Below are 144,179 nucleotides of genomic sequence, written 5' to 3' on the forward strand. Positions count from 1 at the left end.
CGGCCACGTTGAGTCGAACTGACTGAGCGGAGCTGCTAAATAAGTAAAAATATTCAAACCTGATTTACATGCAGTCGTAAGTGGAAAAAAAGAAAAAATGGACGCCGCAGCATGTGGATTCGCTAATTGTAACTCCTGTCCTCGTTGATCCTCAGCTGCGTGCTTTTCGTACTCTCCTCTACCTTAACAACAACAAGAAGAAGCAAACAAACTAAATGTGCCATGAGGTTCCCGGGGACGCCTTCCTCCCATGAAATGTTGCCCCTCGAGCCATTGGCGATGGTCCAGCGGGCGACACGCCGCATGAGAGCTGTTGCTCCCCTGACCCTTGCCTTGTGGGCGAAACGACTGACCGACAGCACACTCGAGAATTGGCTCTATTGCCGTCGCTGAACCCTTCGGAGTCATAGACTGATAAGTCCACTGGCGGCAGCAATTGACCGCATTTCCTTCTCGACCTAAGTTTATCTACTTGTCACCAAGTGAATCCTAACCGCTCGAGCAGCTTGCGCAATTTGGTGCCCGAAGTGTGCCGTATACTTAACGTTGCAAACGCAACTTGCGGGGAGCACGTTTGCATCGCTATATGGGATGCCAGCTTTGCTACACTATTTTCGCTTGGGATAGGTCGAAAAACGTCACACGTGACAGTTGGACACTTGTCACGCAATTTCAATCTTTATTTTTGGCCAAAAGCGAAGCAACACCATCACACGGATAGAATGAGCGGCAGTAGCGACAGCGCAAACATTGAACGCCGTGCAATGTGCTAGCCATTTAGTCCTTAATCGCTATAATAGACGGCGGTCTGTACTTCGGACACATTGGTGAACCGCGCGCGCTACTCCGAAGCAACTTTCGTTTACTCCTCTCTCCTTGTTCCTGCTTCAGAAAACTGAAGCTGAGGTTGCAAATTCATGCCACCGGCTCATCGTTTTAAGCTGAGCGGCGAAATCGGCGCCAATCTATGGCATTGAGAAGGTCAGCAAGATGGCACCAAGGTTCGCTAGCCGTGTTTGCCTGCAAAAACATCTCGCTTGCATTTCATTACAGCAAGAGTTGTTGATATCCTAAAGAAAGGGAAAGGCAGAACTTGAGTAATCGGCATCCAAAACTTAGTAAACATTTTATCGTCTTTTTTTTTTTCTTGTCCGCGATATCGACCGCCGAAAGCAGTCTCAAGAGCTGCTGCAGAAAAGGGGATTTTGTTGCGCTGCTTGGGAAGAGCAATAAGCTCGGCGGAATTCACTTCTGCGTACCGGTTTTACGAGCGCCTGTATCCAGCCATCGCTAGTTCGTCCCCGAGCACGCAAGGCTCATTGTTGATAAGCGCCTTGCCTTTTCATCCTACCTACTCCACTCAAGAAGTAAGAAATAAAATTAGACAAGCAAAAAGAAGAAAAGAAAAACTTGGTAAATTCAGTGTCCCCGCATTTGGTATACCAAGTTGAGCGCTTTGTTGTCTCGGAAAAAATGTCACTTTCTTCGATTTCTCCCATGGGAAGGAAGACTGCGCAATTGGCAGCGTTGCGCAAAAAACATGGCGAGAGGCACCCGAAGAAGGCGTCGTGGGCTCCGTTGGCTTGGAGTTTTTATTCCCTGCTCGATTACGAAGTGGAGGAAGAGTAATTAAAGGGATATTATGCAACTCAACATTGGACCCCCTTTGTATATGGAAGATGTACGTCACAGTGTACACGTTTCTTTGGCTGGCCATTCAAGATAGGTTTGAGCTGTCTGCGGCAAGTTAGCGCCGGAGGCTGCGCGGATCGTTGACGACGTTGGGCGTCGAGCACCGATGAACTGCAGCGCGCCACTGGCACATTTTTTGCAGGCCTGAGGGGAAAAAAAAAAATGAAAGAATTGGGCCCTATAAAGAGCCAGCATGAAAATGTGCAGTAGATAACAATAAAATGTCTCGAAGTTTGTCATCATCATGATCATCATCAGCCTATGCCCACTGCAGGGCGAAGGCCTCTCCCATATTTCTCCAATTAACCCGGTTCTGTGCTAGCTGCATTCACTTGACCCCTGCGAAGTCCACCTAACTTTCTGCCGCCCCCTGCTACTCTTCCCTTTCCTTGGAATCCAGTTTGTTACCCTAAGCGATCATCGGTTATCCTCTCTTCGCACTACATGTCCTGCCCATGCCCATTTCTTTTTCTTAATTTCCACTAGAATGTCGGTAACTTGTCGGTAACTCGAAGTTTGTGTCCGCCTTTTATTTCAATCGCCTATCGGTGCTGCGTGTGTTCAGGCGTTTGAGCTGTCCTCAGCACCAGGCGCAGTCGTCGTTAGTAATGAGCAGTCCATTTCGCGACTAGTCCTAAAGGCTGATTCATGTGCAAGCGATTGAGCGAATTAAACGGCGAGAGGCAGCGACAGAGCGAAAATTTCTAACGTGTTGGAACTGCATGCGTCACTCTGGCCGCTCGAGCCGCCGCGACGGCTCAAAAAACGTTTTAGCTTGCCGCCGTTCGCTAACGTTTTCGATTGCATGTGAAACAAGCTCAAGAGCTTAGAGGTTATGCTATGGTTTGGTTTATGTCCTTTTGACGTCCCAAATCGACTCAGGCTATCAGGGACGCTATAGTGGAGGGCTCCGAAAATTTAGATTGCCTGGGGTCCTTGAATGTGCACTGACATCGTGCAGCACACGGGCGCCTTGTTTTTCGCCTCTATCGAAAAGCGGCTGCCACGGCTGGGCTTTGATCCCGCATCCTTGGGTTTTGTAGTGGAGCGCCGTAATCTATGAATCAACGCGAGAGAGAGAGAGAGAGAGAGAGAGAGAGAGAGAGAGAGAGAGAGAGAGAGAGAGAGAGAGAGAGAGAGAGAGAGAGAGAGAGAGAGTTATGCTTTGGAACATGTGTGATGCTGTCTGGGCTCAAAACTTAACCATAACTAAGGAAACTGTCCGTGTCGCGCTCTCTATGCAGCATAGAAGTGATGACAGCATCGCGGAAGTCTGTATAAACAAGGCTATGAAAGTGCATCTGTTATGTGGCTTGGGTATTTTTGACAAAACTAACTTCGCGGAGTCTCCACAGCTGCAACAGCGTCAGCAAAACTCGACTCTGAAAGGCTGCCCTGTCATTTCTGGCGCGCTCAGTGCTTTCATGCATTGCCCGACTGCGATGTCATCACGCCATCACCCACATTGTCGTTCTGTTCTTCCTGTGACCTTGAACTCTCACTTGACCGCGTTCACCGCAAAAATACGGACTGATACGCGCCTCCAAACCTTGACAACTGAAGGATTTCGTGTGTGAAATTAGGCTGCGGGCATGTGGTAGTCGAAAATCCTCACGCTTGTCTGCCTGAACCGCAAGAAAAACGTGTGCGGGGTATTTGGAGCTGTTGAGAATGCTCCTTGTGTGGCCATGCTATTGAAGTGAGCATGGTTGTGGGCACACGTAATTCTTTCACAATTAAGCTACTCTCCACCCTAAAAAAATGTCTAAAAATCCTCCGTGCAGGCCGCAAAAGTGCTAGTTAGTTTGCAGTGGGAAGGACGAACCAAATTTTGTATGGACGCATAGAAAATAATGCGATTACTATTGAGAAACGTCTACATAACTTTGTGAAAGATTCTGTAGCCAAGCCTCTTACTTTTTAGAAACATTTACTGCGCTCTCTAATAGAAACAAACAAACAAACAAACAAACAAACAAACAAACAAACAAACAAACAAACAAACAAACAAACAAACAAACAAACAGAGAGAGAATATCTCAGTTAATATATGAAAACAGCTAAATTTGGCTGTAATAAATAAATCAGTTATAGCTCGATCATGGCTTCAAAAAAAAAAAAAAAAAACCTATGAGCTCGCTCTACACACAGTTCAGCACATATTGTATAATAGGGTAAAATTATTGCGTGGAGGGCGGGGACGGCGGGGGGGGGAGGGTTAAGGCAAGAGGCCTGACAACTTTTTGTTATTCTCCAAAAGGCATCTTATACTATCCGCGGAAACTTTTCACTCTAGTTGTCCGCGCGCTGGCCGCGCGAAAATAAATAAATAAATATTTTCGAGCCATTTATCTTTCACTATTATTCCGAGTTCACAGTTTGCAACTTTCTCTGACACAACTCTTATGCCATATAACCTCACCACAAAGTATCATTACGTGCCAACGATTAACATCATCTCCATGTAACGGCACTTGTTTTCGTCAGAGTTCCTTACACTAACTAGAGGGAAAGCTGAGGGCGTTGCACTTCAGCCACCATGGGCGCGCTAAGAATCACGGGCCGGTGTGCTACTTGTTGCGGGACAGTCGGTTTTTCTCGGGTACGTGGAGTGGCGTTACTGCGAGGTTTCTTTTTCGTCATCATCATCATCTGAAGGTGCGTACATAGACCGCGAAAGCCATAGTAGCGAAGGCGCAAAAGCAGACGTCACCAATAAATGGTTTTTGTTTTCCGAAATTGCTCTAAAAACTTCCTTCAGTGATTGCACAACCATAAATATTTTTGTAACGTTTTTTTTATTTCAAATTTTGCCTATTAAGTGCGAAATATTGGTATTTGTGCTGCTCAAAACTTAGCCAATAGGAGAAAGAGCAATCGCCTATAATGGATAAATATCACACTGACACGCTGTTTCTCTTTCTTTTTGAAATTTATAGTCACAATATTCAATCTTAGGACATTATTTAGGGTAGAACAACGTTTATCTTTGCATTAGTTTTGGCCAAAAGTTTTAGTTCTGTACTCGGTAGCTCTCCGGCCCATGATGCTTTGAGCGCCCATGGTGGCTGAACTGGACGTCTGGAAACTCCATGTAAACTTCCATAGACGGCAGCACAGCTTTCCCTCTAGGTAAGAGTAAGAAACTCTATGGTTTTCGTCCCACATCGTGAGAGGAGAGACAAGGATCGCTGCATTATTTTAAACGTGTTTAATACGTATAGAGTGGTGCGTTTATGGACCTGCTTTCGGATCTTTGCGTGGAAGTTTTTGGCCATCCTGGCTGCGTCTTTATTTGTTCTAATAAACAAAAAAAACAAGGAAAGAAATGCTCCCCACAATATTTTTCCTCTTTGGGTAAGATGTGACAATGACAGACATGGTACGTTGCCAGCGAAGACATTGCCATTTCTGGCACGCGGTAAGGTCGCGACTGGAAAACAAGTGATGCAACGCGCTATTCCGCGTCCGGCCAGCTTGGGTTCTCTGGGGAAAGGGTTTTATCGGTCAAGGTGGCCCTGAATCATGTCTCCGAACCACGATCGAGTCGCGCCAGGTGCACGACATGCACCAACCGTGGACCTCCTGTTATACGCAATGGACGCTGGCCGCAGCGATGTCGTGATGGCTCACCGAAGAGGATTCAAAGGTGGCCGGATACGCTAGTATTACCGGAGGTGGGCACAAGCAAATAATGTAAAATTTCCCGCGGCTCCCTGGGCTCCTGAGCAGTTGTCCGAGAGCAGACTATCTTCCAAATGATAATTACTTTTCATGATTTGAATAAGTGAATGGGCTATTCGTGTGCCGTGCGAAATAAATATCCAACTTTCCTTTTTCGCGCTCCTCTAGTACTTACGTTCGCTTCACTACAACATTAGAGCTTTGTTGAAGGTCCACGGATTATGAAGAGCTGGGCAAGTAGAATCATAGGCAGCGCAAACCTGAACAAAATGTGGATGAAAAACTGCAATTTTCTTTAATATTTTCATGAAAATCAGCCACGTTATTCAGGTATGCAGGTTGTATTCTGGTGTTCAAAAATACAAACGCAGCAAATCGTAGCTCCGCAGAGACCTGTTCTTCCCGTTTCAATAGAGAAGCGCCGCAAGAGTCGGTATTCGGCCATCTTCTCTTCCTTGCTTACGCTAACGACGTTACGTCTCGTTTATCACCGAATATTCGCTTTTATTATAGGCGACTATATTTCCTTGTGTCATGATAACGAAGGTAATCACAGATCTCCAAAATGATCTCAAGACAATATCTACCATACACAACGATCAGCTAATGAAATTGAATACTAACAAGTCCAGGACCCTACGTCTTTGCCACAGTGCTTCTTCCGCTGCTTCTTATCACCTTAAAAACACTATCCCTAAAGCTGCAAAATCGCTTCGCGACCTTGGAGTGCGCATATCTCGGTCGATCCAATTTAACCCCTGCATGCTGACATCACTATCAACAGCGCTGTGTGTTAGGATGCACCCATCCGGACTTTTCCTTCTGTTTCCAATTCAATAATATGGCTCTTATATAAAACATTTCTTCGATCAAAAATAACGTATGTGCCATAACGCCTGAGCTAACGTATAGTGTGTCAGGATACGGAATTACTAGGCTTGTAACTGCATGTTGGCAATGTATTGAAATCATTCCAAAGAGCAGGCAGAAACATGTCGCATATGCAATTCGCCCTCATCCAAAAGTGAAGATTGGTGTCCCATCTGTGAAACCGTTCTTGATTCAGGCAGCCGCCCTGCGTAATCACTCGTCTTCCGAAAAGAAATGTGTTGCTCCCTGAGCATTATGAAATATTACCCCTTTAGTGTACCTCTTTGCGCAATGAAATACGGTAGGGCTTGAAGATGCGTCTGTATTATCAAAAAAGTTAATGAACTAGATATTGATATTTCTGATGTGTTCAAGAAACAATGCTTTAAAAGGGGCCCATATTACTGTAAACTACTGGTTAATCTTACCTCCTGTATTGTTATTTTCTTACTTCTTATTAGCTGGCTATGATTTAACGTAGTGTTTACTAGATATTTCAAAATGTGTCTCTGCAGTTGTGTAGCTACTGCTTATTGTTGGCCGATATTAACCGACCAAGTGATGGAAGCCTTCTTATAGGTCTTGACTGACCTACTTTCTTATGTACTTGTCTGCAAGAGAGCAATAAAATAATTATTATCATTGCTATCATTATTTCGAGCCCCAGCGATAAGGTCCACCAGTCCCTGGAACTATTGCAAAATAATTCTAAACATAATTTTCCACAACTATGATCGCAAAACAGCAAAGAAAACCCATTGCAGCTACTCACACTTTATTACTGAATAGACATTTCATGCCTTGGCTTTCTTGATAAAAAAAAGCTTCAGCTCTAACCCGCAATTGCTTATTTATCTCACCTCGCCATGGTGCATAGTGCAGGGGTTGAGATGCTCGGCTACTGTACTGGAGTACCCAGGTTCGATCCCGACCGTCGACGGCTGCGTTCCGAAGGAGGCGAAACGAAGAGGTCTCCGTGTGCTGTGCGATGTCAGTGCACGTTAAAGATCCCCGGGTGGTCGAAATTACTCCGGAGCCCTCAACTATTGTCACCTTCCTTTCTTTTCTTACGGCGCGATTCAGGTGACCGCAGGACAAGTGTGAGAGATACTGCGCCTTTCCTTTCATGTGAACCAATTAATATATATTTTTATCGAATCCTCATTGACGTGCATATGGCATTGGGCACTCTCATAAAGCAGGCATAATGTCACAGCACTCTTGCTTTAAAAAGTTCGAGACCATACACATCACAAGAACGCAACAGGGGAGCCCATTGTTTCCAACAAGGATCGCCAGTATTTACACCAGTCATTGTAAATTATTGTTCAGTGAATGCGTCTTGCTTGTCTATTTTCATGAACTGCTTCTTTTTGTATTTGTTATTTCTATGCTCATACCTCGCGTCCTCTATAACACCACTTTGCCGTGAGGGTTGTATAACAAACAAACAAACAAACAAACAAACAAACAAACAAACAAACAAACAAACAAACAAACAAACAAACAAACAAACAAACAAACTAACTAACTAACTAACTAACTAACTAATTTCCCTTCCGTGTTTCAGCGCGAAAAAATTTTGAGGCATGTCGAGTAAGCAAGCCATCGTGGGGCGTTGTCGGGAAGTATAGTCCGCCGTTCACTAGAGGTGTTTTCGCTTGACGCACCGGACGCTTCTGGCCCCGAAACTGTAGCCCTGGCGGTACGTACTGCTCCCAATGACGAGTTTAGTATTTCTTTTCTGCTTTGTAATACGCATTTAACTGCGAATCTTCACTAGGTAGGACGCGTAACGAAAGCTGCCGTAACGTTGAAGGTCTCTGGGTCCGAAGGCCTGCTTCTGTTGACCCTGACTAGCGACGGCGTGGGTGCCGAAACACTGACTGCGCCTATGCGTGTCCCCCGAAACGTCGGCGTCGAGATTAGGAGTGGATACCCGGGGTGTACTTGAAGAGCTCTGTAGCGACCGTTATCAATAGCTGTTCTCTAGATTTTTTGGCAAGCCATGCCGACGCTCTTCCCGCCTTTCACTCTGTGCGTCGTAAATGAGGCCTGTTAAGCAGTTCTGGCCAGCATCCAATGGCACGTGGCTTTGTTTCCTGACCTTGCGCCTGTCCCGCTGCTGCATCATAGTTGAGATAATATTTAGGATAATGACAGAACACTGCCCCGAGAGGGGCCGTGCGTCGAGCCGTCTGATGACGAGATTACTGCAACGGCGTTAAACAGGCTTTGTAGACCCGCATCGTTGGAAGTAAAGCTTTACTAGTACATTAGCAGCGTGATGAGGACTAATCTTAAATACCTAATGATAATAATGTGAGTGGCACTTCCGCTATTGTTTTGATATGGGTCATATAGAAGCACGAGACATAGTTCAAAAAGTAATAAATGTTTAGGATCCGTGAACGCACGTACAAAGGATTTATGGTTTAGATCAATGGTATATGTGGAGCTTAACGCCTTACAGCTGGAAAACACGCTACGAGGGACGTCGTGCAGGGAAGGCTTCCGGGTTAATCTCGATCACCTTGGATTGTTTCACGTGGAATAACATCGCACAGCAAACGGGTGCCGTTTCTGCTTCGCCTCCGCCGAAATGTGGTTGCAGAGGCCGAGATTCGATCCCGGCCACGACAAAATCATTAAGCCGTTGCGGCCAGTCACACACGCAAAGATAGTCATCGTCACGCTTTGCGCTTTTTAATGCAGAAGTGTCTCAGTGGGCCGGCGGTCGTGGTAATCAGCTGGACTCCCCGACCCGCTGCCCGCGGACTGAAGAAACCCATCTCTCCTTGGATGCCACCGGCCGCCGTCGTAGGACGGCCGCAAAGGTCGCGTAGGAAAGCAGCGAAGCCTCCGGAGCACGGCTGTGACTTCAGGCGACAGGCCTTGTTTACCAGTGACTCGAGGAACAGGTTTGGGGCTCGCTGGTGGTCGCACAGTGAGGCTGCGGAAATGGGCACCGGCCTCATAACATTACTGCAGGCCAGCGCACGCCCGCCGCATGTAAGATTATTCGCAGGTTACTCGTAAATTAATTAGCACTAGTTTAGGATAAGAAGGAACCCCCCCCTTTTTTTTTCGTTATTGCCAGTTCCCGACAAATTCAAAAGGAGGAGGAGGAGGAGGAAGAAGATGAGGAGGAAAGAACACACAGAAAAGCATTGACATGCCACCTATACCGACAATTTGGGGTAAGCTTTGTTGCATTAAAATTATCCAAGCTTTGTCAACGGTTCCAGCCGTGGAGCCCATTTCAATGTACAAGTCTGTATTTTCCTTTTCTCCAAAAACTTCTGAACACACTTCCGAAAATACATGCGCGCAGGCCGTGCATCTTCCGCGAAAATCTACTCCTCAGAGAGACTTTTTTTATTTTCACCCTCCGCGCACTATGGCTCATGGCGCGCTGTTCGGTTCTTGCATATAGTGCTTTCATCACTTGAGATTCGTATTCGTTAAAGTGATATTGAAAATCTCATGTCATGCTGTAATATTACATGCGCGCCTTGACGCTCAGGAGGATAAATTTTGTGTATCTGCATGTGGTCTAAACACGTTCGAATCATAGTATGGTGCCTCACAATGAAGATTATATGCAGCTTCTCCTGCAGTCGAATCATCAGTGCTGGTTCTGACTTCTACGTTATGCTAAGGAACATAGCCTAGACTGTTTCCATGTGCAGTACAAAGTAACTGTACCGAAATCATTTTTCACCGAGGGGCGTTGCCAAATGATGCAACTTGCCGCTTTGAACATTTTTGGGGAACTCTAAAACTTTTGCCATCTGAAACGGAAACATTCGGTATTCCATTTCAGCCAGTTAGTGGTATAGATATGCCTGAAGTTGTCGATGAAGGACACTTTAAGGGCTGTAAATATTGTCAATGTAATAACTAGCCATTTAGTGAGAAAACGCCACGAAAACGGTTGTATTTTCTACCTGCTCTTTTTATGTGGACCTGTGCCACTATGATCAAAGTTACCCTGGAAGGTGTGTTACTCCTAGAGTTGCTTATCCTTAATAAACGTCATAAGTCTGAATTCTCCTTATTGAGTGAGCTTTTGTATCACAGCAGATAAATTGTAAAATACAAGGAGCTTTAACTCGAGAGTAAGCTAATTACGGGCAAGTTATGCCGGACTTATGAGGCTTCGAATGTAATGCCTGTACGGCCCTGAGAGTAAAAATAAATAAATAAATAAATAAATAAATAAATAAATAAATAAATTAGGACGAACGTCACGGAGTGGCACATAGCGTGACACCACTATGACACCACGCGAGTGAGAGTTGACGAATTATTTCCGGAATTCGACATTTCCTTCTCTCATCTTTTGCACGCGTGTCACCCTTAGATATATGCTGAATGACTTCCGCGAGCAGTATATAGACACCTGAAATCTGCAATTTCTTGGCTTCGACTGTTAGTAGTTACAGACCGTTGGCCGCGCACATGTCGCACTCGAATGGCTGTACTCACCGTGAGAGTAGCGTACAGTTCATATTAGCGATGCGGCTCCGATCCCTTCCCCGTACGTAGATTCACGCTGGCCCTATTTTGCAGACAAAGAAAGCTCAAGAACTGCTTTGTTCAAATAGTGCCTATTTCAGAGTTGTAACGCAGTTATTCCTTTAAGATTTCAGTCGGATGCCTGCCGAGGGCGCAACATACGTGCTGAGGACTAGCGCACCGGAATATGTTCAAAATTTCGCTCCTTCAGGATGACACCTGTTCGCCGGCACATACAATCAGGCTGAGGGAAAACTCACAGCCGTAGCATCCTGGTTGATTCTTAGCACCGTTCACGTAGAAGTCCACGTGGCCCGTTGGTCGGAGGAGCCCCAGCTGCCATGGCTGGTTCGGGTACCCCCCGCTGGTGTGGATCACGTCCACGAACGCCGCGTCCTCGGAGCATACGCACACGTTGGTGTCGTTGAACAACGGCCCCGCCGGGTCCAAGGCTGCAGAGTTGCGACGATGGATTTTTACGCCTTTAGTTTATTTTTATTCCATTTGTTATTCCATTTTTATCCCATTTCTAATCGTAGTTGCTTATTTTCTGCACACTATACACTATACACAGAAGCCGACACCGGGCAGTTTTCTCCTCCATCGCATCCTTAATGCTGTTGCAATAATAAAAAAGGAATAGAGCTGCAATATCGTTACTATATTATCTTGGCCCAGAGGCAAGACTGGAAAGAAAATCCGACGAGAGCAAGGGAATACATATGCTACTGCGTTGAAATGTTTCATTCAGCCCCTGCGAATGCTGTCGGAGACGGCGATGTGTCCGAGCTGGCCGTGCCTTGTTTTGCTGCATAAAAGCGAGCCTGCATAAGGGGCTCGATAATGAAGGCCTGATGTACGTGGTCGGTTTGGGGGCCCACGCGGTTTCTTGGAGCATTTCGAGTTCTATTCCCAGCAAGAAACGAAAACAGCGGTAGTTGGAGGCGTGGGCAGAGCACAGGGAAGCAGCCGGTCGTGTCCAGGGGTCGCATGTTGTAAGGATCGGTTTTTAGACATATCCTTTTTTCATCTTTACCATTGGCCTTTACCTCTGCCTTTCACATTAAAGCTAGCAAATGATGTGCTTCACCGCTTGCTATCAATCCTTACTTAAGAATGAACAGCTGTCAATGATGAAGGAGTGAAAGAATGAATGGGGAAAATGACCGTTGCAAAATACAGTCCCAGAGGAATGAAGATCATGAAGCCATACCTGCAGCGATCGCCTCCTGGTGTACAGAATCCGCCCTATTTGACTGACACATTGTGTTCGAATACAGACATCGCAGGGAAGCGCTCGATTTTCGAGCGACAGCTCAATTCGATGCAAAAGTCGACCCGTACCTGTGCTTTCCCTGAGCTTGACTGACCATGATAAGCCAGCATAGCAACAGAATCACTTTCTATCCCGTAACTGGTTAAACCGCTGTCAGTTTTCTGCTATAAGTATACCCCCCGGCTTTGCACTTAGCTTCTGATTAAAATGCAGTACCAGGATAAGAAGACTTCATGTATTGGAATTCTAGTTGCCTCAGTCGTCGCCACGCCTCCGCTTATCCATGAGATCAACCGCTCAGCTTGGCGATCACAACAATGACACTTCATCGAAAAAAAAAAAGTTATTCCGGCTTGGAGTGGATTTTCGCTGCTCAAAGCGGCACTGCGTAGCGACGCAAAGAAACCAACACTGCACTAAGCAACCTGCCTACGAGGCAAGCCTTTGTGGAGGGCTGCCGATTAATCTGAAAGTAATTTTCTTCACCGTTCTTTCTTTCTTTTTTTAGACCCCGGACTGCAGTTCGCTTTTTCTCTCTCTTAGAACAGTCATTTGGCGCCAGTGAAGGCGTAGCATGTTATGTAACAACACTGTCGATCTCAGTCACAACAAATGATCAGACTTTGCCCCTTCCAAACAAGGCAAAAGACATTTTAATTCCTAATCGAACCAGCGTGGCGAGTTCTGTGTTTACTGTGCGTGAGGGGCTGTCTTCCGCCGCCATCCTAAGAACCTTTCGCTGGGGCGCGCGTAGAACAGCCCGGACATGATGCGTGCACAGAGCAGAAATCAGTTTTCTTCGGTGCGACTCCTGGCGCGAGTCAAGAACCGTACACGTCGTGCGCCTGTCGCAGAATAGAAAGGTAAATTTTGCGAAAGCCTCGTTTTTTGACGATAAACATGAAACCTAAAAAATACCATTTTTTAGCTAGTGGTTTTCGAGTGAAAAAAGCACATTATTTTCCCAATTGCACGAATTTTATGGGCAGTATTGCGCAACTGCAACTCTTGCGTAAGTGCTGGGCAGAGAGGCCAGCGCAGCCCAAACATTCATCGCCTGTGCTCTTGGTTTCTTTCCTCAAAACCCTCCCATACATGAGGAGGAAAACACATTTCGTAACAAAGTTTGGTTGCCTTTCGCCTTTCGACATGCGAGGCGCGCGGTGGCCACGACAAAACTTCGTAATACTTAAATGGCACCACAAGCGCCGCGTGACTTCCCGATCTGTCAAAGCAACGAGTGTGCCTCGAGCCCCGAGGCGTGATGGGGTTGTGGGACGGCAACACAGGGAGCCTGCGTTGCCGGGTCCTTGGAATCGGCGTTTCGCGGACTCGCCGTTTTATCGCCTTGCGTCATAGCACGCTGTTCCGCTTCTATGTATTAGAAATTTGTTTCTAATTAAGATACCAGTTGCTTCCAGGTATTTCACTGGCGCTCCTTTAGAATGACGATATAATCATTGTGCAAATATGGATGAGCACTCGTTATATCAACGAAACCAGCCCCTCTCCCCACTCCGCAAGTTCTCTCGTCAAATGTCTTCTTCTTTTTGTTTTTTTTTTATCCCACAGTCGGAGAGTCGGAGATGAGTCCCGGACATGCACTACACCGCAGTGATGCTGTAAAGTGAAATTTCTTCGAAATATTGCTCACAGTGGCAGGGGAATCGGCACGGCTGTTGAGACAAGAGAGCTCGCAGTGAGAACCCCCGCGGGGACATGCTACCGCGAACCCTTTTGAACAGGCTAATGTTAGACTGCGGCAGACAGCTAATAACAGATGTATCTTCTATCTGCTTTTCGTTTTACTGGAAAAGGTCAGAACTTCAACCACCTCTCGTATATTTTGCGAGGCACACTATGGGGGTTAAAAAAAATGTTTAGCATGACCGCAGCGCATTAACGTGATCGCTGCTTTCCGTCTTTCAGGAATAGACGATCATCATTAGCGGCTGAAAAGTTAATCAGGAAGTGACCGGTAAAAGACGGATCTATGAACAGCCAAACTTTCATTAGCCGCTCGGGTTGCTCAAACCCTTTCAAATCATGAGTAAGCACGCACAGCAAAGGTTTCCGTTATCGAATTCTGGCCGCACCTGCAACGTGCATGAATGCCATTGGGTGGCCGCAGTAGGCGCTCGCCAATTTCGTTCGTTCACCGTTGGAACTCACCCGTTATGCGCGCGATGAGCGAACCCGTGGCTCGCTTCAGGTTCCTGCCGAAGAAGCCGGCCACCTGCGCGCCGAAGCTGTATCCGATGGCATGCACAAGTGCGGCGTGCAGTGGAAACTCTCCAAATAGCCGCTGCACGAGCAGCGACAGAGTGCGGCCCACGGCTGCGGTGTTGGCCGCCGCGTTGGCGTACGTCGTGGCTGCCAGGCCCCGCCAGTCCACCACCATTACGTTGCAGTCAACCTGCGACGAGTGTAAGACATGGACTAACTCCTTTCAGCTCCGCAGGTATTTCTTCTCGGCGACTGGATTTTGCTGAGCTCAAGTCCTGCTCTCTCCGACAACAATTTTAATTATGAGGCGATTGTGGAATACTGTAAGGTAATGTTCTCGGACGACCGAAGATAATGATCCAACCTTCGGATGCGCAGCAAATCTCTTATTAATAAGGTTTGTCGTTCGCTTTCATCGAGTAGTTTTCAAAATAACTTTAACTAACTTTTCCGTGCTCCCGCATCCTGTTAACATCTGCACATGTCACACGTCTGCACAGATGGCTCCATCAATGAGTACATGAAAAGCTTTCAATAACGGACATGTTTCATTCAGTCAACCTCTCCATGGAGTAATGTTGTTGGGTGGTGCGATTATGAGCAAATAACTAAATAGATACTTCGCGAACAGAGACTGCGGGCTACCAGCCCACAGCTCTCAAACGTGAGCACGATGACGTTATTGGCCGGCGAAGGGCAAATAATCTTTAAAATTCTGAAAGCATCTATTCTTTCTGTTTTAGACGTTACCTGTGGTATAATGGTATGTGGTAATCCGGTACGGTGTTCGGCGCAATGCAAATGTAGCACAATGTTATGCGATAGATTACTGCAACTATAAACGAAGCCCTTTGTAACTGCCTATAGGCAAACCAAAATATACCATGTCCATGCAGAAAGAAGTAACGAGCTCGTGTTCTCTATGGTCAGTAAGGCCTTTAACAAGGATAAGAGCTCAGATGACATGAGATAAAGAGGAGAGTTGTTGCTTTATCTTTCACTTTTGATAGTGTAGTAGTTTTTTGTGAAGGTTCTTTTTTTGGCACACAATGTTAGCGCTTAGTAGCAGTAAGAGCCGCTGCCAGGCGTGTTGAAAGTGAGTCACACTCTTGCAAAGCCCGAGGTCAGTTGAGCGGTTCATTCATATGCCAATTGCTCCTCATTTTATTGCCCCAGTATTCATGCCGAAAATGCTCCATGGTAATGTTTGCAGCATTTGTATTTGTTTAGCCATTAGCTGTATTGCACTATCCGTGTATCTGGTTTTGTAGCCCATACTTTACGTCCAGAGAGTGACTACGCTGTCAGCAGTTGTGGTAATAATCAAGGGGCCGTATTCTATAAGGGCCCATTTGAAATTTATGTTCATTTTTCATTTATTTATGCGTGAGGTCAGCATGATGGTAGGATCATATGCAAGCAGCAAGCAGCCAATCGCGGTCGTGTCAACATAGCGAGCCCCCATGTAGACAATAGCCTTCGGTATTCGCTGCAGGCTCCAGCTCTGCATCCAACGGCGAAGTTCGGTCGAGAATGGCGATTAATGCCAATGGTGTCGTCGCTTCTCATGGACTCTTGGAAGCTGCAGCTACGCCCCCAAGCAATAGTGACCAATGTAAGAGGACCGAACTGGTTCAAAATGGCAAATAGATAATGGCTCCTTATGGAACGGCCCCAGTATTGTATACGATCATGAAAAAAAAAAAAAGTACGGGCAATACACATTCAACTAAATGAGAGAACAGAATGCACAGCATTCGCGAGATTGTTATCTTGCCGGTATATTGGAAGCTTTGCTACTTGTAATTAGGATTTGCCCGCGGTATTGTGAGTATTCTCATTTCTCATTATTAGGGACGTATCATGCTACGGGAAAATAGGGCTGTGTCGGGTGAAGGCGCTTTAGCTCGGGACCGACCAGTTTTTTGACATGAAAACTCTGATGAAAAAATACAGCTCAAAGAAGGACAAGGACAAAATGAAGACACATAGGACACACGAGCGCTCGTGTGTGTGTCCTATGTGTCTTCATTTTGTCCTTGTACTTCCTTGCGCTGTATTTTTCCATCATGAATAACCAAACGCCCAGACTGCTACGGTAATGAAGGCTCTGTCTGCCCCTTCTTTGCGCTGTATTTTTCCATCATGAATAACCAACACGCAGAGACTGCTACGGTAATGAAGATTGTGTCTGCCAAAGCGGTCTTGAAGAGGATAAATTCCTTCTATAGAAGCATCGTACACCCATTATAGGTCCAATTCATTTCACAAGCTTGATTCCAGAGTCGAACCTTTCCCCCTCATTTTGGATTCATAGCTCCAGTGAATAACGACGGAATAAAACTGCTATGCAGTGCTGATCCGGACGCAGTGGGTATGTCCCAAACCGTCGCCTTTAAAAAAAAAAAAAAAACTACGATTTTTTTTCGTACCTTTTGGTCGGTTTTTGTATTCCGATGTTTCTATTGCAGGCAAGTATGCGTGGTGTGTAGACTGCGTTTATTACTTTGTTGAGAAATATCTCTTGTGGTCGAGTGAGCCCTTTCGTGTTGTCAAACTCCGGCATTGGTGTTGCTTCTTATAACCTAAGCCTGCTGTCGTGTTTTATTTTGGTGCGTAGATAGTGCATCATAGCTTTGCAAGTGTAACAGAGCTATGATGCACTATGTACGCACCAAAATAAAACACGACAGCAGGCTTAGGTTATAAGAAGCAACGCCAACGCCGGTGTTTCTCGGCAGACACAAAACACTCAAACACAACATATGCACCCACTGTCAGGAACAGTGCACAGCAGACCTAAAACATCTTATATGGCAATGCGCATTGTTTTCACGAGGAAGAAACAAAATTATGCATATTCCACACGAAGACATGCCCACCCTAGCAGATCATATTCTATCAAGCACCGCAGTACAATATTCCATTGCCACCTATGGCAGTGAGAGCGGCCTGCTTCGTATAGAGTGAGAGAGGTCGACTTACAGCGCACAGATCGGCTGCATGGCAAGCAACGAGAAACAGCTTGAAGAACCGTGAACAAGAAGAAGCTACACTCCCATCTCTCCTAACTCCCTAATTGCCCAAACAGCGGCCGAGAGCTATCACTTCATTCAAATAAAGGCTTCATTGGTTCATTCATTGCAGGCAAAAAAAAAAAAAATTACGAGACACTTTGGTGACTAAAGTGGTGAAAGGCGAAAGCCTGAGTGCCGCATTCTGCTACGCATTTGTTGCGAATGCGGCGGTGAATGATGCTTCGAGTAAAGAGGGTGACTACTGTTTAACATTCCTCCCTTCCTTTATGACATGGTACATGTGTACGCGGAGAATTGGGACAGATACTGCGCCTTTTCTATCCTGTAAATCAATTTCAAACGCCGCTGATGCCTGCTGTACTAACGCCTCCTAGACATCTGGGTGTGCTTCTGTTCGCTGTGTGGTGCGGCGTTCAAGGAAGCGGCAAATAAAAGGGCGCACGGACGCCATGGATCGGACGCCCGGTGGAGTCAGCTTCGTATATGCATGAATGGCCTGGTGACGTCATGACCTGTAGTGACGGTACATCGAGCGCCCCTTGTTGAATACAACCAGCATTTAATTGAACGCATTAAAGTTCACCGGCGTTCTATAATTCGTCGACAGGAAAGGAAAGGCGCAGTATCAGTCACTCGCGGAATCTCGCTATCATTCTCACTGTAGACAAGGGGAATTATGAAGAGCGTTTCCAGAATGGCATACTATCGCTGTGACAGAGGTGCCAGACCTGCTCGAATGTATTTTCGAGAGAGTATGGAGCGGTTTATTGCCATTCAAAAAGTGGCTGCAGAACCTCCCGAATGGCTCTCAAGGGTAGAGCCTTTGTTGTCGCTGCGGGAGTTTTAAAGCGATGAGGCCAGTCTAATACTTGCTGATCATGACATTCATTCATGTACATTGCCTTAGGTGTCCTTTTTCATGTTTTGATGGGGTTTCCCTTTTGTGTTATGTCGTGTGCCAAAGCCAGGCAATAAAGAAAGAAAAAAAAATCTGGGGCGTGGCGCAGTGGTAAAGTGCTAGGCTGGGGATCCAAAGGATGGAGGTTCGATTTCCCGTTGGGAGACAAGGCTTATTAACTTATTTTTAAGTATCAGAGCCGCCGAAAATGCGTGGCACTTTAGCTGATGACAACGATGAGCCATCAAAGGCTTTCACCTTAAGAAACGTTCGCTCATAGTTGCGTTGATGCCGTGCTCCCTCGACGAACACATCTTTGGCTGCAAACGAAGATTAACTTTGTAAGTGCGTCCCCTTTCCCTTGGCTGCATTATACCGTTAATCACTTATGCCATGCACTGAAATGTGTTGTGTCAAGAGTGCGCGCTTGATCCGCATTCTGGACAAGAAACCTGAGATTACTATAAAGACAAGCGGGCTCGCCGAACGAGTCGCAGTGCATCTGACAGAACTGTCGGATCTAATGCATGGCGCGACTTTTGCGTTCAAGATTGCATTTTTAAGTAGCCAAACGTTATATCATCTTAAAAATACGTAGAAAACACACCATTGAGGATACTTTACAACTCGTTTCCTTATCACGAGCGTACTGCACAGTGCCATGGCTTCACGGCGCCAATCATAGCCATTAGCGCCGGACGCCTTCCGTGTGAGCGAAAATTTTCGCGTGCGAAGGATGCTGTAATATGAAATAACGAGAACGAGCTGTGATAGTACAGAACTACGGTGGGTAGGTTAGTGACAGTGAGCTCAGAGGAAAAGTGTGCTCACCTCTTGGAGTAGGGCGTCTTTGATGGCTTGCGCCCAAGGAGCGTACGCAGACTCCAGCCAACCGTGAATCAAAATAAACAATGGCTTCGTCTTGTTAAACTGTCGTAGATGTCGGTAATTTCCTTTTGGCTTGAGCAACAATATCGTGGGATAGTACCTCTGACTTCTGGAATAGAGAAAAAACTGAGGCGGGAACAGGTTTGGGTTTCCAGGGAACTGGGACGGCAGTGTGAGCCGGTCCCGTCGGAAGAAGCAGCCCACGTTCTTGTAGCATATTTTTTCAGCTCCTGCACTTCTTTCCTGCGAGATGGAAAAAGAACAGTACTTGTTGCCAGCGTTCTCCAGATAGTGTTCGCCAACGCTTCATGAAAAAAAGAAAAATGATAGGGACGCCTATCAACTTAACAGTAGGATGCGATAACATTTGAAGCAATATTGCTGCTGTTCCTGTCATTACAGCCTGACGCGCTCATTGTCGCTTCTATTTTTAATCTTTAGCACTTCCTGCAGGTCGTGGATTCAAGTCAGTGACTCCGGGCTGTTTTTCTGCTACGGTAGGCACACGTGACATTGATTCCCTCAATTCCAGTGGAGTACGCGAAGTTGTCTAGACACGTCTGTGCACAACCAAGCTCTGCTACCAACTACCTCCGAGCCCGCCATCGTGCTCGGCCATGTCACGTGGCCCGTGAATCTGCCGACTGCCAGCACATCTTCGAATCTGGCCATGTCACGTGACGTCACACACCCCGCCGACCAATCAACGATCGGCCATGCCACGTGAACTCTGTGACGTCGCCGACCTCGCGATACATTAGAGACTTTTCGAATTGACGCAGGCCTGATCTTATAATGTTAAATCGCGTTACCGATTTGAAACGGGAGCGTGGAGGCGAAGGAAATATTGGTTGGATGTGAGAAAATTAAGGGACTGAGAATTGTTCCAATCGGAATAATTTTTTTTTTCCTTTTTCCTTCTGAACCTGTCTGTTTCCTTTGATGAACTATATTGAATCAATACTCGTACACCTTATTTACTGCTTGCTAGACACATTTGCGTTCTGGAATGATCTCGCGCGGGCCCTCGCATTTTGAATGAAGGCCGAACTTCATTTCACGCTTTCTCATCCGCAAGTATGTAAACTTTTTGCGTACTCGCGAAAGTACTATACATGCGAGCGATTTTTGTCAGGCACAGAAATAAAAAGTCAGCATGGCCACAAGGAAGATTTATAGTAAACCTTGAAAAGGCCATCACTTCAAATCAACACGAAGTTCTCGTTCATCAGGCGTCGAGTCATCGGAGCTGATAATGACATATTCGTTGTTTAATACGCTTTAGTAACGTGTCTGTCCAGTTTAAGGATGTCCTAGTGGGGATGTCCGACTACAAGTCTAAATGGTCTGGAGTTCGAGGCATGTGACTGTCCCGATGAGGCTGAATTGAGGCTCAGGATTACTTGATAATATTTTTGACAGTCTTGCGAAGCCTGGGGCAGCTGTTAGCTTTACCTCCAGTCAATTTTTTTCTACTTTATTCAATTGCAGTACTTATTTACAGAATTGGTTAAACTAGCCGTGATACACAAATACAACGAAAACATCATTGCTTGTAGTTGGTGATGCACCATTTCAAATTTCGTCTGAAAGGACGCAAGCGAGAAAGCACCAGAGAAAGAGCGTGGACTGCCCATAAGCTCCTCGTGAGCATAGTAGTTTCTTTCTTTCAGACATGATAGTGTCGCGCAACTATCATGCCTGAACTATTGCACCAACTGGCCCGACAACACATCCTACTGATAGTAGTTTCACTGAAGGAACTCTCGAACCGTTTCACTAGCAGTGCGCAGACGTCTCTCAGGGAATGTTTTTGAGCGTCATTAATTAGTATCTGAGGTTTAAGGACTAGGAGCAATTATAATGCATCTCTCTTGAACTGTATTTAAAACGTCGATAGCATATCATTGAATGAGGTCCCCGAAATGTCTCGTCAGACTCAGTCAACCAACCGTCACAGATTGCTTACTTATGAATGTATGTATTTTAATAAGGAATTGTAGCAATCACTACGTTTGTATCTTGAAGGCGCCGACGAAGGACTGTGTGTGTGTGTGTGTGTGTGTGTGTGTCATTAGTAAAAATAATATTTGAAAAAAAAAATGAGTAGAATGGCTACATTTACAGAATTGACAACAATTACTTTTGCTTTGTTAAAATGATTTAAGAACAGCCGCACTCGTAGTACAAAAAAAAAAAATACAAGAATGTAAGTATAACGAAATGCAGCTTAATTATGACATTAACGGGCAAATGGAACAAACGCAAAACTACGAGTAACATTTACTGCACGCGAGGAGCAGCACTTGATTTATTGCATGCTCTTCTTTTTCAACGCACTGAAAATCACCATCTTAGCTTGACTGCTTACGAAAAATTGCAGTGAATCTGGCGATAAGACAATAGGAGCCCTCTCGCAAGTCATATTTAAAACTGGACTATTACGACCATTTCTGATTTTTTGGCACCCACCCAAGTCTCACTGAAGTTGTTCTCACTCTTGGCTTCCATAAAAATAGCGTTTCCACGGCACAGGTGCAATCCCCCCTCCCCTTCCCCCCCTTCATTTCTAATGCTGATGTTTAGCCTCCTGCGTTTACCTTGGAACATCGAGGAGATGCTTTTTTTTTCTTTTTATTTTTTATTTCTTTAACGGGGAGTAATTGGGCGAACCATTGAAATCTTAATATATTGTTTTTGTGACAGCCGCCAGCCTGCGGCCTTATCAGAGGGATTATAGTGGTACGGAACGATCTTGTGCTCTTTGTGGACGCGCAGTGTTGCGAGACGCTTTTTTATCATTTTATCTGGGACGCAAGATGCGTCGAGATGCGTATAGAATGGTTGCACCCACTCGCGTCTGCTTTCACATTGTTCCAGGTTGTTCTAGTCACCTTTAGCGGTTTTATCCAAATGTTTATTCGCCGGCGTTAAATTGACCGCTGACGAGCACGCCAGGCATTCGTAATTCGACGACCGCCGAGCACGGTTGCGGTTATCGCTGCCGCCTAGTTACTTAGTTCGTTTGTGGGCGCAAGTTAGCCCAATAAAGAGTTCATTTAAGTGCAACTCCAGCCTCTTCGCTTGCTGCCTTCGGCATTGTCACGACCACGTGACAACACGCGTTGGGCACCTTGTCTGCGGCCACACTACGAGAGTCCGACGTCACATAAACTAGGATGTTTATCGTTGCTGCCAGACAGAATGTATACGAAAAGAAATGCTCGTTCAACGAAAAAGGTGGCTTCCAGCTGCTGTGCACCTGCGCTGACGATGACTTATGTGCTGTGAACTCTGGGCGGAATATGTCAGAAGTGTTTGCAAGCCTCTTGGCATTTACGGTACTGGTTTCTCAAATTAGTACACCTTTGCATTCAAACAATCATTTAGTAAGTAGTAACAAAAAAAAAAAAGAATGAAATAGTTCCGTCATGCGACAGCGTCGTAACCAACCTTTATTTGGTTCAAGTTCGCTTTCGAAGCCGCCGCCGCTTCATTGGATATTCTAACTTGTCCCTTTGTACATGCGCAGTTCTTGCAGTGGAGAAGCAGTAGCACTTCGTTTGCGCAGCCGTGGGCGGGGTCACATCGAGAACAAAAATTGTGTTAGAAAGGAGAACACACTTCGACGCGGAAGACGCATCTATTAGTCAGCTGACGTACTCTTGATAGTGCCACGTTACCTTGGGCTTTTTCGAGTCAATAGTTGAGTATCATGCCGTGAAGACGCGGCATGGGCGAGAAAGCGAGATGTGTCTTTAAAATATTTGTGTTACCGTTGCATTACTTTACGGCGTCAACGTCGGGGGTAGTAGTACTTCGTAATCATAATAATAAAAAAAAAATGATATCACTAGCCTTACTTTTTTGGTGTCACGTGGTCCAGTTGTACGCAGGCAAGGTGGCAAAAATGCGCCGTATTCTCACCCTTTTCTCAAAATTCACCGCAGGGCTGCTTTTTCTAGAGCCAAGTGACTCCCAGCTTATCTCTGGCACGTGGTCACAAAAAGTATGTTTTTACCCGCCAGCAGGGGAAATTAACAGAGTTCTATTTTCACTGGCCAATAAGCGATCGCTTGATGCACAAATGGAGTCAATAATCTTTTAACGCAATAGCGTCAAAGGCTCCGTTCTGTAGCAAATCCGGCGTCGTCGTTTTCGGCGTTTTAAGGGCAAAAACATGGCCGGGCATACAAGGCTGAAAAAGGCGCGAACTGGAAACAGGGACGGAGAAAGAAAGACAAGGACAGGCGCTTGTCGTTGTCCTTGTCGTTCTTTCTCCGTCCCTGTTTCCAGTTCGTGTCTTTTTCAGCCACGAATATCTACCAACTCGCCCAACTTTCTGCTCTTTTAAGGCCGGGCATAACACTGGTAGGTGGTAGTTTGCAGGTGACATGGCCAGACGCAGATTCGTCGATGGGCTGTGTGACGTAACGAGACCACGTGACGTCACAAAATTTGGAGGAGCCGCCAACTGGGGTTGCTCATTTAAGGTCGGAGCATGGGAGAGGAGGCAATCTCGAAGGTCTCTTGGAATGCCGAGTAAGGCACGCTTATAGACCAACACCGATCTGTGACGTAAGCATGATGCGGTGGCGCTTCTATCGCAAGCGTGGTCCGACTGGGGGTGAAAAATAGGCTCAGCGCCCATAGGAATACATGGAAGCGAAATACTCCAAAGCAGTTTTCTAATTTCACAGGTCATCTGTGATGTTGTTATTCGGTACAGAGCAACCATGAACATCCTGGAACAGATCACGAAAGTATGAAATCTCATTAACGAGGCGAAGTATTTTTAAAACACTGCGAAACGTATGCGGGTGCGACTTGGGAGGGCGACCCTTAGAAACACATGTAAACACAATTTACCGCAACATTTTACTCAGTTCAGCAGCGTTGAATCCTTCTCATTTTTTGGTGAACATCTTGTATCACGCCCCGACATCATGTTGCATGGCATACAACATTCCCTTGCAAGTGCTGCAAGTCTGGCGACTTGCGGGACCGTTCACAGCACGATAAACTGACCGCGCACAATTGCAGACAGCAATGCACCACCGGCGCTGTCGCTAGCAGACGCTCCGGAGCTGGAGGCGGCCGCGGTGGGTATCACCAGCTGCTCGCTGTCGTCTGCTGCAATGCGCGAATCTCGTTCGGTTCATATTGTCATATGGCGTTTGACAACTGCTTTTTAAATGTAATTCTGTCTAGCGCGTATCACTGGAGCGACAGTATTATCAAGCTTATTTACCCTATGCGGCAGCATATCAGACTGTAAGCAAAGCTGTGCGATTCGCTACACGCAGCTTGCCTCTTAGCGGTGTCTGGATTCATAACACAGGTTATTCGGGGAGTTTTAAAAGTAGACTGCCTCCGTAACGTACCATACTTTATCACACACTTCTTCAAAGCGCTGGTCAACGTTTAACGACCGGCCACCACTTCTGATGCTCTGCGAAATGAGAAAAATGTTCCGGTAAGTTCTGTTTACATGTATTTCTACGGGTCGCCCTCCCCACTCGCACCCCCCTACGTTTCGCGGTGTTTTAAAAATACTTCGCCTCGGTAATGAGATTTTATACTTTCACTATTTGTTCTAGGATGTTCATGGTTGCTTTGTATCTAATAACGACATCATAGGCGCTCTCTGAAATGAGAAAACAGAAATGAAATCTTTCGCTTCCATATATTCCTATGGGCGCTAAGCCTATTTTTCACCCCCAGTCGGCTGCAGCGCCGCGAGCGCCCCCTTTGTTTGTAAACACGGTGTTGGTCTATACTCCTTGACCACGCATGGCACGTTTGTACGCCTTGGTTAAAGTGATAAGTGGTAGCTTAGCACTGTATGCTGTGTGGGGTATACTAGAGGCCTAAGTTAGGGTATCTGTAATTAATCGACAGACACTCCATGTACGCGGACGAGGAACCGCAAGGAGAACAGCAGACGGGGCCGGTTATCGCTATCGCGTCATACAGTTAAAGGCGGAGCTTACTTTTTGTTGCGACATACATACTGGCGCTACTCCCATTGCGGGCATTACTATTGCGATGAAAGAAGGAGACGGCTCCACGGTCGCCTCTTAGTTGTCCCGAATTAGTTGGAGGGAATATTTTATATGACTCACTTGACTTGGTGGTTAATCGTTGATTAATGCGATTTTAAACATGCCAAAGCGACGTTGTGTGTTGTCAGGCAAGCCATGCAGAGCGGTCCGGGAATAGTTTCGGCTGTCTGGGGCTCTTCACCTCTTTCACGTGCACACGTCTCAGCATAACGGTGGTTTTGCGTGTAGGCTTTCTTCCAAATGCGATCGCCGCGGTCGTGATCGAAATGTACTCCTCGAGCTCGAAAGCGGAACAATGAAGCCACAACTAACGGGGCAGTTATTTGGCGTCGTGTAATTGCAGCGCTGACTATGTAAACATAACTATGTCAACAGCGGGTAAATATTATGGTTACTCACCGAAGCAAATGTTCGTCGTCACCATACCTCGTCACTAGACGGCATCACGTCTCAGGACCTCTCATGCTAGCAATTTTATGTTCAAAGCACTGTGAAAGAAAAGAATAAGAAAACGATTGGAGGTGAATGCGGAACAAGGGCACGATGCTGTCGGCAAATGCACCTGTCAGCGCACGCTCTTGACACTCGCACTCGATGAAACGCGTCGCAGAGTTTGACCGTGTTCTGCGGTGTGCTGGGGAACCCATTGTTGTGTAATCCGTCGACTCTCGGGACGGGACTGTGCAGCGGCTACGCCGAACAACAGCTATCGGCCAACTGTCGCGATCACAAAAAAAAAAAAAAAAATAATAATAAGAAAGAAATAGGCAGCAAGAGCGAATGACGCAGGCCCTGCAATTTGAGAAGGCCACTCAAACAAACTTAGCGGAGAGAAGAGAGGCGGAAAACAAAATAGCGAGGCTGGTTTGGCTTCGTTGGGTTACGTGTTTATTATGATAGTTTACGGACATTACAAGATAAGCTAGTGCCAGCTGGATGCTTCCAAGCGAAAAGCAGTTTCTTCCAGCACGGTCATTTCTTATTCCGCATCTCACTGGCTCTAAATGACCAACCATTATTAGTACGTTTGAACACGCTCGTTTTCAGTGCGCATACATTGCGCCGGTAGTGTTTGGTTCTGATTTTGAGCGAGAATCAAGCCAGAGATTATTGCAGCGATATTTCTTTTCGTCATTCGCTGCATTATAAGTGCAGGTTCCCTCATCTTCACCTAATATCAACTGGCGCAAAAAAATAAAAATAAAAAAATAATTGGCTGTATGCAAGAATTAAAAGCGTTCTCAACTAGAAATCTAATTGTTTCGAAGGGCGCAGCACAGTTTCCCAGTATGGATAGTTCGTGATTGACTCGCGCAAAGAATGACAAGAGCTGTGGAGAACATTACCGAAAGCTACCCTGTACCTTTGCGTAAATAACCTGTTCACTGTATTACAAACGTTTCTGACTTTTTCCATACTAGTCTTCAGAACTTGTTTGTACAGTCGGTGCTTGTCTAAGGACGTAAATAAACGAACCCCTTACGACGTCATGGAGCGGGAAGGGACACCGCCAAACCAGGAGGTATGCTATCTATCACCCTTTGTACTTTGTGGCCTGTGTTATCGCTGTTAGCGTGCCTGGGAGCTTTTTAGTTTCTAAAAACGAGGCCTCCCTTTATATATTGTCCTTTTCATACCAAATCATCACTTCTGACGATTTTGCAGAATGGGATATAAAGATTGTCATTAAAAGACGGTGCAATTTCGACTCGGACAGGTGGTTGCGCACAAAAGAAAATGCAGCTTAAGTTAGGTGCTTCAAGAAAATTGTTAGTGGATGATGTCTTGCGAGGAATTCACGTCAAGAGAATTGTGGCCATAATTTCAGATTGGTCAGCGGCCACAACCGATCTTTTGTACCTACTAGGACCTTTACGCGTGGGTAGTTTGTTCCCTGCTTACTTAAAAATTTGTTTCATAAATGACCTTGGGAAATTCTTTTTTAAGTCTCCATTCCGAAAGGACTGTCTCCAAAAATATATGCTTTCCCACTAACTACCTGCACAAGATTTTTTATTTTGAAGCTTAGATAAAAATTAAAAATCGGAAGCCTTTTATTGCTATACTGTCACTAAAAGTCCCCATCAAGACATCAATACAGGGTAGCGCCATCACTAATGAAGAGTATTCACTACTGCAGACTGAAAATATTGCTACACCAGGACTACTCTTCTTTTCGTTACGAACCTTGAACTTGCAGTTTGCTCTTATGCTTCGAGGCTTGATAGAGCTCGCCTGCTTTCGTAATTACCTGTAAACCAAGACTTCAGATCCGTAGCCAGGTGGTTAGCCCCCTATTAGGAAGACACGTAATGTCACTCATACTGTGCTTCAATGCGACGAAGACATGAGCCTTGCTTTGTAGTGCGCCTGATGTTCATAGATGCACTGATCAAGGACACCTGGCAAACATTTCTCAAGCCTGTGCGCACTGCAGCCATTCTTTCTTTTTGCTGCAAGGCAGCTCTGTCATCGCTCTGTGAAACTACCATCGCAATATGTCTGCTCCAACTTCTTGCATAACATCCTGTTTCCCTTCTGGAATAAGTAATTGCCTTTTTGTGGATGACGTAGTACGTCGGCATTCAGGAAAGGAATGGGGGAATTTTTTTCCCTGAATCAGACCAGCGAGAGATCGAAACGAACGCAGGAGAACGAACATCTGTAAAGCGGCGCTTTCCGCACTCACCTTGTTTAAGTTGTTTGTTGCAAGTTCCTTGTCCCATCCGTTGCGGAGCGTGACAAGCTCTAGTTGCTCCTGCAGAAGCTCTACCGAAGAAAATAGACTCGGGCTTGTTTACCTCTAGACGCGATGGGGGACAGACTTCACTCAGTGAAAACAGCGTCTGGGATTTTGTATGAAGCCAGAATAGTTCGACCTTCAGACTTGAGCCGAGCGTAGCAGCTGAAGACTCGCCCCGGCATACAATACAACTCCCGCGAGACGAATCACGTGCTCGTATACCTTAACGTAACTGGGTGAAAGAAAGCAGCATTTGCTTCAACAGCCAGGGGGACAAAAGTGAGAGGTGATATGCTGCCCGCACGCAACGATTCAAACTCGGTTAAACTATATTGAAGCATTGTACTCCCTCTACCAAGGTACACGGAAAACTGGAATTCAGCTTTAGCGGCTAGAACAGCTAACTAGCCGCTCGCAGAACGTTTGATGGCCAGATATCACCGTAAAGAGCTCCGGAGAAAAGCAAATTTCATTCACTTAGGCGCGTCTTAGAACACTGAAGCAGCGCCGCAGTCGCCCCGAAGCTTTTTTTATTGAGCGTGTTGTGTACTAACGCCACTAAAAAAAAAAAAAAAAAAAAAAAAAAAAAAAAAAAAAAAAAAAAAAATCAAACATTTCACCGAGCTGTTTTCGTAAACGATCGCTGTAAGTTCTATATAGCTAATCAGTCTCTGCTAATCAGTTGACTTTGGAACCGAAAAAAAAAAAGAACTCTAGACTAGGCTATGCTACTCTTAACAGCCCTACATCGGTTTGCTTTTTATTCATCTTCTTCTTTTATATTTTTTTGTTTGTTTGCAGAGCTAACCTTTGTATATTCTTTCAGGTTGAGTATCCTCACATCAATGAACAATAATGTTTCTGCGAACACTTTAAACTGTTATAAAGAAGTCCTTTTAAGCCAACTTGAAAACTTGCAATGAGGAGTGAAAAAAAAAAAACAAAAAAAAAAAAAAACTGAAGCCTTGGTCACTGTTGTACAAGTAATTATGACCCGCTCCCCCCAAGTTATGTGACCTGAAAATGTCAGCCCTTATAAAAAATTACTTTTATGCCCCCCCCCCCCCTTGCCTCCCCTTTCCCTTATGAATGGAGAACGCGCGAGGGTGTCGGCAGACTCAATGATTACTGACATTTCTCGCATTCAGAGCGATATTATTAAGAGCCTCACCGGAGAAAAAGCAGGTGGAGTCCGGCGCCTGGTTGTATCGTCTGCGATCAATTTTGATGATTGGTCGATGGGGTTTATGACGTCATAAGATCACACGACATGCTTCATTTGGAAGGTGCACTGGCCACGTAACATGGCTGAACGCGGTGGCGAGCTCAGCTGCACTAAGATAGCTTCTCTCGGATAAACAGTATTGACATCGGAGCCGTAGCACGTAATGTCCGAAAATTCCCTGAATTCGCCTCCAGCCCAATGTAAATGCTACCCCGGTCCAAGTTGATCAACAAGGACGCTGTGGGCGGGGAAGATGCGCTCACGTGAATGTTTGCCCATTTGGGCCGAGTAGGCGTGGTACCTTCCCGATGATACAAATAGAGGGGGGGGGGGGGGGGGGGGGAGGTAACCTGTACATATTGACGTTGCTTCTTTTCCAAGATGGAATCGGAAAAAACAAACAAACAAAACAACTGGGAGTTTCCCTGGCCGTATAGATGTCGTATTAAGAATCGCTGCCCTGTTTACTTGCGAAACAGCGCGTGCTTGTGTTCCTAATCAAATGTAAGCAGTGAGTCGATGATAGCTTGTGACGAGGGCGCCTGCCAATCGTGAACCGCACTTACGTATCCAAAAAGGTTTGTAAATCTTGACTCTCGTCTGTGGCAGACCGAAATGTTGCGAAGAAAAAAAGTAAGAAATTGCCGGAGTGCACAGTGCTAGGCACATTTCTTAGACATGTAAACAGCAATATAATCAAAACAGTACGGATGGTTAAGGGCTTCCTCTGATCACTTAAGTTCCTAAGTAGAACGCAACCTGGTTGTTTGTGCTCCACAGGCGTGTGACAGTGCTTGTCATGATATTCTCTTATATAAGTTACCTCTTCTAGGCCCTCGCGAACAATTTTTGAATGTAATAATAAATTTTCTACAAGTGATGCGGCTGTGTGTAAAGATGGGAAAAAGTATAATTGACTTTACTACTATTCAAACGGGCTCCATCAGTACTCAGTATTGAGTCCTTGCTATTTAACGTCGACGTCCTTAAGTACAAATCAATTATTTGGATTTATACGCTGGTGACACCGTATCTTCATCATTTGTTATCAGTATTCTTACAGAATATGATGACTAAAGCCGTCTAGGGCCTGCCTCGGTGGTGCTGTGGTTAGGGTGCTCGACTGCTGCGTCCAAGGATGCGGGATCGAATCCCGTCCGCGGCGGCCGCTTCCCGATAGAGGCGAGAAGCTAGGCGCCCACGTTAAAAAAGCACAGGTGGTCGAAATTTCTCTAGCCCTCTACTACTTCGTCCCGAGTCGCTTTGGGACGTTCAACACTAAGGACTAAACGAAATCTAAAGCCATTTGTACTTGTTACCCTCATGCACCACAAAAAGCTTAATCGACGGTTGTTGAAGTGAAATCCTCCCGAATAAAAGATAAAGGTATTTTGTTATCGAGGTCGCCATAATATTCGACAGTGAGGATGGATAGGTGCACAAACAACGTTTTTATTTGCATCTGGCCAATACATCATTGCAGTCATGTGCCGCGCTCAGACAAACGGCTATAATTGCCAGTTCCCGCTGACTTGTGCATGGGCTGTTTTATACCTCTTTATTCGAATGGCAGGTCCACATTTCATGCAGTGGTTTGCCGTCAGCTGCAGACTTCACGAGAGAAAGTATAAGCTTCGTTTAAATGCCAGCGATAGTTAGCGGCAAAAAACGTACTCTAAGGCACTCATAACATGAAATGTCATCGAGTGACATCTCATTAAAGGTTACTCACATCTTAAGCCTCGACATTTGTTCCGTCTCCTCTCCGAGCGAAAATTGCTGGAGCTTCCTTCGCTTGTCCTATGCAGATCGTCTATCGCTGGTTAAGCTGAAGTTTAGAAGTGATGCGCCTTTCGCACCTGCACGTGAATCTGGGCTCGAAGAGTTTTGCTTCAGAAACGGATAGTCGCCATATTCGGTGACTTAGTGGCTATGGCGTTCGCAGGTGGGCTTAGTTTCGCGGAATTCCGCCCTGACCGCGACGGCAACGTTACGACTGAAGGGAATGACATTAGGCTTCCGTTTGCTGCGGGTTGTCAGCGGCCCCTTTGCGGCAATAAACAAGCGCATGAAAAAAAAAAAAAGAAACTCATCGGCGCATGCTTCCTTCACGGAGAGACAAACCACCATACAGCGTTTGCTGTAACAGTGGGAATTTAGAAATTACTCCGACGAAAACTATAAAACGTGCCTCACGTGAGGCTATAATGACGAATGAAAGAATAAAAACGAGGAATTAGTGTTGCCCATCAGCACTTGCAACAAGAAGAATTTTGAACAGTTCTCTGAGGCCCGGGTTGAGTATTTACGATTAAATTGCTATCTTCCCGACTACTGCCGTTTCATAAAATGGTTCTCTCACAAAGCTTGTTGGGCAAGAACACAATGCTCATAAGAAATCTTTATTATGTAAGGAGCCTGCTGCATTATATTCAGGACATTCAGAAATCGATATGCCAGCAGAAAGAGTGCATGTCTTGTTTGAAAGTATTGTACTTGGGGGCTATCGCTCTTAGTGCATTGGAGCGGCAGTCAAAAGGTGGCCCTAAGTAAAGTTACCTTTACAGAAATAATGACATTGAAGGTTCACCTTCGCGTTCTAGAAATTCGTAATTGAAATGTGCGTATCTCCAGCGTGAGAGATAAAAAAGAAACGGATTCAGCTTGCGTGAGGCGACCACCCGTAACCCCCGCTTCAGCGTCATCTACGAAGACTCTACGCTAGCCGTCATAATATAAAAAATTGTTTTCGATCCTATTCGTTTTCTTTCGCTTTCGCTCTTTCCGATTGACTACAGTGACTTAAAACGCCCCCTCCCACTTTCCCTCTCTTACATACACGCCTTCCTCACTGCTGGCTAAGGGGAAAGAGAAAAAATGCAGCGTCGTGCGGGCTACTCACCGTGAGTGCAAAATATGCGGTATAATTTAATGTCGCCTTCGCATAATACTGGATCCAGTTCCTAACCTGTTGTTTGACTTTACGTGAAACATTCAGCGCGTATATTAACTCAAGCGGGGAATTTAGCAGCTATCGCAGTCAACAAAAGTCCTTTTCTCGAAAGTGAAGCGTATACGACCACGTACTTACTACGTACAGGTACGAACGCGAGTAAAAGAAGCGCGCTATTCCGTTCCAATTACAATCACACCTTCTATATTGGAAATGAAACATTTTATGAGGAAGCGCGCTAGCGAACTAACATGCACATATTATAGCCGGAAGCTTCAGTTTGGCAGCCAGAGCAAATTACAAAAGTAAATTGTTTGCTCCATTTTTTTTTTTTTTGACCGCACGTGTACGTGTCCACCGATACAAGTGCGTGTGTTTCGCCCAGTTAACACCATGGGTGCTCTAGTGTCACAACATAGCGCGAATCCTGAATAGCCCGCCGCGGATAAGGCGCAGAAACGGCATGGGCGGTCGACGGATGACGACGCTGTATGAAGAGCCATTGATATCGCTGAAATTTGAGGCACGCGGTATGCGTTGTCAATTTCATTTATTTTGCGCTTCCTTTAAGAAAATTTTAAAATAGGTCTCAGATTCTGAGCCTCCTGTCACGACAGAGGAGGGCTTCATTCGCTTTGAGTTGATCCTTTAGGTCCGTCGTGATTAAGCGAACTTTTATAACGGCGGGATGAATGTTCCGTTACGTTGGAAGCCCAGACCCCACTGCTAGCTGGATTTTAATGATCACGGTGGACACGGTCAGGCAGTTCTGAAGCATAGCTCCGATTTTATTGATCGGCATTTGAGAGGAGAGCCCGGACACTGCACGTGAAGCTTCCCATTAGCCTCTTCTGCTTGGTCGGCCCCTTTGGTTCTGGCTTCTTGGCGTGTCGTCTCGAGAAGGATTTCTGGGCACGTGTCTCTCGCGGCAGTAAGGCGGTGAGCTGTTGGTGTCCAGTGTCTGGACACCCCTGCCGGGTGCCTGGTCAGCGAAGTAGCCCATCTCTCCCCGGTCGCCCCTGCGCACGCAGCGGTCGGCCATCAGCGCGTCCAGGCCTCCCACGCATGGCTCGGAGATGAAGCGGCACCTCCGGTTGCGCAGAGACTCCAGAAAGAAGTCCTTGGAGAGCTTGTGGTCGCAGTACAGCTCTGTAAGCAAAAGGCCGTGAGACAAGATTATTTGACTGACACGCGCGAATGCAAAGCTGGGCCGTACGTATCACAGCTCGGCAAGAGAGGGTGAGGATGACTCTGATGAGAGGATGAGAGCGACGAGGATGAAACAATAGCACGAATTAGACATTTTAACTGCATTTAAGAGAGGAGAGAAAGGACTTTGGTAAGTTAACGTCGTGCGCAGAGCTGGCAGCGAGTAGTTTGGTAGAACCGAGAAGCAGGCTGGCATGTCCACATGCAAGTACATGTGTCTTACCTCGAATTCCGGCACCACACATTATCTCGCCAGGTAGTAATGAACAGGCAGTTAGCCTAGGGCTGTTTGTTCTATTCCCCTTACTTTCGCAAACGCCCGTTGGAGTAAAAGTGCATAATTTATGGCATGTACAAAAACTGGGGGCTCCTCTTTCTCCTATTCGAACGCAAACAAAGTTTGTCGGGATTGTGGCTAAAAGTTTTGCTCATAAGCTGAAATACCGCTGAAAGTGCCTCAGTTCCTGGCTTTCATGCGCGAATGATGCTCAATTTGACCGTGACCGAGGCTTTCACCGGGAACGCGTTATACTCCGTGCATATCGGCACGTGTACAGAGCATTTGTACCTGGTAGCGAATATACCTTGGAGGATAATGCTATTTTTACGCACATTCTATCCACGCACCTAGAAATTTGCATGGGTTTTATAAGCCATTATATACTGACAGTAAAAGAAAAAACAAAACAAAATTTGGTTGGTCTGTTGCCCTGAAAAGAAAGGAAGAGCTGTTGAGGCCGTTTCACACATTTACTTAGTGTATAAAATGGCCTCCATTAACTCTTCTTTGTCCATCGACTCTCTTTCGTCAATTGAAGAAACCGCTTGTGTGTTTTTGGAAGGGAGGTAGACTTTTTAGTAAGCAATCGCCAGTTATTGTCCAGCTTTTGTTGCAGCGACTGGGAAGGAGGACGAGCGGGTAGGAGGGATAGGTGGCGTTTAGATAGGGAACAGAAGCTGGATGGAGCGGTGACAGAGACTCAGGTTTTGTTCTCTGTAAGTCAGCTAGAGGAGCCCCTATAATGAGTTCAGCCAATGCACTCGATTCCAGACAAATCGCACCACATCATGCCGCTATTTTTAAAAGTATTTTTTGACGCGCTCGCTATAAAATGTCCTCATTTGCTTTGGCCAAGAGGACAGCATGTAGTAAAATAACTTTTTTTGTGTGCTATAGGTCACTTATGCCAAATGCGGAGGTAACAAGCCATAGCAGATTTATAGTGGTGCAATAGATATCGTTCAGTACTTTGCATTTGAAAGTAGCCTTTCAATTGGACCACGGGATGCTTCGAATTGCAAAGTTTTGATAGCGTCGCTCTCTAAAACACTCTGGTCATGGAGAAAACGGCACTCTAAACTATAGCTTAGGAATCCCGTTTCGACCACACTTCTTCACCCCACTGACCGAGTGGCGGACATCCGGGCTGCTTTTGGCCTCCGTTGGGATAGAAATCCACATGGCCAAAGGGCTTCAGGATGCCAAACTCTCCCTTGATCACTTTGCCCCCAGAGCTGGTGTGGATAGCGTCCACAAACTGTGCGTCACGCCCGGAGAGGAACACGTCGGTGTCTTCAAACAGCGGAGCAGCGGCATCCAATGCTGCGCAGGTGTAAATTGAAACAAAGGTACTCTCTTAGTAGTCAAGAAGAGTTTTGACACTCAGTGTGGACGTAACAAAAAAAAAAAAAACGATTATTTGCTTGCTTGTCCACCAATCAGCAGAGATGTGTGCGCAGGCAGGAAGCGAGCCCATCAGACGCTGCAGTGGGAGGCTATTCAACAAAAGACAGCGATGTCCATCTCTTTAATACAAAATGGATACTGAAAGATCTTTGTTGTTGTCCAATTTGCGTTCGAGGACAATAGTAACCTTTCAGTGCTTGCTTTGAAAAATTGTAGATCTTGCATATCAAACTGCTCTCGAGTTCATTTAGAAATTCTTTTGAGAAGAACCCTTTACTTGAAACAACCTCGAGATGCAATATTAGTACACCAACAGGAACGCGCAAAAAAAAAAAAAAAAAAAAAAAAAAGCCGGAGGGACATTACGTTAGGCCCATCTGGAAACTCAGCCACATAGTCAAGCAAAACTGGTTGGTTAAATATGACTGAGAACGAAAGGGGGACGGAGGCGAATAAAAAGGAAGAAAAAACCTAGAAAATATCCGGAAAATAAATAAGTGTTCTAACGTTTTCAATCCATAGAATGAACGCAGTCACGTGGGATGATTCCAAATACCGAGCAAACACCGGCATCGAACTGAGAAACGTTAAGGTCGCTCAATGCAAAGAAAAACAAACTAACATTGAAAGGAAATTTTCATGAAATTACACGCACACACAAAAAAAGGCAAATGCATAAACCCGTTGAACTCATCTTCACTGAGGCATTATGGCTCTTAAAAATTCATCAAGTCAAGCAACACAGGTTTCAGGTTACATCATCAACGGGCATTAAGTTGTAAAAGCTCTTTTCTTGCCTGAATAATTTCCCCTCTGCCATCGGTAGCTACCACCTGTAATGTCAGGATCGATAGTTGAGCCCACGCTGCGTCGTTGGTCCAGTCTGGTATACGAAACGTGTCTGACCAATGTGAAAATAAAACGGCCTCTAGCCTTGTACATCCCCCTTCTCTCCCTTATACACGATGTACAGGGGTAGTAAAAAGTTCCCAGGCCACAGGGTCCGCTTATGTGCAGTATAGTCAAGCAGCTGCGACGGCCCCAAATCTCAAAATACGTGTGGAGTATAGAAGAAGCATTATTCTAAGCTCCTAAATAACGAATGGCTTTAATGGGATCTCACGTGCCTGAATATCCCGACTAGAAGGAAAACCTGTGGCCTGGGAACTTTTGACTACCCCTGACATATGCTGTTGCCACATGTTGCCAGAGGAATTGGAGGCAGTGTCGGCTACGTTGCAGGAAAAAAGAGAGAAACTAATCAGACTCGTCACAATTACTGAGAACAAGCAAATTCGGACTGGAAAAAAGAATTACAACTAGAAACACGGTATCGAGGACCGAATCAACTATGCTCTACAAAAGAAAATGTTATGGTGACACTTAACCTCCACCTTCAAGGTGTGATGCCATAGCACTAATGGCTCAATTAAGCGCTTTCTATTCAAGCTCAGTTGCTGTTCTGTAAGCTGCAACTAACCTCAATACCACACAGATAACCTCAATACACATATAACCTTAATATATACCTCAGTAAAGTCGACGTGACTATATATATATATATATATATATATATATATATATATATATATATATATATCGCGTGGCTGGCTGACGCCTCAAGGATCGTCGGCTTGAATCCCGACTAGCATAGGGAAATTTAATGCGCAGCATTGCTTGGCTCGTGAATGACATGCAAGCAACGTGTACACGGATTGTGCGTACACAATACCTCCGCAGCGGCTATGTGGTATAATTGCATCGAACTATTTGTATTATCTGACTATCGTTGATTATAGTTGTTGTGCATAAAAATAGAATTTTACGCTACAACATCAAATCATATATACCGTTGTTGCACTGTAATAATGGTAGGTCTTAATCAATAACTGGTAATTAGTTAACTGTGTTTAAGAATTGAACTTTAGAAAGGTTTCGACTAGCAGAATCAAAATCAGACAATAAACCGCGCAAAAACCATGCATAATTGAGCTAATGCTTGTTTATCGATAAGAAAACGCAACAGAAGCGAAACAGCATCACCTAATGCTTACGCATACACAGCACGTAAGGAAACCTAAGTGCTCCAGTAGGTTTTTTGATTAAGCAAGATAAATTACTTTATAGGCCTAAGTCGTTTGAGGCACACGCGCCGACCGTTAATTGATATTACAAATACTCTTCTTTTTTCAGTTATTTTCATTCCAGACACCAACGCGTGTCGTCATGCTTGACGTGGGCTTTTCCACACAACACCGCCATCGGAGCGACGCCCGGCTTGTCGCTAAACGGGAGCCGTAACAGTATTGCGTTAAAGGTAAAACTGAGTCAGGGAAAACTCGGTCGCTACAGTGTAAACATCTTTTATTCGGCTGCATTCCAAGTTTCCTGGTTCTCCGCATTGAACGAAAGATACCGGCCATAGCGGCGGGGCCGAGGCGTCCCTCGAGCCAGTGAAAGTTAGTGAGAGGATGAGAACTGAATAAAACTGGCAATATAATTTCTAAAATATTCCATCCCTGTCCTCTACGCAGAACACGTTTATCAACTTGTGACCCTCTTCTTTCCGATAGGGAGGCGGCTCACTCGCATAGCAGGTTTTGAAGGGAGAAAAATAAACCTATCTTGTGGCAGTTCCAGTAGGCGCAGAGCACTTAAAACAACGCCACAGTTCATGCGTGTTATGTGCAGTGAGGAATGTTGCCAAGAAAGTGATGGGCCGAGTGATACATTTTCTTATATGCACGTTGTCATTATTATTATTATTATTATTGTTATAAATAATTATAAATTTATAATATAAGTTTTATAAATTATAAAAACTATTTATAAATAATTTATATTTTAATTATAATTAATAATTATTTATAAATTTAAATATTTATAATTATAAATACTTATAATTATCATTAATAATAGTAATAATTCAATTCAATTCAATTCAATTTATTTGCCATCCTAGTACAATGATGGCGGGAGCCCGGGGTAAAAGCTGCCGTTTGACAGCTTGACAAAGCCACGGGCCCCCACTTTGGCAGCACCACAGTAGTCAGGCATATATAAAAAGCACATGTCATGTGAATTTAAACACAAGGTAAGGAATAATAATAATAATAATAATAATAATAATAATAATAATAATAATAATAATAATAATAATAATAATAATAATAATAATAATAATAATAATAATAATAATAATAATAATAATAATAATAATAATAATAATAATCAATCTTTCAATCAATCAATCAATCAATCTTTATTTAATGTGCGCAGGAACAACCATGTGGTCTTTGTGCTGCAGCACAAATAAAAAAAAAAAAAAAGAAACAAAAATGAAAAAGCACAAACATGTTTACACACACAGAGACAACACAAAAAAAGAAATAAATAATACATGAAATGACAGACGAAAAGTATCACGGAAAGTAAGCAAACAATGAGTAGCATCACTTATATACACAGTGAGAGAATATTTTAGCACACCAGGAAATAAAGAAAAAAAAAAAGAACGGTAGATAGAAGAAAAAAACAACAACAAATAACTGACATTGATTATAGTAATATAGAAATATACATAAAATAAACAACCCTTCCAGGCGCAACAAGTGCATGGTACTTAAAACACAGGCTAGAAATACAGAATAATACAATAAAGAAGTAAAATTGAACAAGGGGCAGTAAGATTCGAATATAAAGTTTAAAGTTGAAATATAAGTAAGAAACGGATAAAAAGTAGTTCACGATACAGACAGCATTGAACAGGAGAAAAAGCAAAAAGTGAAGTAAATACAATTTAAGGCTAGAAAGTGGGAGTTTTAAGTGATAAAGTACTATTTAGAATACAACGCTACGAACATCCAATGTAAATGAACAGAGCGAGTTTTGGAAGATGTCAAGGTGAGGACAAAAAGAGTTAAATAACCACTGCATCCTGTCCAGAGGGGAGTGGGAATGAAGAGGATAAACCTGAAATGGTCTGAATTCCCTCATGCTCTTTCGCGGAACGCGCAGTAGGATGTACTCTAAGAGCTGAGGGCACATAATGTGGCCATGAAGGAGTTTGTACAGAAATATGATATCAAGTCTGATACGACGGCAGTGAAGGGAAGGAAGATTCAGTTGGGTGCTCCTGGTGGAGCGAGAGGGGGAAGTTGCACAAGGAAAGCGATAATGAAATATCCGTAAAAAATTTTTTTGTACTCTGTCAACCTTGTCCAAGTTCGATTTGCAAGTGCCATTCCAAACAACCGACGCATACTCCAAGACCGGCAGGCATATGGACAGGTACAGTTTTAGGAACGGAAGTGGAGTATGGAACTCTCTCGAAAGTCTGCAAACGAATCCGAGTGTGCGCATAGCCCGCTGAGCAATGCGGTTAGTGTGAGAGGAGAAGCTGAGGGTGCGGTCAAAAAGTACACCAAGGTCATTAATTTCATCAACCCTATCCAACAGCACAGAATTCACAGAATAATGGTAGAGAAAGCTATGTGTTTTACGAGTAAAGGACACAACCCTAGTTTTGGAAGAATTGAGGGTAAGTCGATTCATCGCACACCAATCAGAAAAAGCAGATATGTTCGATTGCAACAACACGCAATCTTGAAAATAATGTATTACCTTGAATATTTTTATATCATCAGCATAAAGAAGAAACGAGGAGTTCTTTATCGCCGAGGAAACATCATTAATAAAAACGGAGAAGAGAAGCGGGCCTAGTACTGAACCTTGAGGAACTCCACTCGTTGCAGGGTAAACGAAAGAAGTCTGTCCATTGACACTGACAAAGCAGAAGCGATCAAGGAGATAGTTGCGTAGGAGGGCTACGAGTGAGACTTCAACACCAGAGAGTAGAAGTTTTTCAAGAAGTAGTGAGTGAGTAACAACGTCGAAAGCTTTGCTCATATCACAGTACACAGTGTCAACCTGACCCCTCTGAAGGACTGCTGCAGAGGCATACGTCATAAACGTGACTAGGTTGGTAGAAGTAGAGCGACCCGACATGAAGCCATGTTGATTCGGTACTATGATATGTTTGAGATGGAAGGAAAGTACGCTGTGCAAAGCTAATTCGAAAAGCTTAGAGGTTGCACATAGAAGAGAAATCGGACGATAATTGGAAACATCAGATTTGTTTCCAGACTTGAAGACAGGAAACACGCGTGCCATTTTCCACACGCGAGGAAAGGCAGCATTTTTTAAACAGTTATTAAATATGGCAGTCAGTACTGGTACGAAGATATAACTGAAGGCTTTTATTATGGCAGCTGGAATGCCATCAGGTCCAGGAGACAAAGAAGGTCTCAGACGCTTAAGACTCTCACTTATCAACTCCTCGTCAAAGAGAATGGAATTAAATAGTGCACCAGATGGGAGGCAAACGGAATCACAATGTGGATGTTTGTAAACGGAGGAAAAATGTTGTGCAAAACTGTCGGCAACATCCCGAATTTCCGAACCCTGAGAGTCAACTAAGCTGATACTTAAATCTGATTTAATGGAACGCTTGCGAACGTAACGCCAGAACTGACTAGGACGATTTGAGGCATTCCTCTCTAAAGACTCAAGATAGGAGTCGTAGTCCCGCTTGTATAAGCGTTTGCAAAGAGAACGCACACGGCGAAACTCATCTGCCCAATTGTGAAACCCAGGGCGTTTCGCCTTACGATGGGCCCGTTCCTTGAGCTTTAACGCCGTTATTAGTTCCCTTGAAAACCAGGAAGGGAACTTCCTACGCGTAGGAGTATGCAAAGGTATGTACCGACGCATACCATCAAGAACTATTTCTGTAAAGCGACTGACTTGTCCATCTGAATCATTAATGTCATTTAAAAGGGACCAGTCGACGGAAGAGAAGAAATTGAAAAGACCGACATAATCACCACGTGCATACGCGAAACGGGGCGAATTCCCCACCCGATCTGAATTAGTAGAAGGTGAGGCAGAGAGAGCAGTAGTAACTAGAAGCGGAGGGTGAAATTTGTCACAGCGAGTCAGCGGTATAATAATAATAATAATAATAATAATAATAATAATAATAATAATAATAATAATAATAATAATAATAATAATAATAATAATAATAATAATAATAATAATAATAATAATAATAATAATAATAATAATAATAATAATATAATAATAATAATAATAATTATTATTATTATTATTATTATTATTATTATTATTATTATTATTATTATTATTATTATTATTATTATTATTATTATTATTATTACCGCGGCGCGGTCTCACCAGTGATCCTTCCTAGGCGCAGGCCGGTTTGGTTGAGGAAATGGCGGCCCAAGAATCCGGACACTTGACCACCCAAACTGTGGCCAATCACGTGCACATCCTCAGGGCTCAACGTCTGACGGTAGATGGACAGTAGATGTTGCAGCAGCAGTGATGCTTGGCGGCCGACCAGCGCTGTGTTGCCGGCTGACCGGATGTAGTTGCCGTGCTCCGCGCCCTCCCGCCAGTCCACCACGATCACGTTGCAGTCTTCCTACACACAGGAGACAGAGCGACGTGCACCGTGAATCCACTGTGCTGTTTGGCAAATTCAACGCGTGTGTTGAAAAAGTCAACCGATTGGGCAAAAAACGCTTCTCTTTGCAACGACGGAAACGAAAGCAGCCAAGATCGAACCACTGCTACCAAGGTGAAAATCGACTGAGGTGACATAGGTCGTCATCACGATAAATTACCACTAGCCACACTTGGTTGAAAGTGGGAGCGTAAACCAACCCAAACTCTGTATGGTAGCATTGTCCAAGTGAGGCACGTTTTTGCGTAGCGTTGACGGGAGCCTCCAACACACAATACTGCAGGGCTGCGACCAGTAGAATAACCGTATACGCAGGGACATGGCTAGGCTCTGTCGACAGCTTTAAGCCCAAGTTTCGCAGATTGCAAAATTGGCCGAGCAGTATGCTTCACTGATTTTCCGCACTCAAGGCGTAAATTTAGGCCTAAAACTAAATTTATAAATTAAGAATAAATCATGAATAGGAAAACCAATATTCAGGAAATATGCGCTGCATGCCAGTACCGCTGCTTGCGTTTGTGCACCCATGTAATAATAGCGCGATCCAATCCTTCTAGAACACTGTAGTGCGATCCGCTACTGCGCGCTGATTGACCTCTACCGAGCAGGGGTGCACACCCTCGCCTAAGGCGCCTCGATGCCTTCGCCTCCCCGCGCCGCTGTTTTCCCCTCGCGATGGCATGTTGGGTCCCACTTGACAGTTGCGTGCAGTGTTGCGGCGTGGGCTCTCTGCGGTGCTCTAGTAACTGCAATAACGCGAACGAACATGAAAAAGAGAGCATGTATTTTGTTTTCCTCTTGCCAGTAATTTGACCTAGTGGTTCGAGGACCGTTTTATGCTGAATGGTGTCGATGCGACTGGAATTAAATCAAGAAGCTATCGCGATCAGACGTGCTCCGCATTGTGCTGGCTTCCCTGAGAAGTGACCATGGCTTTTTTTTTATTTAGTGTTCATAATGTAGAGCACAAAGGTCTCCGAACTTCGTAGGGTAACGCTACACTCTTTGTACGAAAGTGCAGACTTTACGCAAAGCGATCTTCGCTGACTTATCAGTAGCAGAGAAGGAAATATTTGCTGTGAATAATAATAACCTTTTTTGCACAGTTATTTTTGCAATCACCTTTATTTGAATTTATTTTTCATAGAAATGTTGAATACAGTTTATTGTTGATGTAGGTTGATAATACGATGCGATGGCGCCTTGCGGCTTTGTAATTGATGGTATCTTTACTCGAGCATAAATTTTATCTAAAGCTTGTTTTCTGTTTACTACAGGTTAAGGAAGAAAAACAAGGTGAAAGTTATTACAAGCGACTGACTAATCGTGAAACCTGACGACATCAACGTTCATTATGACCAAAAACTGTTAGCTCGATATTGTGCTTTTTATAACTAAAAGGGTTGGACGTTTCGATTGAAACCATATGGACGATAGAACTAAGCTGAATTCAGTTTTCACATTCGGTTTTAGCCAAGAAAGCTCAGCATACTCGACATGCAATAGCTTCCTGACGGTTTAATGCGAGTTAACACTCAGTGAAAGTTGATAATTAACAAAGGAATCCCCTGCCAATCGGTCGAGTAGGTTTGTCAGCTGCATGTAGGCCACGGACATGAAATCGCGGATGGGCGTCACGGGAAACGTGTCCTGTCTACTGCAATGATTTTGGAAGCTCCGTAGCTGCCATAAAAAAGGTCGACCATGCGATGTCCCACCTCTGGCTCAAGACAGCGTGGAAACCTATACAACCCATTTTAATGATGACATAAATTTCTTCGAAAAGCACAGCTTCAAGATTTATCATGCGCAGCTTTACTATAGGAACAGTTCGCGTTACTGCTGCTATAACGTTTAAACTACAGATGAATACCACATTCAATCGCTGAAGGCAGTCACACATTGATTGAAAATATTTATTCGCTGAAAAAAAGAAAAGAAAACCCGAAAAATCTAACCCCTATTAACTCAGTCAGTCCACGAAAGGTGGATGTTACTTGAGCATAAATTTTGTTTAATGCTTGTTTTTGTTTACCACAAATTAAGAAAGAAGAAAAAAAGGTGAAAGTTCATTGTGACCAACCACTATCAGCTTTAATAGTATCATGCACTTTATTACTTTATTAGTGTACGTTTCGGTTGAAACCGTAGGGACGATAAAATTAAGCCGAATTCAACTTTCGCATCCGGTATTAGCCAAGAAAACTCAGTATATTCTTGACTTGCAAATTATAGCTACCTGTCTGTTTAGTGCGTGCTCACGCTCAGTGAAAGTGGACAATCACCGAAGGAAGCCAGAGCTGGTCAACCGATCAAGTAGGTTTATCAGCTGTATGTGGACCACAGACATGAAATCGCGCATCGTGGAAAGCATATGTCCTGGCTACCGCGATGGTTGAAAACTTCCATAGTTGCCATAGCTACCATAAAAAAGCCGAGCACGCGATGCCCACCCTCTGGCTCAATACAGCGTGGATATCGATAGTACTGTCCATTTTAATGATGACAGAAATTTCTTCTACAAACTCATCTTCAAGATATATATGTGCAGCTTTATTACTGGTATATGTACATTTCGCGTTAAAAAACGCCGGGGCATTTGACCTTTCAACCACAGAAGATTGGTACACTCAATCGCCGAAAAAAGCCACTTACACATTCGTTGAAATATTCATTCGCTGAAAAAAAAAAAAAAAAAAAAAAAAAAAAAAAAAAAAAAAAAAAAAACTGAAAAAAAAAAAATTCAACGCCTATGCAAGGACGTTATTGCAGGCTATTATAGTTGGTACATTTCTTCAAGTAAGTTTTAAGCGTGGAATAACGGGACACAAAGAACAATGTAAAAAGGACAAGGCTAGTGCCTTGTCCTTTCGGCATTGTTCTTTGTGTCCCGTTGTTCCGCGCTTAAAGCTTACTTGAAGGCCAACATCTATTGACGCAGTCAATCCACGAAGGCGGATTAGAAAGAATTTCCTCTAAACCGTATAAATATACTGATAACATTTGTCAAGAGCTCTGAAATTCCTTTGATCTCCTGCTCCGTGAAGGCATGCCGCCGGTTTTTGTAAAATAACTCGCTTTCCCATGTGGCGCAGAAACTCCCAGGCAGGCGCATATTTAACGATCGTTTGATGAAATATAATCTTCACTACGGCGCGTAAAAAAAGCATTACGTTAAATCTGAACAGCAACGATCAGCATGAAAGTAAACGTGAAAACCGGTTAGCAGTCATTTGCTCTAACAAAAGCATAAATCAGTAAAAGCCGCGAAGGACGTGCTGCCCATGTCCCTCCTTCGGGGCATTCGCAGGCACGTGCGTTAGACTATCAAATGAAATTTTGGACTACAAAGGCCGCGCCTTCCTAGCTTCAAAAGAAACAACTGCTTCGGTCGTCAGATTCGTCCGTGAGGCATGCGTCCTGTCCCCGCTGCCGTCAGCAAAAAAAAAAAAAAAAAAAAAAAAAAAAGAAGAAAAAAAAAGGAAAAACAGTAGGCGATGCCGGCACAAATGGAAATATTTTCAACAATTTTTACTGACTCTGTGGGAACGGTATTACGGCTCCATTTCTCTTATTTTCAGCATTTCCTTGTAAACGTATGCTGTAGCTGAAAACAGGTCGTCCTGAGCATCGAAAAAGTATTTGTAATTTCGAGTGCAGAGGTCAAGGAATCGCGAAGGAAGTCATTTCTCGAACGACTGCTATCAGCGGACGGTGTTTCTCGGAAGATGGGCTACAGAACATTGTATACTTTAATGTAGCCAACTCCGATTCACTGCGGCAATATTCTCTGGCACCACCCAGTCTTGTCAGGACATAAAAGTTCGTGAATTTTTCGCAACAGTGGAGTTTAATCATCAAAATCGCCCGCCACCACATGGCGCTCAATGCAACCGAACGGAAGTGGGACCCAACGTGCCGCCGGAAGAGCAGTGTGTTCACCTGAAAGTGGCGGTTATTCTAGTTCACTATAGTGGCGGTGGACATCGAGGCCCTCTATCCTCGCCCAGCATGTGGCACTCTCAAGGAGATCTGCCCATGGCAGTGGCGCCGGCTGCAGTGGATCGCGGATGGCGCTAAATGCAATAAAAAGCGCAATAAAACGCAATAAACGCAAAATGCAATAAAAAACGAGTCCAAGTGCTAGAGTGAACAGATTCGTTTCCGGTGATAGACAAAATCAGTGCATTACTGAAAGAACATCATATAAATAGGGCTCCATACAAGCTTGTGTACGACATCGTTCAGGGATAAACAGACTCGAGGCACGGGATAATGGAGGCCATTTATGTAGAGTGTTTGTGTTGGCGAGCAAGTCGGTCAACACAAGCGCAATCTTTGATGCATCAGCAATGTTTCAGGACCGCGACCATCGTTGTTTTGAAGCACTGGTAGAAGAAAACTTGTACACTGCGACACATGTCATATCGGTAAGTTGTGGCTACGAAAGCTAATTTTGTGTTAAATATTTTGAATACATATCTGCAACAAAACTCGACGCCATTTTATTCACACCCCTTACCATACCTGCAGGCCAAGTTCGATGCTGTTTATGCGTTCTTCGAATTGCATGTTTTTCGGGTACTTCTTTCTTTTATGTTCCCTTAGAAACGTCTTTGCTAAATTCGGAAAATATGATTACAGTATAAATAAATACAAAAAGCCAGCTGGCTGCATTTGCTGCCGAAATCTCGAAATCTCTCTCGAGACAAAGGTCAGATCATTTGACGGTGCTCCAGTGCCACGTGTTTCACATGCGCTCACGTTCGGCCTTGCACCGGTGACTTAACCTTGGTACTACTCTGCTCCAACGATCGAGTTTAGTAGCTGCAGGGCTGACTATCTGTAATGGCGGCGCTTATGGCGGGACACAGAAAGAAAAGAAATGATCAGGGCCACAAGTAAACAAAAAAAAAAAAAAAACAACGTGCGAAATTCTGTTACCCTTACAATTTTTTTTTTATTATTACATCCCTGTATTTTTCTGACTTCAACGTTCATACAGCGTCATAAACTGGTCTTATGGCATGCTCTAGTGGCAGAGCACCCAGACTAAACAACCACTGAGGCTGTTGCACTGAGGCGTCCTACAATCACCGGCGGCAGCGCTTCAGGGCCGTGCTGCCTCCTGAAACTAGGAGAGTGTGTGTGTTTAGCGAGCGAGCACTTACCAGGTTCAGGAGCGAGTCTTTGGCTTCCTGCACCCATTCGCTGTCACCGCTCTCGTGCCAACCGTGGATGATCATCTTGAGCGGCTTGTGTTCGCGGAACAGGTTGAGCCTCTCGTTGCGCCCCCGCGACCGCCAGTCGAGCTGCAGCGGCGAGTCGCGGTTCTGACGCGAGTAGAGCGGAAAGCTGGTATTCACTTTATCCGGAGAGTCGGGAAAGGAGAGCGGCACCGTCAGCGGGTCTCTCGACTGGAAGCAGCCCAGCAACGGGTAGCAGGCGCTGTCGTTGCTCTTGTCCGTCACCTGAGCGCATCCGGGAGAGTGGTTGCGAGATAGTGAAACAAGTGGCACTGGACAGCGCTTGTGGTCCTGAGGCTGCCTCAGCACAGTTCTTGGTTCTCAGCCAAGCGCCTGCATAACCTATGGTTGCCTGGCATATGATTCAGCCAGCGAGCGAAACGTTGAGTTTCTTTTAGCTTTGCCCGTCTTAGGGAATTGAAAGTCGTGGGATTGTGAATTCATCAAGTAAAGGGCACAGAAGTTCTCAATGCGCGTGCGCATAACTAAATGACATGTATTAATAATAATAATAATAATAATAATAATAATAATAATAATAATAATAATAATAATAATAATAATAATAATAATAATAATAATAATAATAATAATAATAATAATAATAATAATAATAATAATAATAATAATAATAACGACTGTTGGGAAGAAAAGAAAGGCGCAGTTACATGCCTCACTTCTCACTTTCTCAGTGAACACCTAAACCTCGCCTTGATGAAAGGGACGAAGGAGGAACTTAAAGATGGTAGAGAGGAAGAGAGTTGGGGCAACAAGGATCCAGAGAGGTTTACAATATGACGAGTAATAGTGACATTATAACATAAAATTGACGAAGTTGATTTGGTCACTAACTGTAACACACACACACACACACACACACACACACACACACACACACACACACACACACACACACACACACACACACACACACACACACACACACACACACACACACACACACACACACACACACACACACACACACACACACACACACACACACACACACACACACACACACACACACACACACACACACACACACACACACACACACACACACACACACACACACACACACACACACACACACACACACACACACACACACACACACACACACGCACACGCACACGCACACGCACACACACACACGCGCGCGCGCCCACGCACATATTTAATATGTTAAACAGATCCATCGATCCATAGTTTCGAACTTTTGAGCACTGAACCCTTGCCGGGCAATATGGGGCGGCCAGTCGAAAGAGAAAAAAAAAATGCAGTGATTCACTGGCTATAAAACATACATTCAGCGCGCTCGTGTTGGGTAGTGACACTACGGCCATATGGTGGCTTTATAACTGCATTTACACCGCTGTAGCCACGCAGGAGGCGCGAGTTGCACGACCGTGCAACAGAAAAAATTTGCTAAAGGGGGCGCGGGATTGGGAGGTCAGAAACTTATGGTGGATGTAAGTTATAGACTAAAAAATACGGCCGAGTCAGCTTGTGAGTCGTACAATAGAGGGACCATGGAGCCACCGCAGTTGCTCAGTGCACTTAGGGCGCTCGACACCTATGCCCAAGGACGAGGGATTGAATCATGGCCGCGGCGGCGACTTTCCGATGGAGGCGAAAAGAAAGGTCATCGTGTGCTGTGCGATGTCAGTGCACGTTAAAGAACCCTAGGTGGTCAAAATTCCGGAGTCCTCCACCACGGCGTCTCTCATAGCCTGAGTCGCTTTGGGGCGTTAAACCCCATAAACTAAACGAAACTAGAAGGACCATGTTGCCAGTCGATACAGGGCATGTACCTTGAGGGTGTCTGCTAGATTTCCAGGCAGGACGCTGTCCAGAAGCTCAACCGAGGCACCAATGAAACGCATTGCTTTGCCGGGCAATTTGATGCGGCCGTCCACGCCTCCGCCGTCTTCTGCTGGAGTCTGCACATAACGCGCCAGTAATTGTAATCAGGCACATTGTTAGGTAGCTCTGGATCGGAGTTGCACGTAATTGATTGCTTGTAATTAATTACATTTTCATGTGATCATGTAATCAATTCATCATTTTTCAAACAGAAACCTTAAAGGTATAACTCAATCATTATTTTTCTCTTACAGATTACGGGTAATCAATTGCTTCTTTGCTAAAAAGGCTCCGGGGGCTAATTTATGGCAGTTTCAGGGAGATTTTGTTATGACAATAATGTTCAAAGAAATGTAACGCAAAAGTAATAGATTAGTGTCCTGTAATCATTCGTTTACTTTTCTGGGGCTGTAACTGTCCGCTGTAATCAGTTACATTTCAGACGGAGTAATTGGAGCCGGTTACTTATTTTCTGTAACCTGTACAAGACTGCTCTGGATCAAAGTCTGGGAGCACGAACTGACTTTGTAATGTACGGAAGATTTTGTAAAAGCGATACAGAGATTTAATAGTCTATATAAGAATACAATAAAAAAGTCATATCACTTGGCTACCTGCTGTTGAAGCTTTTGTCTCACAACCAACCATAAAGCAGCACCGAGTATTGGCCACGAGACCAACCTACAGCATGAAGACGGTAGCGTTGTTACTGTAAATGTTCTAGACACATGCATTCTACTCACAGATGCGTTCATGGTGGCTGCAATAACATACAGTCTGTTACGTCAGCTTTTGAGCAGAGTTATACCGTCATAAACTCCAGTGAAGCGCACTCTTCAGCGTTATTGAGTTCCTCGTTTAGAGTTATCGCAATAACTACTCAAAAGCCGTCTCATCGGGCAAGCGCACAAGTGAAAAAATATAGTTTTTGAAGCGCACTCACTGTAAGTTCGGTGTCGTTGGCATTACCAATGGTCGCGCCATAGACGACGGTGGCCAGGAGTAGCACCAGCGCGGCTTTGCAAGCTGTGAGTCGAAGAAGAGAACGCAAGGAAAAACGACAATGATTTTAAGGCGGCGATCGTATGAGTATTCACACGATAAAGCCGAACAATTCCATGCCACTGTTTCAATATTCTAAAGCGCGACTTCGGCTTTTACAAAAAAGAAAAAAAAAAACAAGAAAAAGAAAAAAAAAAGGCGTGTTTGCAATGCCGCAGTGAAATTCACTGAAATAAAGGCCACGTTGCAAAACATCAGCACGCGGTCATTTTCACTTTGCCCGCCTTGAAGTAGAAGTGCATGTAACAGGCATCCTAAGTGCGTAGTATTCCAGCTATATGTTCCGCCCACTTTGACACCATTATGAGATGCGTTTTCGTTTTCTTTTTTTTTTTTCAGTCAAGTGGTTGTATGTCACCATCACCAGTCTGGCTACTCCCGATGCTAGGACAAAGGCCCCTTCCCAATTTCGTTCGTAGCAATCATTGCTGTCTTCTCTCTGAGTGTTTTTTTTTTTTTTATGGAGTAAGAACCAATCATTAGAACTTCCTACTTTGGTACAATAAGCGATTGATAGAGAGGAGCGCTGGAGCCTATTACATCTTTTATTATCTTCCCGGAACTCGGACTCAGAGTCAATGTACTACGCACACCGAGTGTCGAAACGTTTAGACCCGCAATTTCTTCACGAGGAAAATTGCATATAGAAAGGCTGTCATCATTTGGCCCCACTTCGAACGCTATAAGGGACGTCGGCTGTTACGTCATTACAAAGAACCCTGTGTGAGACTTGTGGCCTCTATTTCGTAGGAAATCGATTGACTGGCTCTCCTTCGTTTGTTGGCAAAGGTCATCAAAACGTATTGGCAGGCTTGTTGGTGAAACATCCTGTGAACAGCGCAAACACAAACACGCTATACAAGAAGAGCGACGTCATGGTGGACGCATGAGCAAGCAAAGGTCATGGCATGGGCCTTCGGTTAAATCAAACCACTAAAGCCAGAATGACCATGCTGACATGCGAAGTGGTACGAATTAGAGAAGTAGTCGACGCCGACTTCCATACATCTGCGTTCTATGCACTTGAAAACAGTGAATCACCTGGCGAAGGAAGATTAATGATTTATGCGGCATGTTTTAGTTGTCATATATGGGAACAGGAATGAAGCCGAGAATACTTATTTTTATGTCTCATTGATTAAAACACGTGGTTAAGACGCAGCGGGGGTACAGATACCAATAGAGCGCGTGCAACCTTTCTACGCATGCAAGGGTCCTTTAGCAAAGTGCCTCTACTGCCATACAAATTTCTGGGCCACTCGTCGTCCGGGTAAGTTGGAGAGCCTCCGAATCTTCGATAGGAGACTCGATTTTTCAGATCACCTGGGGTACAACGAACATTGAAATCATATTCGACTAAGCCCGGATGAACCGAATATTTGTTGCTGCGTTTTGTGCAAAGTGCGCCGGGTAGTGACTTTCGAAGGCTCTGACAAGGGACTCTGATGTTAACAGAATGTCTTAGGTCAGCTGTTTCGTTGCATTTCTTAAATATTTCTTGATGCACTGAGCCGCGCGCAATATTTCACCTTAACCACTGACTTAGTGCTGGCCATCGAGAGTGCATGGGATATAGTGCACCTGCTGGTCCCTCGGGTCGTTTAATGCGAAAATGTAATGGCCTCGGTCATTGAAAAAGCCGGTGGCTGTCAAAAATGTTCACTTTCCGACGACGACGATGTGACGTCACAGGCAGACGAACTAGCGTGGATAATTCAAGCACACCACAACGATCTCAAAGTACAACAGTGATGAAGTCATTATCCAATTACTCATAGGTCATCAGAGCCTTGGCGCCATTCAACCGAATGATTCGGTTTCCTAATCGGTTGGTTGGATGGGTGGATGGACGGACTGACGGACGGACGGATGGACGGACGGACGGACGGATGGACGGACGGACGGACGGATGGATGGATGGATGGATGGATGGATGGATGGATGGATGGATGGATGGATGGATGGATGGATGGATGGATGGATGGATGGATGGATGGACGGACGGACGGACGGACGGACGGACGGACGGACGGACGGATGGATGGATGGATGGATGGATGGATGGATGGACGGACGGACGGACGGACGGACGGACGGACGGACGGACGGATGGATGGATGGATGGATGTTAAAAGCATCCCCTTTGAAACAGGGAGGTGAAAGTCATCATCATGCTTAACCTTTCTTTTTTATGATTTTAACTTAGATAACTCTTCAACTATAACGACTTTACTTTTAGACGTGGGTTATATTTAAATACCCTGGTATAACTTCGATTTAGCTTCCATGCGTCCCCGCCCTGTTATTTATCCACCAATTTATCCACCTACAGGGGAACACACCCCAGGAAAGATGTTAGTAATTTATTTGAATGTCGTGAATTGTAAAACAAAAATTAGAAAAAATTGCACTCAAATGATTCGAACATATCATTCAAAGCTGAGATAAGTAGTGTTAATCCATTGCTCCATAGAAGGTATTTTTTCTTTTCTTTATTGCCAACTTCAAACTCTGATTTTACACACACACAAACTATTACGCGATAATCGCACAACATGTATTAAAAACCACGCCAGCTCGGGCTGCGTGATCCATTAAAATTTGCGCTTGTGCAGCAGCGCTTCAATAACGCTAGGAACGGATTCTCAAAAATACTGGCTTCTTTTCCTCGCATGAATGTCTGCATGCCTGAAAGCCGTTCTGGATCGCCAAATACTGTGCGGGCACAATACTATGATCATGCGACGTGAATGGCGGGATTTAAAGGCGTTTTTTTTTTAATAACGTTGTTTATTGTCTCAGTGCATTTATTTGTCTTGGCAATATTTCTGCTATTTTTCGCCAGGTGATGCTGCTCAGACGACCCTACCGTTGAGAGAACAGAATTACGCCAGTTAAAGTTTGATTATCGCATCGCGTCTGTGGCGCAACGAACAACTACATGTTGAAAAACAAAAGTTCCATCATTAACGCTGCGTTTTCGAACGCCAGAACCGCGGTTCGAGTTCACTTTGTACGTGTTTTTCTTTTTTTTTTTTTACTTTTTACAATTCACAACAATAAAATATGCTAATAACATATCCCATAAGGGTGTGTTACCTTTTAGGTTGCATTATGTAATGTTTTTGGTTATCAGTAGTCGTAAAACCAATCGCGAACAAGCCAGAAGGCGACATCGAATGCTGGCGTATTCCAACGATCACAATATTTAAATCCGTACTTATTTCCTTAATTATTTCCCGCCTTCAGTGGGTGTGTATTACCTTAAGTTGCGTTCAGAGGCACTTCAACGCCGGAATCGCCATTTAACTCGCTGGCATACAACCAGTCAGGAAAAAGATGATGTTGCAGGACCCTATTGACTGACTGAAAAACTTTATGGAGAAATATAAAAGGGGCATGTGTGGGTGGGGTCTGTGACTCCAGTGGCTGCCGCTGCTAACCGTGCCGTCGAGAGATCGGAATTATGCCATTAAACTAGCTTTACGCATGGTTCTGAGAAGAAAAGCAGTTGCATCGAAAAGAAAAGAAAAATAGTTGAACGGGACTCGAATCGCTGCCTCTTATGTTGTCCGAACAGCGCGCTACTCGGCCACTGCGTAACGTCCGTTATGTGCGTTAGTTCAGGGGGGGGGGGGGGGGGGGTTATGCGACGACTCGAACCGTATAGTTAGCAACAGTTTGTTGATTTATGGGGTTTAACGTCCCAAAGCTCAGGCTACGAGGGCCGCCGTAGTGGAGGGTCTACATCGCCTCCATCGAAAAGCGGCCGCCACGACCGCGATTCGATCCCGCAACACCCTTGGGTTCTGCAGGTACCTTAACCACCGAGTCACAGCGGCAGGGCGTATAGTAAGCAAATATATCTCAGTTCACTCCTAGAGCTGAGCATCCTCATAAATTTGTTTCCGCCAGGATCGCGCACTATCTTTATGTAGCACATCAATTACACCGATAATGTGCTGGGAGATCCACAAGCTTCCTTGAGAAAGTGGCTTGTCGACTAAAGACGCTAATAGTCACGATAAACAAACTCTTTATTATGAGTGCCATTAGTAGACGTATCAAAATTGCAGCTGCGAAAAGCGTACTCGGGTCAGCGAGTCCAGGTGCACAAAAAATCGTCCGCACTGGGGCGTCTTTGCAGAAGTGACAACACCGATTAAGTTGCGGGCGCTATCCAGATTACTGAAGGCCTGCCACTGTAATCACCAGACAGCAAGAATCGGCGAGCAGAAGCAGTGATGCATCGTCAATTCAAACCGGCGTTGGGAAAGTCCTGGAATAGCATCCAGCGGAAGATTAGACCACACCGACTACACTTCCGTTGCACAGACACCTTGAACCATTGCAGTGAATAATTCGCTGCGCGTGTCCTGTTATCCGAAGGATGCAATTTTTGGGCTTGTGCTTCCAACATGCTTTAAGCTCGTACGCTTTTGTGTCTGCCTTGGACGTGCCTGGGACAGTTGAGGTGCCGTTATTTTAATGTTCAGGCACAAAATGTTCCGAGGACGGACTCCTCCGAAGCTTGCTGGGAAGGCGTGAAGGCTTTGTGTCAACAAGTCAAGGATCACCTCACTACCGACATCGTCTTGCCAAACTGCGGTGCAGTCTGCGACTCCGGCTCTCAATTTGCGAGCCACCTCCTTCTTCAAAGACTGAATTTGCGAAAACTCCTCCACTGTCTCTCGAATTTTCGCGTCCCTGCCAAGGACTCGCAGGTCCTAAGGCGGCAGTTCGCACATCATTACCAACTTTTACGAGAGTACCAGTGTCTCTTCTGCACAGACCTGTGTGTTGTCAATTATCCTTTCTTTCATCTCAATCTCCCCCTCGTGCGTGTCGTTGAGGAGCCGAAGCACGTGCTTCTACATCTTCAAGAGGCGATTTTCTATCGCATCACCTGCGATGCGTATTTCCTGCCAGAGCGCCATCAACACGTCGCCCTTGTCGAAGTGTTGATGACGCTCTCACTAGAAATAGGCATCAGAAGTGACGCGATAGAGAATCGCCTCTTCAAGGCGAAGAAGCACATGCATCGGCTTCTCAACGATATGTACGAGTGGGAGATTGAGCTGAAAGAAAGGATAATTGACAACATACAGGTCTGTGCAGAGGAGGCACTGGAGTTCTCGCAAAAGCTGGGAATGACCTGCGAACTGCCACCTGATGACCTTCCAGGCCTACTGGAAGGCAAAAATTGGAGAGAAAGTGGACAAGTTCTCGCGAACTAAGGCTTTGAGAAAAAAGGAGGCTCGCAAGTTGAGAGACGAAGAGGCAGCGCTGTGCCACAGCTTCGAATGAACTCCCAGTGCATTTGTGCGTTCGGCAAGCGACCTGTGCAAACGAAACGAAGTCAGGAAGCACTGACGAATATGAATCATACCCTTGATCAGGTTGCGCATGGCCGCAAAGCCGCCCATTGGTCGGCCATCTTCACTGCAGCGCTGTGTTCTTCGCCCACGGGGTAGGTCTACGTCCCGGATTCGTGAAACTGGCTGGTTGTGAATGCCATGAATGTGAGCTCGCGCATGCCAACACGCATTCCTTCGCGGATGAAGCTGAACACGGCTGTTTCCAGGATGTCGTCTCGCGACGAGTGCAAGCTGAGTCTGCGTTGGCGTCTCTCAACGACCCGCACATAGGAACTTCGGCATTGAGCTGCGGCAACATTTGGTTTTTGAAGTAGGCCTGCACAGCATCCATAATGGCTTGGCAGGTGTAATGAACACGCTAGGCAGCTTCCGCAGATGACATTTGGCGTTTTCACTGCGTTGGCGGGGTGCGGAGGGTGTAGCAAGCGTCCAGCGTCCGCGTGATCAGCACAACGGCGACGTACTGATGTTCGATGTAGTTTGGCGGTGCCGATGAGGCCGTATCCTTTGAACGGGCGGTCATAATGAGAGAGCTGATCAATTAAAAAAAAAATAAAAACCCGCAAAAAATGAAAGCCTAGAAAAAACCTCGGTCCCAAAGATTATGTTCGCGATGCAGCCTTCGAGCCAATGCACTTCACTCCGTCCAGCCCGACCCACCGCACTTCGTGATGTCTCCCTGCTTCGCTCAGGTCGCAATGCTCATCACGACGACTTGAACTCTAGGCGTGCTTTTTCTACACTCCGCGACGGCACCTAGGAATTCCAGACCGTTTACCTTTCTAGAAGCTTTAGTCTCACCATCCACAGCAGCCGCAATGATGAAACCTGGGAAGCCAAGAGCTGAGTGCCTGCTCCAATGCTGACAGCGTCGTTCTCCGCTGCTGCTGAAGCCTTCCGCATGAGCCCGTCGAATGATAGCTTTGATATGAACACCGTCTGGCCTAGGACGTCAAGGTGATGCGCAGTGTCGCTGTTAAGGCGTGAACACACTATTTTGGCAGTATTTTCTTGGTAGAATGATGATGCGATTCCAGCGGCAGGGCGTGCAGGTAGGGGCAGGAGGTTTCAGCCGGGGCATAGCAGACCAGGGTCCCGTCGGCGCAGTGCTATGAGAGTCGTCCAGTCATGAGTTCTACAAGAGAACGGTATGGGATGAGCAGCTTGAGGATGAGGTCGTCACGGGAGAAGGACCCGTTCGCACAGCGATGAACGTACTGGTAGCCGAGGGTGAGGCAGCTCTGCAAATTGGCATGGTCAGCTGCCGTATCACAGCCGGGCGTTGTGGCATTGTCGCTCACCGTTTCACCCGTGAGTACGGCGGTGATCTTTAGGTGGGAGAGGAGTCCGACAAAGAGCGCCTTCCTCTTGATCAGCACCTCGAGAATGTGTCCAAATGCGACCGCAAACTGGTACCCGAGCGAGCGGGCGTGGAAGTTGAGGGGAAGGCCGACTTGCAACGACAGCTGTTTGTGGTGGAAGGTAGCATCCAGGTGGTAGCAGCAGGAGTCAGTCCAGCTACCGACTCGAGGAATGTCTCCAGGCGTACCAGCGTGTAGAATAGGAAATACATCAGGGTACCATGCCGGCCCACCGGACATGTGGCAAGTAGGACGGCATCCAACGGGCTTGGCACCAACCATAGGAAGTAGCCCTTCCAGGCTTCAGCTGGAAACGCATTCCTTGGAGCTTGCCACCCCAGGGAGTCCCCTGCAGTCGTCTTCGTCACGGAACACGAACACGCGCAGTCCGGACAGCGCGAGGTACCAGCGCAGCTCTTCTTCCTCTTCTCGTTCTCGCCTGTTGATATGGCACATACCCATAGTTGGGGACTGGCTAGGGTTCAGTGTATGTGCAAGAATTGAATACATGATCCCGAATTAGACTGTATCACATATAATTTAATTATTAGGAAATATTGTTGTTAAAGAATTGGGATTTTTTTAAGGTGGTAGGAATAGTAATCAATAAAGGAGAAAAATAAAAAGTAAAAAATGGAAATAAAACTTGTATCATAAAGACAGAGAAGCTATAGCAAACAAATCTTCCGGTCGCAATATTTTAGCTATGGAGTAGCTCACACGCGGGTTTTACGTCATGCCCTTTGACGGTTGCACAAAATGGAGAGGAGAACAGTAATTGTAAACTGTAGCCCTAAGCGACCAAGAGGAACTTCGAGATTATGACTTCGCCATGTAAAGCCAAGGTCACCGTGCTGGCCGCAAGCCACAAATGCACATGCGCCCTTCTTCTTCTAGGCGTCTTCCGAATCTTCTTGCTCCATTTGACCGACTTCTGTGAATAAAGAGCTTTACCGCATGTAACCATTATTAATGAAGCTTTCGCTTAAACACTAGGTTTAATCAAGCTAAACCATCAACAATGTTTATCTTTTTTTGAGGAGCATACCTCCTGGAGGAGATGATATAATGTTCTATAGTTTCCCCGTCCTAGCATGAAGCACAAAGATTCGACGGCGTGAATCCAGAGCGTCATAAATAAGGACTGAGGCAAGGAATTTTGTAACGCAAGAGCGTCACGGAGACCTCAAATTGCCTCGAGCTGCAATAACGGATATTCCAATGAAAATTTAAAATTTCGAAGTCCGCAGTCGCAAGGAGTGGCTCATGGCTCAAGGAGTGCAGTATTTGAAGCCTTTCAAAACGGGATATATTTAACAAAATAATATTAGGTACAACACTTGCAACAGGATGATTGAGAGCTGAATTCGCCAAGAAATTGGCGATTATATTTGAAGTAATGCCGCAGTGAAGCAGAACAAACTGAAAACGCAGTTGTACATGCAAGGCAAGGAAAAACATAAGGAATTGCCTCAAAAGACGTTATTCGGGTTTTCCAGCGCTGCTAACACTGACAGGCAGTCGGAGAGTATGATTATGTAATATTATAAGGAACTTTTCGTAGGACCATACCAATTGCAGGCAATTCAGCCGTAAATATTGGTGTGTATTCTGGGATCCGTACAGAGAAATAAAATCGGATGCCTGGCAATAATAGCTATTGCTGCTTTTTCATCGTGTTGGGAGGCATCTTTGAAAATAGCGATGCATCGTGGGCACTGCAGTAGGTAATCTTCGAGGTGGTCATTGACACTAGTTGTCAGGTGTTTTGGGTTAGATGGTAACGACTGGTAAAAAAAAAACGGTGCAGAGGTAGCTCGAACATTACCAGCACGTTGTACTGACCTAAGCGAAACTGCAATTTTGGACAACGATGACTGAGTAAATACAAATCGTAGTTGCCTGTACTGAGGCCAATGGTTATCAACGAACCGATCTTGGTGTGTTATGAAAATGGAAGAAATCACTCCATGCAGAGGTTCAAGCGCTCATAAAAAGGTTCGTGAAGTGAGAATCTCAATTCGATAGTTCAAATCTCGTACACGGGCCTTTTAGTAGAGAACTACATTTACAACTGATTTTGGTAAACCTAGACATAGCCTTAAAGCGCGCCTCTCTAAAATCAACAAAGGTCGTAGTTTGTATCTAGGACTGCCAGAGAAAAGAACACGACCAAACTCCAGAATTGGTCTCACATAAGTTTTATACAGAAACAAAAGAGTACCTCAGCGCATACTGAATTTCTTATGGCTCATTCCAATCAGGCGGCGAAGGGCTCGCTCACCTTTCAGGTAATTGCTTTTGATATATGAGGTCGCCAGTCTAATCCATGTATTTTAAGGACTGTACCTGTGGCATCGGTGAACCGCTATACACAAGGGAGCTATAAACAAGATATGCCGATGGGGAAACGAGTATTGAGGATTGTTCAATTCAATTCAATTCAATTTATTTGCCATCCTGGTACAATGATGGCGGGAGCCCGGGGTAAAAGCTGCCGTTTGACAGCTTGACAGAGCCACGGGCCCCCACTTTGGCAGCACAACAGTAGTCAGGCATATATGAAAAGCACATGTCATGTGAATTTAAACACAAGGTAAGGAAACATTGAAATGATAAATACAGCTCTTGTCAGTGTACAGTTATGAACGCAAAGTACACAATGAAATCAAGCAGATAGAAGCCCACACTTATGGCGAGAAAAAAAAAAAAGAAAAAAAAAGGGTGAGGAAATATTGAGATAATAAATACAGCTCGTGTCAGTTTATAGTTATCAACGCAAGGTACACAATCAAAACAAGCAGATAGAAGCCCACACTTACCGCGAGTAAAAAAAAAAAACAAAAAAAAGAGAAACAAAAAAAAAAAAAAACAGGTTAAATCAGTCATGAACAAAACCGTTCTATTGAATGCATAAAGTACTGAAACGAATTCCGACGTGCAGCCCTGGGAAGAAAGATATTGCTTTGTGCTAAGTTGTTAAGCAGTCGGGGTAGTCTATTAGCTAATGTTTGTTCACCAAACGAAGTTCTGTAAGTTTCTATACTCCACTGCTCAGCATTTCTTATATTGTATGATGACTGTGGTTTTTCTAGCCCAGCTAATTTACAAAGGAAAGAAGTGTTGTTTGAGACCTCGTTTTTTATCGTTAAGAATTAATTTTACCTTACCCAGCCAAACCTAAATGACATTTAGGTAGGCTTGCATCTTTCGCAGATGCGAAAAAGGCAATATCATCCGCATACACATACACTTCTATATCATCATCATCATCATCATCATCATCATCATCATCATCATCATCATCATCATCATCATCGTCATCAGCCTGACTATACCCACTAAAGGGCGAAGGCCTCTCCCATATTTCTCCACTTAACCCGGTTCTGTGCTAGCTGCATCCACTTGACCCCTGCGAACTTCTTAATCTCATCCACCCACCTAACTTTCTGCCGCCCCCTGCTACGCTTTCCTTCCCTTGAAATCCAGTTTGTTACCCTAAGCGACCATCGGTTATCCTCTCTTCGCACTACATGTCCTGCCCATGTCCATTTCTTCTTCTTAATTTCCACTAGAATGTCAGTAACTTGAGTTATTTCTCTGACCCAATCTGCACGCTTCCTATCTCTTAATGTTACCCCTACCATTTTTCGTCCCATAGCCCTCTGGGTTGTACTCAACTTAAGTAGAACTCTCTTGGTTAGCCTCCACGTTTCAGCGCCATAGGTGAGTACAGGTAAGATGCAACTGTTATATACTTTCCTTTTTAGCGATACCGGTAAGCTTCTAGTCATAATCTGCGAGTGCTTGCCAAATGCGCTCCATCCCAATCTTATTCTTCTTGTTATTTCCTTTTCATGGTCCGGATCTGCGGTTACTACCTGTCCTAAGTAGACATATTGGCCTACTACTTCCAGTACTTCGCTACCTAATGTAAACTGCTGTTCCTTCCCGAGGCTGTTGAACATTAGCTTAGTCTTCTGCATATTGATTTTTAAGCCTACCTTTCTACTTTTCCTGTCTAGGTCATCAACCATTATTTGCAGTTCATCCCCCGAGTTGCTTAGCAAGGCAATGTCATCAGCAAATCGCAAATTACTGAGGTATTCTCCATACCCTTATCCCTAACTGCTCCCATTCCAAGTCTCTGAATACTTCCTCTAAGCAAGCTGTGAATGGTACTGAGGAGATTGTGTCTCCTTGCCTAACACCTTTCTTTATGGGAATTTTGTTACTTTCTTTATGCAGAACTATGGTTGCTGTGCAGCCACTATATATATCTTCCAGCACTTTCACGTACGGCTCGTCTACCCCCTGATTTCGCAATGCCTGCATCACCGCCGATGTTTCAACTGAGTCAAATGCTTTTTTTATTATCAATGAATGCTATGTTAAGGGCTGGTTATATTCCGAGCATTTTTCTATCACCTGATTGATGGTATGGGTATAATCGATAGTAGAGTACCGTTTCCGAAACCCTGCTTGATCCTTTGCTTGATTGAAGTCTAAAGTTGTCCTGATTCATTAGCGATTACCTTAGTAAATACCTTATACGTAACAGACAGTAAGCTGATTGGTCTGTAATATTTAAGGTACTTAGAGTCCCCTTTCTTATGAATGAGGATAATGTTTGCATTCTTCAATTGTTCCGGTACCGTTGATGACACCAGGCACTGCGTATACCGGATGGACAGGATGATCAGGAATATCTCGTATTAATGTAATTAAAAGTAATGGAGACAGCACCAATCCCTAAGGCACACCTCTAGTTTTGTTGATAAGTTTCAGAAATAAAAGAACCTCTAACAAAAACATTTTCTATTCCGAAAGAATTCTTTTAACCATGAAGAAATGTTAAAAGGTGGCCTAATTCTGTCTACCTTATTCAACAGTATAGAGTGCTCTACACTGTCATATGCTTCGACGATATCCAGAGTGACCAATGCCGAGACCTCTTTCTTGATTGCAGCCCTATCTGTGCAAATCGAGCACCCTTGACAAAACCCTATCTATGCATCACTAAAAGCATTCATAGTCATGACATGATATGTGAGGCAAGGGGGGACTATGCGTTCGATACGTTTCACTAAGTTTGACTTTAGAGAAATTGGCCGAATATAATAGAAATGAAAACCATTTTTGAGATGTTTGAGGATTAACGTAACTTTAGTGACTTTTCAGCCTTCAGGCAACCAACTGTCTCCAAGGAAAAGTTTGCAATATTAAACACCTCCTAGATGTGGTCTTGCACTTAAGTTTTCAGCATACCGACTGTGATAACTTTGCACCCAGGAACTGCAGGTTTCAGATCAGCCACATTTGAATGTAACTCCTATGGCCTAATTGCAATGAAATCAGCGCATGGCGTAGGTCGAAGTAATGAAACCATCGTTTGAGCTTGAAAGCGAAGAGCAAGACCTTTAGTTGTGTGATCAAGTTTATCTTTTGCTTCATGGGGCGGTAACACCCCTGTCTCTGTTGCATAAGATGCGGGTGAACTTTGGTTGCATTCCATGAACCCATGCAATGCCTTCCGATTATTCGAATTGCAGAGATAAATTTTCATGTTAACATTACATTCGTCCTTAGAATTACCAACAGTTCTTTTAAATGAATCCATAAAATGTGTAATTTATTCAATTTTGATGGCTCTGGTTATGGGAAAGGCTCTCTCATGTAGTTTTTTCTACGACAGGATGCTTTTTAACATTATTCATTCCACCATCGGTACGGAATTTTGTTACTGACCAGCGATTTCACTGAGAAGGCTGAAAGCTCAGCGGCATCTAACTGAGAAGACAGCGTTTGTTGAACACGTTCAGAGTTCTCAGATGATGCTATGGAGGAGAAAGAGGGATTCACAAGCTCTCTGAAGAGTTCATGGTTGACGAATTTCTGTTTAAATGTAGTTACTCTAAGGGGAGCAGACACTATATTAAACGGAACTGGGAAGTGGTCCCGAGACGTACCACAATCCACTGTAGCTCATGACGAGACCCTCACTCCATTCGCTGTTAGTGTTAAGTCAATGACTGTCCTAGAAGCTGCACGAATGTATAGGTTATACCTGGGCTGCTACAGCAGCGTACATAATCTACAGACATCCAGTTCCAAAGACGCTGCCCGCATAAATATGAACCGTAACCACAAAGAACATGATGAGAATTAAAAATGCCAGCAATAATCACTGTGTTGTTAGAACTCAATTGATTACTTAAACACAATCTGTTGTGCAGATGCCTGGAGCTCTGAAAGAATTAGACAGCAAAGCTCACACATGTCTTTTTTTTTTTAAATAGTGCAGAAGACAATAGTGTACCTAAGTGACGGCGTGTAATTTAAGCCCGCCAGCTAAATAGTTTATAAGTGATCATTTTCTTTATTGTGAGTGAGTAAGCAACCTTTATTAAATGCAGCTGACACTAAGGCCTATTTCCTGGAAAGAAAAGTAGGGGCAGGAAGATCATTTTTGGACGTCAGAGCCTGCCTGACGAGCAAACTGACCGATAATAGCAGTGTATGTTGGGCCCGAACGTCGTCGTATAATTTCGACTTTTGTTTAAACCGCCGAACGTTGGTTGTGAAGTCACAATGTTCTGGTCACGTAAGCCATGAAAAAAACTGCAATAGATGCGCTATCTATTCATTTTCTTGTGATTCCAACCATTGGGCAGGCGTTATTTTTGGTTCAAATTGAAATGAACAAAACAATCTCTATAGTGGAGTTTTGCTACTCCTCACGTGACCTTAACTCATCTTTGATGCCGCAGTAATCGTTCGGCACTTCGACACTTCGACACTTCGGACCGAAACAGAAATGGCATAAATCTGAAGATTCAACTGTGAATTATTACCCTAATTTTCTCGCAATCCCACGCGGCTTTGAAGTCTTGAAGCGCAGCTATAATGCGCTGCCGCTGCTGTTGCCGATGTAACAAAGCATCTACAAACAACAGATGTAACTGAGCGAAAGCGAGTAATGATCGAGCCACGAGCCACGAGAGGGACACGAGCCAAAAAAAAAAATTTCTCAGATGAAGAGAAAGAAGAGCCACGAGCTCTGCGCCGCTCGCTCGTTCGGGGTCATTCTATCTCTTCTTCTCAGAAATTTTATTTGGCTCCTGAGAAAAAGAAAGTGCGCTTTATAACGGCATTCACATACGTGCATACACGCATCTCCCAAAATCTTTGCCTCGATATATCGCAAAAACGCTGAAACAGTGGCGCTCGAATTTCGCATTAGGAAGTATCGTAATTGTCCTTAGATTTTGTTGGTGTCTTTGTCATTTACAGGATGCACAATCCTTTTATTAGTTTCGTACTAAACCAGCCTCGTCCGCGCGAACCTTTTCATCCGGTCAATACGCTGCTGCCCGGTAATTTTTTTTGGTCATTTTTAATGCAGAGAGCTCTTACTGGGGGAAAGACGGATGATCTGGCAGTTGATGGTCAGCCATGAATCACCTCCTCAAAGCTTTACAACAGAAAACAGCCACAATAGTGGGAACTCGCTGATCTAGAAGATATACTGGACTTACTTACTCGATAAAGATTTTCAAAGACCAAAGATTCAGAGTCGATTTCAAATAACACTTTGTTGCCAAGGGGGCGGCAAAATGCAAAAGAATTGGCTGACAAAAGTTCTTGATTGTAATATGTAACATCAGCGATACTAATTTATGATTAACTTATCGGAACCATGCAACGGCTTCAAATTTTGATCAGCCAAAAGCTATAGGAGTGCGTTCGGGTCTTTATAAATGTTAATATTTTATTACGCGAGCAATAAACGGTCAAAAACCTTTTTGATCGCGATCGAAAGAACATGTTTAGCTCAAGGAAGTGACGATATGATAAAGAAATGGCGCCTTGGAATATTATACAAGTCGCTGGTATCAAGGAAACGCGTTAATGGATTATATATTTCTTCATTTACCCGCAGTCTCAAATGTGTCCATGCAGAAACTGCCTTGCCTTTTTCCAGGCTTTGGGCAAAGAGAAGCTGCTCAGATATATAGTAAGACTTATGTATTGAATCTGCTTTGCGCGGTTCCCCACAAATATTAGAGGTATAAAACAATCAATACGCACGAAGAGGAGACTATCATGATAAAGCCACTACCAGTAGGGTAGAATATGATATGTTCAATTGGGGAGGAAGTTAGGTGCTAGGAATAATGAGACCAACATGGACTAAATTGTACGGCTGAACGTAGAATCAACCGCAGAAGCAGAACGACTTCATGACGTCATAATTTATTATTGTTAAAATTTATGGCGCGACAACACAGCTGTTTAAGACTTTAGAGCAAGCAGGGGCCGTGTTCATTTTCTATCCCGAATACATTTTGAAGGCCCATCACATAGTCGCGTTACTCGGAATCAAACTCATGTCGAAACCGATTGCCAGCGACGCCAACTAAAGCGGTTTGCTTGGAAGGACATCTACACCATGAGTTGTAAATATAGAAAAACTGAGTAAAATCAGAAGGAAAATAACAGTTACGCGCTGAAATAATAGACGTAAGGTTTTTTCATTCTGGAAAAGTGACGCGGTATATATTTTCGCAGCATTTCTACGGAAACGTGTTTTTTAGCGGCCTTTCTTGCTCGCGTAAACACGGTGGGGTCTTGTAGAGCTCGATGCGCTTAAGTGGGCTTGACTATATGAAACAAACACTAATTCTATATTAACTCTATGGCTAGTTGCGTCTTGCGTGCGGGGAGGCGGCGGTTCAGCGGTGCCTTCGTCTTGCCCTTTGCAAGCGCCTGCGCACAATGTGAACGTGGGTTATCATGCCAGATGTTTTCGCATGTCGTTGTGTTGGTTGTGGTAAAGTCTGTAGTGACTGGGGTTAGATCACCTTGAGTTCTGTAATAGCTCATTGGCGCACGTCTCCTCGGACGATCGGACGGGGCTGCGTCAGCCGTTCTCCCGGAGACGTCGCATCGCGGCAAGTGGCAGTGTGCGCTGCTCGAACGGCATTTGTCCCTGAAAGTTAACTTTGATTGCTTTCGAGACACGCGTCGTATTCGACGAAGTTTTCCGCATATTCTTGTTGCTGCGAGTTGCGGTTACTTCATGTCATTAACGCACCACCATTAAGCGAATTCGCATGAGAAGTTGTTACTGGCGGACTAGAGTGTGAATGTTGCATTTACATTCTTAATGTGGTTATATTAAGCACTGAAATCGCGCTAACTTTGAAGCATTTAATGCGGCTCTTTTGAACTAGCGTTTTGCGGGCGCAGCTATATTTAAGCGTCTGTGGTCTGCCACGCTTTTCCCCTCCCCTGTCATCAATGTTGCTATCAATGGCGCAGTTAAACACGCACATGCAGAAAGACGCGATGAATCTGAGTATAATTTGTAGGCATTTAGGCTTTCATTCTCGAGCAAGGACAAGCATCCAGTGCACCTTCAATTGTTCGCGCTTTCGTTTACACGGACTTCATCAAATAATAAAACGCGAGTAAAATGACTTAACCACCCGCAGCATGACATCCGCCGCGGATGACAAGATCTTAGCTGATAGATACTGAACTGTAGCGCAGTTGATTTTTCACTTCGAATGCTCAGTAACGTCTCTTGGTGTGTAATAACGAACGTCGTTGCATCTTCCAGTCCAAGAGATAATTTTGCTGAATCGGTTTGGCCCTTAATTATATATTCTCGCCAGTCTCACCGTGTTTCGTTTGCAGGCGCTCTGCTCAGGTGATTTTACTGTCACGAGGTTCTACGTCTGAAGACTCTGCGGCGGCCGAATGGGGACTGGTCCCCTTCCTGCAGCTCATGATTTCATTTCACATTTTTATGTTGCGGCTTATCTGCATGCATAAGAGGGAGTTGATAAAGCACATGTTTCGATCTAACACAATCCCCATGGTTGGCATTACCCACATAACTTTTATAGACCTGTAGCATTCACTCTAAGGCCGTATCTATCTACAAAGGTATCTCCAAAAGTTAGGAAACAAGCCACTGCGTGCCTTAACATCTCGAGCGAAGAGACTAAGCTAACGACGGCGGAGGTAGAACGGCTCTTGGACGTCCAAGTCGGCTTCAGCACTTCGACGGGCTGGCTTGACTTGGCGGAAAAAAATTGTTTCGAGGTAGTTCGCCTTAGCAGTTACGGGGTTATTTTTTGCCGACTTGGCCAAACACCGTTCTGTCTTCCTCGTCGTTGGTCTTCTCTTTCTTTTGAAACAAATTTTTGAAATCCTCACCAAGCATGCGTTATTATGATGTAATACTTCTGGTTGGTTCTAATTTGTACTACTGTTTAAAACGTCCCTTAGAGTGGTGCCTCGAAACTCACGCCTCGCTCGGCTACCAGGCCCTATAAGCTGCGTGCACGTTTAACTACGGCACGACGTGCGCATCACCAGTGGTCACTTCTACGTACGTAGTTGGATGGCGCACCCATGGAATATACCATAAAAAGACTTATTCAAAACATTTCGATGATTTAACACTGCTCTGTTGACGTTGTCCCTTCGCGAAGAAAAGTAAAGTACACCTTAGAACAGATTGTAAATGAATGAAACCTCATTCCGTTAGCCATGCATATTTAAATCATCGCGATCTATGCGCGTGGGAGTCGCACCTGCTCACCGGCATCGGAGGGAAGCGTGACCGCATCAACAAAACATTAAGTTTTTCTCGTCTCGCCGTGCATTTATGTAGGCATTCGTTCACAGTTGGTGTCTGCGTTGAGGAAGACGGTGGTAAAGACGGAAAGTAATTTCGTAGCTACCTTTTTAAAAGGGCACGATAGGGGCATGTTGGGAAGCCGGAGAGATCCTTAACAAGCGCTCTAAATTAGCTCGTGCTTGTCCGTGCTTGTCGTGCTTGTTCTCTTGGTGTCAAACATTGCAGTTCCGTGCGCTACACTGACTGTAGTAAGGATGTTGAAAATAATGTCTAAAAGGTTCTACAATACGATAAAAGTATTCAAACGGCATGTCAAGCGAGCAAAAACAAACTGCTCAACCCACTCGATAGCCACCAAGAGCAAATCCTTTTTACATTATTTTTGCGTAATTCTCATCGCAGATGTGTTTCCTAGTTTCTTAAATGAACTGTAAAAGAGTGCTTTCTTTTTACATGTGTTTTTTGGAGAGAAACAAGTCAGTATAATACCATGGTTGTTTCCTTTGCCGCGTGCCGTTTTTCATCGGCTTGCTGGGGCAGACAGTGCCGATGCTTGACTCCCATGTGCACTAAACAGCTGAGTGATTTTTTTTCTTTATTTTTCTCGAAAATACAATTTGTGGGCGCTGCCAGATTCAAAATGCTGAACGCCTTTAGGCAAAACTTTCCTTGATAGAAGCTTGTCAGGCCACTGACCGGCTCAAAACTCCGTTGCGTTTAGAAACATGAGGGCTCGCACGCGAATGGCGGAAGCGGCCGAGGTACCTTCTGCACTGTCGTCTGCCGCGATGCGCAGTTTGGTTTCGTTCGTTTGCAATGCCGATTGAAAGCTGTTTTTCACCTAGAGAATTCTAGGCTGTCCAGTTTATATACCGTTCTAGAGCCGGTGTATCGTATGTGACAGTATGTTGGGCTCAAGGAGAACCTTGTGCGATTCGGATAACCACCAACTAACTAAGTGACTCTTAGGTGCATGTCCTGATTCACAACACAGACCTATCGTGACGTTTAAATATATAGCTTCGAAATGTCGTTGTGTACTCTGTCCTAGTGTACTGTCTATCGCTGTGTACTCTTTCTTCAAACCACGCTCCAACTGCGAACGAATGCCTACGTGAGTGCACGATTACGCAAAAAAAACAACAACAACAACAAAACAAACAAACAAACGTCCGGAAATCTGTTTCCATGCTCGCTCCTGTCCGGTGCTGGTCGCTGGTTGATTCCCACGCGCACATATGGGATCTTTAAAAAAATACATCGCCTTCGAAATGAGACTTCAAACCTTTCTAATCTGATAGGGTGTACTCGTATTTTCTTCGTGAAGGCGTATTATTAAGTGCATTGTGAAATAAGAGAGACACAACATTCTTGTGTAAATGTATTTCTAAGGGATGCTATCCCACCGGGGAAGCAGAAGTGGCCACCAGTAGCGCTGAACGCAGCACCAACAGTTTAGCGCCTGGAGGAGTGTACAGGGCCTATACGAATTTCGCTACCAGTTGATCTACCTTGGCATTTGGTCCTCTGTCAATGGCTGCGCTTGTTGGGTGACGAAGCTGCGACTTTCAAGCGTCCGTGGGAAGCAACCGGGCCGTTGGCCCACTAGCAACCGCACTTCAGCATTGGCTGCATGAAGCAGCCGGGGCGCACGCGCTGCAAATAGGAAAATAGCACCTTTTGGAATACAGTCCCAGATATTTGGATTAGTTTTTAGTAATTATAAAAGGGTAGTGTTATATAAAATAAATCGCTTTCACAATAAAACGTGTTAATTATTCTTCTGTAACTGCATAAGTGGTACTTTTCTACTTTTCAGTAGATATAGGTCACGTTAGACTGACATCCCTTCCTCACAGTATCTTTAAGGAGATAGATCGCGTTGCTTTTGAATAGACGACTCTTTTATTCGACTAGTACTTCAGTAAATGACAAGGACTGTTGTTTGCTATGTGCTGTCTAACATGCTCAAGTGACACATTGCTATGAAGGACGACTCCAGTGGAGGGCTTCCAACTAATTTAAACCACGAGGGGTTCTTAGTGCGCCCGCGCTGATGTCCTCTAACGTGCGGAAATTTTTTTCATTTCGTTTCCGTCAAACGCGACGGCCGAGATACGATCCCGCGACTTTGGGACCAGGACCTTTACGCGCCGGTTAAATCAACACGCTTGAGAAAATAACAAAAGGTCTGCGTTGATAGCGTCGAAGTTGACATTACTGTAGTACGTTGTACATTTCAGACACTTCTTTCGTTTCAAGGTTGGTATGGATTTGCAAAAAAAAAAAAAAAAAAAAGAAAAGAAAAAAGAGAGCACATCAAGGTGCTAACACGGGACAAGTTACGTAATGCTAGAGCAGGACGTTAGTAGCAAATCAACTAAATATAAAGTTTAGTTTAGTTTAGTGGGGTTTAACGTCCCAAAGCAACTCAGGCTATGAGAGACGCCGTAGTGGAGGACTACGGAAATTTCGACCACCTGGGGTTCTTTAACGTGCACGGACATCGCACAGCACACGGACGCCTTGCTTTTCGCTTCCATCGAAAAGCTGCCGCCGAGTCCGGGATTCGATCCCGCGACCTTGGGAACAGTAGTCGAGCGCCGTAACCACTGCGCCACCCCGGCGGGGTTAACTAAATACAAAGTAGAAGTGACACGGGAAAGGAAATTTGCTTTATCTGTGATATATTAAGGCCTAAACAATTGTATTGACAGAAATTTCGGTGGATGGATGAACGAAACTCTTCGTTAAGTACCAAAAGGCTATTTTAGAGCCTTGATGGGTGGAAGTTTGGTGGAAGCGATTCTGCGAAGATGCGGGAATCTGACAGATGGATTATAGAAAGCCTCTACAACAAAAAGCAGGTGCACCGGGCAGCCGGAGAGATAAAAACAATCGCGAATCATTTTGCAAAAAACGCTCGCAGTGGTTATTCAATAGCAGGGCTTTCGCGTAGCAGATTTTTACGTCCAGTAGCTGAGTGTTCTTTTTTTTTTTATGTGCACTAGTCAATGTTTGGAGCTTGCTACTGTGGTGCAAAGCAATAACGGGAAGCTATTACATACATCGCTCATCTGTTTCCGAGAAGTCTGACTCCATCACAATATATACATACGCACACTGAGTATCAAATCGTTTAGACTCTCCTTTTATTTACGCGGAATAGAGTTTTAAATGCCTATTTTCACCTCTCCTACTCTGAAAGCAACTAATAAAGCAACGTCGTCTGTTACTTTACTATAAAAAAAAAGTCCCGAAGGGTGATTTTCGGCAAATATATATAGCGTCGAAAACTGGTAGTCTGGATTCAGTTCGTCGTATTGGGAAAGGTCGCGGCCATGAGTCGCCAGTTGCTTTCCAAAACACTGAAATGAGTGTGATCAGACAAGACGGCGTGTAAAATATTCCTAATATTACGTCAAGTGAAGTAGTCCACCGCAGCGTCCATCGAATCGGAGATAAGGCTTATCTCGACGCTTTATCTGTAAATGAAAAACGTTTGAAAGCTCCTGAAAACGCTTGATGAAAATGTTTTCTGCAGTGTGTAACGCAGCTTGTTCAATAACAAACGACTGTGCGTTAAACTGACTTTGGTTGCAAAGAATAAAACTCAGTGAAATAATGAATGGAATAAAAAAGAACTGAAATATTCGATTGTTATGCTGCGTTGTTTGGAGTACGAGATGTTTGCCGTAGAGCGCAAAGTCAGAAATGATCATATTTGAGTGTACTACCCGGTAAGCTTGTCTCTATACGAACCCACTTCGGTACACCACGCACCTGGTTATCATTACTGAAGTAACGCAGGCCAAACTGCACGTAAAGGAGCTTTACTGGAACTATGGGCACTGATGTGCCTTTGTTACGATGGCTCCAGGGTTCCGCGACCTGTGCACACAAAAATACCTACTCGAAATAATTCAAGACTGGGAATAGTCGACGAAACTCTCCGGGAGGCGTCTGCTCGATGCCGGCATCCGAAAAACGATCCGAACGTCTCTACGCACAGAGCGGCGCAGAGAGAGGATTTCATAATTGTGGTTACCCAGTCCGATCAGGTAGAAGCGGCTGACTTGCTATTATCTGCTCGCTTTCGACAAAGCTCCGAGAATTCCACACAACAGTCTTGAAATTGAAGCGGAGCCTGTATACCGGACAGCCATCTTTGTTTATGTTGTGTACTAATGGCAGGCACATAAGCATTACCGTAGTTGCGAATAACTTTCGGCAGCCACACAAACGTCTGCGTTTCGAACGCTATGTTCGAAGTTTTCGTTCCATTGTTTGCTCTGCTTATAGCTGCTATGACAGAACTCTGATAGCAAATAAAATGCTCAGCCAGGACTTTTATTTCTTAGCCACACTGAAACCAGCTACGAACTGCGAGAGCCGCTGCAGCGGGTACACACCGTCTTTTTGAGTACTAAGAATTTGTGCAGAAGCGGTTTCGCCCAGACTTTGTGTCGCGTGGTAAATTGCCACCGTGAAAAAAACGGACGAAGCAGCGAGCCGCGCATCAATTACTGTCGGGAATTTCGGAGCACTCAAAGCGCTATTATATGGCCAGTCGCAATCACGAACGCAATAAGAGTCCGGCTGATAATTTTAAGTCATGCACGTGATGGCTGGTATTTCAATTTTATTGCAGTATATTCTGAAAACACCTAATATAACGTATGAATAAGCGCAGGAAAAGTTATTTGCCTTAGTTATCGTTAATATATTTTCGCACGTTGTCACTTGCGTTACGGACTCCTCGAATGTTCCACTTGTGCCCTAACTGATACTGTGGAGCACGTAGTACCAGTGTGTGACCAGCATATGAGCGCGAAAGGTTAATGTTGGCACTTCGTTGAATCGTTTCCAGAGCAGGCCACGCTAGAAGGAAATAAAACGTCAGGCGACTAGCCGAGAGAGTTGGAAAGCGCTTCCGCCAATGCGGACGTTCTCCCGGTTTTAAACGACATGGGCCTCGACCCGCGATTGTGATGCCAACGAATGACCCTGACTATATTTTTGTCTCCATCACCCATCAGGACCCTCGTTCTTCTCTTCTCCTTCCCCAAGAGCAGAGTATTCATCTTGATATTCATCTTCCTAACCGGCCTATCTGCTCTTCCAATCAATAAATTCATCTTTCTACGTGATTGAGTGCACGCTATTTCAGCTAAGACGCATTTCAGTCGGATTCGCGATACCGAGTGATAGCGCGTTACGGAATAACGGCCCGTTAGTAGCGCTTCTGTCGTGTTAAGCAGTAATCGGCGACCTGTTAGCGGTGCGATTTCAGCTACGCCAATACTCAGATAACGGTCACAGCATGATGATAAACGGTGCGCTAAATGTCTCCATTTGCTGAATATTTGGGTTCGCGTGCGCTAAAACGCAATTGCCAACAGTGAGCCCGCGCGAGGAAGTGGCTTATTAGTGCCAAATGACTTCCTGTGTTGCGCTTGCAGTCGCTGGGCTACCGCTTTGATGAGGGTGGCCTTGTTAGAAAATGCGCTCTTTTATCCGCCAACGAGCGCCACCTAAGACTCAACTTGTATAAAAGCCGGCTCGAAAAACACACACAGCAATCAAGGGGGCAAAAAGCTCTTGCAGAAAAACAGGAACGGGAAGGTGATATCCGAGGGTCGCGTCGCAATTTTTCTAGGAAATCATGGGGGAGAAGGAAGGGGGAGGGGGGGGGGGGGCGTGGATAGAGCAGAAGGAGGGGCGCGGCAGCAGTGGCAAAGAGAGAGAGAAAAAAAGAGTGCAGAAGAGAGGTCATGGATGTACTCAGGAAAAAGGCGGACAATGGTCGAGAGCTAGGCACTGTCACATGAGATTAATTGTAAGGCGGATTTCTTTATTAAGCTGCGACTGCTGCCCGGATTACAGTGTCTCATTGTTATGTCTTGTAATATTACAATAATGCAAAAATGCAAAGGAAAACAGGTGTATTTATCGTTTGTTGTCTCATCTGCTGTCATATGGCAGCAGGTGAGTCGACCAACGATTGCAAACCTGTTTCTTTTTTTTTCTGGGTTGAGGGAAGAGAAGTCTGGATTGAGATGCCTGAAGTGTGGTAACTGTCTACCGTTAAGGAAAAACAATTATGATAAAGCAGAACAGGCAATAAAATCATGAAAGGTTCTGCCCCGCGCAAGAGGCCGGGTTCAAAGATGTGCTCGTTCGGAGAAAAGCGCAATATTCCATAATGATGAAGCAATGATCTTGCGCTGACGCTCAGTGTGCATGGTATGTAGCTGCGCGTGTACGTCTGCTCTTTTTTTCATGTTTGCACGCTGCATCGTTCTTTATACCATGGCCCAATTAGCTTGAAAACATATGCTGCAAGCTACGCATGATGAAGCACCTTCAACGAAGACGCTAAAAACCAGCCGTGATTACGCTTTATTATTGGTGCCATGCAATACGATATTTAATAAAATTATGATACATCCATATATAGTGAGCGAAAAGTTCAATCAGGCAGTAAAGCTGCATGCGCAAACATTTGTCACTTTTGGGGCTTCTTTAAAGTTCCGATTGCGCCAGACATGTTTCGGGTGTGGTTCACTGGCAGTTTGTACCGGAGGCCTGCCACTCCATTCCGGTCGACAGCAAGAAGTAGCGATAGAAATAAACGTATCAAGCATCAACTGGAAACCAGTGCCGAATAAATTCTGGCATGGTAGCGGAAGCTTAGATTATGCCGGCATAACTTCAATGGCACTAGATTTCTGGACCACTGAATCGATCGACTTGAGGATTATGTCCAGTTAGAGCCGAAGGAAAGTGTCCACTGGCACACCAAGCTGCTCGGGAGTGGTGGTGAGTGGCCGGTTCAGTGTCGCTGTCCGCGTCATTGAAATCTTGATCACTTCGGAGTACTGCGATCTGGTGCAAGGGAATTTGCGAACGTTTGGTCGCAGGCAGACGGGTTTGCAGATGACCCAGAGAATATCCTCGGCTCCGCTATGCCGAATCTGGAGAGCTGGCGGGCGGTCCTTGCTTCATAAATTTGTACACCTCTTCAGCAAGTGGCGCGGGCATCATGTCGACGCCATTCCAGAAAACTGTGTCCTATCGCTGACGGGGTTGGCACTTCTGATGGTATCTGGGATGTCCAAGACCTTTTTGGACTCTACGAGAGTGACCTGCCCAGTCGGGAAGCGCTGGCGGATATGGATCTTGAGCTTGGCTATGTTCCGAATGGACGCGAAGCGGCCCATCCGGTAGCGGATCGTCACCGTGCTGTTGTGATTCTCGACCGCAGCGTACATAAACGTGCCGTGGTCGGGAAACTGGCTAGTCGAAGTATAGTCATGAACGTGAACTCCTGCAAGCCAACACGCATTCCCTCGCGCATGAAGCAGAACACAACTGCTTCCAGGATGTTGATCCGCGGCGAATACAGGTTGAGGGTGACCTAGATCAGGTCCAGGCTGTCATCTCGTGGCTACGTGAATGAAAAATTTTGTGTTTGTGTGTGTGTGTGTGTGTGTGTGTGTGTGTGTGTGTGTGTGTGTGTGTGTGTGTGTGTGTGTGTGTGTGTGTGTGTGTGTGTGTGTGTGTGTGTGTGTGTGTGTGTGTGTGTGTGTGTGTGTGTGTGTGTGTGTGTGTGTGTGTGTGTGTGTGTGTGTGTGTGTGTGTGTGTGTGTGTGTGTGTGTGTGTGTGTGTGTGGAGAACGAACTGGAATGTTTTATTCTGCCGTACAAGCCCCTTCTCTGGCAGTCTGAATGAAAGGAAACCTGATTACGTCAGGTTATACAAAAAAAGGGGGCATGAAATTAAGGAACTAAGGGAATTGGAAGGGAGACTCAGTCTCTTGGTACGCTTGACGGCTGTATAACTCGGTGGTTGTATCAGAGGTTCTTTGGCATCGACATTGGGCAGTTGTCAAGTTTTGCAGTCAGCGCTCGACTCACACGTCATGGGCGCAAGATACAGTCAATTTATTTATTTATTGTTTTATTTATTTATACCTCAAATGCTTCTGTTGAGACATAAGGTGTGTGCTGTTAGTTCTTCCATGAGTTTTTCAATGAATGCTTTAAAGTGTGCCGGAATAGCGGGATGAACTGCATCTCCAGAAAGGCGATTCCAGTCTTTTGCTTTATGAACGAAGAAAGCATTTAGATGTGCAGTGACGTTTCTAGATGGTGGATATACTTTACTTTGAGCTGTTGCTTCTTGGACGTAAGCTGATTTAGCAATTTTTGCAGTCTCTAAATGCTTCACTAACGATTTGGGGAGCCGAGCCATCAGCTGCATGATGGCCTCTTGTGCAGCTTTGTCAGTAGTTTGTGTTTGCTTTCTCTCAAGGACCACATCCAAGCCTTTCCTTTATGCTCAACATCTTAGTTCTTGGCTCTCATACCTTCAGTCACTCACTTAAGCTTGTCTCGAGTTCATACTGTTTGTACCAATGAGTTACGAAGCTGTCGCACATGCTGCTCTCCACCGCTTAATTTTTCGAACTTTTTCCTCGCGTATTTTCGCTGTAGTATTATTACTACTGGCAGCGATTACACCTTTGTCTTCTCATACTTTTTGCACCTGATGTGAAGGTCGGCCGCTCTTGTCTTCAGCATTCCAAGCTCACCATGAGCACTGTTGTACCGCTCCTTCAAAGAGGCGAGGTCCTGTTCGCGTTGACAATTTCACCATTCAGCGCTCTTGGACTGTTTGCTTCCAGCGTTTCATTCCGCGCCGCGGCAGTACGCTCTCTTTCATTAACTTCCGTAGGCTCCAAAGAGTAGGAAGAGGGGGCAGTAGTATCTATAGTAACGACACGTGGCTAGTAAACTCTGCATGAATTACCGCAGCACTCCGTTTTGAAAGTGGGCTTTCGCAGGGGTCAAAATGCTCCGCTCCGGAGCGATGAATACGCACCGCACTAGGCCGGTGCAGCGAGGGAGCTGAGCTGGCGTCTGTTCACGAAAGAGAACATGGAAAGCCTCAAAGGCTCACGTGAGCAGCACTTTACTGCCTGCATCAATACTTGGAACGTTGTGGCTGAACGCCGGCTCCACTGTTGCCTGCTCGACCTCCCTGACGAACCTACTGAGAGTCAACTCTGACAAGAGCACCACCTGTTCTAGGATGTCGAAGGCGATGTGGAACGTTGCCCTGAAGACATAGGCGCAGGAGAAAGGCAGGGGCTTCTGGATGGACTCGCACTGCTCCGGAATGGTCCAGCCGGAGGCATCCAGTTCAGGGCAAGAAGCTCCCAACGAGGCGTAGCAAAATAAGGTCCAATGTGTGCAGTGCAGAGAAAGCCGTCCAATCACGATCCATGCCAGAAAGTGGTCCTGGATCAGCAGCTTGAGGATGAGGCTGCCACAGAAGGACCAGTGCACGCCATCGTCAATGCCCGGGCTGCTGAGGTTGAGGTATAGGCGAGACGCTTCTGCTCCGTCGGCCCTTGCTAGATAGTTGCTAATCACCTCACTCGTAATCACGGCAGTGACCTTGAGATAAAAGAATAGTTTGACAAAGTGCGCCCTCTCGTTGATCCGCAAAATGTTGATGTATGGCACCACAAACCGGCTAAGGTGCAGGTGACTGCGCAGTGGCCGCTGGTCGTGCTGGAAAGTCGGATTCTAGGTGTTGGTAGTGGCGGGCGGTCTGAAGCATCTGCCCCGAGAAGAGCTGGGGCTCGGCGAGTGTATCGAGGCATACCAGCGCACAAAAGCGAGGCACATTGCAGGCTCATGTCTCCGTGCAGCGATTCAGTGTCCAGCGGTAAGACGTCCGCGGGGCTCGGTCCTAACCATCAAAAATGCCCCTGCCAAACTTCAGCTGGAAGCGCATTCTTGAGAGTTCACGACACGGAATCCGCTGCTGTCGTCTTCGAACTTCTTTGGGTCATATGGAACCGGAAGACGCGCAGCCCGTGTAGCGCGAGGCACCAGCACGGTGCGGGCGCCCTGTGCAGTTATCGAAGAAAATACCTCCCTATGAAAATGTGCAAACCCGCAGGCTTTAATGTGACAGCGTTAAAGGTCAAGTGTCGCAGAAAGTCAGGAGTCGTCGTTGTCGGCGTTGGACGTGAGCGAACAGTACTGATTGGTTGACAGTGTCATGAGGTCCAGTCACATGACTTTATGCAGAAATTTCATACATCCCACAAAATTCAAGATGAACGTGGCGTCACGAATGAAATGAAATTGACTGAAACCTTACATGTAATTCATTTCATTTATTTTACCGTTAGGGTACGGGGTACATTGGAGAGGGGAGGGGTCAACGCAATACAAAATATATGAAATAACTAGCAAGAATGAAAAGCAAATGAAAAACGTATGCAATAGATCGAGTTACAACTGATGATGATAAGCACGGCAAAACAAAATACAAAGTGCACGATGGTAAGCCCTCATATGTAATGATTAAGCAGTAAAACAGTTTTTTGAAACTTCTTGCTAATGTAATAAGGACGCAAACCAAAATGGCAACGAAAAAAAAGAAGAAAAACAAACACTCGAAATACATAAATACAACAAAGAAAAGCATTTTCACGCGCGCTTCTAAACATTCCGGTTTTAGACATAATTGTTAATAAAGCCGATAACTTGTTCGAGTCTTTGAAAAAAATCAGTTAGAATCTATGACGGTGTTAAAATATGGTATGCTAAGTGTGTGTAAAATACTGTTTTTATAATAAATTTTGTAGAAGAGACATATGTGGGAGAGTTTCCGATTATTATATAATAAGGGAAGGTTTAATAGCAGTTTCATTTCTGTTACACTTGCTGTCCTACTGAAATTATTTACGATGAAGCGAGCTGAGTGGTTTTGTATGGCCTGCAGGCTCTGTGTTAGTGAGGCGTGAAATGGATTCTATATTGGTCACGCGTACTCAAGCTATGACCGAACAAAAGTAGTGTAAAACCTTTGTTTGAGGGATGATGGTGCATGAGTAAAATTCCGATGCAAATATCCCAGAGTACGATAAGCTTTAGAGGTTTTACTTTTAAATTGTTAGTTATGGTAACTGCTAAATGAAGGTACGAGGGCACGCATTCTAACAAATTATTAGTAAAGAAATAATTAGGAACACTACAGTTAGAACTCTAACCCGCATCGCTTTGCACTTGCGAAATAACAGTCGTCGCGTCTATCAAAAGATTTACCTTTGTAATGAAATTGATATCTCTGACAGATTTTTAAGGACTGAAGGCTGCGCGCAAAGCGCGCTAATCACTACAGCCGCAAGGCACTCTTGTTTAGCTGGGGAATAAGCGAGGGTTTACATGCATGTCTGGGGGTCTTTAATGTGAAATGGTATCATATGACTATTTGCCAATGAGTATGTGTGTAATCAGAGAGAACAAAAGGTGGCCGACGCGTCACATCTTTAGGGCGGAGCTTAACTTTCTCTATAATTTTTTTAACACGACGATGTGAAGACCTCCGTTCAGCGAAGAACTTGGCGGCGCCGGCGACTTCTCTGGAAAATTTGGGTTGGTCGAAAACGTATGACGTAACATGAAGAGCGGCGTAATGGAAAAGTGTTTGGAAGATTGTAAAAAATGGGCTTACAAGATTACAACATTGATTATACATAATCAGGATATGTACAGTCTTTGTCAAAAATATAATACAGCCCAATTGTTTTACTTCTAAGCCCTGTAGGCTCGTTCCGCATCTCAAGCGTTCGAAATCTCGTAAATGACAAATCTCGTCCTCACTCTTCTCTACTTTCCTATATATTCCGGTATTGCTTGCAAGCGCCTCGTTACAAGGCCTAGAAGAGAACCCCCTGGGCTGTATATTTTTGACAAATACTGTATTTATATGAAGTAAGTGAATTAATGGCATTAACGAGTTGGAAATCAAGCTCCTGAACTTTGGGTTGCGAGCTTTACACGCTACTCTTTGTCTGCGCTTTACATTGTAACAGAGCAAGGGACACCAACACAGGAAGTAACAGGAACAGAAAGGGCGCCCTCTACTTTACTGAGTTCCTGTCCTTTGCGCCGTTTCAACGTATAGCATGAACCAACTAGCCCTAACAGCCTGCACGCATGCTCGTCCGCATAAGGCATGATTCAAGCTGGGTTTTGTATCTATATCGTATAATATTTCGCACAATGCGGCAGCTTACGACTTTACGTTAATTGGCATGTGTGATTACAGAAATGCGCTAATTATGGGAGCAGTGATTGAGAAAGCGGTGAAGTGCACGTTGGTGAGGGCTGAGAGTATACGTGAACAAGGATCCGCAAAAAAATCCTCGTTCACGTTCCTGTCCAAAAAGATCCTGTCGCGTCATACCTTAATTTTTTTTTCACTTCTTCGTCGTGACTTAAACAATAACTTTCAAAGGAATAATAACTGTTCGATAACTGTTCTATTTACATGCATGCCGTACTGTGTAAGTTTCATCCGCGCCCCCATTTTCACGCAGTCAGGCAAGCAATGCTCTGTTCTTTATAGGTGTGGACGAATACTCTTGCGTCTGGCGATTTTTCGCCATTGCCTGAAAGGAATTGCAATTACTTAGAAAAAAAAAAGGATACTCTCACATTGGATCCTCTGAATGCTCGTCCAATAGTCGCTCACATAGCGTACTATTGTAAGGTGCAGCTAGAAAAGCTGGAAGTGCGACTCCAGACGATGAATTAGGTTCGCCACTTCCTTATTCGAGCCAGTCTCATCCTTATGCCATTTTTCTTCGCGCTCTTGATTGGTTAAAGCTGTCGGGGGGAAGACCTCGCAGAAATCTGATAGTGTGAAAAGACTAAAGAAAAAGAAGAACAGTCCTCCCAGTGGCGGTGAAGGTGAAGGACATCTAAAAAATCGCCCCGTAATTAATCTCGGCTGTGTGTAGTTTCAGATAAAGTGGGCTATGGTTACAACAGCAAAATAAACCGCTTTATTTGGTTTCGCCTTTCGACAGTACTTGATATTTTCTATAGTGTGTACATTATTAATTTTAATTCATGTATACGCATCTGCACGTCTAAGATTTTCGGACTCGATTATCAGCACTACGCAAATATCAGAGTAGCTTTTGAACCTCAGAGATGGCATTTAGATTGTTTGTTATTTATTTTCCTCAATGGCTCGGAGGCAGCGGTGTTCAGCTATACTGAAAACGAGGTCACTGGTTTGACTCTGCCTCAGAGAACGCATTTCAAGAACGCGAAATGCAGACCCATGCCAGCGCTGAAGCTTTAGTGCACAGTGAACGGCGATGTAGCTGGATCAAATGAAGCCAGCCTCTTAGCCCAGGTATCGCTTCTTTTTCTTAGAAATGCTCTTCATACACATATGTCATAATGAATCTTAATTTCCCTAGCCATGTCTGCTCAAGTACCAGAAAGGCACCTCATTTTGTGCGCATTGCGATCATTTAATGGCTCATCAACCGCAGCGTGATGACCCTGGATGAATTCATGTGACGGTTGCTGTGAAGAGCGGTGGAACGCTTCAAGTCTTCTATGAAAAAAAAGGACACTTATACTCATTCTGAGGTAACTTTTGGAGTACCGGACGAAAAGGATAATTTGTGCGCGCATGCTGACACTCTGTGGAAATGTGGTGCTACGCGGTCCATGCTATCGCCGCTCCTAAACCCTTGGCTTCACTTTCGCACAACTTTATGATGTAAAGCATACCTACAATATGGCGTTCAATTTAAGCTCCGTTATAATGCCGGTGGAGTCATTACAAACATCATTAAACACTTCATAAACGCCTATGCGGCATTAAATTCAGCACAACACACAATACAACATAAATTCAGGCAGATTCAAAGACCAAACCGAGAGAAAAACAAGGCAAGGCAAGGCGCTGCCTTTGTTCTTCTCTTGACTTCGTCTCTGCGCGGTATATAACGAGTTGTAGAGCTCCATAGTAGGGAGTCTAAGAGAGATTGGAGGAGTCAGTCGTGGTAATGCTTTCCGATAGGGAAGTCTCAGCGAGGAGAACACATGAGTTTCATAAGCAGAGTGTACTCACAGGGCGAGACGAGGCCCATGGTTGATGGTGAGCTGTCACGGTAGGATTTTGGCAGGCCACCTGGGGATGTCGATGGCGTTCTTCAGAAGCTGAAATAATGGTTGAACCTTGTGAGGAAGACAAGCGATATTTAGCGTGCAAAACAAAAGACAAAACTTGAAAGGATGATAATACATTGTACGCTGTTAATAATACTAGAACTCACTGATCACTGAGAAATAGCTTAAAAATAAATTTCCTAATCATGAGCCGAGTTGTGTCTACTGCAAGATGATGGCTTCTCCCGGCGATCACCAATGGCCTCTTTTTACGCCAACCGCATTCATCCATACCCTAGTAAAATTTCTTACCTAATTCTCTGCTCCTTTCTCTTTCCTTTGTATTCATGTTATCCTTCTATTTGATGGGGGACTATATATCCTGTATATTAGATGCCTTCATATCACAGTTGTAATACCATCCCCTCGTAATTGTTCTCCAATACACTCGGCTGTTAATTTTCTTAATGTTACATATGTGATTCTCCCCTGCCCCTTTTGAATTCCCTTTTAGCGTAATTCAAACTTGCTTCGTTAGCCTGTTATCGCTCCGTAGGATCTGAGGGTATCAATGACGTCTTGCCCATGAACGCGAATTTCGCAAAATGAATCATATCTATTCCTGTGCTAATTTCTTTCTTGGCGTCCTAATCTATGCTTTCAGTGAGGGCTGCTTGTACTCCGTATACGTAACAGCTCGCAGCTTTCTAAGTAATATAACACAACGCTCATTAAATTAGCTGTTATCCGTTTTTTTTTTCAAATATTAGGCCACTGAAGATGAACGATATGCCTAGGTCATATAACGCTATGCGTAACATTTTCTTTGAAGAGCGTCTTCTGCCGGCCAATGGAGAGAAGGAAAACTTTCTAATTTTCAGCTAAAAGTCATCAAGAACTTACTCTCTTTCTGTGTTCGTGTTATGCAAGTCGCTGTTATCCCACTAATCTTATCACTTTTTAGACATTAAGTGCCATTATTTAACACCCAAGAGTCTTCACATTTAGCCACGTGAATGGTTGAAGCCTGTGCATATTATGCTCAGGCTTCAACGTGCTTAAACACAATCTGTTTGACAAGTGCACACAATGCACAAGACCGATATACATAGAAGTTGCAGCGGAGAAAAAGTATAAGAGCGTACCTACATGGCTGTTTTCGGATCATTTTACTTTTACACCCTTTGCCTTGAAAGCGGTTTTAAGTCTCAAAGTATGTGGTTCGCATGATTCGTTAAAAAGCGTAGAGCAGGAGCAAAACAGTAAAAAAAGGTCGTATTTTATCGCAGTTAAACCAAGTAGGAGGTGCGAAAGATTTCGCGGAAAGATGAAAGTGTATCGAGACGACGATCAGCAATCCATGGCGCGAGAGTGTATAGCTACGCGGAGTGTTCAGCTGCGAAGACCCGTGCTCGCTTCCTACGAAGAATTCGTAGTTCGAATTTACTGCGCTTTTTTTCTAAGCGCCGGTCTCACATGCGAGGAAACAGTGTTGCTACGGCAACGAGCCTCGGCCACAAAATCGTTGACAATTTTCTTCCGCGGGTTAGGACGCCTGTATGAGTGCTTCCGCACGTATGGTGTTTTTTTATACGTTTTTTGGCTTTATTTCCACAATTGAATTCACAATAGCAAAACTTTTCTGCCATGCACCCTGCTTTTGTGCAAATATGCTTGTGGCGCGTAATTTAATTTCCGAAAATTGGGAGGGGCACTTATGTTCCGCCATCAAGGATACGACGCGACGGTTTTAATTGCTCCCTTTGCGATCCGCGTCCACTTGTGTGCTATTTGTGGCTCAGTTAATGAATAATTTCTTAATATGTGCCTCCATAGTCTCACATATGCTCATTAGCATACAGTCGCGAGCTACCGCAGTGGATGAAGCAGCACCCGACACTAATATAAAGCCCCGCTTGAACCGAGTCACACGAATGTGTCTGCGTGGTCTAGGGGTAGCAAGATGCGGGAGGGTTTCTGCTACCATCTCACCTTTCCACCTCAAATGATTGGCAGTTCCTGCTAACTCAGCCAAGTCATGTGGTCTCGTGACGTCAAACAACCCTGCGTCCAATCAGTGTTCAGGCCCCCGTGTCACCTGCCAACAACTGCCTACCAAAGGTACAACCTCAATTGTCTGCTCACAGTTTGTGGAGCATGGGCTTCATACGCTGTCGCTTTGTTAATTCGTAGCGTACTTAGTGTCGCAGAGGTGGCTACAAGTAATTATTACCGTTTCCTTCTCGCAACAATTTTCTTATTGCGAAACACTTCTTCGGCTGTTCACTCATTATAGCGCTTTTGAAGAAGCTTGGACACCGAAAAGGACGCAACACAAAAACACGAGCCGCGGGCCCTAATTTTGGGTCGTTTCCTTGTTTTTTTTTTTTTTTTTTTTAAAGCGAGGAGATGAATGACCATGAGAACAACCAACTACCCTGTTTGCCCCTTCGACTTGTTCCTCTAAACTCTGGAAGGAAATTCTTTGACGACTGCACACTCATACGAAACCAGTACTCACGAAGCTTAATCTCTGGTAAAAATTGAGCGCTTACTTTATAGAACCCCTACTCTAGCGTTCATGGTGTTTAATTAGCACATTCGCCGACAGACGTTCAGCGAGAGCTCCGCCGGACAGGAGTGCTTATATAAATGGTCCGATTATTGTTCTGGTTGCCTAGCACCAGCATATCCCAGGTGCCAAACTTTACGGCATGCGTTTGCCGCGTATCGAAACTTTCGTATTTTGTAGTACAGCCATGCCTTGGTATTATTGACACTTTGGTTTCTCCACTAAACTTCCCTTATAGGGAATTACTCCTATTAACTGTTCAAGAATTAATGCTATATGGGGAAAACAAGAAAAAAAAAACACTTTTTACCGACTTTTGAGCATAGTAGTAGGAGATAGAAATTCAGCAGTTAAGAGCTGCGTGCGCACCAGCCTGGTAGGCGAGTTATTTAAGTATCGCGGTGCAACTTGAAGCGCTTAAGAGGCCATGAGACGCGTGATGTCCCATCTCCTATTAAGGCTTTTCCCATTCCACGTATCACTAGTACACGCGTGTGCGGTGCAGACGGCTGAAAGCTGTTCAATATGGCTGTCAACGTAGCGCAAGTTGTAGAGAGTTTTCTTCACAGCTGTTAACTCTATATAGCAAATGCTAAGGCGGATCGTCTGGGAATGTTTTAACATTGTAGGGCATAAAACAACAAAACAAGAAAGACCATTAGCCACCCATTCGTACTTTTCTACTGCCTTTCGGGTATGCGCTGCAGTCAAAATATAATAAAGGAAACACCTGGATGGGACAGTAGAAACCTTGTTCTTATCGCTGTTGTCTCGAAGGGACTAAAATTCAAGAACATGAATACGTCCTGAACATTTTCACTCTGTCCATTGTCCGGACTGCGAGGTTTGGTACCGAGGAGGCGTAAATGCATCACCTGAAACGTTGGTCGTTAATTAAAGTCGCCCATTTTAACGGCTCCTCTATTGACGAAGCGTGAACGTCCACCACCATTCCACTAGCGCGGCCGTCGCCAATCGGGCCAGGCACAGTCGGCGGTGCCCCAAAGTGCGAGCGCATTTGTCACTTGAAAAAAAATGACTACGAAAGCGATGAGGCGGTAGCGGTTCGCAAAACGCTATCAAAGTAAGTGTTGTCGCCAATCGTGATACTGCGGCTAACGCTCCCCGCGCGAGCGAGTCAGCGTCAGCCAGAGGCAAAGGCAGCGGTGCTCTTCGAGCGCGGTGGTTGCGAAGAGAAAAATTAGTTGAAGGCTGACAAGCACGCCCGGGTGTGCATACTTGTTCTGATTTGGTCGATAGGCCACGTCAGAAAGGTGTCACGGTCACGCCCCTCGCTGCCGTTGCCTCATTCGGTTCTTACTATAGCGGCCAGTTATGCTCGACGAGGCTAAGCGCGCCTTGAGCCGCTAACCCTCTACCGCTCGCGCAAAAAAAAAAGAAAAAAAAAAGAAAAAGAGAATAGAATAAAGAAGGGAGGTCAACCTGGCACACTCGAAGCGACAATGATTTACATGAAGTCCTAACGAGAGCCTTTCCACTAGCCAACGCTACACGCGCGTCGCTGCCGCTGTGCTAACGCGTGCATATTCCTCTCTCCCGCGTTCTAATTCAAGTCGCACGGCACGGTGGGAAACTAAACTGGAAAGGGCACGTGCACGAGACGCGCGGAGCATCTCGCGATAATCTTCCGCAATAATTTGTTTGTCGTTTTTAACGCCTCGGGAGGTTTAATGTTGGCCATCGAGCTTCGAATGGTAAGCGGAGCGCGTACACAACGAACGCTTACCTCCTCCTGGCAAAAAGTGCGGCGGCCACGCGTCGTCGAGCGTCAGAGTCGATCGCGAGAAAAAGTTATCGGCATGCCGCGGCTGCCGCGCGCATCTCAAGCGACCTTCTCGCGGTGGGCTGCACGGGGCGACTTCCTTTCGCAATATCGCGCTTTTCTCTTCGCTTTTTTTTTTCTGCCAAGGACGTCCGCTTATTACGTCAGCTCACGTTCTCAACGCCTGCGGCGTGCGTACGCCACTCTGCGCTAATAGGAGCGCGAAAGCAGAAGTAGACGAGCTTCGACGTGATTGTGCAGTCGTCCGGACAAACGGCTTCAATTAGGGACGTCGCCGTCCAGCCCTGCTGGCTCGAAGCCATTTCAGGACGCTCTATATAACATCACAGAGGAAACAGCGCTGTAGTGAGGCCTGTGTAAAATCACCCGTCGCACCGAGTATGTGGGCGAAGGGCTAAGCGCGAGATTCCTGTGCACAATGAGCTTGAAGGCCGGAAGCGAAGGTGAACGCAGAAATTTAATCGCAGTTGCCCTCTGCGACATTGTTGGCAACTTCGGTTTCTAATCTTGCGCTTGATAAAACATCGCCAGCCCCATTTCGCGCAGTGCAGTTCGAAGGTTCCTCCCACTGCTCCCCACTTGACCCTGTCTCGCTCCTGCTGCCTCCATGCTGTTCTCGCGCAAACTTACTAATATCAGCATCCCACCTGGTTCGGCCGCGACTACTCCATTTGACTTGCCTTGAAATTAGAGATGTAAAATGTCGAGAAATTTTGAATACCGAGATAGAAACAACGAGAAAAAGATTTTTTTTTTCTTTTCTGGAGATACCTGAAACATTGGGAGGACGAACGGTCCAAGAATATGCGGATATTTTACATCTGGGCATGTCATACAGTTTCACGCAGGAACGTCTTTTCAATCAGTTCTTGCTCCATATGTCCGTCATTACCTGCTGCTTCTTAAAATTGGATTGTGCTGGTTCCTGGTATAGATGTACTTTTCCCTGCTGCCAAGGCCGGCTTGAGGCAATGAATGCGCACGCGGCGCAGAAGAGGGAGGTTTCCAAAGGGGTGTTCACAGAGGTGTCACACTGTTAATCACTAAACGACGGCATTTCAAAGATTCTGTCTAATTACTGTCTTTCCAGGACCACATTTAATGAGGTTGTCTAATCAGGGAGTATAGCTATCTAAAGGTTAGAGCCACAGGGATAAGAGGTAAGGAGGTAGACCAGCCGATCAGTATATACACTTAGCTGAAGCGTGTATTTGGGCAAATTTCAATGGAGTGTCAGAATAGGTTTGATGCTAAGTTGGCACAAATGATATTTATTTATTTATTTATGATTACTATCAAGGCCAGGGGCATTTAACTCGGGAGTGGCTACAAAAATAAGATAACAGAGGTTAAAGAACAAAATTTAAAAATACAAGCGTCATGTTCCTGGTTATACCTTTTTAGCTGCTATGATAAGAATATCGCTCTAAGTGCAAGATAAAAATAATATTGGTAATTGTAGGACAAATGACTACAATTGTTAAGAGCCTTAGTATACAATGTTAGCTAAGTTGGCACAGAATCGCAGACTGTCTTGAATGCTGGCTGTCGATCCGGGAAGGTGATTCTAATCTGCTGATGTGCGGGGAATAAATGACTGCGAACAAGCTTTGGTTTTGTATGATGTATGTCGACTTTATGTGCATGATCAAGCCGGAATGAGGTGAAATACGGAACAGAAATGAGTTCATCTCGTATAATGGGGCAATTGTAGAAAAGTTTATGAAATAGGCATAACCGTGAGAATTTTCGACGGGAAGCTAAAGTAGAAAGATTTAGCGTGTTTTTCATGGAGGTGACACTTGGAGGTAGACGTGGAGGTAGACGGGGAGATAGAGGTAGCCGTGCTATTCACAGCAGTCTATAGCGCCACGACATGACTGTCGTGGTCGGCCGTTGCTACTGTCTATCTGCGAGTGCAGGCATCTGAATTCGGGTTGAAACAGCCCATAGATACAGAGTGGCGCTCTCTGGAAGTTGGCCTTTAACACTGCCTTTCCTGAAGAAGAAGTTGTTCTTTACCAGAACGCTGCGTTCCCGTATCCGTTTTTTTTTTTTGGAATTTGTGACATAACCGGGAGGTGCCGCTCCCTTTTCCGCACGGCGATGCAAGTGGACACTCATGGGCCTCCTGTGGAACCCGGTGCGTCGGCAGCGGTCGCCCAGAGGAAGCGCCTCTACAACTCGAGTGATGCAGGCAGCCAGGCCACCGTGCTGTACTTGCCTGCTAAGGATGACTCTTCTGCCGACGACGATGGGTTTGTGCCGGTGCTTAGCAAGAAAGGAAAGCGAAGACTCCACCGTCGACAAGATTAGTCCTCATCAAGCACTTCCACGGTCATCACTACGCGAGGCCCTCCGACACACATTGTCTTGTTTGTACCAGAGACGCCAACAGACAATCTGAACCAACTCAACAGGCAAGTCACGTCTGTGTTCCTTGAAAGCCTCGTCACTGGAAAGATCAAAGACGTTAGAGTTAATCCTTACAAAAACATAATTGCCTTTGATGTCATGGAGCGGAGCGCTTTGGAGAGATTGACCGCCATCAACAAACTCGGCGCATCAGTATGCGCTCCCATATTCTTCAGAACAGTGGCACTATGTAGCCGGCGTCATCTACAATGTTGACGAGGCCATCGCTGACACCGATCTACCAGTCTTAATCAAACCAGCATCAAATACCATCCTGCAAGTGCAGCGCCTCGGGAGATCAAAATGCATCAAGCTCACTTTCAAGGGAGACTGCATACCATCGCATGTGAAGGTTGGACATTTCCGACACCCAGTCCGGCCTTTCGTGCTCAAGCCACTTCAATGCAGAAAGTGTATGAAGATTGGGCACGTAAGTGCGGTCTGCAAAACTTCCATCGTGTGTCCTAGATGCTCCGAGTCGCATAGCCGCGACATTTGCCGCGCGATTGTTCTGAAGTGCGCCAACTGCCATGGATGGCCCTCATGACTCTTCCTCAAAGGACTGCCCCCGCTTAAAGACAGAACGGGCAGTGCTGAAGCAAATGGTGCGTGATCAATCTACACACAGAGAGGCCGCTGCTAAGGTGCGACGGCGTCGTTCGCGTCGCCGAAGATCATCTAAGAAAGCAGTTAATTTTAATAGCAAGGCCTCGAGCACTCCTGCATCTTGTCCTACTCCTATGCCTGCAGTTTTAAATCAAGGGACCTCGACGGGCGGTGAATCTGGAGGTGGTGCCTCAGACGTTAACTGGCCACCGTTACCAAAACCTTCCACGTCTCCTGGGCCAGGAAACTTGCCGCGAACCGAATTTCATGCACCTACTGCCGAGCTAGAGAAAAGTCATGATGTGGAACATGGCCAAGACTTACAGGTAATTGCCATTCTCACGTCCATGATGAATGCAATCCGCGCTGTGCTATCTGGTCTGCACACTTCAGCAGCACAAAATGCGCTCAGGTTCTGGACGCGCTAACACCAGTTCTAGCGGCTCTACAGCAGCAGACACAATGGCTCCCCCAGCATTACCATTTGGAAAAAAAACTCAGGGACGCCTCTATTTTTCAATGGAATGCCCGTGGGCTTCAGTCCCGAATTGCAGATATTCGACAATATGTTCATGCAAATCGCATCCCCATCCTTGTTATTTGTGAACCGAATGTGCCAAAGATCTTACGACTGTCAGGCTACGAGGCATTTGCATCTCCAACGCACCAGGGAAACAGCAAGGTCATCATTTATATTCGGCGAGAACGCACATATGTAATCCATCCGGTTACTCCCAGCAACGACAACCAGTACGTTTGCCTGACAGTGAAGAAACGCAATCTCACGTTTACACTTGCGGGTGCGTGTATGTCGCCACCAAGTCGTTTTGACGCCGTACGATTGAGCGACTTGATGGCGATTACACCTGACCCTTGGATCATTATAGGAGACTTTAACGCCCACCACATGATGTGAGGAAGTGTTCGAATGAACCTCAAGGGAAGAAAGCTTATGTCATTCGCCTCTGATCATGACCTGCAGTGTCTTAATGACGGTACACCGACTTTTATTCGAGGGGCAACTTACAGCAGCTGTCTTGATTTAGCTTTCGTGTCTCGATGCCTTACCAACAACGTCCAATGGTTTGCAGATATAGAAACACACGGAAGTGACCACATTCCCACATATGTGATCATTAATGGCCTTTCCACGTCCACGTCTGTCCCACCAATACGCCACATCGATTGGTCGGCATTTCAAGCACTTATGGAAGATGCTTGCAAAGCAGGCCTCTCTGCAAGTATTGAATAGAAAATTAAGGAGGCCATGATGAACGCGACGTCTTTCTTCATCCCAGTGCCTACCTACTCAGAGTTTGATACGGAATTACAGCGCCTGCGAGCATTGCGACGGAGGGCAGAGCGTAGATACCGACGCACGAAGTCGCGCCTCGACCTCAGAGATGCGAGGCGCCTGCAAAAGAAAATTCAGCGCCGAATTCAAGCCCTCCAGGAAAAACGTTGGCGGTCATTCTGTGAAACGCTTGATCCCCGCAAACCTTTATCACGCATCTGGAATGCCGTTCGTGGTCTCCGAACATCCCCTAAACAGCTCTACCCATTCAAATCCGTCGCACTCTATCAAAGACGTAGTGAGGTCGAGGTAGCAGAAAATGTCTGCCCTAGGGTAGCAGGCCAATCGATTCCAACGGCAACGCTACATTTCAACGATGTTCCAGCTTCACGGGATTCACGAATGGGCCTTCCCTTCTCTGTGGAGGAACTTGAAGCTGTGCTGGCTTTTTGCAGATGGTCATCATCACTGGGTCTCGATGGTGTGACATACCCTGCGCTTAGAAATCTTGGACAAGAAGCTAGGCACGCTCTTTTGGAATATTACAACAAATCATGGACTGAGGGTACAGTTCCAGACGAGTGGAAGTGCAGTCGTTTAGTTCCGCTCCTGAAAGCTGGCAAATCGCCTCTGGACTTGACATCATACCGTTCAATTGCACTGGCTAGTTGCTTTGGTAAAGTACTGGAAAGAATGCTGCTTACACGTATTGAGTGGTACCTGGAGCACTACCGCATATATCCGGATATAATGTCAGGGTTTCGACGTGGACGCTCTTCAACTGACAACGTGGCGGACCTGGTATCATCTGTACAACGCCAAAAAATTTTGAAGCGCTTACCCGCGCCGTTGTTCCTGGATATAAAGAGCGCACATGACAACGTCACTCACCAGGCCATTTGGGACGCTCTGGAAGCTGCCGAGCTCGGCGGTCGTGTTTTTTGCTGGATACGCAGTTATTTATCCAACAGATCTCACTTTATGCAGACTGAGGATGGCCCAACATCTTCTCATTTCACTTCCCGTGGAGTCCCACAGGGTGGAGTACTAAGCCCAACACTCTTCAATTTTACTCTTGTCGGGCTTGTTGACTTAATACCACAGTCGGCACAACTTTCAATACATGTGGATGACATCTGTATCTGGGCATCAGGAGTTACGCGCCCACCGGTTAGAGCGAGGCTTCAAAAGGCGGCAAGTATAGTTGCGTCCTACCTCCACCTGCAAGGTCTTCAGATATCAACTGAAAAGTGTTCGCTAATTGCATTTACACGCAAGAACATGTCACCTTACACCGTACGCATTGATGGTAAAGCAATTTCATACGAAAGCAGCCATCGCTTTCTGGGAGTGATCATCGACAGAAATCTTTCGTGGACTCCCCATATTTCATTCATGAAAAAGAGGCTGACAGCAATTGCTCACATACTTGCCTTTATTGGGGGAAAGTCATGGGGAGCGTCCGTGCGGTCGATGCTCCAACTGTACCATGCATTATTTATGGGATTTCTTCGGTACAGCTTACCTGCATTTGGAAATGTCAAGAAAACCAACTTAGGAATTCTACAGAGCGTTCAAGCTCAAGCTATGCGAACCTGCCTGGGATTTCCGAAATGTGCCTCTACGGCTGCTACCATTTTGATTGCTCAGGAGCATCCCATATCTACCTACCTAACAGTTGACGCCCTGAAGGCACATTTCCGACACATCACCCGGGTTCCCTGTCATCATTTGGCCAGTCTTCCTATTACCAGGCTGCGTACATCGTTTACAGAGACCGTTGATGCGCATCGCGCTATTCTGCCGTCCCAGTTTACACCCGCATCTAGACCGTCCTCTCCACTGTGGAGCCTGCATCAACCACACGTGCTTCTTTCAATACCCGGCATCAGGAAGAATGTCGAGCTGTAGCCGACAGACCTAAAACAAATCACTCTAGAATACTTCCTTGAGTACCATGCAAATCGTATGCACGTCTACACCGACGGTTCAGTGAATGCCGTCAGTTCTTCAGGCTCCATGGTCATACCCGCAATTACTACAGAAGTAAAAGTTAGGACAATTCACCGTACTTCTTCAACAGCCGCAGAACTAACCGCTCTACGTGTCGCTATTAGGCATATCAGTCAGCAAAGCCCTCAACGATGGTCTATTTTCACAGATTCAAAAGCAGCTCTGCAAGCCTTAAAAGCGGCTCTTCGCCATGCAGCCCATGAGCAACTCGCCGCGGAAATACGACAACTTCATCACTATGCCATAAATAGAGGACATGACATCATCTACCAATGGCTTCCAGGACACAGCGGCATAGCCGGCCATCTCCGGGCGGACGAGGTCGCACGAACAGCCCACCAAGACGGCGATTGTGTGTTGATTCCATTTTCCAGGGCAGACGCAGCGGGCAGGCTTCGCGCACTTGCGCAGGAACACACGCTCTACTTGTGGAATTCTGACCAGTTTGCGAACTGCCGCTTAAAATCCCTGGACCCTGACTTGAAGCTCCGGCTTCCACCTGGCCTACCCCGATGTGAAGAAACTTTGCTGTGCCGCCTGTGGGTTGATGTAGCATTTACAAACTTTTATACTTTTGTGATAGGTATGGCAAATAGTCCTGCATGCACAAACTGCGGGTGCGACGAGACTATAGGCCACATTCTTTGTGAGTGCCCCATATACAGCGAGGAAAGACAGTGCCTATGCCGTGCGCTGGAGCGTCTAGCTGGACGCCCACTAACTGAAATTAAGATCCTAGGTCCCTGGCCACGGCGATCGTCTGCGGTGAAGGCCTCCCAGGCACTGCTCCGCTTTATGAAAAGCACAGGACTGATCGAAAGGCTATGATTTTTTATGTTACGTGATATGACTGTGACGTGATGTGATGTGACATGTCTGTGATGTAACTGTACTGTCATCACCCATCCCTCTCTCACTCACAACTTTTATACCCATCTACCCTTCTCCCCCAGTGCAGGGTAGCAAACCAGTTCCTTTACCGATTAACCTCCCTGCCTTTCCTCCTCATCTTGCTCCTCCTCCTTCTCTCTGGAAGTTAATAACAACGACAGCTAGAGACAGCGGTCGTCGCCTGGCAGCTGCCGGGGAACATACCATACAAGGAAATAATATATATGTGGTACGCATTTGCGCTTCGGGGATCTTTTACGTGGAGCGGCCCACATACTAGAACAGCCCTTAGTCTAGAGTATAAGGCATTCAGAGTCAACCTGAGCAGTATTAAAGTTGAATACTGGCGATCACTGAAATCATAACTCAGCGTCGAAACGCTGGGTTCCCGTGTCATATCATTAGATTTGCTCTCGTCTAAAGTTATAGGCGTCTTGCGATGCACAGGGGCGCCACGAAAACGGTGCCAAAAAGCGCCCTCTAGGCGTCTGCTGGGTCACGTACAAATCCCCGGCGTCTGCATCCGAAGGCATGCAGTCGCTATAGATCCACCGCTTTAATTTGTGTTATGTACGAATTACAAATAATTTAAGGTGCTGAAAATGCTTTCAGGGTTGTCACGATGTGAAAAAAGCAATAAATAAACCAATGTCAGGTATTATACGACATGCAGAAATCGGAGACGAAGTCTCAACACTCTGCCAGTCGATATATCCAGGCGATCGTGTGTCGCCCGAGTTCGTGAAGCACTACGAAAGCTTTACATGCAACTAAGCTTATGTATGTGAATACCCGAAACCGCAACACGAATAGGCAGCGTAAATAACTTTGCTGAGGTACACTCTTTCCGATAAGCACCTTGCGCGGGCCGTGTGCATGGGTCGCTGGAGATTGCGTTCAATTAATGCTTGTCCCTGAATTTGTAAGTTGATCCTGTGCTGGTTTTTCCCTTTTACGCTCCTTTTAGATAAGTCATGCTAGTGATGTTTGGAAATACAGAATCCACGTACTGGAAAGTCACGCTGAAAGCTGAAGCTGGGACTGCAGAAACGTCGAATTATGCCGCGGCAGAGCTTCGGTGTTCGTCGTAAGGACGGTAAGGTACAGATACCAGTGAAGGCACGCTGATCTCGTTCCACTGCTCGACTGCCAATCGCCATGAACTTATGCACTTGCAGCTCTCGGGCCAGAGCTTTTGCCTGTTGGCGTAGTGGGGACATCGCACATTAGAAGCACACTGTCAGCTCATGAACGCGCGGTGCATAAAGATCGAAACGCTATTGTCGGCTGCTTAGTAATTATAAATCTGCGCCAAATGCTGTCTATTGCTGTTTCCTCTTGAAAGTGAATTGCTTTTTTCATTGAGATAGCAAACGTTTTAAGTGAGCTCTAGTCTTCCGTCCTCACCTTTCTTTGCTTGCCGTACGTGCAGTTTTTATACTTGTGCAGCAGCCGAAAACAGTAGCATAACGGGCGGTTTCGCTCATGATCACAAATAAACACGAGCACATAGCCGGCTGTACTCTATATATCTCAGCTTTGAGCTGGTGGAGCGGCCAGCGTATAGCGAGAGGCGTTTCTCTTGAACCAGAGCATGCATGCACCTGATCACCCGTACCAATCACACCGTAGCCCCGCTTCGTGTGGCTATGAAATAGAGCAGTAGAGTCGAACAATGGAATTGTTAACTTGTCCGTGGCACCCTACAACACAAGCAGCAATATAGCGGCGGTGCCGATGTTTCGAGACGGAGGAGTAAACGGCAAGATCGATGCCGCATATGTTTGAACGTTTCGACGGAAGGCAGCCGCAGTTCTTCTTTTTTTTTTTTTTTGAAATTTCAGGCTACTGCCAGTTCACAATGACGCCCATGATATATGACGGGCGTTTTCACGCTCGCCAAGGGGCAGAAAAAAGCGCGAGTCGACGTCGAAAGCCTGCGCCGCTGTTGTACTACCCAGTCAGGTTTTCCTTAGCCGCCACGAGGCGGCGCCATCATGTTCAAAACTCCAGCACAAGGCTCCTATGCTGAAAGAAGTCAAATGTGTGATGCAGTGCTGGTTCACTTAGCAACGCAGGATATTGGTTCTGGTTTAATCGTACTTTCTTTATCTTCATCACGACTGACCGTCAGCGGCTATGGATTTTCCTGAAATAAAGAATAACAAGTGATCTAATATTTCAGTGGAAGAAAAAACTACAAACTGTCTTTCAACCATGTCAGAAACCTCGAATAACAAAAACATACAGAAGAAACCATTCCCCCCCCTGTATTCTGTGTTGCTTTCCATGCCCTCCTGTCACTACTTGAAATTACTGCGTTAATTTAAACGAAGTCAATTATTTGTGCTTCCCTTTCGCTCCCCACACAAATAAATTTCCCGTACTTAATTTCGCCTATAATATCATTGAGCCGTGTTTGTTCGTAGGATGTAAGAGTAATACGCAATTATCACGAACGAGAAATGTCACTACTTGGTACTAACCATTATCTATCTATACACAATGCCAAGGGCGAGTAATTGCGAGGAAACACGGTAAACAGCGCGCGCGAATGGAATTGCGCAAATCTAAGGTGAAATTACAGTGCATTTAGCTGTCGGGCTAAGAGCAGAACAACAGTTTCTCTGAGATGCTCATCAGTGCTGCCCTCAGTAGTTCAACGGTGGGGCCGCTCTTAGGCGTCATCCCTAAGGATGACGCCTAAGCGACTCAGGCTATGAGGGACGCCATACTGGAGGGCTTCGGAAATTTCGACTAAGTGTGACTAAATAATTTCTGTTGAAGGTACTCCAACACGAAGTACCCTACACTCACCCTTTTCGTACCATGTGCTGATCTCCTTTACACAGGCCTCCCTCCTCTCCCCACATTTCTAGCGAAATACAATTAAACATCGTCATATCGAATAGAAAGGGCATCGCGATTTCCTCGTGACAACGTTGCTGCTTTAGAGGATTGTGGTTGCAACTTGGCTGCAAGTGTCGTAAGCCAATGGGCATATCCGGCATACGTAGCTGGCGGTTAATGGGCCACCAATGTTCATTGCGGGCAGTTTCAAAACGTGCTCTGAACGTCCTATACGGAGCTGAATATACCATAAGTGCATTGAACGAATATGTCAGCCATGCCAATGCGCATCCATTTCTTCCGCGGTCCGCATGAGCTAGGAGGAATAATGCGTTACGAGGACAGAGGGAGTCCTATTCAGCATATTTAGCTTCATTTTCTAGGTGCTGCAGGTGACACGTGTCTGTAAAAGAGCGCGCGCAACTACCTTTTTGGCGAGCACTCTGTTGGGCTGGCTTCACCGAATAGCCCACAAGTACAAGGATTATAACACTTTGCCGAAATATGCGGTTGAAACCGAAGCTTTGATAATGGCCGCCTTCTCGTGAATGGAGCTTTTTTTTTTTTTTTGGTGCTTCCGTTTGTTTTTTTTTTTTCCGCTCGTTCTTGTGAAACCACCTGGTTTATAGGATTCAAGCAGAACGAAAGGAAGAAGATGGTTTGCACGGTATAAAAAAGGACTGAACAAGGGTAAAATAGGGTACGCCTCAGGTCGCAGATGAGCCAACGTTTCGACAAGTGGACTTGTCTTCGTCTGGGCATAGCGATCATCACTGGCAGGGGTTTAAATACGCTTTTGCTTCCGAAGAAGAAAAGCTGGGGAGGGGGGAAAGTGGGTGCGAAAGAGTGGGGAGGAGAGGATGGGTGAGAAGAAAGTGGGTCATGAAGTGGAAAAAAAAATTGGATTCTGTAGCCTGCAAAAGAAGTAAAAGCGGCAGTACCAGGAAAAACTGCAATGCCGGTTAGGTGATTAGTCACCGCTAAAGACGGTTTGGTGCAGATACACCTTACAAAGGGAGGCTATGCAAAGGGCCCTGATAAGGCATATATCTAGGGGGACAATTCTTAAAAGGAGGGGGTAGGGCGGGGAGTACCAGACGCTAAATTTGCAGTAACCAGACGCTAAATTTCCCACTGTGGATCGCGCGCAGTGAGGACGGGGCAACTTTAATGACCTTGACAACTCAGTCAAAGCGTAGCATGGTGCACAGTGCAGCGTGTCGTCGTTTAGTGGGTCGCTTGCTCTATTTTCGCCGGAGAAGGAAGCGCCGGCATCAATCCACGTACTGAAGCTGGCGAGCTGTCCAGGCAAAAGTTCCGGGTAGGCCCCACTTGAGGCGGGACTAGCTGTTTGCATGTTTTGGGCGGGGCTCAACCGAGCAACTTAGGAGTGGTGATTTCACTGCGCGACATCTAACCGACAAGGAAGTTTTGGACGTCATTAGAAATCATCGCGCGAAATGGCCACTGGTGCTCATTGAAGGTTGGCTATATTCCCGTGGGTAAATCTTGGTCTTTATGGGAGCTTCCAAGATGGACAGCCTCTTCATTATTATGTAAGATACCTCTTTACAGTTTCATTATATTTAAAGTTCGTCTGTTAGACTGGTCTACATTTAGTACATTAAATTATCTGGTTTTATTTTTCGATTTCAAATGGTAAGTCTGATGCGTATCCGAATGCAACGGTTTCTCGTGGCTGATTTGGCCGGTACGAGTTATCAGAATACCAGCAGTTACACAGGCACTGCGAAACATGTGTGTGGAAGAAGCTTATGTGGAAGGGAAAAAAAAAATAAAAAAACGTCTGCAGAGACTGCACAGTGATCACTGCAGTCCTCCTAAGGAAAAACGATAAGACAGCAGTCAAGAAGGCAGCATGCAATGTGGCACCCTTTTTCGCTGGTATTGATTGCCCGTTTAAAAGGTGACATTCTAAGAGTTCGGTTGAGAAGTGCTTTGGTTGTGTTCCCCTGTTCCTCCTGCTCATATTTCACAATGCACGATTAGTACTGCTATAGATCACTATAATATGAATGTATTGAGCTTACAGTGGTATGCGTTGTCAATGGCAATTACTCTTCATACGAGGAGAACATGCAAAAACAATGCATAAAGCAATACCTTTTTTCGACGGGGATCCTTACATGAGGACTCTAGAAAAAGCAAAAAATCTGCCGCATTAAAAAGGGGCTGGCTCTGCAGAATTTAAATGGATGTTAATAACGGTATATACTGATGCGACAAAAACAAATTGGAAGGTAGCCCTGTCGAAGAAACTGAATTTCATTAAATGAAAAGCATAATTGTAGATATTTATCTGTGAAGTGAGTGATTCGCACAACTGGAATTAGTCTGCATATATCTATCGAAGGATGCACGAAGTTAGAGTGGTCAAATTAAATTACTTTCATAATATTGTCTTTTAATCACTTTTGCTAGGAAATGAACATTAGTGGATATTTATTTATAACCTCTGCTCTAAATAAATGCGAATAATGACAAAAAAATGAGGCGTATTAGAGGCTCAATAGCGTCGCGTCTAATCACGTAAAGGCGTGAATATTCGGCGCATTTATGACACATGCTAATGTATTAAATGTGCAAAATCTCTTTCAGCTAAACTCAGCAGTTCTTTAGGTTTTCCCTCCCAATATTAACCTTTATCACAAAGACGCGGCTAACGGAAGTCTGGCCATTCAGTACGAAAATGCACAATTAAGCAACCATCTGGGATGTATCCAAGTAGGTATACTGAAGATTTCCACGAAATCGACGCCAAGCTGGCGCGACACCGCGAAAGATCGGCGCTCGGAATCACACCGCTTGCTCCGTTGCGCGATCGGTTCACCGGCACGCTCAGAAGTCGTTGCCGGAGTTTTGCTGTAAAAGTACGCGATAGCAGCCCTGGTACGTGTACGTTTCAGTGCACATGATATAGAAGAGGCGGTAAGTGTTATTGCGGCAGTTTTCTGGTTCCAGAAATACAGGGAGAGCATGGGGCCAGGAAAGTTGCAGGTTCAGTATAGCCGAGCGTTTTCAGTACCATGAGAGCGGAGGTATTATCGGCCACCTGTCCTCTATTTCTAAATACACTGTCTACGGGGGCCTGTGTAAATACGAGGCGCAATTCGTTAACATTCTCTGAATTAATACACATGACAGACGGACGAAGCACTAGGAATTTTGTGGATAAATTTCTGTGTAATGGCAGGCGTCTTATATGGTATTGTGTGAGTCTGAGGTGATTTATTATTCGTGGAGAGAAGAGAGAAAGGAAAGTCAAGTTTATTATCAACATCAGTACAATGTCGATGGCTTCCCAGGAAAAAAGTTTTTGAGCCCTGCTCGACTTGGCCAGGGAGCCAATTTCCCTGTTATTATGATTTCCCCGAATCCCATTTAATTATATACCTATATTTTTGGCACTTTCTTATTGTCTCATGTCTTCGCTGTGATTGGAATTAGGCACTCAAACGGCCAGACGACAAAAAGTGAAGAGAATCGGATGAAAAGGTTATATCATAGTAAACTTATATTCATTACGTGCCTTTCGTTTACAGTTTGGGAACAAGCAGATATTTTAAAAAAATTAATAATAGTATAATAAGGATTGGTGTTAGGCAAATAGATCCCGTGCCTTCAATACTATTCCTCACTTGCTTAAGCGAAATGTTCAGATAGCTAGACTGGGAATAGTTAGTGATGAGGGTTATTGAAAAATAGCTCTGTAATCTGCGATTCGCTGATGACACTGACTTGCTATGTAACTCAGGGGACGAATAGCAAATAATGATGAATCATTTAGACCGGCAAATCAGAACGGTAGGCCTCAAAATAAATCTGCAGAAAACTGAAGTAATGTTCAACCGGTCGTTAAGAGACATGCAGGAAGTGTGCGAAATCAATTAGGGAACAAACGCGAGTTAGTTGCATTCAGTGAGGAAGCAAGAAGAAATGCGGTTTCGAAGGGAATATGGCTGGCACAGGAAGGGGTTAAGTGGAGGGATATAGGAGGGGCCTTTGCCCTGAATTGAGTGCAGTCACTCTGCTGCTGATGACGATGCGAAATTGCAAGGTACGCGTGCTCACCGCGGAGAAATCGGGCTCACATTGTTCTCTCTTTCCACCTGCGCACAATAATACAAAATTTATATTTACATAAAAAGTAGCCAGTGGTGAATAAAACGTATGAGCACGAGAAAGCGCCAAACGGCGCAGCTTTGGCAGTTGAAATTCTCGCGGCAGAGAGAACGTGGATAGCTTGTTTTCTGCACAAGCCGCATTGCAGTCGATACGTCTTGCTTACCTGTATGATGCTAAATACAAAAAAAAAAAAAAAAAAAAAAACTGCGCTTCTAGCTTTGTTATTCATCTGTTGTGCAAGTCTCCATCGGTACTCTACGAAAGTATGGATCCGCCACCTACCATGCACGGGAGTTTTGACGCCAGTTCCTGAATCATTTCTTCGCTGTCTCTCGCCTCATGATCATCGGCAAACGAGAGCGAGTTTATCGTGAAAAAACAAACAAACCAAAACAGCATAAATATAAGTACGTTGCGACTACACTGCCCAAAGTAGACCTCCGTAGCATCGTCATACTGAATAAATTGAGGTGCCCTCTCTAGTTTGGGAAAATCCAAAACACGACAGTCTTACATAAATTGCCAGTACCCATCTCTCTTGTCGGTGGGCGGGCCGTGGTGTCTAGATGCCGGGCTGCCTTTGGAGCAGCGCATGCGTTAGCAAGTGTGATCCTTCACTCTGCGCTGGTTTAATGATATAAAAGTGAAAAAGCCCCAAACTATCTCACCTCTCAGTGGCCGCCTGAAACGCGCCGCCAGAAAAGACACGAGCCGAAACAAAAATGAGAGGCCCCTGAGTGCGGATGCTCCTTTCCTCCGATTCATTATATGCTGACATCTGCTCTCGACGGCGGGATCTACTGTGGTTTTTATTTATTTAGAGCGGAGCTTCTAGGCACCCGTTCCCGGATAACGCTTCGTCGGTGTCGTTGTTGGCGTTGTTTGTCGCATTAATCAGGGGATAAAGGGTAGCCAATCTCTTGCCAACCGTGGCAAGCAGTAGTAAAGTCACTGGAGCTCGGAGCACCCTAGGGTTTTGCAGATCGATGCGCACATCGGAGTAGCGCGTAGTAGGTGGCAGGGTGGAGACATGAAATTCTTTCCCCTCATATAGATGAGAGGGAAGGGGGAGAAATGGTGAGAGGCAAAGAGCGGTTTAGTGGCTTGGGCGATATGGCGAGCGCGGAGAGCGGCGCAACCGTAGGGTGACTGCCACAGGAAGAAACTGGAGAGTGGCCTCCGTGGACGGAGGAGGTTATGACGAGGGCCGAAGAATGCGGGAGTGCTAGAAGAACCAGAAGAGTAACCACAGGGAAACCGCAAGGTTATGGCGAGAGCGGATAAATGCACAACAGGAGGATCGGAATGACAGACGGAGGAGGGAGATGCTGCAGGTGAGGAGGACAATTGGGGGAGGGGAAAGATGGAAGGAAAATGGAGGAAGAGGGTATGGCTATAGGTAAAAAGTAGTCGAGCTCGGTTTGAGCCTTCTGATTCATAACATGACTCGGCGAAATATAATCGCGTAGAAAATGTTAGCGGTGGTTCGACTTGGTTATGCCGAATGTAGAGCTTTATGCTATAGGTTTTACTATTGTGACATCGCAACCTTCACGGTCCGACGTGCTCAGCTGCTGATCCATGACTGGCCAGAGAGACACGGCAGCCTCTTTATGCACTGTAATCACGCGATTCTTTGACGTATATGTAAACACAACGTAGTACACTGCTGTAGTGTAAACACTACAGCGCGCCACTCGTGGAAAGGCTTAATCGGATCCAACCGCGGTCCGAGCCTGAGGCGGCGGCGGACGCCTGAAGGGCCGCCGGCCTTCAGGAACCAGACGGGACTCTTTCACTTTCGCTACAGAAGGCATGTGAAGAAATAACGAACCAATAAACGGTTGAGGAGGTAGGACGGTCGACGCGGAGGACCGGTCGGGAGATCAACTCGGGTGCAGTGCAAGGAGGCCTCTATCTTATCGGGAAGGCTTTCAGCCTAGTGTGCACCAGAGTAGAATACATTTTATTGAATCCGAAGTGGTCATAAGGGGTTTGGCATAATCTGAAAAATAATTACAGAACGGGGAAGAACCTGCTCAACTCCATACCATACTGGCGACGCTGAACGCCTGACGTAAACGACTGCGGCTATATCTGTAGTAAACGACGGAATCAGTTTCCACCGATGCAAATAACTTAGGGCGGGTGATCTGTGCTCTTTTACGCGTGGTGCCTTGGACAAATCGCTTACCGCTTGGATATGATGCAGCCCGTTTCAAGCGATTCACAGTAGAACGGCGAATGTTCCTTTCTAACCGCCTGCTGCCTTCAGCTGTATTTCCCTTGCAGGCGTTCGGTCGACGAGAAAATGAGCTAAAAAGGATGAATGTGTTCACTTTTGTAAGTTGTCAATCTACCTCGCTGCTTTCTTTACAGCGAGGTTATATCAGTTTTGGAATAGATTCCATGGGACCCTGCAGCTGCAAGCAAATTAAGGAAACAGATATGCCTTAGTTCTTGCCATCTGTTATATACATATGATAAAGTAGGGCAGGTTTTAGTCGAGGCAGTAGCATTTCATGCGGTTCGAAGGGACGACGTAATGTCAGCCAGTCAGCGCACATTTTTTCCTGGAAGTTGAGCAGGAGCAAGCCAACCTGTCTTTTCTCTTTAGCAACTGTGATTTGTGCTCCAAGAACGCGCACCTGCTTTTCTTGCGTGTGTCTTAAATCACATCCGCATGTATATGACGTACAGTATGAATTCAAGCAGTAATGCTACCTTTCTCGGAACAGTAGATGCAGGATTTGAACGCAACTGCCGAGGCAGCTGCGATTTGATGTTATCTAAGGTAAAATAAAATATAGGCTGAGGCTGCTATCTAAATTCTGCACGCTGGGAAGAGTGGACGGGCGCAGGGTTTATCGTTTTATTTTTCACACAGACCGCAACGAATGCATAAAACCACATACGAAACCCATACCACTACTCCCGCAGGAATCTTTATAACTGCTTTAGATTACCGGTACTTACATCGGGGCAGAAACGGGGGAAAAAAAAAAAGAGAGTTCAACGTAAATTGAAGACTGTCCGCCAAGTTACGGAACGGAAAATGAGAGGCGTAACTTTAATCAACATGAAGCCTGCAGAATGGGTCAGAGAATAAATGGAACAAATGCGAGTTGTTGACTATTCAAGATGAAATCTAGGAGAAAAGGGCAGCGTAAAGAATATGAAGTTAAGATAACCGATGGTCTTTAAGGGTGACAGACAGAAGGGAATCAAAGCGTAGCAGGGAGCGACACAAAGTTAAATGGGCGGATGAAAATAAGTTTGCGGTTATCAAGAGGATGCAGTTAGCGTAGAACCGGGTGAATTGAAGGGATATGGAGGGATATGGAGGACCATTTTGCTCTGCAAGGGGTGCACTAAGTCTTCTGCTGTTGGTGATGATGAATACATTCGAAAACAGCGCTTGTGCACGACAAAAGTCTCCCCTCTTTATGATGCCTTGAATCGGGAATTTTAAACGGGGAGGGAGGTGGAAAAGGAATAGTACCAAATAAAAGAAAAGAAGGCAACCAGGGGGCATAATTGCTGGCGTCGGTTTGGATCTCGGTGGCAGCGTCCTCACCAAAGTGAGTAAGAAGAGTAGTTTCCAGCCGTCGATGCAGTTCTTCGAAAGGCTCCAGACAAACGGTTTCGGTACCTTGGAAAAGTCTGCCATAAATAGATGATAGATAGTAGGCGCAGAGACCTAGAAAGCGTTTGAGTGCTTCCTTTATACAAGGAACAGGAAATGCAGCAACGGTGGCTGTTTTGTCGGTATAAGTTTGGACACGTTGTTGGCGCCCATAACATGACTGAGAAATTTAAGCTGTTCGTAGCCAGAGCGACCCTTGCGGCCTTGAGAGTTAAACTGACCGATTTCAGGGTATGTAATACTGTTCGCAGCCGTGGCCTAATGGTTAGAGCGCCCGTCTCGGCTGCGGGAGGTGGTTAGTTCGAAACCCACCGCCGGACACCCACCGGTAAAAATGGGTACAAGCGTCCCCCGGCCTGGCGCTCGGCTTTTCCAGGGGTGTGCGTTTGGGAGAAGCTCCGTAAACCCCGCATAATCCAAGTACACTAAATAGATTTTAAACTTCAGATCAGCGAGTACGGTGTCTATCAGGCACTGTGTAGCCGGCGCTGCACAGGAACCAAAAGGCAGCACTTTGAATTGATATAGGCCATCTGTTGAGATGAAATCAGGCTTCGCGCGGTCACGTATATCAACCTCAAGCTTCCAAACTTCCAACTCCATTGAGGAAAGTACTTGGCGGACTGTCGAGTGAGTTATAATAGATACCGGGCAGTGGGTGGGCATCCTTTTAATTCCGATGTTCAGCTTCTTGTAATCTAAGCAAAAGCGCAGTATCCCATCTCCTTTCTTAACTAAAACGACAGGCGAGGACCACGGGCTGTTAGACGGATTTAGACGCCATTAGGATGCGCCTCCTCCATCTACATTTTGATGGCTTGACGTTTTTTAGACGAAATATGGTATGGCTATTGTCTTACCCGGCCGACATCGTCACATGCGATGATTAGATTCTTCTTGATAGCTACTTGTTGCACCTTAGATGAAGACGCAAAGCAGAAAGTATAGTCCTGGAGTAAAGCACGTAGGTCGCGACGTTTAGTAGTTGACAGCTTGAGGATGATATCAATTCAACCTAGAGACGTCTCCGGAGTTTGTACGGTTTCAAATACAAAAAAATGCAGAAATATCTGCTAAGTGGTTGACGGAAGCGATGGCTGTAGAGCAGAAAAGGTGCTTAAGTTCAGTTGCACAACTCTAGCTATAAGAGCTCCAGCTGACCGTTACGGGTGCTGACGAGTCTTCAAGCTGAACAAATGGCGTGCGTCAGTCGAAGTTACAGGTTGTCTTCGGGGGCTACTGGTTCAGCGCGTAGGTCACTGCATTCGACATTAACTGGAACGTGTAAAAAAAAAAATATCTCGAGGAATGTGATGGATGGATCTGCTTTGGCGAAAATTAGAATTGTCATTGGCTTTCTCTGTAGAAAATGCAGCTGTTCGATGTCGGAGATTGATAACGGCCCCGTTGTCATGGAGGAAGTGAACCGCTAAAATCAGGTCGCGAGAACAATCGCGGAGAACGAGGCAGCTGACAACGAAGGTGGAGTACCGGATCTGGATCCTGGTTGCGCACTCTCCAAGCAGAGTTATATATGACATGGTTGCCTGCCATGTGGATCTGCTTGCCAACCACGTTGCCTCTTCAAGGCACGGTGCTAGTTTCCTGCTTAAAATTGAGAAATCGAAGCCAGTACCTACCAAGGCATCAATGTTGTGAACATCAATAAGTGCAGGGATACCGAAAAACAACTCGTCCGCAGAACAAGGTGCTGTCTTCGTGGTCGTGAAATTTGTGTCAGATGATGCCCACTTCATCTGGAGTACCTTATAACGTCGATCTACAGCGACTTCGCCCTCATAGATCACGACTTTACTCTCAAAGGAGAGGCCTTGGTTTCCGGTCCTGCGGCGCTAACGACAAGTTCGGGGCCTTCGGGGAACTGAGAGTCGGCGAGGTGACTATACGATCTGGATTGCCGTCACGTCATGGGCCGCGTACTCTTTAATGTCACGGGGACGTTGGGCCAGGAAGCCCACGTGCGAGCTCTTGATATGGACACTAGGCGTGGGTATTGTTCGGACTCCCCAGAGTGGACGCACAGACGCCTTCGATCAGAGGCACGACAGAGATCCACTTTTCGCAATGGTTGTCGATCATTCCGCACGTACCAAGCTTGCTGCATGGTAGGCAAATCAAAGTGAGTGGCGGGAACAAATGGCGTCGAAGCTGGAGCAGGAGAGCGCAGAGTGGCAGCGTAGGTCGAGTCGTGTTGCTCCGTTGTGAAGAGCTGCGGTTCATCAACCAGCTAAGTAGGCTTGAGCACGTGCTGCACCTCCTCGTGAACGACGCTAGCAAGAAACCCGGCCGCTGGCTCCGACGCACTACAAAGATTCTGAAGCTCCTTAGGTGCAATGGAGCGGACCATGCCGCGGATTAGTGTCAGTGTTGCTACTGAATTCCGGGAGGGACAACGTAACTGAAGCGTCGAGGACTGACTAGTCTGTCGTACACTGACTGGTCTGTCGTAAACATTCCAGAGCTCCTGAAGGACTTGGCTTATTGTGACCGCATCCATTAAGAACCCAGCGACAGTGCCCGAAGGTTTGCGCAAGAGACCCGCGAAAAACTGTTCTTTGACGCAGCTCTTTGGCTTTCGAGATGGTTGGGACAGTTCGCCGGACGAGCCGCGTCATGCTTTGTACGTCTCGTTGGGCATGGACATGGTCTCGTTGGACATCTGGATGCGGGATTGCAGAACCCTTTCCGCTCGTTCCCGATGATGTGTACGGCTCCAGTAGTAGACGGCGAACTCACGCCATGATATCAGAAGGTCTTCATGATTCTCGTATCAAGTACGAGCGCCGCCCTCCAGGTTGAAGAAGGCGTTCCGAGGCTTTCCTATGTCCTCCCATTGATTGAATGCAGCGATGCGTTCATACTGAACCATCCAGTCTTACACCTCCTCACTACTCAAGCTGAATACCGTGGAAGCAGTTTGGTACTCGTGGGTCGTGGAGGGTGTAGCATCTAATACCTTTCATGTCTGATATCTGGGAGCAAGCGCCGAGGTAGGCTTCAAGAGCTCGTGCTCAGGGGACAAGATGAGATTTCTGAGACTCACTCGGATAACTGACGTGTCGAAATGTAGAGGCTGGAGGTCTTCGACATGGAGAGAGGAATGCATATATATATATATATATATATATATATATATATATATATATATATATATATATATATATATATATATATATATATATATATATATATTCTCACTTGCACTTCCCCACTTCGATGCTCATGCTGAGGCTCTGGTCCACACGGATGCAAGCAATCTGGGCCTCGGCGATGTACTCGTCCAATGGCAGGACGGCGCCGAGCGAGTCGCGGTGCGCCACTCGGGCTTGGTCCCATGTTAAATCCAATAGTTCTAGTACCGAGAAAGAATAGCTCGCTGTTGTATTGGCAGGGATGAAGTTTCGACCGTATTTATGAGGCCAGCATTGTCGGGTCGTGAGCGACCATCATTCTGCGTGATGGCTGACCAGCTCTGAGGGCGCTGAGTTCTGAGCTCCTGTAACAGAAATGTGAACAATTATGTTACAGGAATCATTAACACTCAAGAAAGCAAGAAAGTAGAAAGTTTGACAGCCGTCTATGTGGCGCAGTTGGCAAGAGTCTCGTCCACTGTCGGCTTCCTTCACACACACACACACACACACACACACACACACACACACACACACACACACACACACACACACACACACACACACACACACACACACACACACACACACACACACACACACACACACACACACACACACACACACACACACACACACACACACACACACACACACACACACACACACACACACACACACACACACACACACACACACACACACACACACACACACACACACACACACACACACACACACACACACACACACACACACACACACACACACACACACACACACACACACACACACACACACACACACACACACACACACACACACACACACACACACACACACACACACACACACACACACACACACACACACACACACACACACACACACACACACACACACACACACACACACACACACACACACACACACACACACACACACACACACACACACACACACACACACACACACACACACACACACACACACACACACACACACACACACACACACACACACACACACACACACACACACACACACACACACACACACACACACACACACACACACACACACACACACACACACACACACACACACACACACACACACACACACACACACACACACACACACACACACACACACACACACGCACGCACGCACGCACACGCGCACACACACACACACACACACACACACACACACACACACACACACACACACACACACACACACACACACACACACACACACACACACACACACACACACACACACACACACACACACACACACACACACGACATTTTTGGTGATATTCATACGTCTACTGTGCCTCACTCGTTTAGTTTATAAATGTGGTTCTAAAATCTTTGTAAGGCTTATCTTCTCTCCTTTTGAATGGTGCATTTGGTTTAAAAATAGCTGCAAAGATGTTTAAGTTGTAAAGAAAAACGCAAAGGTAAGAAACGGCTTTTCAGCTCTACTTGTCTGAGGAAATGCAAAATTGTGCAAAAACTTTTGCACCTAGAGAAAAACAGTTCGAGATGTTTAGAGATTAGATGTTAATAAACAAAGTTACGCATTTTTATTATTGTGTATAGCTTAGTTTATTAGCCACGCGCCTTTGAAAAGTGCATAAAACAGGTAATTGTATATAAAATAACTTTCAAGATATGCATTCTGCTGCAGAGATTTTTTGCACAGTTGGAGGCCGTGCAGGGTCTGCCTTTTCCTGAAAATATCAGCTGTCTGGTTCATTTAGTGTAAAAGTTATTTGTGATAAAAGTTGGTGTTTTTTGTAAAATGACTAAAAGAAAATGCTAAACTGTTCAAGTAACAAGCTTTTGGCGGTGCTGAAATTTCGCGTGGAAAAACTTTACACCTCGCTGTCAGAGGATAAGCATCGGTTTTGCTCTACGACTCTCGAGGAATGTGCACGGTCAGGGTGATTTCAGCTAATTTTTTCGTTGTTCGCTTGAAGCGCGCGAGCTCTTCATGAAATTTTTAAGCACGATTTAAATGCTCCATGTCTTGTTTTCTTCTCTTAAAGTTCCAGGCTTTCCTTCCTTTATTCAACTGGCAACAATTATCAACTACAAAGTGTACAAAAAGCAAATAATAGTGAAATAGCAGAGCCATGTGCGATAAATTTAGTAGGTAGCGCCATCTATGAAATTTACGTTCAATAAGAATGTCACAATTCAGAAAAATTACGAGCGTGGCACTACAAACACCCTGAATCACCTGGATCTAAAACCCCTCAATAAACTAAAAGTAGCGCCATCTCCTCTCTCCTCCTCCGGCGGCGCCGCTCCTCCTCTCGCATTTCGACCGTGGCTCCACCTACGGGGTGCGCGACTAGCGTGCGCTCTCCGGAGCAGGCGCCCTTCACAGCCGTCTCGATCAGCGCCGCGTGCGCGCCGGTCGAGGCGGCCGTGCGCCGGGTCTCACCAGAGCCTTGCATTTTGTCGCAATGTTTTCAGGTTAAAATATTGCTCACTGCTGAAACATAATTACCGAATGTTGACAGGGATTTCCCGCCAGAATAGTTTCAGCTGTGAGTGTCATACACCACATATACGCGATTTCGGCGTTGGTTCAACTCGCCGTCATCTCCGTGTGTCCGTAGTTCGTCACATTTGGCCACTCAGCGGCATGCTTTATAAAATTTGTAACTAGGCGGCGGACAGGAACAATTTTGGAACAGTCTGTGTATGGTTTCTTTGCAGCGTTGACTGGATTGCGAGCTGCCGGTAAACTTGAGAAGTGTAGCAGCAGCTGTCTTCCATGTATTTTCAACTTCAGCTGCAGATCAAATTAACTATAGGCGGCGGAAGCTGCAGTCTGTGTGGAGTCTTTGCAGCTTTGATTGACTTGTGAGCTACTGGTAAACTTGGGGAGGGAGGTAGCAGTTATTTTTTTTTATATTTGGCGTTGAGACGGTGCCGTGTTCAGCTGCCATGGTGTGTCACCATACGTAGACGATTTTGGCGTCGATTTAACTTGCCTTCACCTCCTTGAGTCCGTCAGCCGTTGACAAAAGTGCGCAACATGCTTGAAAAAAAATTAATTAGGCTGCGGAAGCTGCAGTCTGTGTTGTTTCTTTGCAGGTTGGACTGAATTGGAAGCTACCGTGAAACTTGAGAAGCGTGGTAGCAGTATTTTTATATTTTGCGCTGAAATGGTTCCGTTTTCAACTGTCAGTGCGTGACACCATTTGTACGCGATGTCTGCGTTGGTTGAACTCGCCTTCACCACCGGGCTTCTATCAGCCGCCGGCCAAAGAGCGCAACATGCTTGAAAAAAAATAATTAAATAGCCAGCAGGAACGATTTAGTAGCAGTTCGCTTGGCAGCAAAACACACGGCGATATGTGCCGCGCGCGCGCCGCCCGCACCGCTGGAAAGGAGGAAGCTGCACGCCCAGCAAAAAAAAAAAAAAAAAAAGCGCGCGCGCGCACGTGACGGCGCTCGGCCAATGAGAGGGTCGAACGACGAAGGAGAGTGCAGGAGAGGAGGCGGGCGGCAAACTTCACATGTTGGCGCTACTTTTAGTGTATTGAGGGGTTTTACCTGAATCGAGGGGTATTTACGAGAGGGTGTGATGTTTCTACAACGTTTTCACTCTGCCCTTTCCATCCAGCGAGGGACATAAACACTGGCGGGTCGGGTCGAGTCGAACTCAGGTCCACGGGTGGTTTGACCGGTCCCAACCCTGCTACACAAAGCATGTAAACGCGGTCGACTTGAGTAAGGGCATAGTGGAACCTCTTGCGACGGATTTGCCACGGAGGGGGAAATCCAAAAAATGGCTGGGGTATTGTTTGGGTCTCCCCCTCCTTTCCGAATCGAGTCTCGCGACTTCCGCGAATGGACCTTTTTCCAATAAGACACCCTTCTTGTGGGCTTCAGGCAAAGTACTATTGACGGGACGCGTTGCCAAGAATTTGTGCAATCTTCCAAACGGTAGTTGAGTGTAGGGCTGCTCTTGTCTAGCCTGTGTGGAGACGCGCGAGTCATCTGTGAACATACCCCCCCCCCCCCCCCCCCCCTACAATGACAACAGGAAGCTGGCGAACCTGACCGCGTCTTCTCTATTGAGGCAAGCTGCGGGAGGCGGGGAGGGGGGGGGGCAAGTTGCGGGAGGCCTAGAAAATGCTAGCACTGCACGCAATTATTGTGCAGCAGTTTGTCGCATTGATGAAGGGATGTCGTTTCCTGGAAAAGGACATGCCGCAAAGTCCTCCCCCTACCAACTAGCCCCTCAAGCCGTTATTTTGAGATTCCTCCCCCTATTTTCGCATGACATCCCAGCGAAAATGGCGTCCGAGGAGGCTGCGCGCATGCGCAGTAGCGCTACTTGAAAAAGATCTATTGTACGTCAGTGTACACTTGCTTGCTTTGTGATGTATTTATTGCCTCCCATTCAGTGTGTAATACTGTTAGTGTGCCGAGCTAGCCTTCAAACGAAACGCCGCCAGCTAAAGCTCTCGCGCGTGCAGCTGAGGTGCGCCCTGGCTACAGCGAGCACTGTACCCCGGCGAATTATGCTCCCGGTACAGTACAAGTAGTGGCTTTCGTTACTCGTCTTTAGTTTTTTTTTTTTTTTTTTGTAGCACACAGGATGGGGTATGCTTTTGTTTGGCCATAGCCTCCTAGGAGGCTATGGTTTGGCAAAAGCAGGCATTTCGCTGCTCATGAGGCTGCCTCGCACGAGAAGCGAATAACCGCTAGTGCACTCAACACTGGGAAACCGATGAACAGAGAGGCCTCTTTCCTTCCACAGAAACGACTAAGCGGAATCAGCCATTCAAAGAACACTGCTGTCATAATTTCAACCTACCAGCTAGACATGCATCCAGACAACGCGAAATCTCTCTACATTCATATCATCGAGTCAGCCTAGCTTACACTGAAAGTGAGGCGTTGAAGTCTTGCGCGTTAGAGGAATACACAACGCCCTCCGCACACTGAACAAGGTTTTTATTGGGCTTTTTTTGTGCATCCTTGTTTCTTGAGAGCCAACGGATCGGTCATCCTATATAGTTTCGTTAGTTTATCAGCAGCTGAAAACATAATGTGTACATCTGCTCGCGGACCGATTTTTTTTCTTTTTTTTTCAGATTGTGCGATATCCGGGAAGATAGGGTAGTACGGAATTTTTCGCGCTTTTCTGCTTGGCTTTGAACTGGCAACTGCTTTGTAACGAGTAGTGTTTCTGCCGCTTCAGACTGCAAACTCATAAGCAGAAATAAAGAACAACTGACAAGCGGGATTGTAGAAGACCGAAAAATAAGAGAACTCGAATGTATAAGCGATCCTTGTATATCACTCTCGACAAAGGGGATGGAGTTCTTGGGAAAAGAGAACCCCCCCCCCCCCCCCCATGTTAATTTTTGCTACGAACTAAAAATAAGCAAGGACGACTGTTGACTGAAGTTCAGGTAATTATAGCTATATTATCATATTTGTAATAACGTTTGATAAAGGGAAATTCTGTTGTTTGCAAGAGCTGGCAGTTCACACTCCAGTCAAGGAGTGTTCCGGTCCCTACTATATCTATGGCATCAACAATAGGGAGCTTCAGATTATGGTGACCCTACCGCTCAGTGGCATCGCACGCGCCGAGTGAGTGTACACTGGACCTGCGCACTTGCGCCCCGCTATTACTCTATCCCCCTTATAGATTTGCTCCTCGTATTCTAAAGCCCCCTAATGATCACTTGATTGTACAGGGCTAAAGACAAGGATTAAAAGAACACAAGACAGGCGCCGACTTCAACTAAGGTTCATTGAGGAAGCCTGCAAAAATATATGTAATTCGCTTTTCCTTTTCACTGGTACTAAAATTGCACTCTGTAATCATGTTGACACCCTGTTTTATTTTTATTCAGTCAAGCTAGCCTACCGCAGTCCAGTCCAACCCCCTCACGCTCGGCGGGTGGGAGCAATCGGGTTCGTGGCTCTACAGCGGAAACTATACTTCGTCTCACAAGATATCTGCAGCACTGCAAAAAGCAGAGGAGCCCTTGCAATTGTGCTCCTAAGTGCCTCTCGCCTATGCGCATTATAATAGAGAATTGTGCTCCTACTGTCACCTCCCTCCATCAAGTTGGGGGGCGAGAGGCGCGTAGGAGCACAATTGCCTATTGTAGTGCGCGTGATCCTGATTGTTCAGGGGTGCCTCTGCCTTTGGCAGTGCTGCAAACATCTTGTGAGACGAAGTATAGGCAGTAGAGGGAAGGCTCTTGTCCCGCCGTCAGTGCGATTGTTGTTCGAAGTAGCGGTGCGGTGGAGTGAAGAGGGAGTTGAATGAGGCAGCCCCTGCTATGCAGGACGGGGACAAAAGCCCACCCCTTCTCTGCCTGGACGCAGCTGTGGAGCCACAAAATCTTTGAAAGCCCACGTATGCCACCATAGCCCACGCATCAACAAAAGAAAAGCCTTAGCGCAGGACATGAGGGCTGGGTACTCAATTCCTTAGTCATGGATTAGTGGCGTAGCCCGGTGGCAGAATCTTAACTACTCTCAAGATGGCGACCGTGGAACCGCCACCTTAAGACGTGCAATCAAAAGAAGGTAAAGTGCACTCAGTGTGAGGCGCAGGTTAATCGCAAAGAAACGCGATTTGATTCTGTAGGTGAAGCGGAAGGCAGCGACTTTTTGTGTCGGTGTTGCGTACTGAATGCACGTCTAGATAGATTTGATCAAGAAAGGGGCAGTTTAGTGTCTCGTGTGGAGGATTTAGAAAATGAAGTACGTTTGCTAAAGACGGAAAATCAGAAACTGCTTGGACAGCTTACTCAGATTGAAAAGAAAGGGGCCGACTTTGTCCTTGGAACCAACAAGGACGAACATTCCAATGCGAGCCATGGGGCTGGGGCCAGCACTGGCATGGAAGGCATAAGCAAAGTAGGTCAGGCGGATCCGAACCGCACCGTCAGAATTATTTAGAAGCAGCTAAGACGCCGGAAAAAAGGGAAGAAGTAAGGAAGAATGAAAATCCCAGAGATAAGGACACAGATAACCGAAAGCAGGAGCCAACAGTTGGGAGAGGGAGAGAGAAGGCCCAGGTGCTTATCGCCGGAGATTCTAACATGAACAGGTGCAAGCGAGATATCTTGGAACGTGTAAGGGGTGATAAGAGAGTGTTGGTTGGAGCCTTCCCAGGGAGAACAATGAGGGCTGTACTAAAAGAGAGTAAAAATAGGCTGTTGAAGGATTCCGCAAAGCGCAGTATGGTAATAGTAGCCGCGGGTCTAAACGATGTCCTAAATGGTGACGCTGCAGGAGTGGTGGAAAGTTTAGCTAAGGGAGTTGACGAGATCAGGGAGATAGCACAGCAGACTAGTTGTATGCACAGTACCAGAGGTGGTAGGATTGAACGGAAAGATGGAAAAGGACGTGGTGACAGTTAATCAGGACATAAGAAAGTTAAGCCTGGAGAAGCGTTTCGAAGTGGTTGAAGTAAACAGGGAGGTACATAAAGCAGGTTTTGGTAGGGCTTTTCAGCGAGATGGCATTTATTTTAACAGAAGGGTCGGAGCAGAGATCGGCTGGAGCTTGGCAGGCAGGGCTGTAGCTTTTTTAGGGGGTCCACGAGGACTCCGTGCACAGAGGTAGTTAGAAGTGAAGCAGAAGAAAGTGTAATAATGGAGGCTGAGCCCCCAAAAATGGCAAAGAGTAGGTCGAGAAAGAAAAGTACAAAAAAGAAATTTAACACTAGGATCAGCTACATAAACATGCAAGGAGGTAGAAAAAGAGCGAAATGGCTAGAGATAGAACAGCAGTTGAAGGATGACAAAATAGATGTGTACGCTCTTTGCGAGACTCATCTCAGGGATCTAGAAGATCCGCCGTTTATTGAAGGCTACGTCTGGGAAGGGTGCAACAGAACGAGAACGGAAAGAAAGGGTGGAGGGGTAGGTATGTTGATACACCAGGGAACAAATTGGCAAAGAATTAAATCATCTTGTAAAGAACATATCTGGGTTTCAGGAACCATTGCCGGCATAAGGACATCGCTAGGGGTAGTTTATTTAGGAACTGGACATCAATGCAGGCAAGAAAACAGGAATCTTGTTGAATGTCTCAGTGACGATATAAGCCAGTTTGGAAACGGGGCCAATATTATTCTGCTGGGGGACATGAACGGCCACATCGACGATCTGGATGGATACACGGATTGTAACGGGAAGCTAATGCTAGATTTCTGCGAGCGACACGATCTAGTTATAGTAAATAGAGAAACAAAATGTGAAGGCCAAATCACGTGGGAATTCCGCAACAGGCAGACGACCATTGACTATTGTTTAATGTCGCAGGATATTTATAGCAAGGTCACAAAAATGGAAATAGACGAAGAAGGGGAGTGTAGTCTGGGAAGTGATCATAAACGTATTAGTCTGCAGATGGGGCCCTTGATGAAAAGAGAAATGGAACTTAGACAAAACGTAAACGCAAAATTAAACGACGATCAAATAGCGCAGATAGCAGCAGACATAGAGGAAGCAATAGAGAAAAGCCCCATGAAAGACTGGGATTATGAACAGGTAGAACTACTCATAAGGAGTAAAATTCAGGAGGTTAAAGTAGCAAACCGCTGGAATGGAAAGAGGAAGCCACGGAGCTGGTGGAATAAGGAAATCAGGGAAGCTATTGAACAACGACGGGCTGCTTCAAGGAAACACCGAATGGCAAAGAAAGCACAGGCTTCTCAGGAGGAAATCGACCAAAAATGGGAATCATATCGACAAAAGAAACTTCAAGTGCAGGCCCTCGTCCAAAGTAAAATAAGACAGTCCACCGATCGCTGGATGGCTGATATACACGATGCCTCTAGAGGCGGAGCAAGAAAATTCTGGAACCATATAAGCTGGCTAGGGAAGAAGAATCAAACAAAGCAAGATCGGATTCAAGATAACGAGGGAAATTGTTTAAAGGGAGACAACGCAGTGAACTACATTACTTCAGTTAAGGCCCCAATATAGTCCGACGTTTTCGACGCGACTCGCTGAGTCGGCGACGTCGGCCACGGCACGTCGGCTACGACGGGCGCGTCAAAAAACTGCCGCTTCTACAGTCTGGCGCGGCTGGCGTGCCCGGTGCCGCGTCGCGCATGCGCGCAAGACGCCCTCGAGGGCTGGTACGTTTTCGGTGTGCATTTTCGAGCAGACGACAGGTCACCTACAGGGACGAACTGGCTGCCAATCGAGGCACTAATTATTGTTGTGATCAAGGCAATGATGCGGTGCGTTTACTGCGAATGTTCAAATGGCACAAAGCATGTACAGCCAGCCGTGGAGACGTCCAGCCCAGCAACGGTCTGAGCCCGCGTCGACGACGGCTACAGTCGGAACGATGATTGTGTACGTGCGTGTTTTACTGAAAACTAATCATAATTTAAGTATCTGTACGAATACAGAAGAATTATATATTACACAGTAATGAGGATCACTTTTTCGGCCGGCCGCAGTTTCTGTAGAATTCCATAAATTTCTCGAATTCCCTGGTTGTTGAGCCGCTGACGTTCCGTGTGGCCAAATCGAGTACGGCCTTCGATTCCGGCGTGTACAGGTAACAACTCTATGCGAAGCCGCTTCCGCAGATTTTAGTATTCTTCCACTGAATGTACTGCAGATAAGTGAAACAACGCCATCGTTAAACCTCCTAGAGCAATGCATTAAAACGTGTATGGCACACGCACCGCAGCGAAGAACTCACAGCTGTGCCCGGCCGCTCTACTGACAGTTTGCATCCCAGGCATTTTTCTTTCCTCTGAACGTCTCTGTAGTCAATCCGCTTGGTATTATAGACGCAGGGCTGCCCTCGAATGCCTTCTAGCAGCTTTTCCGCAACAGTGTCTGAAATGCGCACGCGGTCGCTGTCTACATGCAAGTCGCCATCTTCACTGCGCGTGAGGAATGCTGGGATGCGTGGCCGACGCGGCTGACGCGGTCGGCGAGAAATAGGCTAGATTCTATTTGCGCGTCGGCGACGTTGGGCCGCGTCGGCTCGCGCTCGCTACGTCCATCACGCCGTGACGTTGGACTATAGACCTCGGTTTTTCGCCGACGTAATGTCGCGGAGGCCGACGTGCGCGCGCGCGTGCGTTACGTCTGACTATATTGGGGCCTTTATAGCCGAGTCATTTAAGAACGACGACAGGGTGATCTCCGCAAATCAGGAAGCAACACAAGGTAGCAGAATACAAAGCACCTTAGAACTGACCAATCTAAACTGGAAAAAGGCAGAAAAAAATATTCCTAAAAACACATCTACAGGAATAGATGGAATTCCGATCAAGCTGATTAATGAACTCGGTCCAAAAAGTAAGGAAACGTTGTTAAAAGCTTTGGAAACAGTCATAGCGAATAAGCAAATTCCGGACAGCTGGCGGCAGAGTAAAATTAATTTGATTTATAAAGGGAAAGGAGAAAGGATGCACATAAAATCCTACAGGCCGATTACCATAACATCTGTAATGTACAGGTTTGCCATGCAGGCGGTGAAATTAAAGGTGCAAGCATGGGTTGAAAGTAACAAGATACTCGGAGAACTTCAGAACGGCTTTAGAAATGGTAGGCGCTTAGATGATAGCCTGTTCGTGCTTACCCAATGCATCGAAATATCTAGAGTGGAAAATAGACCTTTGTATTTGGCCTTCCTGGACATAAACGGAGCGTACGACAACGTAAAGCAAGGAACTCCTGTGGAACATATTAAAAGAAGAAGGTATCGGTTATGAGATAATAGAGTTCCTACAGGAAATATACCGGTATAACAAAGTAGAAATTACGTGGGAAGGGATAAGAAGTACGGAGGATGTCAAAGTATGCAAAGGATTAAGACAAGGCTCTCCTCTATCACCGGTGCTGTTCATGCTTTATATGATAAACCTGGAACAGAGGATACAAGACAGTAACCTAGGTTTTAACCTATCATACAGATTAGGTGGAAAGGCGGTAGAGCAGCGCCTCCCCGGTTTGATGTACGCAGACGATATTGTGCTACTAGCTGAGAGTCTGGAAGAATTGCCAACTCTAGTTGAGTATTGCGGAGACGAAGGGGACGCTCTAGGCTTCAGTTTCAGCGCAGTTAAGTCGGGTCTGATGATTTTCAACGGCTCAACTGATCAGGGTTTTAAAATTCAAGGCTTTAAAATACCTAGAGTAGCAGAATATAAATATTTGGGGGTATGGGTAAACGAAGGATTGGCATACATTGGAAAGCATGAGCAATCACTTAAGGCCAAAGGGCGAAGGAATGCCGGGATAATGAAGCATAAGGCATTGTGGGGATACAATAGGTATGAGGTATTGAGGGGTATTTGGAAAGGAATTATGGTGCCCGGACTTACTTTCGGAAATGCGGTTTTGTGCCTAAAATCAGAGGTACAGTCGACATTAGAAACAAATCAGAGATCCGTTGGACGATTAGCACTAGGTGCCCACGGCAAAACTACAAATGAGGCGGTACAGGGAGATATGGGCTGGGCATCTTTCGAAGTACGGGAAGCTCAGAGTAAAATATTATATGAGGAACGCCTGAGAAAATTGGACAGTAACAGATGGGCAGCTAAGGTATTTAAATACCTGTACCTAAAAAGCGTTGACTCACAATGGAGGAAAAGAACTAGGAAACTAACTAGTAAGTATGCTAGTAACAAGGACGGAGAAATAAAGAGCATTAAGCAACAGGTGAAAAACACAGAAGGTAAAAATTGGATAAATTCTATGGAAAAAAAAACTGAGTGTGGAATTATACCGAAAGTGGAAAATGCAGATCAGGAAGGAAGATTTCTTTGATAACTCAAGATGCAGTGCCCTACTTTTTGAAGCTCGATCAGGGTGCCTTAGAACACGCAGCTACAAAAAGAAGTTTAACAATGGAGATGACGCATGTGCTGTATGTGGAAACTCCAGTGAAACAATTGACCATATTATACTCGAATGCAATGGTATCCATCCGGAAGTTGATGCAGGCGCTATCACTGTTCCTGAAGGTCTGGGGTTTAGAGATAACAGTGGCCGGGTGAATAAACCGGCGGTGGAAACTAGCAAAAAACGGCTGGAAGATTGGTGGCTTAAAAGCAGAGAAGTGACATAATATTAGTAATGTAGGAGCAAAATTTAATAAATAGAATGATGGTTTAGTTAACCATTCTAAATCAATAATTAAGATATATGGAGAAAAATGAGCATGATAGCTACTGCTACTACCCCGTTTCAAAGGGGACGCTCCTATATTCCATCCATCCATCCATCCATCCATCCATCCATCCATCCATCCATCCATCCATCCATCCATCCATCCATCCATCCATCCATCCATCCATCCATCCATCCATCCATCCATCCATCCATCCATCCATCCATCCATCCATCCATCCATCCATCCATCCATCCATCCATCCATCCATCCATCCATCCATCCATCCATCCATCCATCCATCCATCCATCCATCCATCCATCCATCCATCCATCCATCCATCCATCCATCCATCCATCCATCCATCCATCCATCCATCCATCCATCCATCCATCCATCCATCCATCCATCCATCCATCCATCCATCCATCCATCCATCCATCCATCCATCCATCCATCCATCCATCCATCCATCCATCCATCCATCCATCATCCATCCATCCATCCATCCATCCATCCATCCATCCATCCATCCATCCATCCATCCATCCATCCATCCATCCATCCATGCAGGTTGTCTTGAATAAATATTTTTCCAGCAGCGCACCTCTCATGCTCCTAAAGCTTTAGGAGCTATGTAAATGGGAAAATCAGCTGGGGTGGATCCGGTAATTATATATTTGTTGAAGGAAGGAGAGGGGAAGGGATATTGAGCTAGAACGACTATCGGAATCACGAAAGAATGCAAATATTATTCTAATTCATAAGAAAGGAGACACAAAGGACTTGAAAAATTACAAACCAATCAGGTTACTATGCGTTATGCCCAGGGTATTTACTGAGGCAATCGCTATTAGAATCGGTGCAACTTTAGACTTCAGTGAACCAAAAGATCACATACGTTTTCGGATAAGGTACCCTATTATCGATTATATTCATATATTCATAATATCAACCTGGTGATAGAAAAAGGTTTGGAATACAACAAGCCCCTATATATAGCATTCATTGATTACTAAATAATTTGACTTAGTTCAGACCTCGATACTCATGCAGGCTTTGCGAAATACGGGCGTAGATGAGCCGCATGTTAAAGTACTAGAAGAAAGCTACAGTGGCTTCCTAGCGGCCATAGTTCTGCATAAGGAAAGTAATAAAATTCCCATACGGAAATGTGTTGGATGCAGGTATGAGGTGGTTGCAGGTAGCACAGGACTGGATTAATGGAATAATGTGGGAGAGGTCATCGTCCTGAAGTATGTGTAATTCGGCTGATGATGATGATGACCCCTTATGCTGCGGCCAGACAAAGCATGTTGACGAGGTGGGGCAAAAATTTCTTCGCTATAGTTAAGTGGACTTTTTTTACAGGCAGTTAAGCGCAGGGCTGGTCTCGCCTGACAGGTGCACAGATGCCCAGTCATCTTTGGATACATCTTGACACACCTTCTACCTGCATGTTGTCCTACGTAATCCATGGAAAAAGGACGATGGTGGACCTGACCTCGTCTCCTCGCTTTAAACGACGGGAGGTACGGACAATGCGTGCATTTCCAATGGCCTAGAAGATATAGCACTGCTTGTGAATATAGTGCAGCAGTTCGTCGCGTCGAGGGGACGTCACTCGTGTAAAAGCGCGTGAAGCGGACTCCTTTCCTCCCATTTTCGCCCGGCTAACGGGTGGAAATTGAAGTATATATATATATATATATATATATATATATATATATATATATATATATATATATATATATATGCAGGATGTCACAAAACTATCCCGATTATGTATTTTATTCCAACAGTTTCGGATGGTGGACCGTCCTTCTTCAAGGTAGAATTGAGAACTCTCAATTCTACTTTGAAGAAGGACGGTCCACTGTCCGAAACATGGAATAAAATAGACAATCGGAAAAGTTGTGTGACATCGTGTTTGAATTTACCTCTGGCCCATCAGTGACAAGCAAACCATGTCTATATATATATATATATATATATATATATATATATATATATATATGAAGGAAAGAAGCCAACAGTCGGCCAGGCCAAGGAAAGCGTTGTGGATGGTACATTGTCTTTATTTTTTAATATTTACTTAGATAATCACAGAATAGTAATGTGATCTGTTCAGGGGAAAGATAATTAAACACAAAGTAGAAGAAAAAACAACGTGCCGATGGTGGGAACCGAACCCACGACCTCCGAATATCGCGTCCGGTGCTCTTCCAACTGAGCTACATCGGCCGCTGTCCCCCCTGCTACTTGCTTGGGTATTTATGTTGTCTGTATACGAACCTGTGTATATATATATATATATATATATATATATATATATATATATATATATATATATATATATATATATATATATTGTGAGCCCTGCACGGATCTTCTTTCATTTGTACATACCATGATCTGCGTCTTCCTCTTGTACATACCATCATCATCGTCCCGCGGCGCCGGCTCCGGCGCGCGCATACCTTGCCTTGCCTTCACGACCTTGCCGTCTGGACCTGGCCTTCTTTCACAATATATATATATATATATATATATATATATATATATATATATATATATGTGTGTGTGTGTGTGTGTGTGTGTGTGTGTGTGTGTGTGTGTGTGTGTGTGTGTGTGTGTGTGTGTGTGTGTGTGTGTGTGTGTGTGTGTGTGTGTGTGTGTGTGTGTGTGTGTGTGTGTGTGTGTGTGTGTGTGTGTGTGTGTGTGTGTGTGTGTGTGTGTGTGTGTGTGTGTGTGTGTGTGTGTGTGTGTGTGAGAGAGAGCCACCGCTCGAACAAGCGTCTTTAGTCCAGCTCGAATCTGAACTCTGCGCACGAACTTCCGAACACCGGTGAATGATGACAATGCTGCGTATGTACAGGTGAAAGAGGTGAACTTTCTAGCACCACGCTCACACAAATCCCCCCGGCAATGAAGCGGCCACCCTGGTCGCTGTTTAGATGGAAGCGAGTCGACGGGTTTATAGCTTCATGCGAGAAACATGAACAACTTCAGAGCGCCGACGCCGATCGGCGGCGGTATGCGATGGGACAACGCGGTAGTTCACGGGAGATATTTGCTGGAGCAAGGTGTAAAGACCGATATAGTGGTGGAGAAACTTCTCGCTCAATCCAGGTGTGCGGACTGGCGTCCAGAGCAGAACTTCGTCAACGGATGAGAAGGAGACAGTGCAGTGGTGCTAGTCATAGCGGTGCTTCCGTTCTTGTTGGGACGCTTCAGTATTGTGGCGAGAAATTTGCCGGCAATGAGCCATACGTGTCGCTCAACGATGCAGGTGGGGAGTCAGGAGCAGAGAATATATGGTGGTGTTGATGGCCATAAACTATAAATAAAGGGCCGCAGCCAATGGTGCGTTGAACGGCGGAATTATAGGCTTAGGTAACGAAAGGCAAAATGGTGTCCCAGTTCTATGGTCAGGACGGACGTACATGGATATCATGTCGGTCGAGGTGCGGTGATAGCGCTTGATGAAGCACTTGGTCTGAGGATGATAATTAGAAGATGTCTTGTGGACGGTGTTGGCAGCGCGGAGTACTTCCGCCAGGACGTGGGAAAGAAATGTCTTTCTCATCCATCGCCTTTTGGATTTTTTTCTATTGCGCGACTCTCCAAGCAGATCTGTGGATAAGGAATAGAGAAATTTGCAGCTGCAAACGTGGGCGAGTTGTTACGTGGTATTTTTGTTTTTACCACCGCGTCACTTTATGAGAGTGGTGGTCTACAATTGGCAACTCATGCAGCTGTCCGTTCCGTAGAAATTGTTCGTAAGAGTGCACAGTCTTAAAACCCTTCTCATGAATTCTTTACAAACCGTGTCGCTGAGGCTGTTTCCTATTCAGGATTTCACAAGCATTGTGCACCACGAACAACGGTTCAAAAACTGCCCCCCCCCCCCCCCCCCCCTCCCTCCATTCCCGCACACAAAAGTCAGCACGTTATAGAGACAATATCGAGCTGCCCAGCAGCTATACAACCCTGCAGTGTGCGTCTTCCATGGTTGGCCAAGAGGTCGTCCTTACCAAACGTAGTACTCCAAACAGCTTGTTCAACAGAGCGTATATATTCTGGGACGTATAGTGTAACGCCAGTTGGTCAGTTGTTTAACCCGGCAGGACAGAACATAGCGGACTGTGAATATAGGGAGCTTGCATGAAGCGATGCATGCTGGGTAATCCGCCATGACGATGTCGCTGGCAGCAGACGACGCAGCATGGCACTACCACAGAGCCTCGTCTACATGGTCGCGTAGTGCGCGCAGACGATGCTGGCGCGATCGAACAGGCTGATTGCGGGTTCTTCACGATTTCAAAAATACGTTTGCATTAGGGCGAGAAGGCAAATGATTTCTCTAGCGACGCCGACGCGAATGGCTCGCACGGGCCAACACATGCGAGATCGACGCCAGCCCAGGCAAGTATCAAACTACTCGTCAGAACTTAAATCATGAATGTCGGCGATGTCGACGGGCGGACAGATCCAGATACATAGTGCAGTCAGTCGTTCGCGCTTGAAGAAGCGTAGCTTGAACAGGTGCGTCGCACTGCTTTGCATTTATCCATATCGCTCCCGATTTTCAATTCAGTTCAATTCAATTCATTTATTTTTTTCAGAGCAGTTACAAAGCCACTATTAATGGCCCCTGGGCTAAAAGTTGCACTCAGCAACTTGACGACGGCCCAGGGGCCAAAGTACAAGACAGGAGTCGACGCAGTTTTCAGTTTACATAAACATAATAAAAGCAATCCACTCTCAAAACCGCAAAAATATGTACAAGCCTAGTTAGTGCCAAACGCAGATGCATATGAAATAGAAACTGTTTTAATGCAGAAGCACATCATAAACCAAAACCAACAACTACATCGTCTTACCTAGACGAAGGCACATAAACAGAAACAGAAAGTTCGAGAAGATGAAAGTGACGCGTATTATTTTAGCACTGACTACAAAATAATATTTTTAGTTCTTTCTTAGATGAAATCGCCTGTTTAGGGTATTTGTTGAAAAGGGATGGTAAATTATGTTTTAATGACTGAAGTTTGTATTGCCCAGCGTCTACGCGTACGTTCGGATCAGGAATCTGTCGACAATTGCATGCACGTAAAAGCACCGCACGAAAGGCCGCGTGTTTGCTATAGGTGGACTGTCGAAAACGACAAGCCACTTGTTCAGTTCAGCATAGCTGCGCTGCCCACCATCTGCTACCAGCGACAACATCATGGCGGATTACCCAGCATGCATCGCTTCATGCAAGCTCCCTATAGGCCATGCAGCACGGCAGAAAGGCCCAGCCCGGTGCCACTTCCGTCTTCGTGTTCGTACTGCATCATGTACAGGGTAATCCACTTCTAACTATTCACTGCTTACAAAGCAACACTGCGTCTGATGCAGGCGCATATCAGTGCAAAGCGACGGAAGCACAGAAGGATCCGGACGTGCTTCTTCATATGGCCTGCCTCTTAGCTTTACTGCTTAGCCGCGTCGGACGCAACGGCGCTTTCAAAACAGTTACCATGGTATAGATAGAAGTGGACGAGGCTGTACGTCCCTGTACATGATTCACCGTGGTGTTCATCGACAGCGTGGCCACACCCCAGCAGATCTCCCATCTCAATCCCCCTACCCTCCCGATCCTTGTATTTAGTCGCCCTTATCAAGGCACACTGTCGCGTCAAGCACATGTCATGCGCAGGGATAAACTTTGAAAGTACGATTGCGCTGCCTCCGTGCCCACCAAGAAGGCGCTAGAAAAGCGCCCAGTTTAATAGGCTAAGAGGTGTTTGGAGCCCCACACTTTCTCATAAAAACGGAACACCTCCTAAGGCGTCAAAGGCGTCAAGGCTGGCGGGGTGCATGCCCGTGAAGGCATCCGCCGCTCAGGCAGCCATCTACGCAGTTCTTAAACGCCGTTGGTGTGCTCGAAGATCTGCCGCGTTGATTGTCCCGGTTTTCACCAATCTGCGCATGACGAATAAGATAAGAAAGTCTAGACACAGGCTTGAACCGCGCAAGGCTAGTCGATCGCGGAGCGTAAGACGTAGTACCTTACGGAGCGAAAGCTTCCCAACGCTATGTATCAGCCATAGTCACCCTGTGTGGCTCTTGCCCTTAATAACCGTGGTGAGTTCAGTTCAGTTCAGTCGATCAGTCGTGTCCCACTCTTCATGACCCTATGGACCATGTCACGCCACGCTTTCCGGTCTCTCACTATCTTCCTAACATCACATACCTTCATCTGCAGTGCCTTGAGGATGCCATCTAACCATCGCGTTCGCTGCCTACCCCTTATCCGGCGACCCTCAACCTTTCCCAAAATCAAATCTTTCTCCAGCGACTCCTCTCTTCTCATCAGATGACCAAAGTAGCTGAGCTTTAACTTTAGAATTTGACCCTCCAATGAGCAGTCAGGGTTTATGGTCGACAATATCGACTGATTTGATCTTATGGCAGTCCAAGGAACTCTCAAGAGTCTTCGCCAGCACCACAATTCAAACGCGTCAATTCTTCGGCGGTCAGCCTTTTTCACAGTCCAACTCTCGCATCCATACATCACAACTGGAAAGACCATAGCACGGGTTATACGGATCTTGGTTGGCAGACTAATGTCTCTGCTCTTTACTAGGCGGTCAAGGCTAACCATTGCTCTCTTTCCCAGAAGCAGGCGTCTCCTAATTTCATGGCTGCAGTCTCCTTCCGAGGTAATCTTGGAGCCCAAGAAGAGAAAATCTGTCACAGCTTCCACTTCTTGTCCATTGATGCTCCAGGACTTGATAGGGCAAGACGCCATGATCTTCGTCTTTTTAATGTTCAGTTTAAGCCCGAACTTCTCACTCTCTTCTTGTACGCGCATCAGAAGTCTCTTGAGTTCCACTTCACTTTCTGCCATTAAAGTGGTATCATCTGCATATCTAAGGTTGTTGATACGTTTTCGAGCAATCTTCACTCCAGCTGAAGACTCGTCCAGACCGGCCTTCCTCATGATGCACTCTGCATATAGGTTAAATAGGCAGGGCGACAGTATGTAGCCTTGCCTCACTCCTTTCTCGATCGGAAACCAATCAGTAAGACCATGCCCAGTTCTTAGTGTGGCCTCTTGCCCTTCATACAGGTTCCTGAGGAGACAGATGAGGTGAATCGAAACTCCCATCTCTTGGAGAGCTTGCCACAATCTGCTGTGATCTACGCAGTCAAACGCTTTCGCATAATCAATAAAGCAGAAGTAGATGGGTTTCTGGAACTCTCTTCATTTTCCATGATCCAGCGAAGGTTGGCAATTTGGTCTCTAGTTCCTCTGCCCTTGAGAAACCCAGCTTGCACGTCCGGAAGCTCCCGATCCATATACTGCTGCAGCCTACCTTGGAGGATTTTCAACATCACCTTGCTAGCATGCGAAATAAGCGCGATCGTGCGGTAGTTGGAGCAATCTTTGGCACTGCGTTTCTTTAGAATGGGGATGTAAACTGACCTCCTCCAATCCTGTGGCCACTGCAGGGTTGTCCAAATCTTCTGACATAATGTATGCAGAATGTTAACCGCGTCATGGTTGAGGTTTTGAAGCAACTCAGCTGGAATGTCATCAATTCCGCTAGCTTTGTTCTTAGCAAGGCTGGCTAAGGCCCATTACACTTCACTCTTCAGGATGCCCGGCTCGAGATCAGTAATCACAACCGTGCTATGTTGGGTTTGCACATTCGGGTCCTTCTTGTACAGTTCTTCTGTGTACTCCTGCCACCTCTTTATCTCTGAGGCTTCAGTGAGGTCCTTGCCTCGTTTGTCCTTTATCACGCCCAGCTTAGCACAAAAGCTTCCTTTGATATATTTGATTGTCTTATACAGAGCTCTTGTGTTCCTTAATTGGCTGTTGTCCTCAACTGCTTGGCACTGTATGTACAGGAAGGCATTCCTATCTCTCCTTGCTATTTTCTGAAAATCCGCATTGAGAACCTTGTATCTTTCTCTTTCCCCCATAACTTTTGCCATCCTCCTTTCCTCAGCTATTTGCAAAGCCTCTTCAGATAACCAGTTTGCTTTCTTGCATTTCTTTTGCTTTGGAACTACCTCAGTAGCAACTTCTTGTATTATATCACGAACATCAGTCCACATCTCTTCGGGCTCTCTGTCTTCTAGATCTAATTCTTGAAATCGTTTCCTCACTTCCACAGCATATTCTAATGGAATTTGATCCAGATCATACCTGAAAGGCCTTCTAGTTTTCTGCGTTTTCCTCAATCGAAGCTTAATTTTGGCAACAAGAAGCTGAAGATCGGTGCCACAATCGGCGCCAGGCCTTGTTTTTACTGCTTGTATAGCGCTTTTCCATCTCTGCCGGCAAAGAATATAATCGATCTGATTCCTGTACAGACCGTCCGGTGAAGTCCATGTGTACAGGCGCCTCTTGTGCTGTTGGAAATGAGTATTCGCTATGGTGAGGTTGTTTTCTTGACAAAACTCTACTAGCCTCTGCCCAGCTTCATTTGGCTCGCCAAGCCCGAACTTGCCTATAATTCCGGATATTTCTTCACTTCCGACCTTAGCATTCCAGTCTCCTATGAGAAAAACGACGTCTGATGATGGGGTGCGGTCTGAAAGGCATTGTAGGTCCACATAAAATCTCTCAACGGACGCTTTTTCAGCGGTAGTGGTCGGTGCATAGACTTGGATAACTGGTATGTTGAAAGGGTGACCTTGGATCCGAAGTGAAATCATTAGGTCGTTTTTGTGGTTGTACCCTAGCACTGCTTTGCCCATTCTTCGGTTTACTATGAGAGCGACCCCATTCCTTCTCTTGGATTCGTGCCCACGATAAAAGACATAATGGTCGCCGGAGTTAAATTCTCCTATTCCGGTCCACTTGAGCTCGCTGATACCCAAGATATCAATGTTCAATCTGTCCATTTCTCGCTTGACGACATCCAATTTACCTTGCGTTATAGATCTTACATTCCATGTTGCTATGTGATATATCTGCTTGCAACATCGGACTTTCCGGTCGCTTCCCGACACATCCACAACTGAGCGTCCTTTTGGCTTTAGCCCAGCCGCTTCATTCGTCCTTGAGCTACTAGGAATCGCCCTTTGTTCATCCCCAGTAACATGTGGGACGCCTTCCAACCTGGGGGGCTCATCTTCCGGCGCCATATCATTAACGGTATTGTGACTGGCCATATTGTTTTCTTGGCAGGAAATACTGGAGTGGGTTGCCATTACCTTCTCCAGTGAATCCCATTTTGTCATAACTCTCTACCGTGAGACCTTGTCCTAAAGTGTAGGTGTCCACCATTCCGCGGTGTCCACCGAAAAGTATACTGCATCTTCATTTCCCCAAAACCTAACAAAGTTCCGCTATCATTGCCGCCTTGCTCCCTTCCGTTACGGTGAGCTACAGGTGTGCGCGGAAAATATATGACTGACACTGCGCTTTTGCATTCTTGCAAACCAATTATATGCATAAAGAAAAAATGTAAAAAACATCGCAGATTGAAAAGGCGGTTTTTAGGGGCTATTGTGGCTACACTGAAAACGAGCCTTGGCGAACTCAAGCCTTCAAACCATGTTTAACATAGCTCTCCCTCGTATCACTAAAATAAGGAAGGCTCACGTCCCCACAATCTTTGCTCCGTCACTTATTGGGTGCGTGCATAAATTACCTAGTCGCCGACCGCGATCTCCAGGGGTCGCCTTCCTTTGTGTACTAGTTGCAGTGTTCCAGGCGGGCGAAGCTCATGTTCTTCTTGGCCGCCTTCAGGCTTTCGGCACGGCGGCTGGAAAGCTCCTGGACGCACTTAAATTAACCTGGGAGCCTGTATTTGAGAGCACTGACTAAGGGCATACTCAATGGGACAGCGGAGCTCATGACCCCGCAGGTGTAAAACCAGTTCAGTTCAGGCGTTCAGTCGTGTCCGACTCTTCGTGACCCTATGGACCATGTCACGCCACGCTTTCCGGTCTCTCACTATCTTCTTAACATCACATAACTTCATCTGCAGTGCCTCGAGGATGCCATCTAACCATCGCGTTCGCTGCCTACCCCTTCTCCGGCGACCCTGAACCTTTCCCAACATCAAATCTTTCTCCAGCGACTCCTCTCTTCTCATCAGATGACCAAAGTAGCTGAGCTTTAACTTCAGAATTTGACCCTCCAATGAGCAGTCAGGGTTTATGGTCGACAATATCGACTGATTTGATCTTCTGGCAGTCCAAGGAACTCTCAAGAGTCTTCGCCAGCACCACAATTCAAATGCGTCAATTCCTCGGCGATCAGCCTTTTTCACAGTCCAACTCTCGCATCCATACATCACAACTGGAAAGACCATAGCACGAGTTATACGGATCTTGGTTGGCAGCCTAATGTCTCTGCTCTTTACTAGGCGGTCAAGGCTAACCATTGCTCTCTTTCCCAGAAGCAAGCGTCTCCTAATTTCATGGCTGCAGTCTCCTTCCGAGGTGTAAAACCACTTGATCGGTTTACCGCGGCTCTTGTAGCAAAGAGCGTCTCCTGTACACGGGAATATCAGTCCTTGGACGCTCTGTGAAAGTCGAAAGCATGGTTTTCAAATTTCGTTCGACTCGTTCTGTGATGTTGGCCTGAGGGTAGTAGGGCGACGCTTTTATTGCGTAAGAAATACTACTCCGGGTCTCAGCCCCTTCGCATAGCCGCGGCCGGTAGCCACGGTGACCTTTAGAGCAGCTGCAGATGGGCTCCCAGCTCAAGCCGTTGGGTGGTCGCTGCCGGTAGCCACGGTGCGCCTTAGATGCAGCGGAGCCGCTGCCATCGCCATGGGAACAGGAGCGGCTACCGCTAGGCTCCAGCTCAAGTCGTCCCGTGACCGCGGCCGTTTGCCACGGTGCGCTGCAGTTGGAGCATCACCGCTGCCGTATGGGGGCGCTGCCTTCGCCATGAGCGGCTGCCGCTTGGCTCTCAGCTCAAGCCGTAGGGCGGCCGCAGCCGGTAGCCACGGTGCGCCTTGGGCGGAGAGGAAGAAGAAAAAAAAGCTATGTCGGCTTTGCTTACGCAACCTACCGGGTTTAACTAAAGCTAAACCCCAGTTAATTTTTTTTTTTGTCGTGCATTGAATGGCAGGAATGCTTTACTCTAGACGAAATCAAGGAGCGCGTAATGGTGATCGTAGTTCAAGCAGGCGCCCTTCCTGACAACAATTTGTGCCTTCTGAACGACTACTTGCGCCGAGGTTCTACGGGCATGGTCACAACGAACCCGATGCAGGATGCATTACCTACTTGCCTGTCGGCTGATGTGAGGGAAACAGACGTGGCACTAATGCAATGCTTATTCTTTTTTTCACAGCTATAGGCGTTGCAATCCCGACTGGTAAACATGCGAATTCGGTCACTGCATTGCACAGGAAGGCTTCCTATTTCTTAAAAGCACGTGCACGGAGGAAAATACGTGGTTCTTGTGGCACAACGGTTTCTCTGGATTTTTCCTGCTCTGTTGATGTTTGCCCGGCAGCAAGAGATCTGTGTTTACACGACACCTGAACGCCCCGGCGTCGCAGAATAGCCGGCGTCGTTTGTGATCGAATAATTGGAGGAATTAAAAAAACAACACTCAGAACATGTAAGAAAATGTCCAAATGAAGCCGAAATCTGATGCTGGTTATGCAGCACAGACAAACAAAAGATACAAAAGTAGACATTGCAGTTGGGGCGGGTTTTAGGGGTCGCCCACAAGCGATCTATTTTCGGGCTAAACACGCGGCAAACAGGGCCCAAAGGCTCGTTGATTCAGGCACGTTAGAATGGGATGTCATGAATGCTTCGAGGTCTTTAACTATGTGTCTTAATGAGAAATAGCAACGTTAACTGCAGTTAGGAGTGTTCTAAGCAGAAGGTAGGTACTACGTACAAAGCGGCGTTGCTATTGAAAGGAAATGCAGTTCTGAATAAAAGACGAAAAATAAGAATTTATAAACAAAACCAAGTAGTCGTCTGAATCAGTGGTATTATAAGTTGATGATAGCGGACTCAAGCAGGAAAGATAACGACAAGGCCCATTAATGATTTGAAGTTCCGCTCTCCCCCATGTTTTGGTTAGAAAGCTCTGCTTCACCAGGTCGAGACAACTTACAATTTACTGCTTCTGCAGACTGGCAGGAGGTGTCGACTTGGGGATCGGTATCAGCGGGTGAGATCAATATTCACCCCTCCAGGATCCTCGGATCCCGATTTACACCGTCACCACCGAGATCTTGACATGGCCATCGCACCCCAGCCTACGTCACGACTGCGGATGGGAGATACAGGTCCAGAAAATGAAACTGTGACCGCGGATCTGAATTTAGCCACGTGTGTTCTCTTCGCCACTTTGCTGATATCATTTGTTGACGTTTTACCGCCCATCCGGAGCTGTGACGCTTCGTTGTTGGGAAAGAAGGTGAAGGTAACGCTGACTGCATCTAAGCTACGCAAGCATGTTTATGCGGTTGAATTAAAGCGGGGCTTTATTTACACGTCACTCTTGGCAACTAGGACAGCATGCACCTTGGTCCTTATCATGATCGCCCCTCAAGCAGGTGATGGTGAATAGACAGCCACAACGTCCCTTAAATCTACCACCTACCAAATAATACCACAAAAAACTAGTGCGTTCACATGTTATTTCAGGTTTAGCCACGGGTTGAGGTAGTTGAGTCAATGTTTTCCGCTTTTAGATTCAAACTTGTTAATATACACTGAAAGAGACTAAGAGATAACCATTTTAATTTGAAGGGTGATGTACTCTCGTCCCTGTAGTAGGCAAAAAAAAAAAAACATTTCAATGCACCGCAGCTATATTTGCGAATCGGGCAGCCGATGATAAAACACACATATTCAGTTTTTTTTTTTACTTATAATATTTAAAGCCTGTATGCTATTTTGGGTTTTAAAACGGGGAAAATAAGGCGAGGGATTGCACATCGTTGCCCTTTTCATGGGCTTGCGAGGCAACCACTCCCCCAAGTGCAGAAATATGGAAGCCGCCGCTTCGTGTGCTTTTTAGCGCAGAAGCAGGGCCAAGTAAAAAAAGCACGCGAAAAGTTGAGACTAACGCGAGGAACGGATGCAGTGATAACGATATCCTAAATGCACTCATAATGGTAGCAGTAGCAGCCAGTTTGCAATGGTAGCTAAGAAATCATGAAGTTAATTCAGTGCGCTTTGGGGAGGCCAAAACCGGTATGCATATTAGGGTATGTTAGGGCTCAGGATATTGCACGTATATTTCTGGATATATTGTCCCGCACCTTCCGGCGCCATTGATGAAATGATAGAATGCATATTGTGGGCTGGGAGATTCGCCATGAACGAGGCTGACCACCCAGACTGTATGACTTGTTTTTGTGCGTAACCTTGCGAGCTAGATAGGGTAAGGTCCATTAGAACCATCTGGCCCGCAGGGGTTGCCGCCAGTCGGATAATCTACGTGGCACGTTCGGCGGACATTCCCGGGTTGAGGTGGAAATACGGAGTGAAATCAGAATTCTATTAACAATTAATGCTTGTACCAGGCGCTGTCTTCTTCGAGCATACAAGTGTTGGTAGTAACCCTGGCTATTATGCGCAAACGAATGATTGGTGTATTTGAGCCCGGTTATGGCATATCCATTCCTAGCGCTGTTGTTATTGTGAAGGCCTAGAACCCTGATCGTGTCCTTCTGCAGTATTGTGTATCCATTGCGGTCGACCTCAAGAGTGAGTCTGCGTTGTCGGGAGCTGTGTATAGCAACAGACGTCGAGCTTTCTGTGGTGCAAGTGTGGCGGCACGTGATTGTTTGCGGGTTGTTGCGGCCTCTTAAATGTGGTCCTCGATTTTCGGAGCGGAATAGGCCGTAGTCCAGATGGTGACGTCATCCGCGTAAAAGGCGTACCGCTTGCGAGACCTCATTGAGCTGGGCTGGGAGTTTGAATAAAGCAATATTAAAAAAAGTAAGGGTGAAAGGACGGCACCATAAAGCATGCCGTGCGCGCCTAGCAGTATCTGAATGGGGTGTGCAATTGCAAGGTTGGCCTAGAAGACTGCACGTCGATGAGAAAATTTGTTAGATATGCATAGCTTCCGGGGCCAATAATGTGGCTCATACTTTCCAAAATATAGTTGTGGTTTACATTATCAAACGCTCCATAGAGGTCGAAATCGAAAATTGCCCCGAAGAAAGGGTTATTATGAGGGCTATGCCTTCTTTAGATTCCAGGACTTTATGTTCGGTGGCCCGGTTGGAATCGGAACATGGTGTGGTTACATGTCATTTTCTTCATGATAGCGGGTGCACCTGGTATGTACTGTCCTTTTCATGCATTTTCCTGTAGGTAAGATGTGATAGAGATGAGTCGTAGATTGCTAATATTGATGAGTTTTCCCGGTTTGGTGAAGAGTGCACCTTCGATGTATGCCACTCGTCTGAGAGCCGGACCGTGCGCGAGTTGCGTGAGGGCTGCCCCGTGGAGGGTGGCGAGGAGCCCCACTGTGATCTTTTCTTTCCTAAGAAATGTACCTCTGCGCATAGCTAGAATGGAGGCCAGTATTTCCTTAACGGTGAAGACTGCATAGAGCTCTTGGGTTTTCTGCCCAGTATAGGGAGGGAAAGAGTGCGGGTCGACAGACGTGTCGCTGTATATTTTTTAGAAGATCAAGGCGGGGGGTCCTCCCAAGAAACCCACCTATCATAACTTAAAAAGAGGAATCGGGGGAAGGGGGGAACACTAAAGGAAACGGCTAGGGTGGAGGGGGACGTGCGTGCGCGCGCTGTCTCCCAATACACCAATCATCAGTTCGCGAATGATAGCCAGGGTCACTGCCGACACTTGCTGTCGCTGTCTCACCCTCGTGTTTGGGGACAGGAAGAGTGAGAGTATCGAAATCCATCAAAACAAACTAGCTTCAATAAATCTGCCCCAAAGAAGAAGGGGATGTGGGGGAGGAGGGGAAAATACTTACCTCCAAAATAAAACTCCAATTGATATACTTCCTCAAGGACCCTTCAAATCAAATTTCATAACCATCCGAACTTAATCACCTCCCTCCTTAATTTTCTTCCCTATTCTTAAATATATATGTGTATGTATTCGTATATATTTCCTTCGTCTCTAAATTCTCATTCTTCCACACCAGAAAATCATTAATACCGCGCGGCCATAGTCATCAAGACCACCCGCATCTTGCCTCTGCGAGAAGGTCCCCTTCAATTAAGCAGGGTTCTCGGGACAGGTCCGGGAAACACAACGACTAAGTTCGCCTACGGACAAAAAAAGAACAGCACCACCCATCAACACATACCGTATTAGGAGTGAGGTGGGACACACACACACGCACGCAACGCGCACGCACGCACACACACACACACACACACACACACACACACACACACACACACACACACACACACACACACACACACACACACACACACACACACACACACACACACACACACACACACACACACACACACACACACACACACACACACACACACACACACACACACACACACACACACACACACACACACACTCCCACACACACACACACACACACACACACACACACACACACACACACACACACACACACACACACACACACACACACACACACACACACACACACACACACACACACACACACACACACACACACACACACACACACACACACACACACACACACACACACACACACACACACACACACACTCCCACACACACACACACACACACACACACACACACACACACACACACACACACACACACACACACACACACCCACCCACACACACACACACACACACACACACACACACACACACACACACACACACACACACACACACACACACACACACACACACACACACACACACACACACACACACACACACACACACACACACACACACACACACACACACACACACACACACACACACACACCGGAAATTAATTCATAGGGCGGGGGGACGCTATCTCCCCTCTTCTGTGTTTCCAGAATCACAAGCAACGCAACAAATGAACAGTCACCACCTCAAGGGAATCGACAGCCAGGTCGAGGCCAAGCCCAGCAAGAGCCCATATTACCATCCGAAGCCAGGCCTGTCTCACCATCCATCCCTTCCCCTGACTCCGGAAGACTACTTAATCAGAATTGTTAACTGCAAGGAACTAAGTTCAATCCTCGACATATCACCCGAAACAAAAGAATAGCACAAAAGTAAAATGAATAAATCCGCTATTAGCTTGTCCGTTGCCGTGGTGGTGGTTAGGCTGGATAGTAGATAATCTTTTTTCTCTTCTCTTCAATGCTGAATTCTTTGTTAGAGTAATCCTTATTCATTTTTCTTGCAATTGGTTTAAGCCCGATATACTAAGTGGCAAGGGCAAAGACGCATTTTTCTTTATTCTTTTGGGCAGCTTCACCATCATATATGTGGTGCATAAGTTGAGGTGTCTGACTGCACTCCATCTTACCTTATGTGGTGCAGAAATAGTTGTGTGTGATGGTCTGCCATCAGATATGTATTTGAGCTGCGAAAGCCGTGAAGAGACCTGGCACGATTCGAGCGTTGTTCGCCTTTGGAATTTATGGGATCAGTGAGGCATCTGCGTAAGCTGGCAGTTTGTTAGAGCTAAGGTTACCTGTCAGGGAATCACATATTGTAAGCCAGTTGGGTTGATAGATGCCTCCTCGCATCCGACCTCAAGCACCTCTGCTCTAAACATATTCGCATACTCACAACACCTGTCGATAACCTTGCCGTTGACTCCCACCTGCATGCTACACGTGTGGGACGCCTGAAGAAGCTCAGTGAAACTCTAAAAAGCCGCATTGCAATCACAACGCAAGCTGCTGAGGAGTGACGGATCCTTTCGCAACCCACCTGGCTTACAATATGCGATTCCCTGTGAGGTAACCTCAGCTCTGTTAACAAACTTCCAGCTTACGCAGATGGCTCACTGAGCGCACAAATTCCAAAGGCGAACAACGCCAGAATAGTGCCAGGTCTCTTCACTGCTGCCGCGGCTCAAATACATATCTAATGTAGACCATCATACATAACTATTTCTTCACCACATAAGGTAAGATGGAGTCCAAAGTCAGACTCCTCAACTTCTGCACTACATATATTATGGCTAGGGTGTCCAAAAGAATAAAGAAGAATACACCTCTGCCCTTGCTACTAAGCATAACGGGCTTAAACCGATTGCAAGAAAAATGAATAGGGATTACTCCGACAAGGAATTCCGCTTTGAAGGGAAGAGAAAAATAAAATTACCTATACTATCCAGCCCAACCGCCGCCACGGGAACGGATCAGCAAATAGCGCATTTATTTCATTTTACTTTTGTGCTATTCTTTTGATTCGAGTGATACGTCAGGGAATGAACATAGTTCCTTGCAGTTAACAATTCTGATTAAGTAGTCTTCCGGAGTCAGGGGAAGGGATGGATGGTGAGACAGGGCTTGCTTCGAATGGTAATTTGGGCTCTTGCTGGGCTTGACCTCGACCAGGCTTTCGATTAACCCTTGAGGTGGTGGCTGTTCATTTGTTGCGTCGTTTGTGATTCTGGTAATACAGAAGAGGGGAGATAGCGTCCACCCCCTGCCCCATGACTTAGTTTCCGCTGTGTGTGTGTGTGTGTGTGTGTGTGTGTGTGTGTGTGTGTGTGTTTGTGTGTGTACCACCTCACTCCTAATATGGTATGAGTTGATGGATGGTTCTGTTCTTTTTTTTGTCCGTAAGTGAACTTGGTGGTTATGTTTGTCGGACCTTTCCGGAGAACCCTGGTTAATTGACGGGGATCTTCTCGCAGAGGCTCGATGCGGGTGGTGTTGATTGATGGCTATGGTCTCGCGGTATTAATGTTTTTCTGATGTGGAAGAAGAAGATCGTGGTGCGGAAGAATGAGAATATATATATATATATATATATATATATATAAATATATATATGAAGGAAGGAAGCCAACAGTCGGCGAGGCCAAGGAAAGCGTTGGGGATGGTACTTTATGTCTTTTGTTTTTTTAATGCTTACTTGGATATTCACAGAAATTGGTAATGTAATCTGTTTAGGGGAAAGATAATTAGACACAAAGTAGAAGAAAAAAACAACGTGCCGATGGTGGGATCCGAACCCACGACCTCCGAATAACGCGTCCGGTGCTCTTCCAACTGAGCTACATCGGCCGCTGTCCCCCCTGCTACTTTCTTGGGTATTTATGTTGTCTGTATACGAACCTTGAGAGTGTTCACCAGCGCCACCCTCAGCCATAGCGGCGGACGTGGGACGTCCTTTGTTACCGCCAGCGTCACGTAGAACGTGATCAAGAGCGAGGGCGAAAGCTGTGCTAGAACCCTCTTACGCTACCTATGGCTTCAAGACTGCCAGAACCGAGACCCCCGTAAGCTACAAGCAGATCAATGAAGGGGAAATGAGGGTGCTCGTTATAATGCATGAAGGAAGGAAGCCAACAGTCGGCGAGGCCAAGGAAAGCGTTGGGGATGGTACTTTATGTCTTTTTTTTTAATGTTTACTTGGATATTTACAGAAATTGGTAATGTAATCTGTTTAGGGGAAAGATAATTAGACACAAAGTAGAAGAAAAAACAACGTGCCGATGGTGGGATCCGAACCCACGACCTCCGAATAACGCGTCCGGTGCTCTTCCAACTGAGCTACATCGGCCGCTGTCCCCCCTGCTACTTTCTTGGGTATTTATGTTGTCTGTATACGAACCTTGAGAGTATATATATATATATAATGTAAAGAAGACAAGGAACGGAAAACGCTGCGGCATCGCCATCACCATCGCTTGGCTCCGGCGCCCATCTCTCGTGCTTGAAGCTGTGCCCTGCTGCTGACAATTCGACCCTGCTGTGTCCGAATTACTGGCAGCGCTAGAAGTTCAAACGAACTATTAAATCCACATTTCACTTGTAATATGGTTGTAATATGGCTTGAGGCGGCTAACGTGGACAATCTCGCGGCCGCGACGGCGGTGGTCGGAAGAAGGGGTGACTGGCTCGATGACGTAGTTCACAGGGGATGTGCGTTCCAAGACTCGATAAGGTCCGTGGTATTTGGTGTCTAGTTTGTTGGTGGCAGGAACGCATAGCCAAACGAAGCTGTCGGCCTGGAACGTGGGAGCAGGGGTATCGGTATCATGCTGATCTTTGCGATAGCCTTGAGTGTTGGAGGTAAACGTGCGAGCTAGCTGACGGCATTCCTCGGCCTTCTGTACAATGTCTGACAAAGCACTGTACTCAGAGGCATCTGGATGGTATGGCAAAATTGTGTCCAGAGTACAAGGTGGTTCACGGCCGTATAAGAGAAAGAAGGGCGAAAAACCAGTTGTTGCTTGGGTGGCAGTGTTGTACGCGAACGTTACGAATGGCAGTACTTGGTCCCAGTTGGAGCTTCCAGATTCAGATGTAACATACATTGCGAGCATGTCCCCAAGCGTACGGTTGAAGCGCTCCGTGAGGCCGTTTGTTTGCGGGTGGTACGCAGTTGTAGCTCGATGTATCGATTTACAAGACGACAGGAGCTCTTGGACTACTTCGGAAAGAAAGACACGACCTCTATCACTCAGTAGCTCGCGGGGGGCGCCGTGTCGAAGAATGAAGTGGTGCAGAAGAAAATGGGCTACCTCTCGGGCTGTCGCCGCGGGAAGTGCAGCAGTCTCGGCGTAACGGGTCAGGTGGTCGACGGCGACGATGACCCATCGATTACCAGTGGCACTGCATGGTAGCGGACCATAAAGGTCGATTCCCACGCGATCAAACGGGCGAGCTGGACACGGTAAAGGCTGAAGAGGGCCAGCAGGGTGGCGAGAAATCTTGCGTTGTTGACAGGCGGTACAAGAGCGAATGTAGCGACGTACGAAATTGTACATTCCCCGCCAGTAGTACCTTTGACGAATTCGATCATAGGTTTTGAGGACGCCGGCATGAGCGCTTTGCGGGTCACTGTGATGGTGGGCACAAACCTCGGAGCGGAGGTGGCGCGGAATGACAAGAAGCCACGTTCTGCCGTCTGAGTTGTAGTTCCTTCGGTAGAGAAGGCCGTCCCGAATGGCGAAATGGGAGGCCTGTCGGCGGAGTGCCCGAGGATGCGCAGCCGCGGAAGTAGTGCCAAGGATATCTAGCAGGCGAGAAACCCAAGGATCTTGTCGTTGCTCGAAAGGCATATCCTCAATGGTGAGTGCTGACAAGGATGCTTGAGGAGGGGACGATGAGTTAGGCGAGCACACCGGTGACCGAGAAAGAGCGTCGGCGTCAGAGTGCTTGCGGCCAGAGCGGTACACTACACGGATGTCGTATTCCTGAAGCCTGAGAGCCCAGCGCCCGAGACGGCCAGACGGATCCTTGAGAGACGCGAGCCAGCAGAGAGCGTGATGATCTGTAACTACCTCGAAGGAGTGGCCGTATAAGTAAGGGCGGAACTTCGTTACAGCCCACACGATTGCTAAGCACTCCTTTTCGGTAACGGAGTAGTTGGACTCGGCTTTGGTGAGAGCACGGCTGGCGTAGGCGACAACGTATTCGGAGAAGCCAGGCTTGCGCTGGGCGAGGACGGCGCCGAGGCCGACACCACTGGCATCGGTGTGAAGTTCTGTAGGTGCAGTAGGGTCGTAATGGCGAAGGATTGGCGGTGACGTCAGAACATTGCGCAGTGTCGCGAATGCATCATCGCAGGCTGGCGACCAAGAGGAGAGGTTAGGGGTGCCTTTCAAGAGCTGTGTAAGGGGGGCTATGATGGTTGCGAAATTCCGAACAAAACGACGAAAGTACGAGCAGAGGCCCACGAAGCTTCGCAGTTGTTTCAAAGTGGTCGGTTTCGGAAAGTCAGCGACGGCGCGCAGCTTCTCAGGATCAGGCAGAACTCCATCTTTACACACAACATGTCCGAGTATTGTGAGCTGGCGGGCACCAAAGCGGCACTTTTTGAGGTTCAGTTGAAGACCGGCGCGGGTTAGGCAGGTGAAGACCTGGCGAAGTCGAGTCAGATGGGTCGGGAAGTCGGTTGAAAAGACGACGATATCATCAAGGTAGCATAAACAGATGTTCCATTTCAGGCCGCGCAGTACAGTGTCCATCATTCTTTCAAATGTGGCTGGGGCGTTACAGAGTCCGAATGGCATAACATTAAATTCGTATAGTCCGTCTGGAGTAATAAAGGCGGTCTTAGGACGATCCGCCTCTGCCATGGGCACCTGCCAGTACCCGGAGCGTAAATCGAGTGAGGAAAAGAATTCTGCGCCTTGCAAGCAGTCTAGGGCATCGTCGATTCGTGGGAGGGGGTACACATCACGACGAGTGATTTTGTTGAGACGGCGATAATCAACACAAAATCGTATGGAGCCATCCTTCTTTTTAACTAGGACCACAGGAGACGACCATGGGCTACAGGATTCTCTAATTACTCCGCGTTGGAGCATGTCGTCGACTTGTTGGGCAATAACACGGCGCTCAGTCGGGGACACACGATACGGCCGCTGATGGAGAGGTGGATGAGCGCCAGTGTCGATGAGGTGGGAAATGGTCGTCGTGCGGCCCAAGGAAGATTGCGGGATGTCGAAGGAGGAGCGGAATTGGTGTAGAAGGTCAAGAAGTTGCTCGCGGTGGCGCGGCTCTAGAGCGCTGTCCACAGAATGGTCAAAAAGGTCCCGTTGTAGCGGATCGGAAGCCACACGAGTTGGGGTCAAGGCGTCAACTTGGCAAACAGGGAATGACTCATCATCAAAGGCGAACAGAAGGTCCACGGGCTCGATGCGGCCAAGGCACTCCCCTTCGATCAACATAGCGGGAGACGCAAGAGGATTGGCTACCAGAAGTGTGCTAGCGCCGTTGTTCATGTCAATGACGGCAAACGGCAGCGGTAAGTGGCGGCGGCGGCAGACAACGTCAGAGGGCACAAAGAGGACTGTCGCGGCGGTGGTAAAAGAGGCAGTGAGGGGAACCAGAACAGCGCTAACGGGTGGGATGGTTGTGTCATGAGCTACGAGGAGTTTGGTCGCAAAACGAGGACACGGCTCGTGGAGCAGGGCATCAGACGGTGCATCACTCGATTCAATGAGCTCTACTTGAGGACTGGCGCAGTCAATGATAGCATGATGCTGGGACAGGAAATCCCAGCCGAGAATGACGTCATGAGAACATGTGGGGAGAACGACGAATTCGATGATGTACAAGGCTGCAGCAATGACGACGCGAGCAGTGCAGATAGCTGTCGGCTGTATACTGTGAGCGGATGCGGTACGAAGTGATAGTCCCTCAAGAGGCGTAGTCACTTTTCGGAGGGAGCGGCAGAGTTTTTGGCTGATAACTGATACAGCGGCACCGGTGTCGACGAGCGCAAGAGTATGAACACCTTCAACGATGACAGCAGTAACATTCGCGGGATTAAGACGAGGACTTTGAAATTCTGTCGAATACGCAGTTCGTGCCTCGCGAACTGCGGCGGTTAGTTTTCCGGCTGAGTAGCGGGTCGTCGGCGCATTGGCGAAATGGAGCGGCGACGTGGTGATGGCGAACGACGAGGCAGGAAGTCCGGAGAGTCAGGGGGTGCTGTTGGAGGACCCGATGGGACGGGGAACTGGGGGGCCAAATAAGGTGGCGCAGGCCGCGCAGCAAAGGCCATATTTATTCGGCGCCGGCAGTAGCGTGTAGTGTGCCCAGGGATGCCGCAGTGGTAGCAAATAGGCCTGTTGTCTGCAGTGCGCCATGGAGATGGTGTCTGACGCAAGGGGGGAGCAAACGCTGTTGGTGCCGAACGCACAGGGGGCGAAGCATAGGCATATGCTGGCTCAGGAGGTGGACTTGAAGTAACTTCGGCATACGTGCGACGCAATACATGAGGAGGAGCCGGCGCGAATGCTGGAGCGTAGCTCAGTGGCGCAACGCCGGACGATGAAATTGTGGTCGTAGGGAACGGCATTGAGGGTGCGACCGGAGCTGATTGAGGAACAGAATTAGGAAGGACTTCAGATACATGCTGCTGGATTGCACGGCGAAGCTCCGGAACAAGGCCAGTTGGTGACGACTCCTTAACATATGGCTGCAGGGACAGTTGTCGCGCGACCTCCTGACGTACAAAAGCCTTGATGTCTTCAGAGAGGCTAGATGACTCCCTCTCCGCGGCTAGTCCAGCAAGTGATGCTTGAGGCTGGCGAATCAAAACACGCTCCTTGCGAAGTTCGTCGTAGCTTTGACAGAGGTCATAGATTTCCTTGACTGTCGTGGGGCCTTTGGCGACGAGCATGTTGAAAGCGCCGTCATCAATTCCTATGAGGACATGACGTATCTTAACGGCCTCGGTCATGGTCGGGTCAACGCGACGACACATATCAACAATGTCCTCAATGTAACTGGTGAACGTTTCACCGGGCAGCTGCAGTCGCGACCGAAGACGCTGTTCCGCGCGGAGTTTTCGGACGGCGGGGCGGCCAAAGACATCAGAAAATTTCGTCTTGAAACTCGCCCAGGTAGTAAAGTCCGACTCGTGGTTTCTAAACCACAGATTAGCGACGTCGCTCAAGTAAAAGATGACATTGTTGAGCTTACGGTTGTCGTCCCAGTTATTGTGACGGCTGACCCGTTCGTAAGTGGTCAGCCAATCGTCGACGTCGTCATCGCTGCTTCCACTGAAGGTAGCGGGGTCCCGTTGACGAATCGCACCAGTGCAGGTGACGGGCGGAGGTAGGTGCAATGAAGTCGGCTCCGTCATTGGTGTAGTCAACGTTCTGCTGCGAAGTTCCAGGGCGAGATGGGTACAGGGAACCTCAGATTGACCTCCACCAAGTGAAATGTGGATTTAATAGTTCGTTTGAACGTCTAGCGCTGCCAGTAATTCGGACACAGCAGGGTCGAATTGTCAGCAGCAGGGCACAGCTTCAAGCACGAGAGATGGGCGCCGGAGCCAAGCGATGGTGATGGCGATGCCGCAGCGTTTTCCGTTCCTTGTCTTCTTTACAATATATATATATATATATATATATATATATATATATATATATATATATATATATATATATATATATATATATATATATATATATATATATATATATATATATATATATATATATATCTCTTTGAACGCAACCTAAAGGTAACATACACTCAATGTAAACGAAGATTGTTGCTGAAAGATGTCTCTGAACGCAACCTAAAGGTAACAAACACTCACCGAGGCAGGAAATGATTATGGGGAAGGTAATTTCTTAGTTTGACTGTTGTCATACCGATTGTTACTTAAAGGTGTCTGCAAACGCTCTTTAGAGGTAACACACACTCACTGAAGGCAGGATATAATTACAGAGAAGGCAATTGCAAAAAAAATATTCAGAAAAAAATACAGTACAGGAGTCGAACGCATGTTTAAGTAGCATCAGTGAAGAGATGCGTGGTGTTAATCCATTGCGCCACCAAAACGACGGGAACGGTGGCCTTTAAATATGTTCTTATTCATTTAGACAATATATCCACTATTTGTCGCCTCGTGGCGCTGCTCAGAGAAATCACGCGAATCTCAGAGAATCTTCTCCGATTGCACGTGGCTACCGGAAACGGACGGACTGGCGACAGCGGGAGCTTCAAAAGCGTCAAATAGGTGAGTTCTTTCTTTTATTAACTTTATTTCTTTTTCAGCTAGTTAGGTTAGGTGCAGCCTAAAGAATAGATTTTAGCTCTTGGTCCTAGCGGCCTGGTTTTTCGTGCCGGCAACTAGGTTTTCTTGGCGTTCATTGTTTAGCTATCTTGTTTAGATAAATATTTTTCTTTCTAGGCTATTGGCATTCGCAGATTTGGTTTTTAACGCGTGTTTGCTAGTCGTTTCTTGTGTCTTTTTTTGGCAATTTGTATATTCTAAGAATTCGTAACAGTTATAGTTCAGTCGATGAGCGCTTAAGATGTGCAATCAAAAGAAGGTAAAGTGTACTCAGTGTGAGGCGCAGGTTAATCTCAAAGAAACGCGTTTTGATTCTGTAGGTGAAGCGGAAGGCAGCGACTTTTTGTGTCGGTGTTGCGTACTGAATGCACGTCTAGATAGATTTGATCAAGAAAGGGGCAGTTTAGTGTCTCGTGTGGAGGATTTAGAAAATGAAGTACGTTTGCTAAGGACGGAAAATCAGAAACTGCTTGGACAGCTTACTCAGATTGAAAAGAAAGGGGCCGACTTTGTCCTTGGAACCAACAAGGACGAACATTCCAATGCGGGCCACGTGGTTGGGGCCAGCACTGGCATGGAAGGCATAAGCAAAGTAGGTCAGGCGGATCCGAACCGTACCGTCAGAGTTATTTAGAAGCAGCTAAGACGCCGGAAAAAAAGGAAGAAGTAAGGAAGAATGAAAATCCCACAGATAAGGACACAGATAACCGAAAGCAGGAGCCAACAGTTGGGACAGGGAGAGAGAAGGCCCAGGTGCTTATCGCCGGAGATTCTATCATGAACAGGTGCAAGCGAGATATCTTGGAACGTGTAAGGGGTGATAAGAGAGTGTTGGTTGGAGCCTTC

General features: G+C 46.1%; 2 protein-coding genes and 1 pseudogene across 3 annotated transcripts; 1 reads left to right on the plus strand and 2 right to left on the minus strand.

Moving 5' to 3' along the window:
* Positions 1–7,806: 7,806 nt before the first annotated feature.
* Positions 7,807–28,042, minus strand: LOC146203004 (phospholipase A1-like). Its single transcript, XM_084588489.1, has 7 exons — positions 27,848–28,042; positions 25,558–25,646; positions 22,547–22,650; positions 19,037–19,336; positions 14,216–14,459; positions 11,028–11,219; positions 7,807–9,199 (listed from the first exon to the last, which is right to left on the minus strand). The coding sequence occupies exons 2-7, from the start codon at positions 25,580–25,582 to the stop codon at positions 8,937–8,939; spliced, it is 1,128 nt and encodes a 375-aa protein (XP_084444615.1). The 5' UTR covers positions 25,583–25,646; positions 27,848–28,042; the 3' UTR covers positions 7,807–8,936.
* Positions 28,043–32,841: 4,799 nt separating this feature from the next.
* LOC146203005 (pancreatic lipase-related protein 2-like) lies at positions 32,842–85,558 on the minus strand. 2 transcript variants are annotated; one of them, XM_084588492.1, is made up of 8 exons: positions 85,419–85,558; positions 81,062–81,150; positions 49,587–49,669; positions 48,592–48,720; positions 46,700–46,999; positions 41,234–41,486; positions 34,697–34,891; positions 32,842–33,228 (listed from the first exon to the last, which is right to left on the minus strand). In XM_084588492.1, the coding sequence occupies exons 2-8, from the start codon at positions 81,078–81,080 to the stop codon at positions 32,921–32,923; spliced, it is 1,287 nt and encodes a 428-aa protein (XP_084444618.1). In that variant the 5' UTR covers positions 81,081–81,150; positions 85,419–85,558; the 3' UTR covers positions 32,842–32,920. The 2 variants fall into 2 exon arrangements, with proteins under 2 accessions (XP_084444618.1, XP_084444619.1); XM_084588493.1 differs by having other exon boundaries at positions 81,062–81,168; positions 85,419–85,437.
* Positions 85,559–87,581: 2,023 nt separating this feature from the next.
* Positions 87,582–90,293, plus strand: LOC146203006 (uncharacterized; annotated as a pseudogene).
* Positions 90,294–144,179: the final 53,886 nt, after the last annotated feature.

This window comes from Amblyomma maculatum, chromosome 1, assembly GCF_055883805.1.
Source record: "Amblyomma maculatum isolate TAMU_Amacu chromosome 1, ASM5588380v1, whole genome shotgun sequence".
In the NCBI taxonomy this organism is placed as follows: Eukaryota; Metazoa; Arthropoda; class Arachnida; order Ixodida; family Ixodidae; genus Amblyomma; species Amblyomma maculatum.

Coding starts and splice junctions, on each gene's coding strand:
- LOC146203004 (XM_084588489.1), bottom strand. CDS start 25,582: ATGGTGACGACGAACATTTGCTTCG. Junction 22,651..25,557: donor GACGACGAACATTTGCTTCG/GTGAGTAACCAT, acceptor GCGCAAACGAAG/TGCTACTGCTTCTCCACTGC. Junction 9,200..11,027: donor TCAACCAGGATGCTACGGCT/GTGAGTTTTCCC, acceptor CCATTTCCGCAG/CCTCACTGTGCGACCACCAG.
- LOC146203005 (XM_084588492.1), bottom strand. Junction 47,000..48,591: donor ATCTAGCAGACACCCTCAAG/GTACATGCCCTG, acceptor GGATGCGCTCAG/GTGACGGACAAGAGCAACGA. Junction 34,892..41,233: donor GCGCCTAGGAAGGATCACTG/GTGAGACCGCGC, acceptor ACACCTGCGCAG/CATTGGATGCCGCTGCTCCG.